Raw genomic sequence first — 144,179 nt, 5'->3', positions numbered from 1 at the left:
CAAAAGACACAAACTGAAAAGACTGAAAGTAAAGGAATGGAAAAAAATATTTCATATGAATGGAAATGAAAAAAAAAAACAAAACTGGAGGGTAGCAATAGTTACATCAGACAAAATAGACTTTAAAACAGAGGCTATAACAAGAGACAAGAGGGACATTGCATAATGTTAAAGGGATCAATCCAACAAAAGGACATAACCTTGTAAACATTTATGCACCCAGCGTAGGAACACCTAAATATATAAAGCAAATATTGACTGACATAAAGGGAGGGACTGACAGTGATACAATCATAGTAGGGGACTTTTAACATCCCATTGACACCAATAAACAGATCTTCCAGACAGAAAATCAACAAGGAAGCAGCAGTCTTAAATGACACACAAGACCAGATGGATTTAATTGATGTTTTTAGAGAATTTTACCCCAAAGCAGAATAGTATACATTGTTTTCAAGAGCACCTGGAACATTTTCCATGAAGACCACATATTAGGCTACAAAACATGTCTCAGTAAATTTAAGAAGATTGAAGTCATATCAAATGTCTTCATTGTCCACAATGGTATGAAACTAGAAATCAATTACAAGAATAAAACTGAAAAGCATACAAACACATGGAGGCTAGACAACATGCTACTAAATGATGAATGAGTCAACAATGAGATAAGGAAGAAATCAAAAGATACCTTGAGACAAATGAAAATGAAAACAAAATGACTCAAATCTATGGGACACAGTGAAAGCAGTCCTAAGAGGGAAATTCATAGTACTACAGGTCTACTTGAAGAAACAAGAAAAAAATCTCAAATAAACAATCAAAACTTACACTTAATGGAATTAGAAAAAAAATCAAACAAAGCCCAAAGTGAGTAGAAAGAAATAATAAAGACCAGAGTGCTAATACACGAAACAGAGTCAAAAAACAATACCATAGATCAATGAAACCAAGAGCTGGTTCTTTAGAAAGATAAACAAAATTAATAAACCTTTAACCAGACTCATCAAGGAAAAATAGAGAAAGAACCAAATAAATAAAATCAGAAACCCAAAAAAATTTATGAAAATACTCTGAGCAATTATACATCAACAAATAGGACAATCTGGATAAATGGATAAATTCCTACAAACATACAATCTTCCATGACTGAATCAAGAAGAAACAGAAAATCTGAACCGACTGATTACTACTAATGAAATTAAATCAGTAATCAAAAAACTCCCAACAAACAAAAGTCCTGGACTGGATGGCTCCACAGCTGAATTTTACCAAACGTTCAAAGAAGAATTAGCACTTATCCTTCTCAAACTATTCCAAAAAATTCGAAAGGAGGGAAACTCTTAAAGTCATTTTATGAGGCTTCATTACACTGATTCCAAAACCATACAAAGACATTACAAAAAAACATTATAGGCAAATATCCCTGATGAACATAGATGCAAAAATTCTCAACAAAATATTAGCAAACTGAATTCAGCAATACATTAAAAAGATCACACACCATGATCAAATGGGATTTATTCCTGAAATGCAAGGTTGGTTCAATATCTGCATATCAATTAATGTAATACACCATATAAACAAAATGAAAAATAAAAATCATAGGATCATATCATATCAATAGATGCAGAAAAAAGTGTTTGACAAAATCCAGCATGCATTTATGATAAAAACTCTCAGCAAAGAATAGAGGGAACATATTTCAACACAATAAAGGCTGTATACCACAAATACACAGCTAGCATCATACTTAATGGGGAAAAGCTAAAAGCTTTTTCTTTAAGATCAGGAATAAGACAATAATGTCCACTTTCATTACTTTTATTCAACATAGTCTTGGAAGTCCTAGCTACAGCAACCAAACAAGAAAAAGAAATAAAAGGCATTCAAACTGGACAGGAAGAAGTAAAACTGTCATTATTTGCAGAAGACATAACACTATGTATAGAGAACCCTAAAGCTTCTACAAAAAACAAACAAACAAACAAACAAAAAAAATCCTATTAGACCTGATAAATGAATTCAGTAAAGTAGCAGAATAAAAAATTAATATATAGAAATTGGTTGCATTTTGATACACCAATAATGAACTGTCAGAAAGAGAAATTAAGTAAACAATCTCATTTAGAATTGCATAAAAACAATACCTAGGAAAAAATTAACCAAGAAGGTAAAAGACCTATACTCGGAAAACTATAAACACTGAAGAAAGAAATCAAAGAAGATACAAATAAATGGAAACATATACTGTGCTCATGATAGGAAGAATTAAAATTGTTAAAATTCCCATACTACCCAAAGCAATCTATAGATTCAATACAATCTCTATCAAAATACCAATGACATTTTTCACAGAAATAGAACAAATAATATTAAATATATATGGAACCAAAAAAGACCCTAAATAGCCATAGCAATCTTGAGAAAGAGCAAAATTGGACATATCATGCTACCTGATACCAAATTATACTACAAGTCTATAATAATCAAAACAGCATGGTTTGCTGGCATAAAATCAGACACATAGATCAATGGAACAAAATAGAGTCTGGAAATAAACCCAAGCCTTATGGTTATTTAACCTATGACAAAGGAGGCAAAAAAATACAGTGGGGTAGACAGTTATTCAAAAAATTGTGTTAGGAAAACTAGACAGATATAGGAAAAAAAAAACTGGATCGTCTTTTTACACCATATACAAGAATCAACTCAAAGTGGATTAAAGACTTAGATGTAAGACCCAAAAGCATGAAACTCCTAGAAGAAAATATAGGCAGTAAACTCTCAGATACTGATTTTAGTAATATTTTTTTCTACTCTATCTCCTTAAGCAGGGCAAACAAAAGAAAAAATAAACAAATGGAAATACATCACACAAATTTTTTTGCACAGCAAAGAAAACCATCAACAAAATAAAAAGACAACCTACTGAATGGGAGAAGAAATTCACCAATGCTACATCTGATAAGGAGTTAGTCTCCAAAATTTATAAAGAACTCATATAATTCAGCACCAAAAAACCCCATACCATCCAACTAACAAATGGGCAGGAGACCTGTATAGACATTTCTCCAAAGAGGACATACAGATGGCCAATAGACATATGAAAAAATGCTTTATGTCACTAATCATCAGAGAAATGCAAATTAAAGCCACAATGAGATATCACCTCACACCTGTCAGAATGGCGATCATTAATAAATCAACAAACAGCAAGTGTTGTCTAGGATGCAAAGAAAAGGGAACCCTCATGCATTGTTGGTGAGATTGCAAATTGGTGCAGCCACTGTGGAAAATTGTTTGGAGATTCCTCAAAAAATTTAAAAAAAAGAACTATCTTATGACTCAATTCCACTTCTGGGTATTTATCTGAAGAAACCCAAAACATTAATTTGAAAAGATATATGCACCTGTATGTTCATTGCAGCACTGTTTACAATAGCCAAGATGTAGAAGCAAGTGCCCGTCAGTAGACGATTGGATATAGACGAAGTGGTACATATACACACAATGGAATATTATTCGGCCATAAAAGAGAGTGAAATCTTACCATTTGTGACAACATAGACAGAACTGGAAGGTATTATGCTAGGTGAAATAAGTCAGACTGAGAAAGACAAATACCATATGATCTCACCTAAATGTGGAATCTAAAGAAGAAAATAAACCAACAGATTCATAGACACAGAGAACAAATTGATGGTTGCCAGAGGGGAGAGGGGTTGGGGAGCTAGGTGAAAAAGGTGAAAGGATTAAAAAATACAAATTGGTAGCTACAAAATAGTCATAGGGAAGTAAAAGACAACATAGAGAATATAGTCAGTAATGTTGCAACAACTATGTATAGTACCGGGGGGTAATAGACTAAAATGTCTAATTACTGTGCTGTATACCTGAAACTAACATAAAATAATATTGAATGTCAACATCAACTGTGAGTGAAAAAAATAGTTTAGGAAAACGTATGGAGAAAATTAAATTTCTAGTAAATCTCACAAATAACAGAATTGTCTTTTGTGTAGATTTGAACAGAAACGGAGCAGATCTTTTCATTCCTTTTCATTTTAACAATTAATTTAATTTAACAATTAAATTAATTTTAACAATATTAATTTCATTCATATGAATCTTCCCCCAACATTTTATGTGTATTTTAATCCTGGAAAGGAAGCTCTTGAGTTCTCCTGGCGTAGTTCTCTCTCTACATATGCATGAATGTATAAATGTGTTTATATATTTATATTATATTGTAGGAGTTTTTCTGAAGTTGTTGAGAGTAAATTATAAACAACTCAAAACTTTACTCCTCAATACTTCAGCGTGTGTCTATTAAAACACTCATATTCTCCTACATAATCACAACAGAAATCATCCTTAAGAAATTTAACATTGTTTTAATCCATGCAGTTCATAGTCACACTTCCTCAATTGTCCCCAAAACATCCTCTTTCGATTTATTTATTTATTTATTTAATTTTTAGTATCTGGTTCTTATGCTTTGCAGTGTCTGGCCCAGTGGCACACGTTTATTTTGCCCACAGTAAGAACCAGTCTGCTTCTTGGACTCGTTGGCTGTCAGGACGCTACCCTAGTTCTTTATTATAGAGAAGCCAACTCAGGTTCATAGCGCGCAGGTCTGCTTCTGGCTCTCACTGACTTCCCTTTGCAAGGTATCAGTCAAATTTTGTATTATTTTTTGTATTATTTTCCCCAGTACTCAGCACTTCCCTGGGTTTGTATTTTACTAAAGAGCCCTCAGATTGTTTTGGCTAAAAAAAAAAAAAAAAAAAAAAAAAAAATCAAGGTTGGCTCTTTACAGGGTAATAGACAAACGAGAGCACCGTTAGGAGCAGGGGAGCAGCCCCGGTAGTTTAAAGGAAGCCTTGACTTGTTCCTTTTCTACAACTCTGAGAACACTCTTCTGAGAAAAATGTTGACAAAAATTTCCTTTCGTCCTGTTTCATCTGTGACTTATGGCATGCAAACAGGAGTAATCACTTCAATTGGTGAGGTTCAAAAAGGCAATTGAGCTGCCCTGGAGTCTGATTTCCTCAGGGATGCCTTCTGGAGTGCAAAGGTCAGCGGCAGAAACAATAACTAAAGGCTCTCTTAGCCCCTCAGCCCGTGGCTATTTTCCATCCTGTGGGTAATTTGCCAAAGTAAACTCTTCTAGATGAATGGGGCCTCTCCCCAGTCACTTTCCCTCCAGTATTAGCTGGTAATGTCATCACAGTACAGATAATAGAGGTCCAACCCCACCAAACCCCAACGTAAGAGCTACTGACAAACCTAAGTCCAGGCATCACCCTGTATTGTCAAATCTCTCAGGGATGGTATAGCCCCGATGTAAAGCTGTCTTCCCCCTCCCATTCAGCTTTGGCACTATGCTGCAACCAGCTTCCACAGTTCCCATTAAGCATATTATTGTTTGTTTCTTTTTTTAATTTTACTATATGGTTTGGAAGGTTGCAGAGAGGTATTACAGAAAGGGGTCTCCAGCTTTGCTAGTTTCTGTCTTCTGCCCCCATTTCTGAGTTTCTCACTGTCGCTTCCCAAAAGAGAAAATTGTATTGTGATCTTACCTCAAACCACTCAGCTCCATCCCGCTTCTGCATTTAAATTTGTCTACTTCCACCCATCGTAGTGCTTAGCAAAGAAAACCCTTTTGCTTTTACTGGAGAGCCTTCTAAATGAGGGAAACAAAGATGATTTGGTTTATGCCCTCCAGGGGCTCTGGTAAGGGAGAGTGATCTCCACTGAACAATTAAGGATAAGGAAGCAGAAAGAAGTACCCAGTGCAGCTTTCCTGCCTTTGTGCTTTAGATTAACTTTTTTTTTTTTTTTTTTTTTTTTGGTGACAAACCAAGAAAGCAGAAAACCCAACCACCGTCTTTCTTGATGGAGTTAGGGCCTTTAAGTTACAAGGTATGGAGAGGTCAACCTCAACCCAAAGTAGTCTAAGCTGGAAAATCTAGGCGGTAGAGCTAGCTTTAGATATGGCATATTAAGGGGTCCCAGTCAGATGGCCAGAATCACCTTGCTTATCCTTTGGGTCATATCCAGGGATCTACACGGTAGATCCTACAGCTTTAGGTTCCCGTGAAGTAGAGAAGAGTTGACTCTCCCATAGATCAAAGGAAAGCTTCAGATCTGAGAACTGTGGGCTCTGTTTAGCTAACTTGTGTTATGCCCATCCTGAAACCGACCAATGTGTGGGGACAGAGCGATATGGGCATGGGGGAAAGATGTGCTGACTGACCTAGCCTAGTTCATGCTCTACCCATGATGGTAGAGTCAACTCTACATGAGCTGAGAGTAGACTGAAGTGGTTCTTGCAAAGAGAAATTGAAATGACGTGATGAACAGATGTTCAGTGGTAAAGCAGCAGATATCTACTATAGTAAATAATATAAAATAAACCATGGACAGAGGAATTATATCCTACCTATGATATATTGAGCTGACCCCAAGTCCGCCAAGGCAGTGTAAACTCTGACCTGTCTCCGTCGGCTGCTGACACTGGTCCATCTTCCTGACTCCGGGATATCATCACACAGCCTGGGCAGCTGGTCATGACCCCAAGGTCTGCATCCTCCAGCTAGCCCAGGGCTCACTTCCCCCACAGCCCAGTGGCAGCACCCATAGACTTCTCCACTGACATGGAATACAAATAGTTCTCATCCTTTGGGGTTTAGAAGATCTGCCCCATTTCTCTACCCCAGAATATTATCTCCCTGAGCTGAGGCACTGTGTGGGATCAGGTTCACCAACAAACAGTAAAACTTTTCCCCTCACTATCTTTGGCCCTTTGATTATTATTTGGAACTTAGTAATAGGGCTCATATCTTATATTGTTCAAAAGCCATTATTGCTGCTGTTTTCGGCTACTACTAGTACCATTATTTTGTTATTAAAAATGGCAATCTATTGGAAGTCCAGAAATAGGAGCTACAGAATGCAAATTTGACCATGATCTCCGATATTATCTAAGATAAAGAGACAGTACCTTTGGCAAACCAAATCATGAAACATTAATGTGTTTGAGGTGGCTCTGAAAGGGAGGGTGTACATCTAACATGAATATTCAGGTCAACTAAAGGCTTTGGCCCGATAAATTGATATGATGCCTCACAGAACTAAATCTGTCTGGAGTACATTGCTCCCCAGACTCTGATCATACCTGGAAAACTGCCTATTTGGGCGCAAATGGAAACAACCTCCTGAGTTTTTGCCACTTGATTTGCTTCTGAAAATCAAAATTGATTATTTTAAACATTGCGTCTTCTGCCTGTGATGGTATTATGGCTTCCAAGAACTTAGTGTTTGATTATGATTTCCTTGATGTTGTTTATAATAACCTGCTGCTTGAATGTTTTATTAACAAAATGCTGCCTGGCTTTTGAATCTAGAGAATGGGGTTTTACCAGGCTCCCAAACAATCTAATGAAACAATTTTCCCTCTAAATCAAATTTGCCACATGATGGACTCTTATTATTTAAATTTTGTGTGGCTTTTGATACATTAAGAAGGGGAACCTTGAGAAGCATAAGTTATGATTCTCGTATCAAGTTTAAAAATCCCTGTGCTGAGCAGATGCTGGCTGTTTTCCATCTATTTCCATAACTGCATTTAAAAGGCATTAAGTGTTGTGATTGTAGGATTATTTTTGTTTGGCTCTTGTCATCAATTCCAGATACCATATAATAAATTTCCAAGATATATTTTTATGGTGTTGCATTTGGGAATGAGGAAGTTATTGTTTTACACGAGACCCATCGGAAGGATGGTGCTGTGTTAATGATAAAGGCCTTTGAAATGCTCCACGTTCAAGAACATTCCCATTCAAAGTTATGCCCTGTAAATCATTCTCTCAGCTTGCACCATCACTCGAGGAAAACAGCGCATTAAGCTCCACGACTCTTATTACCACTAGTCTCATTTTCTCTGAACACTTATCAGAGCCCACACAGCCCAGAATGTGGAATGACAAGAAATGTTCTGCTTCACTTTCTGAGCCAGCTTATAGGGGCCTCCATGACCCGTTAGTTCTCACCGGCAATTTCTAGGTCAGGCGGTAAGACTCAAGTCATTATACAGAAACACCAAACAAGGCTTGAAGTCTTCAAGCCTTTTCATTGTGCTGGAAGTGACAGGGGACCTAGAACGGTTATTTTCACTAAGGAAATAAAACAAACACAAGCCTCTCAAAGAACCTTGAAAGACCCATGAAAATGGAAAGGTGACAACATAATCCAAGAAGTGTATAGGTTAAGACAGTCTGTGTATAACTTATACTAGAAAGAAAGGAAGGACAAGAAAACCTCCAGTTAGGCACCCCAAATAAAGTAACTACTGGGACCTGGTAAATGATGCAAATGAGAGATGCAGGCCCAATGTGTGTGTGTGTGTGTGTGTGTGTGTGTGTGTGTGTGTGTGTGTAGTGGAGGGGTACAAGCAGGGACAGGAGAGGGCTTCCCCACTAACAGACAGGTAGTTTCTGTCTGCAACAGTGAGCCTTGGCTGTTGGCATCCCACTGTGACCAGGTATTTTGAGTTTTAAAGAGAAACTGGAATCTCAATTTTTATAGAAAATCTAATTTTACAATATCTTAAGAATTGTGTGTGTGTGTGTGCATATTTGTGTATAAATATTAATAAATGTAACTGGGCCATTATTATGTGATCTCCCCTTTAAAAAGAACTTGGGCTCACGGTTTGGGAAATTACTGTTCTGATATAAATTTTATGAGAAATAAACGTAAGACACTACTGGTAAATAATATATATCTCTGTGTAAGGAAGTGACTTTTTAGTTCTGGATGTTTAAGAAAGTTCACCCTTCACATTTTAATTGTGCCCATATTCAAAGCTTTGTAATTTATTTCTGAAAAGGTGACTTATTTTTAAGGAAAGGAACTGGTAAACAGATAATGGAGGCAAGCCAACTGACTACTCTGTCTTTCCTTCAACGGCTGAAGAGAAAAATAAGGGGGAAGAAGCACAAGCAGTAGTGTGTCTGTAACTCCTGCGTCTCTGTGTCTCTGGAGGCCTCACACATGTTAGTGACCAATGAGATCAGCTATAACGCACTTGCTTATCATCGGCCCTCCCCCACCCCTCCCTGGAGTCACTAGAGAAAGTCCCCATGTGTAGGAGCACACCAGCGTCTATTTCCCTCCCTTCAGCCTCACTCAAGTCTGAGCAGGACAGTCACCTCAGGGAGGGACTTTGACACTTTCTCTGTTTGCCAAGGCCCTCTGGTGAAAGGGGCTCCCCACAGCTGTACCACAGACACCTCGCACCCCCCACGCTCTTCCCCCAAAATACCCTTTTTCCTACCTGTGTCCTGCATCATCATGGGCCTTCCTTGTGGAAATAGTTCCTTTGGATTTTGGTATCTCCTTCTACTCCACTATTGTGATGATATCACAGAGCATCCCAGCTGAGCCCAATCAGAGCTGTATCTGTTGGCACGTGGTATGTGATATACAGGGGGCTTTTGTTTTTGACAAAAGGAGGAAGGAAGCTGGTTCTCCAGCACTGTGGGAGGGAGGGAGAGGCTCCAGCTGATCCTCATAGAGTAGGAGGTGACGGCAGGGATGACATTTGCTAGCACCTACTAAGCATAAAATGCACTCGGCACTTTGCATGTCTTTTCTTGCTTTATCCTCACGTTGGCCCATAGATTAATACTGTAACCTTCATTACTCCTATGAGACTCAGAGTGGTTGATTAACAGCTCAGTTACATGCCAGATGAGGAGCTGGGGTCCTCCTGTTGGACAGGTCTCTCCTCCAACCAACGCTGATGCCTCCAGAAGAAAGAAGGTCAAAGGATTGTTTTACCTTGAGATGGTGAGACCTCAGATTCAGGCTGCATGAAGTTTTGGTCACCATATTGTAAGAGGAATAGTAAAACACTGTAGTGTCTCCAAAGGAGAGAGACCAAGAGACTCAGGACTAAGATGCTGAAGGCTGGCTGAGATAAGTGGGGTCAGAGGATTTAATAGGAAAGGGAAGAGTGTGATCATTTTCTTCAGGTATGTGTGAGAGCCAGTGTCAGTGTGATTGTAGAGTATGCATGAATGGTAGTTACAGAGAAACCTTTTGCTTTATTTTTTCCATAATGGAGGAAGTTTCAGGTATGATTAGTGAATTTCACATCCTAAAATACATCCTAAAATATGTTCATGTATATCCAGTAAACTACTTTTCAGGGATGTTTTAGAGCAATTTCTCAAAATGTGGTTCCCAGACCAGAATCATCATCATCACCTGAGTCCTTGTTAGAAATGCAGATTCACAGGCCCCTCCCCCTATCCACTGAATTAGAAATTCTGGGCGTGGGCCCAACTGTTTTCATTTTAAAAAACACTTTTGTTGACACTGATTCCTGTTGAATTTTGAGAGTCACCGCAGGCGTCTATATTTGCATGTCTCTCCTGCCTTCTAGACACTAAACTTCTTATGTCATCAATGTTTACCACAGTGCCCAGGACACGGTAGGTACACCCTCCTTAATTGTTTGATGAACAAAAGCACTAACCCTGAAGGAGAACAGTTCTGCAGATATAATTCCCAGCTGTGGTCCTTAAAGCACACACATCATATAAAGATGGAATGCTTGTTAACAATGTACATTTTTATCCCCCCCACGCTATTTCACTAGCCACACGTGTACCTATGAGTACAACTCTGGGGTAGGATCAGAATTTGAATTTGAATTACTTAAATAATTGCATGAATTTTACTCTTTTCTTTGAAAAAATTTACATATTTATGGAATAGGTAAAAAATACATCTACATGGAACAACATTCAAAACATACAAGTGGGGATTCACAAAAAAGTAAATCTTCTCACCACCCTATACCCACCCACTCAGGTCTCCCACAAAGCAATTACAAGAAGCAGGGTTTGTTTTGTTCGTTTATTGTATATCCTTTCAGAGATCTTATCCTAGCAATTACACACACACACACACACACACACACACACACACACACTCACGCACGCATGCACGCACGCACATACACACATGCAAATACTATACAAAAGGATCATACCATATGTCTCTTTTTGCCCTTGTTTTTTCCCTCTCAACTCTATATCTAGAATGTACATTTAAACAAATTAACCAAGTGAGTCTTTTTACTGGTGGCAGGTATGTAAATAGGTGCAGACACTATCGAAAACAGTACATGGAAGTCACTCAAAAATTAAAAGTAGAAATACCATATGATTATGGTATTTGAAGGAAATTGAAACACTAACTGAAAAAGATGTTTGCATCTCATGTTCATTGCAACATTATTTACAATAGCCCAGACAGGCACACAAACTAAGTGCAAACAAACTTTTGAGAATTACTCTTTTGGATTTTTGGACAGAATTTGAAACATGTGTTCCCATAAGTAAGTTCTATAGTCTTTGAATAGTTCTAGTTAAATTTTAGTTCATCCCTCATCTAGGACCTCTCAAGTTGTGGATGAATAGGATCTGAATTAATGAGATAATATTTAATTTATGCGTATTCTTCGATTCTTACTTTGCGTATCTGTCACGTGTCTCCCTTGAGTGTAGTAAAACCACCTATGAGAAAAGACTAGGTCTCTTCTTTCTCATCATACTCAGTAGGAGTACCTGGCCCATGGTTGGCACTTAGTAAGTAACTGTTGAATGAATGAGTAAGTTTGTAATGTGTATGGCTATCACTGGGACTGACTGAGTTGTATGGATATATTGGCCTAGCGGTCACAAGTACTGAGTGTGGAGGGCTTGTGAGGGAGACAAAGACATTTTAAGCCTCCGTGCTTGCTTCCTACCTTCTCTCTTTCTAGGGGTGTAGAGTAGTGTCAGTGGTAAGGTAGCACCTTCACAGTGTAGAGAATCTTTAGCACAAAGTCAGGATGCTTATACTAAAGGAGCTGTAGCAGCCAAACAGAGCAAACAAACAAACAAAATCCATTAAACCAACAAACAAAATTGCTCGCCATTCAGCCAGTTCCACAGGGCAGAGACCAGCTCTGATTCTGCCAGACGTCTTGGCTTCACAGCTCCCTGATCTCTCAAACTGACGATTAAAAGAAGAAAAATGTTTAATATTTCTTAATGTATGCAGACGATCTTTCCTGTTAGCTCAATAAAGCCAAGCAAATGGAAGTAAGAAAAAAAAAATAAATTACCAGAAAAAAAATTTTTTTTCTGGTAATTTATCCTTCCTAAAATTCAGAGATTGAATTTAAAAGGTTCTCTGTGAAGCCTGAGACTATCAACTAGTTCCTCCCAAGGCCTTTTAAAGATTAACAAAACAAAACAAACTGGGGTTATTATTAAAGGATAAAGCCTCAAGCTGTAGTCTAATGACAAGGGCTTCTTAGGAATAGGATTAAATGGCCCTGGAACTGCTGGAGTCTAGGAGACAAGGAGGTATAAATAGCCAAATCAAAGGATGCCTATTCTAAATTGTCCTTTTTGCTGGGCATTCTGGGGCAGAGCTGTGCCTGGGGCAGCGCCGCTAGGTCTAGTGGAAGGGAACCAAGAACAGACCAAACAGACACTACCTTCTCTCACTGCTGTGTGGTCTTCAGATTTTGCAGGCAGCCTGCATCCAGTCCAGTGCCTCAGCTTGCAGGAATGGATTAGAGATAAAATGCAGATAAAACAATCCCCAGAGGTAGGATGACTCAGGAGGCTTAATGACCACGTGGATAGAAAAGGACTCCAAAGCCAGCTGAAACTTGGTGGAAATAAATTCTGTGCAAGTCACAGTTGAAATCTTATTGCACTAAAATGCTTTTTTTAAAAAAAAAAAAATCTCCAAAAGCATTCCATGGATGATTTTTGCACCTCCGCAATGTCTCTGTTGTAGAGTGGAGACGTTTCTGCTTTCATCTGATGGATGCCCAGAATTCCGCCTCTGTGCCTCAGATTAATTCTCTGACCTTCAATTCAATTCAACAGATACTCAATCATCACCTAGGATAAACCAAGACACGATGTTAAGCACGTTGAAAATGCATAAATGAGTGTCAAGAGACATAAATATTAGTTATGGAAAGGGCCTTAGAGTTCATTCATTAATTCATTCAAATAAGTACCGAGGGCCAAGCCTTGTCTGCTCCTGGAAAACTAAGGACATAGCAATACGCCAAGACAGGTAAGGTCTCTGGTTTCTGTTATCCAGGGCTACAATCTAGAATCACCAGAGGAGCCAGTAAGGTGTCCATGCCAGGACTTCATCCCACCCTGAAGATTTTGATTCAGTGGATTTTCATAGGATCATGGCAACACAGGTAATTCTTCTGATGGATGTTCTGGCTTGGAACCAGTAATATAGCACCATTTTGCCATCATTAAGTTGAGGAAATTAGGCCTAAGAAAGAAGTTGTGATGTTCCCAAAGGTAAATATTGCTTAATATTTGGCAGGACCTTGAACTTCATACCACACTATGCCATGGCTTGATAAAAACAGAATAAAACAGAAACAAACAAACAAATCACATATATAAGTGACTATACAGATAGATAAAGCATGACAAGGAAAGATCCAGAGTACATGAGGACATAGAGGGAGAGGTCACTTTTAGGGTGGTAATCAAAGGTGCCTTGGGAAGAGCTTTGGATGCGGATTATATAAGTTTTTAAATCAGGAAGCGTGGGTCCTCCAACTGTGTTTTTTTTCCAAGACTGTTTTGACTACTTAGGGTCTCTTGCAACTCTATATGAATTTTAGTATTGGCTTTTTCATTTCTGCAAAAAAAAGACCAGTGGAATTTTGATAGGAATTGCATTGAATGTATAGATTGATTTGGACCACATTGCCATCTTAACAATACTAAGTCTTGCAATCCATAAACAAGGAATTTTTCCAATTATTTAGGTCATATGTTTTGCACCTATTTGGTTAAATTTATTCTTAAGTATTTTATTCTTTTTGATTCTATTATAAATGAAATTGTTGTCTTTTTTTGTTTTTAATTTTATTGGGGAATATTGGGGAACAGTGTGTTTCTCCAGGCTCATCAGCTCCAAGTTGTCCTTCAATCTAGTTGTGGAGGGCACAGCTCAGCTCCTAGTCCAGTCCCCATTTTTAATCTTTAGTTGCAGGGGACACAGTCCACCATCCCATGTGGGAATCAAATCGGCCACCTTGTTGAGACCTCGCACTCTAACCAACTGAGCTATCCAGCAGCCTCTGAAATTGTTTTTTTAATTTCATTTTTGGATTGTTCATTGCTAGTGTATAGAAATCCAACTTATTTTTACATGTTAATGTTATATCCTGTAACTTTGCTCAATTAGTTTACTATCATTAATACTTTTTGTTTTAATGCTTTTTGAGAGTTTTTTGTTTTAATGCTTTTAATGCTTTTTTAATAGATTCTCTTGGATTTTCTGTATATAAGATTACGTTATCTGTGAATAGTTTTACTTCTTTCCTCCAATTTGGATGCTTTTAAAAAATATCTTGCCTAATTTTACTGACTAGAATGTCTACTAATTATTATGTTGAATAGAAGGGGTAAAAGTAGACATTCTTATCTTATTCCTGATCTTAGAAGAAAAGCTTTCAGTCTTCATTGAGTAAGATGTTAAGTATGTTTTTTTTCCCATAAATGCCCTTTATCATTTGGAGGAAGTTTTCTTCTATTACTAATTTTTTGAGTATTTTTAATCATGAAAAGTTGTTGGGTTTTGTCAAATGTGTATTTCTGCATCAATGGAGAAGATCATTTTTTTCTCTATTCTATTAATGTGCTCATTACATTGGTTGATTTTCATATGTTTAACCCCATTGCATGGATAAATCCCAATCGGTCATGGTGTATAATCCTTTCAATATGCAGCTGGATTTAGAGGGATTCGTTCTTAAGTAATTAAATTAATCCAGTATATAATATAGCTGCCAGTTAGAGTCCTAGTAAGGAGGGTCACACAATCTAAGGAGAAAGATTTTAATTCTTAGTTCTTACATGGATGATGGAAGAAAAAGCAAGGAAATTAGAAAGGAAAATTCAGACTTTCTTCTTATTGGCTTAAAAAATCTCAGAAAAGACTCTGTGAAGGCTTTAAGCTGCTAAAAAAAAGAAGGCTACTGCTGAAAAAGCCCTGACACACAGTGAAGCTTCAAACTCCCAGGTGAGTGACGTGGTCCTCCCACCCAAGGCATGAATGTCTTGAACAAGTTCTGTGCAATAGATTATAATTAAGTTAAAATAAATTGGTGAGCAATTTATAGGTCTATAATTCTGTACACTTTCATGATTAATTTGTGTTCCTGTTATCAATTGCTGCCTAACAAGCCAAAACATGGTGGCTTAAAATAAGAGCCATCATTTTATTATCTCTGGCAGTTTCTGTGGGCTAGGAATTCAGAGAAGGTTTAGCTAGGCAGTCCTGGCTTGAGGTCTCTCATTTCAATCAGATGGGGGCTGGTGGGCTTCTGTCTCTCTTTATTTCGTCTCAGGGCTTCTCTGTGTGCGTTTTCCACACGGCTACCTTGAGCTTCCTCACAGCATGGTGTCCACGTGGTAAGATGTTGTGGGTAGGCAGCTTAGAACTCTAGCTTGAGTGCTCCAGGGTACCAGGCTGAGGCTGTACCTCCCTAATGATCAGCCTCACTTCCTCTACAGCCTGTGAGTTGACTGATCACTAAGGATGGCCAGATTCAACAGAGGAGACAGAGATCCCACCTCTCCAGGACAAGAGAGTCAAAAATTTGCAGGTGTGTTTTCAAACTGCCTTAGTTTCCTTGACTGGTCATTTGAATAATATTCTATCTTATTGATTGGAAAATTTAATCCCCTGCTACTGAAACATAAGCTTTGTCATTTGGCCCACAGAGCTCACAGCAAGGCAAAACTGTTCACTCAGTAGCAAGCAAACTGCCTGAGAGGAGATGATTAACTTCTTGAGTCCTGCATTTACAACCTAAATATAAAGTGAGATTTTTACAAAATATCACTACTCCCAATACAGATATATAAAACCCACTTTCCAGAAAACAATGTTCCATTTTTCTTTATGTGAAGTTTAAGAAAATATCGTAAAATCAAAGCCCCCACAGTACCTGTGGCTGACACTTATTTGCTATTTTTATTTGCGTGAACCATTTCCCCTGTTCCACAGAGCAGAGAACAAACAGCTGGTTAGCCCTGAAATGAACACGATGATACAAGAATGATGTTCTGTGTACGTGTGCAAAAGGAGGTCTCGCTGGATAAATAAAAGGTTGCTCATTTATTTATGACGCGAAAATCCATTGTGCATTTGGTGGGAGGAATATCAATTATTTATTCAGGACTCCCTGACTCCAAGTACAGCTTTTTATGTGCATGGGCCATGTCTTTTTTTATTACTTTAACCTACACATAATTTTCTTTTTGAGTGCGGTGAATGTTCTGTCTCGAAGTGTGTGGAACTGTGGTAACCTATACATTCAATAAAGGATTTCTAGTTTATTATACCATTTTCATCTGAACCCTCCGCCTCCCTGTAGTCAAATGCCCAGGAATTATGACAGATGGATATCAGGAGTTCATTCTTTCACTGCACACTCGTTCCTTTTCCCTTCCCCCAAGCAGAAATACTGTATCACTAAATCGTTAATTATATTCTGGGAGCAAACATCCACTCAGGCAGCACTGGCGTATCCTAACCCTAGTGAAGGAATGAATAGGGTGGCATCGTTTCTCAAATGTATTCTATAGCCCTTCAACTCTTCATTTACATTAACTCTAGATCAATCACATCGCATTGTCAGATCAGACAGTCTGGTTTCTGTGGTCTGCGTGGAAAATGTAAATAGTTTAGAGACATTTACAGCCTCCTGTGTAGGTTCTCCAGGGGATTCATTCATTCATCCCCCAATATATACACAGCAGCCCTTCTGCTGTAGCAGTCAGTTAGATTGTGACTAAGGGAAGGTAACATGGCGTGGGGCCAGGAACGACTCCTCTTACAGCCAGCTGTCAAGGGCTGTCTCGAAGCAGAGGGTGTGAAGTTGCCCTTATTTCAGGTTTGTCTGGCTGGCTGGCGAAGACTCTTATCCAACACAGTTTTGAGGCACTTGAGCAGTGCCAGGAGCAAAGGGCAGGGCCTTGGAATCCTTACCCAGCATTTCAGGGCGCAATCTACTCTGGGGCCCTCTCCCGTTTGAGGCACTGCTGGTGTGTTGAGGTGCATGGCTCAGGTTTCCCATGGGTGAGCCTCCTAAGGGGAGAATGGTTGACTAACAGCCTTCAGCTGCCACACCTTTGCACCCAGTGTGGCATGCATGCTGAGGCCACCCTCTTCCCAGGCTGTTTCCAGTCAATGATTGAGTACAGGGGCTGGCTAGAGCCAGGCCATTTCTTTCCAATGTGGAGTTCCTTCCCAATGTGGAGTCTCTGCTCTAGCTCTTCCCATCAGAGAAACTTTCTCTGGGTTGCATTGCAATTTGAGGTTTTTTCCTACCCAACCTTCCTTCTTTTCCCATTTCCTTTCACAGATGTCATAGCTGCACTGTGATCTGAAGACTCTTCTCACCTACTTTTGCTCCATCTCCTCTTTATTAAAAGATTAAACAGGCATTTCCCCCAGCAAATCTCTCCTACCTTTAAGTACATTTTAGTGTCTGCTTTCAGGAGAACCTGAACTGACACATTTGGTTTCTAAGTTCCATCTTTCTTTTTCTCCTATTCTTTCATTCTCCCCTAGTTCCTGCCCGTATAATCTATACCTGCCTACACAATAGGCCTATTTTCTTCTTTTCTTTTATGGTGGCAGATCAGAAAGAGATAAATATCCCATTCTATCTAAGCCTAAATCCTTAATGTGTGCGTGCACGTACACACACACACACACACACACACACACACACACACACACACACACCAAAATAAAAACCTGGTTTGGTTTCCCAGTCTCCACTCTCTCCAGAATAGGTCTGGGTACTCCTTTCTCCACCCCCTCATAAAACAGATGAATCCTTCTAGTGAAGCAAAAAAACAGTAAAAATCAAATTGAACTTTGTAAAAAAATAGGTGAAACATTCGTGTGCTGCTATATCTGAATTTTACTTGATCATGTTTTATTTATTTTTATATTATCATTACCAGAGGCTAGAGTAATACTCACATAGTTGTAATAATTGTTGAATAAAGAGCCCACCCAATTTATTTCTACTGTTTATCAACCCACACTCCTCTTTAGATAACCCCTCTGGCACCTCCTTCAAGCTTCCTTCTGTCACTTTTTTAAGACCTTAATTATCTTGCCCAAATCAGAACTCTCACCACACAAATTTGTTCTTGGTCCTCATCTAAAATCCATATGAAAATCCTTAACCACTAGTATCCATTATTTCAGCTGCCAGAAATCTGATTAAATTCAAAAAGTGGAAAAAGAAATTTGCCTTCAACTAGCTGTATATTTTGGATAAGTAATTTCATTTTCCTTGGCTTTAGTTTTCTCACCCATGCTACATAATTTATAAAGTGCATTGTAAATTGAAAGTATTTTTGAAGAAATGAATTCATACAACCATATGAATGATTAAAATTTTACTTTACATTTTTCTGGAATAGCTATCTATCTATTTATCTACCTATTATGTACTTGTTAAACCAAATACATCAATTGCACTTAACCTTTCTGTTGATGGAAGTGAAGAATGTCAAGTAGTGTTGAGGCCACACTGGGAGGAGCAGAAAGCATGATTCTCCTGGCATCAAAGTATATTGCTCCTGCCTCACTACACACACTCACTCATACTGCCTGCCCAAACCGCCCACACTCATGCATCTCTCTATGTGCATATACTTGGGCATGTTTGCTGCCTCCTGGGTTAGCTTACAAGTCCTTTGGTTGTCCATCAAAGCACACAATGGATGCTCTCACAATGAAAGACAACAACACAAATAAATGACATGTAAGGGGTTGGAAACACAAGTCAAAACCTTGGTTATTTATGCTTAACCACTCCAAAGTTTTGACAGAAAGAAAATCTGGCACAAACCTCCACATTTCCTTTCCCACCACTGGGAAGAGACCCTGAAATCCACACACGTTGGAAAAATGCAAGATGTCTCTTGGACCTAATTCCCTCCCTGTCAGCTTTGAGTATTATAATAAACTAAGATAACAGACAGCCTGGAGACACTGCAAATGTTCCTCAGTAAAATGTGATGTAGTGAGATCCTCCCATCTGAGAGATTGGAAGAGAAATGAAGAGACTATTTCTTTCCTGTCCAAGCTTTTTGGCAGGACCCTAATTTTTCATGTCGTCTTTAGTCTCAGAATATAACCAATATATGTCAGAACCCTTCCCCTAAATGTTCCTGAGGGACCCTTGGTGTCACAGGAGTGGCAGCCTCAGGTCAGATGACAGACTGTGGGAAGCTTGTTGTATCTATCTGATTAAAAGCAGCAGATAGAATAGGATAATGTTTTGAAGTATTAGCCAAAGATTTTTTTTCTCTCTTTTCTTTACCCTGTGACACTCACTTTCTGAAACCCAGACAGATAGAACATTCCATTTTCATGTCCCAAGACAAGGATATTTCAGCAGCTATGCCAAAAGGAAGAAGAGTTGACTCAGCTTTGAATCAAAATTGATTTTGAAACTGCTGGCAGGAACAATGGTCTGCAGGAAGATTTTTAAGTCACAAGGGCCTCAAAATTATGAGTTTCAAGGGCACACATGAGACTGCAAATGTTTTGATAAAAAATGAAATGAGAAAGTAGATGAAGAATTGAGCTATGCTGCCTCTACAATAGATTTACAATAGATCTACAATAGATCATAGTCTGGGAGGAGAGAGGAAAAATAGAGAGGAGGAAAGATGTTCTCCCATGCTGCCTCCTTGCTTACTTACCTGGTCCTCAGGTGGGTCAGCATGATCACAGCTCCAGGGGGGTTGGGAAAAGTAAAGCAATGACATCTGCATCTCTCTTCCCTGTGGAGCCTGGGGTGATAAAATCCCCGTTCCCTGGTGCCCAGCACAGCAATGGAGCTGTAGAGTAGAAATGGCTGTGATGCACATCTCAAGAACTCAGAGTCCTTGAGGCTGAGGAATGGCACAGAGAATGATTGACTCTTTGCCATGCAACCACCAAAAAAACATACACACACACATGCAAAATGAGGGAGACCAGGCTTGAAAAGGCCTTGTAGCTAGGACAAGAATGATGAAATGGCAAGCTGAATGGCCAAATAACTGGAGAAATGATGGGAGTGAGGATAGCTCAATAAATATTAATACTGAGTAACAACCCAGGACCAGACACCCTACCCCTCCAATACACACATTCACATACATACCCCCTTACACACACTCACAGGTGTGCACACACATCGGCCATGGCACTTGGCAAGAGACTGAAGTTCAACGCTACGGAAATTGGGAGAATCCTAAAATTCACACATTCAAAAACTTGCTTCTTGAGTTCTACACATTGTTTTGGGCTTCTAGGAATACAGAGGTGTACAAGAAATTTGGTTCCTACCACCCCGTGGCATGGATCTTAAAAGGGAAAGTAGAATTAGCTTAAAATAATATCACATTTCTTACAAAGTTGTGTTTGTGGCCTGAGATTAGTATCTGTTCATAGGGGATCTTAGTGGTATGTCAGGAATCAGGAGGCACAAAGAAAGGGACATTAATGTTTTGCTCTGTTTCCCCAGCTTGAAGGTCTTATTTTGCCAGCCTCTTGTACAATATGCTTCACCTCTCTTAGTTGGGCATCCACAAGCAATTTCTGGTAGTTTTAATCTCAGAACAAGAAAGAAGGAGAACCATCTGGGTAGGTGATTCAGAATAAAGGCAGAAGCTATGGGACTAAATTAGATTTCTCAGTCTTAGACTCTTGAACTTGCCACTTTGCCCAATGCTCATTCTAATGTAGTTTGTGTATTGGCTCTTCCAGAAGGACTTGTCTCCTGGCCCAGATGCTGTTATTCCAAGTGCCCAGCCTATAGCTACAAAGCTAGTAGCTATGCTAGTTACTAAGTCTCTCACTCCCTGAGGCTGATGGAATACCGCCAACTCTGTTTTGATGGAAACCATATGGTTGTAACTTCATGTCAGTGTCAGATGGCAAGACATGGAGTAGGAGCTATGGCTTCTTGTTCTGTGAAGTGTTTGCTTGCCTTAGGCATATAAAGATCAGTCCTACAGGCTGCTGGGATAACCAGCATTCCTGAACTTCTCACAAAACAACCTTTTTGCTAGGCTTGCATTTGCTCTTGGTACTTCCAGACAAGGAATCAGAAGAGTCATCTCAAAACTGAAGCAGTTCATGCATCATGCCGCCCACCCCGACATTGCCCCCCACAGGGAAATGGTTCACTTAGAAGGCAGTGGGGATCAATCTGAGCTTTGTTCATTTATGGTGATGGAAAATACTAGTCACACAACTCCAAAGTCACCCCGAGTGCCTGTGGTTGATTATAAACAAAGAGGAGGGCCTGAGATGGGCAGAGTCTAGGGCCAGGACCACCATCTCAGGCCTGAGCATGGGAGGGGGCATAAAGACTCCTATTGTTTACCCGGGGCTTCTCTGATGCCCAGTCAGGAAGCCCCTTCACAAACAGAGTCACCTCTGCCAGCCCTTGGGGACCTGGGGAATACATTCGCCCGGCCTTTGGTCTGCGTGTTTAGACTCATGCCACACCGAATTTCATCTGGGAGGAAAAGCTGTTTCAGATGACCATGAATAGCAGCTTTCATCAGCTGTCACTTCCCATTAAGGCCAGCATGACATGGAAATGTACTAGAGGCTGCTAGAGGCCTGGAACAGGGGTAGTTCTTTCTATTCTAAACATTTATTGACTTCATTTATCCTTTTAAAAAGGTTAATCAGTCAATTTGGCTCCCCCCCAGCCCACTCCATTGCCGCCCCTTCCTGAGGTTCATCTGACTCTATGGGATGAAAAAATTGGTACCTTAAGCCAGATCCAGATGGAACTAAGATGACAATCTAGATTATTTCTGGAGCTCCATTCTGTTTTCCTTTGGAGCAATCAGCTGTGTGCCTCAGCTTCCTTACATGGGCTTGGCCTCAAAGAAACAGGTGCATTTTCTGTATTAGGAGAAATGGGATAATGGCCCTGTGGGCAGGTATTCTGTCTTATACATATCATTGAAGTAGTAATGGGCTTACTTCAGTGGCATTTGGTAAACAAGCTCTCTATCAAAAAAACAAACAAAAGAAGAAGAAAAAGACAACGACGATGACGACGACGACGAAGAAGAAGAAGAAGAAGAAGAAGAAGAAGAAGAAGAAGAAGAAGAAGAAGAAGAAGAAGAAGAAGAAGAAGGAGAAGGAGAAGGAGAAGGAGAAGGAGAAGGAGAAGAAGAAGAGGGAAAGAGAGAGAGAGAAAGAGAGAAAGAAACAAAGAAATAAAGAAAGAAAGAAAGAAAAAGAAGAAAACAGGCTATATTTGTAGTGTTGGCCAATTTCTACAGTGTAAATACTCCCACCATGGTTGATTTCAAGCTACCAGCATGGCATCACTAAATGTGGAGTCCCTGAATTTGGGAAGATATGCAAACAATTGACCCTAGTAAGCCAGTAGGACGTGGCTCCAATACATAGCTGACTCATGGGTCTGTTGGTTGATTTTACAAAGCTGTGTGACCAGAACAGGCATGGAAATTTATTGACCTATATTCTTCATACCATCACAGATAATAAAAGAGCTCTTGATCAAGTAAGTGATGGAAAAGGCAGGAAGAAGGGAAGTCATGATTGGCTATAGCCCAAGCTAGGTGATGTAATGTGCTTTAAGCCTCCAACCTAAGTGCAAACAGGTAAGAAGAACCATTTATTGGCCATTCAAGATGTTGGAACAGGCAATGGAGACAGGCCAAGCCTGCCTGTCTTGACCTTCAAAATGTTGTTTAGGTTTGGCCATACTATAAAGAAACAGAATTGGGAACCAAGCCTTAGTCATCAAATCTTAATAGAAATCACCAGATTCTATTGTGCTAGGCAGGCAGAAGAAGGAATCTAACAACTTCTGATGAAAAACGATCCTCACTAATTTTCTACGTAAGCTGCTATGACTAAAGTAAACTTACATGAAGTCAACTGGACTCCCCTGATAACCACTGATTAGTTTAAGGATTAGTGTTTGCGTCAGAATAACTGTGTGTAGGGTGCGGACAGTGGAACTCAATGGCCCCCAGGGTGATCTGGGACAAACACCTCCCAATAGAGGCACTTGTACAGCATGGTTCAAACAGGTCCTATTGGGGAAAACACATAAATGTAAACAGTTGCATCATTTGCCCTCAGTTGTTTCTCTGTGACATGTGAGAAGCGGCTTTTCTGGGTGTTTGTGAAATGTGCAGCATATCCAGTGCTGTAATCATGCGGTCCCTGCTCTTCTTCCCTTCATCACAGTAGCCTGTCTGCCTCTCTTTCTATCCCAGAGTGAAACCGGCCCCGTGCTTAAGGAAATTGCCATTAGGAATATAAAACCTGTATGTAAATAGCTGGTTATATAAATAACAACATCGAATTTGTCAAGTGTCACAAGGGGGTTCTGGTGAAGTTCTGAGAAGAGGGGAGATGGTGTAAGTTGTGGACTGATTGGAGATGGGATTATGACACAGCCTTGCAACTGGGCCCGGAAGAGTTCACAGCATGAAGACCTGCACAGAAGTTAGGAACTAGGGAGAACAAGAGAACATTCCAGAAACTGTGAGCCACTGAATCAGAGTCAGGCAGGCATGGACTGTGAAGGTGACAAAATATACCACCCCAAATATGCCTCTCTGGCATATTGATTATTGGTTTGATTACTTTTAAGAAATAGCATACAAAGGGGAAGCTCTAAAAACCAAGTAAAAGTTGTCCTTTTGTAACAGACATTTTCACGAATAAGGGAAATGTCTATTTGTAAGTGTGTCCTCCTCTCTGTACAGGAAAAGAACATGACTAAATTTCTAGAAACTCTTATCAATGGAGAAGGTATGGACTTAAATCTGCATAACAACCTTACTCTTGTTTCTTGTTCTTTTCCTGACAACCTCCCATAGCTTGTTCCCTCCACCCCCAACACCTTTTTTTATCTTTAGGTGGTGGCTTGGGCTATTTTGGCGAGTAAGTTTTCCCAGCCCTCTCCTGTGTATATAGGAAATATACATGCTATTAAATTTCTCTTTGTTTTTCTTCTGTTAGCCTGTCTTTTATTGCAGAGGGGTCTCAGGTAAGAACCTAGAAGGATAGAGGGAAAATTATTCTTCCTCCTCTGCAACTGTAAGATGGGGAGCAGGAAAGGATGGAAGGAGCCACAGGAAATAATGGGAGAAAAAAATAATCCAGACCACGTCATGGGAAGATTTTAAAAGGTAGACTGAGCGATTGGACGTCAAGATATAAAAAAATACGCTAACAAAAATTTTTGACCAGGAGAGAGACTCTCTAAGAATTTCTTCTGGTAAATGACTGTGGTGATACTGTGAAGCCAGGAATACAAAGGAAATAAGATCCTATTTCCCTAATCCACCCAGAAACAATCTGACATTGAAACTTTTTTTCTGATTAGGATGCCATTTGTATTAAAAGATGACAATTGATATGACATCTGGCATCAATGAAAGAATACGAGACATGCAATGCTAGCTCTGGAGGTAAATTAACTCTGCTTGGACATCCTGCCAGGACTTGGGTAAGGGCCACAGGGGGAAAGGTGGTTCTGACTTAGCGTAGCAGCGTACAACAGTATGAATGAGGTATAAATAATCAAAGAAAATGGAGATAATAGGATTCACTCATTCAATGTTTCTGGTTTTTTTTTCCTATAAAAATGCAATCTTTAGAGAAAAAGGTATCATTTCTATTACAAACCTACTCTCCTAAGAATAAAGTTAGACAGAAATGGAATAGATTCATCACAGAATTGTTGCAAAAAAATAATATAAAACCATCTAGCACTGTGCCCGTAGAAACTGCTTCAAAATGCTTTCCAAATATGACTCATTTGACTTGGAAACTCTCAAGTACAAAGTCCTCTGTGATGGAACACCTGTCCTACAACAGAGGTGGTGGAGCTGTAGGGTTAGGAGTGAAGGTTCTGGAGCCAGACTATCTCGTTTGTAACCAGACTCTATACGTTGCCTCCTTTGAAAACTTAAACAAGCACTTAGCTACCCCATGCCTCAGTTTCCTCTCCCATGAACTAGAGGTTGCTGGGAACACTAAGTGAAGGCACACATGAACTTAGAATAACACCTAACACACAATTAGCACTCAATAAATATTAGCCAGGAATACTGACCAACTTCTCTTTACTGAATGTTCACATTTGTTTTGATCAGATGGAAGTCCGTTAATGTCCTCTAACATAGAATGAAGCTGGAAAGTTTTCATGCCTCGGAATCTACCTGTAGCAGTACATTCCCTGCTGCACATCAGAGAAATTGTCTCAATCGAGCCCGTTTCAGTCTGGGGACAACAAGGGGTTTTAATTTTTCTCTTTTCAAGTCACCCACAGGAAGCATTCTGAAGACTTTCCACTTCCACAAGGTCCTCTGATTTGCTCAGGAACCCCCAGCATGCCCTTTCATTCCGTATCCCATGTCAGGCCAAAGCCCTCCCCGAGGGATAGGAAGACGGAATGGGAATGCATTTGGCAGTGCATTACTTAATAGGAGCAGAAAGAATGCCTGAGTCTTTCCCTCTTTCCTTCTAAACACATTTCCTTCATTGCCCATCTTGGCCTTTTAGAGCAGCCAGATCCTTTTTAGCTTTTTAGGTCACCACCAACATCCACAACATGTTTTTAAACAAAACTTTTTAAAAAAATGCTTCATTTTGTGCCAGAGTGTGTTACTAAGAGTGAGAACCATGGAAAGTTCTACTGAGATCTATGCCCCAGACTCCACTGCTACTCATTGGCCTTACAACACGACTTGGGGAATTTGAGCCTCTTTTCCCACTCCCAATTCACAGTATTTTCTATTTTGGAGCTGATTTTATTTCAAAATAATATATTTGTCCTCCTTTCTTCTTCTTCTTTTTTTCCCCTCAAACTAATGTACAGGTGCATCTCATGAGAGAACTTCAATTTATCTACTTCTTCCTCACTCACAATTTACTATCCCTTACCTTAAAGAATTACCATCTCAGTCCAGCTTTCTTCAAAAATGCCATTCTCCCTGTTATAAGGTAAATAAATCATGGGGATATAATGTACGGTGTGGTAACTAAAGTTAATAAAACCGTGTTGTATGTTCGAAAGTTGCTAAGAGACTTGATCTTAAAAGTTCTTATCACAAGGAAAAAAAGTTTGTAATTATGTGAGGTGATGAATGTTAACTAAACTTATTGTGGGGATCATACTGTAGCATATACATATATCAAATTATTATGTTATAGACTTTAAACTAATACAAAGTTACATGTCAATTATATCTCAATAAAACTGGGGAAAAAATAAATGCCGTTCTCCAGTTATAGGGAGAATAAGTGTGAGAACATTTTCTTCCTGAAATTCACTTTTGTCCAAAGTTATTATTTTGAAGAAAACAATAACTAACCTCTTTTCCACATACCTTCATACATCTCCTAAATATATATATATTTTCAAGACCAAATTGACGGATATGCCGTGATTAATTCCCAAGAAAGTGAGAGGCAGGCTTGTGTGTATGGAATTCAAGATGGGAAGGGAGCAAAAACAAGTAGCTTGAGGGGTTCTCTTCTCGCCCTCTGCTGCAGATAGGATTTCTGAAGAATTTAGAATTTGGGGACACTCCCTCTCATACCCTGTCTGACTTCATTTGCCAATTCCTCTCAGCTATTCCTGGTGAAGTGGACTATTCCACATGGCAGGGTCTCAGCGGGTTCTCAGGACAACCTCCGGGAAGGTGCTCCGGTCACTGCCCCTCTCATTGCCCCTCGATGGAAGTGAAAATCCCTTTTTGATTTCCATGGCCCTCTGAATGCGAGTGGAGGCGGGATGATAATCTGATGAACAGGATTCATGGGTACAAGCCAAACAGTTTGATTGGGGGTAGGGGTGAGAAGGAAGAAGGGTTTTTCCCAAATTAGATTGAGGTTTCCCTGGAGTGAGACAGAGACAGGGACAAAAAAAGGGGGGGCGGGGTTATTAGATAAGGTTCCCAGGACCCCAGAGCATATCCAAAGAGATGCTTAAGAAGAAAGAGGCCCCACTCCTGACGAAGCCTTGGGGAGCAGACCCCACTGACAATCACCACGGGCTTTTCCTTCCAGCGGAGGAGGGTGGGGGAGCTGAGTCAGTGGCCTGGGATTCTCCCGCCTTCATTGGTGAGTGCGCTTTGTCCCCCGAGCACTAACTACAGGGCGGCTGCATTTTATACAAATGGAAATAGTGCTCTAACGACACTATTAGTACAATCTCACATTATATGATGAAACTGATTTAAAAGGCCAATTATCCAAAGATTGCAGGAAAAATTAAGTAAAGAACCACATCATTGCAAACGACCAAATGTATTGTCACCTTGACCGAGTAGCAGCCCTAGTCCATCTGTAAAAGGACATTCTTGGCACCTTTTGTCCGTGTCCTTTATACTATATTGTTGTTGCTGGGTGTGGAAACTCCTGAAGTGGGAGTGGTGACTGTTGTGCTGCTGCTTCAGCATTCATTGTCAGTATCATTAAAATTGTTTTTTAACTCAGAACAAGGTCATCTGAATATTCATTAAGTGGTAGCATTAATGCTATGCCAAAAATTATACATGGAAGTCAGAAGATTGGTGTGGAGATTTTAAATGGTATACATTGCTATGATAAAGGCAAAATATTTCTCATGATACATCATGTTGTTTTTTAGAAAGGCAATCCTGCAAAATATTAGAGTGCTGAAAAAGAAAAACAGCATTGGAACAATATTGTTCTCAGTGATTATAGATTTGGGGAGTCCAGGAATGTACCCCTCCTGACTTATATATAGTTTTCAAACATGCAAGTTCTCCAGGAATGGCTCCTTTGCATCAAACATGGATTCCTTGGGCCACTACTGAAATTTTATTTTCTCCCTTTGTGACTACTCAGCAAGAGGGACATTCAGGCTCTGGAGTCTAGACCTTTGCTTAGTGTCTGTCTCCTTCTTGCTTGTTCCAGAACAACCACCAGCCCAGATAAGAGGGTAAACCCAGGACACTGGAGAGGAGAGAGGGTAATAGCGGCGGGGAAGTCTCTTTGCATGTATCCTTTGGTGGGAAAGACCACGGAAGTGAACCATATCAGAAGCCCCTGGGCTAGATTGTCATTAATAACACCCTTCACTTTACTGATGTATAAACGAGTCAGCTCAGTTTCTTCCTTCAGAGCCACTGTGATTGGATTAATTGAAGTAAGAATTTGTAGTTGAAAATAAAGAAAATCTTCAAGCTAAGGGAATAATCAGAATGTAGATCAAGTTATCACATGGAGAAACATAAGTTTTGATATGTGGGAAAGCAAATACAGAAAATTGGAAATTGGGGCGTTTCCCAAAAGACTTGCTGGTGGTTGTTATTCAGCTTTCTGCTAAATGATAGCTTGGCGTTAACTGTTTACAGAGGCAATATAGGTAGGATATACAAGGTACGCTTCCTGGAACTGGAGCTCAGCCTCTGGAATTGTGCCTGAGTAATAGCCTTTAGCATAGCCGTCTTTTAGGGTGGCATGAGCCCAGAGTGTAGACTGGAGCCGGAAACAAACCACTGTAAACTTGCAGAAGAATCCAGCCCACATCTACTAGGGTCATAACTTAAGAGTATTAATGATAAGTATAGAGTTTGGTGAGATGTTAAATAGGGGCAGTCACCTACCTACCAGTGATTACTACTGCTACTTTCAATACTGGTGCAGATAGATTGGGAAAAATTCAATTGCATAATTTGCTTATTTGGGCAGGATGTGCTCAATTCTGCCCATGGATGACTTTTTTGCAAAGAGGCCTTAGTCATTCCATCCACCAGGAACTTCTGGGATTGTTGAGATGATGTCCTTTGGCTGGAGAGGATATCTTTTAGAATAAACCAGGAGTTAAGGAGTAGAGACTTACTGATTAAATAAGCTTATATTTCACAACCTTGACCCTCTCACTGGGTCAAGTGAACCAGCTCTTAAAGGAGCTCTTTCCAAGCCCCTTTGGGCAATACTCTTTTCACACTGTCTTATCTCCATTTGTTCTTTACTTTTTCTCACCTGACCCATGCGTTCCCTCCATCAGTGAGTTTGGCATATAGTAAATTTCTTCAGTCTTTAATCCTTTTAACTGCTTTGACTAGAGCTTTATTTGTACTAGACTCTGGCTATATGAATTGGTTCTAACCCCTCTATGTCTACACCACATGTGGTTTGCATTAATATCAGGAAGAATGTCCCATGCCAACCCTTGAGCTGAGCCCAATATGCTACATAATGCAATGGTATTCATTTCTTCTCCAACTCTGTAGCTCCTGTTCTTACATGGGAATGCCCTGATTCTCTCTGTCCTGGGTTCCAAGATAAGTCAGAATGAACCTAGAGCTGAGCGGATGGGGGTGGCTGAAGTATGGGCTTGTTAGTGACATCCAGTAACTTTTAGCATACATACTGGGTTCTCCCCTCTCCACCTCTTCTAATCTCAAGAAAATTTTCTCAGTGTGCTAACTGGATGGAGTTTGAAGTTATAGGAATTAAGTTAAAAGCTCTTGTTTTTTCATGGAGGGCCCAGCTAGGATCTCTATTTACTTCCAAACAGCTAATAGAGTAAGAGGAGCGGAAAGGGTCTCCTCCTCTGTTCTCTTTGAAGGTCAAGGAAAGCAGGAAGTGACCAGTGGACAAAAGGACTAAGGTGATAACTTGGGGGCTTTGTCTAGGTCTTAAGGAATTTGGAATGGTTACCTGCAAAGATCTCTTTGAATTCCAAGCATCTGCTATGGAAGGCAATGTGGAGGTTCCTCAAAAAATTAAGAATAGAATTACCATATGACCCAGCAATACCTCTCCTGGGTATCTACCCAAAAAATCTGAAAACATTTATCCATAAAGATGTATGTGGCCCGATGTTCATTGCAGCTTTATTTACGGTGGCCAAGACATGGAAACAACCCAAGTGTCCTTCAATAGATGATTGGATAAAGAAGTTGTGGTATATAGACACAATGGAATACGACTCTGCCATAAGAAAAGATGAAATAGTGCCTTTTGCAACAACATGGATGGATCTTGAGATTATTATGCTAAGCGAAATAAGTCAGACAGAAAAAGTAGAGAACCACATGATTTCACTGATATGTGGGATATAAAACTGAAAGCAAAACAGCAACAAGACAAACAAATAAAGAAATGAAACTCAGAGACACAGACAATAGTTCAGTGGTTACCAGAGGGTAAGGGGGAGGGGGGTGGTAGAAGAGGGTAAACGGGGTCAAATATATGGTGATGGAAGGAGAACTGCCTCTGGGTGGTGAACACACAATGTGATATATACCATAGATGATGTATTACAGAATTGTACACTTGAAACCTATGTAATTTTACTAACCATTGTCACCCCAATAAATTTTAACTTAAAAAAAGAAAATAGAAAAAGCAGAAAGAAAAATTAACATTTTCTGCACTGCTTTTGACATTTCATTGACAGTTCTGTGCATCTGTTTATGCCCCTGGTATATTGAATTCTTGGATTTTGGTTGCAGGGTTTGAGCAAAGAATCAAGTTACTTTTCTGTCTTTAAAATTCTAAGTTGTTAGAAAACTTTAAAAATTAATACATCTTCTATTTTTCATGAACAGGGCAGTGTAGTTTGTGAATATAATTAAGATTGAAACAACAGTTTTAGTGGCAATAATTAGAATCACTGATTTCATTGCAGTGTTTTCTCTTTATTCTTTTCAAATGTTTTTTACTTGGAGCACAGGCAAAAAACAAAACAAAACAGAAACCCTGGGATTTGCCAAAGTCTTCAAAATCATCCCATTTTATCTATTACAGGTCTTCGGAGTGCTGTAATGCATGGCCCAAAGGCATAAGGAGGAGGCCCTGATGTACTTGCTAGGTCTAGAATGGAAGCTGAAATCTCAGAACACTTCATAAATCTGGGAGGGCTCTCTTATGCCTGTTGGCAAACCCTTGGCCTCTGATCCCTGGGTCAGGTCCAATAGCACATTTCCTCTAAGTATCTCAGATATAAAGCACGACCAGTTGTGCAACAAGAAGGTCCCTGAGGGCCAACTGGCTCTAGCTCCCATTGCTCTACTGAAAGGAGGTCAGTGTGTTCATCCATCCTTTTCATTTTTAGATAGTAAAATAGAGACACAAATAGGCAAAAAGGTTGTGACAGTGACCATCATTAATTTCAACCTGAAAATGTGATAGAAACCTATGACCATTTTTTGCTTCAAGTCTACTGCTTAGCCCACTAAAACTGCATTTATTGCCAAGAGCAATAAATGATAAAATCACTTTACTTAATTGCTCTTGGACATAATGAAGCAGAAAAGAGAAGGCAGGTCTTTGGATTCCTAGCCTCATCAGTAGCTAATGAATCAAGCATTCCATCCTTGGATACCAGTGGTTTTAACTAGCAATAGGTGGAGGATTTATTGGGGCAGATGGCTATGATCTAGGAGGCTGGTGTGCAAAAGTTCCCCTGAACTCAGAGCTGTGTGCCCACTGGGGCAGCCCAGTGCTGTACAACAGATGTATTTCCTGCCCTGGTTACTTCACTTGGGTTCTGTAACTAAAGAGGTCCCTGACGACAAATTCCTCCAACACTTTTAAAACCACATTTCCCAGGAAGGTCTTTCTGAGGTGAAGTAAAAGTTAATGGGAAGCACAGTGAGGGGCTGGGGTCAGGTTGCGTTTGGGAAGTTTGTTATGATTCACACAACGCCGTGGAGCCTGCAGACACAGCCTCTCTGCTGTGACATGGTAAACGCAGCGGTAAGCGAGTCTGCCAGTTCCTTCACATGGCTTGTTTCTGGAGCGGAGGCAAAATGTCACCCAGCCCACACAAGAAAGGTTGTCTTGGTGTTAAAAGATGTCTTGCAAGCCTCACCAAGAGGGTAATTGCTTGCAAGTCATAACTAACATTAGAACAGTAATATCAGTGATAGCTAATATTTATCAAGTACCTCTCACCCACTAAGCTCTACTCTAAGAACCTGACCCGTAGAACTTTATCGAATCTTTACAACAATTCTACCGATTTGATGCCATCATTACCCCTGTTGTATAATGCTACAAATGAAAATGAAGCAAATTAAAAACACTATAATCTGGCTCTGTGATTTTAGGCAACCTAGACATTTTCTGGGCACCTGTATTTCCATTTTAGGATTGGAAAGCGGAAATGTGATAAAGTGAAACGTACCATAAAAAAACAGGAAATTGTCATTTCAAATCCCAGTGATCTTGTCCATTTTCCTTTCCAAACCTCTTTTTCCTCTTTTTTTTTTTTTTTTAATTCCTTTATATTCCCTGAACTCTGGAACAGACATGGCAAATAAGTTTCATAGCCTGGACCAGCGTCAACCAATTGGTAGTAGCTTCCAGAACCATGTGGTCAGGAGCATTCTCAGGGGACACTGGGCTTCGATATGTCAGAGCACTAAAATCAGTCCGTGATGTCTTCTGTGGGTACGGTGGGAGCACATGAGGCAGGTAAGCCAAGTGATGGCCGCCTGCACATGGTGCCACGGTGCCTCTGGCTGTGACAGCACTGTGCTGTCTCCTGCCCTCACACCACCACCACCAATCCCGTCCATCCTATGAAGCCCCACTCCAATATTACTGCACTGAGGAATGGGGTCACTGTTGTGAAGTTGGGGGTTGCAAGGAGAGTTTCAACCGATATTGGCTCCCAGGCAGAATTACTTTACGTGCATCTCAGTGTAAAATGGATCTAGCTCTACATTATTGTACCCAGGTTTGAAGATGTCTTTTTCTCACCAGTGAGGAGGGAGGTGGGCTGGGAGTAAGGAGCAGCAGGCTGAGGATACAGTTGGCTTTAGGAACTGCTCCATCACCTTCGCCCAGGAATTAAAGAACCTCGTGTCCAGAGGAGGGGGAAGGAAGCAGAGGAGAATGTCTGTACAGGTGTATGGACAGTGACCAGAGTGGCAGCTCGGCAGGAGACGTAGGGTGGGGACATGTACGTTCTGAGCTCTTCTCTCCCACAAAGCATCAGTTTTCCACTACACATGACTGAGTGGAAAGGAAGATGGGCTGGATGCATCAGGGCTGAGATAAGATAGATAAGGGATGCACGAGTGGGGATAGGAAAAAAGGCAGACGGAAGCAACTGACACTTCAGGGTTTTGTGTGTGTGTTTTATTTTGTGGTTTTTTTTACTTGAATGCTCTAGTTGTTGCAAGGCTAGTTACAGCCTTGGAGAAGGGTTGGAGAAGGTTGGAGAAGACAGAAGAAAGGAGAGAAGAAAGAGGAGGTGGTAGAGTAAGCAGAGGAAGTTGTGTGGCATGCGAGAGAAAGGCCATAAAACAACGTCTTCTAAGCACAGTAACATGACTGGAAGCCGCTCAGGAGAAAAACAATATGATGGGGCATTCCTTCGTATTAGTGAGTAATATCAAAAAGTCATAGTTCTGTAATTCACCTTTTTGGAAGCAAGGGATTTGATGATAACTTCAGATCAGCAAAGAAAGTCTTCTTCGAAAGACTACGTAAGAGAATGTATCAAGGAAAAATAAGTCAGGAGTGTTATAAATTTAAGTGATTCTACTCAGTCAGAGGAAAGTGAAGACTTTGTCTTATTCAGGAATTAAAAGTCACCTTATATTGGTTAAAGAAGCCTTCCCATGAATGGCTACCAATCTCAGCAAAGATAGTTACTAAATCTGGGTCTTTTATTGGCAAAAACATGGGTTAAGTTCTGAATGACTCTGTGCTTGCATGTCAGAAGTGGGACATGATGGATGGGGGAGGGGTCGCCGGCACATGTAAACCCTGGGGGTGAAGGATCTCCCTAGCTGTTAGATGCCACAGCTGAAGGGAACATGAGTGAGCACTTACAGCAGTCCTGGCATTCGTCAGGCAGGGAAACATGTGGCAGACAGACTCTAAGGGGGCCCCCATGATCCCCACCTCTACATACCTCTGTGTAACCCTCTCCCCTTGAGTGTGGGTAGGACTTGCCTCTAGCCATCAGGATATGGCAAAGGTTATAAATGTCACTCCTGTAATTATGACAGAAGATTGCATCTTACCAGCAGACTTGCTCGAGAGGCTCACCTTTCTGGCTTGATGAAGTAAGCAGGCATGTTTGAGGAAGTCCACATGCAAGGGACTGTGGTGGCCTCTAGGAACGGCAGACAGGCTCTAGTTTCTGAAAGCAGCCTCCAAGAGATGAAAATGGCCAGACGACAGCAAGAACTGGGTCCTCAATCTTGTAACCTCAAACAAAACGAAACAACAACAAACAAACAAATTGAGTTTGGAAGCAGATTCTTCCCAAGACAAGTATCCAGAAGAGAATGCAAACTATCATTGCAGCTTTCTGCGACTCTGACCAGAAGATCAAGCTAAGCTTGCCTGGACTCCTGACCCACAGAAACTGTGGCATAATAAATTTGTGGCAGTTTTGTTCTACAGCAATATATAATACACACATGAAACCCAGGAAGGAGAAATAATTTGTCTATGGTGAATTCAGTGTAACTCAGAAAGTATTTGTTTTATGCCCTGTATTTATAGTACTGCTTGGGATTGAATTGTGTCCTGCAGAAAAGTATGTTGAAGCCCTGACCCCAAGTACCTGTTAATGTGAACCTATTTGGTCTTGGTCTTTGAGGATGTAATCAAGTTATGAGGAGGCCATACTATTTTAAAATACTAAAATTAAAAATAGAACTACCATATAATCTAGCAATTCCACTTATGGGTATCGATGCAAAGAAAACAAAATTTCTAACTCAAAAAAATATATGCATCCCATATTCATTGCAGCATGATTTACAATAACTAAGTTATGGCCAATCTAAGTGTCCATCGATGGATGAATAAAAAGGATGTAAGATATACAATATATAATAATATAATGGAATATTATTAAGCCATAAAAAGAAGGAAATCTTGCCATTTGTGACAACATGGATGGACGTTGAGGGCATTATGCTTAGTCTTATTAGACAGCGAAAGACAAATACCATATAATCTCACTTACATGTAAAATCTAAAAACAAAGCAGCCAACAAACAAGCTCCTAGATACAGAGAATAGATTGATGTTTGCCAGAGGTGGGGTGTGGGGGAGTGTGCAAAATGGGTGAAGGGGGGGTCCCTTATTTATTTTATAACAAACTTCCAGTTATAAAATAAATAAGTCATGAAGATGTACAGTACAGCATGGTGACTTACTTGATAATGTGGTATGGCTAATCTGAAAGTCGCTAAGAGAGTAAACCTTAAAAGTTCTTACCACAAGAAAAAACTTAACTATGTAGGATGATGAATGTTAACTAGACTTATTGCAGTGATCATTTCACAATATGTAAATATTGAATCATTATGTTGTACATCTGAAACTAATATAATGTGATACATCAATTATATTTTGATAATAATTTTTTTTTACAACGATGAGGTCATGCTAGTTTAGGTGAACCTTAAGTCTAATGACTGGTGTTTTTATAAGGAGAGGGAAATTTGGAGACAGAGGGGACACAGACACACACAGAGGGAAGACAGCCATGTGAAGACAGTTGCAGAAATTTCAGCCATAAGCCAAAGAGTGACAAGAATTCTGGAAAACACGAGAGCTAGGAGAGAGGCGTGAAACAGAGTTTCCTACAATGTCTACAGAAAGAAATAATCCTGCCAACACCTTGATTTCAGACTTCTGGACACCTGGGCTATGAGGAAATAAATTGCTGTTGTTTTAAGCCACTCAGTTTGTGGTCATTTGTTAGGGCAGCCCTAAGAAACTAATATAGGTACCTTGGAAAGTAAGCTTAATGACTCAAGTTCTCAGGGTCCTAAATCTGAATTCTTTAAAGTGATGAGATATCAGGATAGAGCTAGAGATATGCAGGGCCAAATGAGACCTGTGGTGAAATAGTGTGTGTGTGTGTGTGTGTGTGTGTGTACACATGTGCACGTGCGCATGCTCATTCAAACCACATAAAATTATAATAACGAGCAGGTGGTGGGTAGGACTTAATGCTAGATATCAAATGGAAGAAACATAGTCCTTTTGTTTTCATTATGGAACTATAAGAGCTAAACATTGTTTCAATCCTACTTTTTTGGGGATATCCCACACAAGGAGAAAATTCATTATGTATTAACAACCCACTTCCATAAGCTAACCAAGAAATAAAATGAAATCATGAAAAAGTCAATTAATCCAAAGGGAGGTTGAAATAAAGAAATGAACAACAACAAAAAAAAAATGGATGGGCCAAATGGAAAACAAATATCAAGATGATAGATTTAAACCCAACTATGTCAATAATTACATTAAATATGAGTTGTCTAAATACGTCCATTGTCGTAAGGGATAAAAAAGGCAGAGATTGTCATAATGGATTAAAAAAATGAAGATCCAGCTATATGCTGCCTACAAGAAAAGCATGTGAAATATAAAGACACACATGGATTAAAAGAACAGAAAGAAAGACTTACCATGCTAACACTAATAAAAATAAAACTTAAATGACAGTCTTAATACTAGGCAATACATTTCCAAGAAAAGAAAGTTACCAGGGACAAAGAAATCTACTTTATAATGGGAAAGAGGTTAATTTATCAAGGGGACATAATAATCCTAAGTGTGTATGTACCTAATAACAGAATCTCAAAATACATGAAGCTAAACCTGATAAAACTATAAAAAGAAATGGGAAACATTTTGGAGAGTATTAAATATATTTGTTATTTTGAGTATGGTAATGGTTTCATGGGTTTTTACATTTCTCAAAACTTATCAAACCATATGCTTTAAATATGTACAGTTTATTATGTTTAATCGTATGTCAATGGAGCTGTTTAGAAAGTATACTGGGAATCCAAAAGAATAAAATAAACTGTTTAAATAATGAACCAACATCAATATTTGCTTTATCAGGAAAATCAAAAATCTCCCCATGTCTTGCTTTTGCAAAGAAAACAAAGTTAGACATAGTTGATTTTAAGGAAAGAAATTATTAATAGTACCTAGACACAGGTCCAAAGTTTTAATAATTTTCATTTTAAAGAACATAAGACTAATTTAATGTTGAATTAATATTTACCTCATTGGCAGTATTAAGACCCATAAGTATTATGTTCTATAAATAAGCATCAATGAATGACAAGAACTGAGCCTATATTGTATGAAATGGGTGCCTTTTATTAAGTAAAATATAACACACAAATTTTTTTAAACAGAAATAATACTGAAGGGAAAATGTCCAGTAAAATATTATGTGGAGACAGATGTTTTAAACTCTTTAAGCCTTTATCATACAAAACATATACATATTTTATGTTACAGGTGGATACTAGACTTATCAGGAGGATCACTGCATAAGTTACATAGTAAGTGTCTAACCACTACACTGTACATCTGAAACTGATATAGAATAATATTAAACATCAACTGTAACTGAAAAAAAAATAACTGAAAAAAAAAACCTCGACATAGTGATGCATTTTAATAAATACATTTAAAATGGGATTTTTCAATATTAAGTAAATTTTAAACTTGTTATTGTGTATAATTTTCCTGGTAGTTTTGTCACAGTGAATTTACATTTAATATATTAAACAATTTCTAGTTTTACTCAATACGAGAGTGAAAAATTTACATAATTAAGAAAATTCCCAGAGAAGCTTTTTGAATAAAATATCTTAGAGGCTTTTGTAAGAAATAATCAAGAACGATGGACATAAAAGAGAAGAAGGAATTGTATTTCCTCAGAGAAAGAAACTGATGAGTTCTCTCAGATGGGGAAAATTTGCAGTACTAAAAATAAATTCAAAGACTTAAAGCACATAAAAGCTACGTTTTTTGATGACTTAAGTCATAGGAGAATATTTTAAAGAAGTTTTGAAAGGCTTTTAAAAAAATGTTAATGATCATCAAACATGGCCAAAAAAACTTGGAACTTCAAATACAGTGCCTCCTTAATATAGCATATATATAAATATAATTTTTATTTCAGCAAATGTGAGAAAACAAATTGCATAAAGTCAACATGTACTACCACGAATGACCTCCTTTCTGTTCCCTTTCCATTACAGGGGGAAGAAAATAAAAATGTATAATTGGCCTACCTGAACTGAGGCATCAAGGGAAACTATTAATTTGTTTGTTATTTATGAATCTTAATATAGTTGCAAAAATCGCTAGGAAGCCCAGATTTACATTTGAAAAATTACAACTTTTAATTTAGGAAAAAGCGAGGGAGCTAAAATTTTAACCAATTTGATAGATATGTAAAATGCTATAAGTCATAGTCTATAAAGCCTTGTAAAGTTGTATTTCATAGCATATAAGTGCTATTTCATGGTAAATGTCTTCATCTTTTGGAATTGCTTCCAAAGACCATTTTCATTGTGTTGAGGTTTTATAACTGCAAGCATGAATTAATTCCAGGACCTCAAAACCTTCTGATAAACAGAGCATTCCAGTTTGATTAGCCTAATTTTTAAAGCTGTTGAATTTGACCAACATCCTTGCCACTATATGAACCATCTCTCATGAAGCATTTTTCCCTAATGCTTATTACTTGAAACATCAATATATTTTTAACTTCCACGTCACCATCTTTTTTCCTCTTCCAACGAAAATATAAAATGTGAGTTTCTATACTAGATGATTACAGAAGTGGGATGTGGCTTACTAACAAATCTACCAGATCAGTGTGCCCATGGTAATGATTAAACACAGAAACAGAAAAAGTCTGCCATGTTGTGGCAAAAGTATTATTGAGAAAGTGTCATTGAACTTAGGTGTCAGAGATAAACATGGAAATAACCCACCTTTCAGGACACTGACTGCTAAAGAAAAGAAATTTAGTCCGTGACATCAAAAGACTTGTGCAAACCTTCAAGGGGTCTACCACTGAAATGTGTCACCACTAGGATTCACCAAGCAAACAGTTTGTTGAAACTTGGTTTTATATTTGCTTAGCGCTGGTAGGAACCTTTGAAAACGTTTAATCTACTCCCTCATGAGCAAACTGAGAGTCTGAAAGTCCCTGAGGATTTATGTAAAGTCACAAGACAGCAAAAGTCCAGGTCCTGAGGCTGTTAGGGACTGCCTTCTACAGATTCTCAGAGCCCAGCAATGGAGAGACTCATGGGTCATTCTACCCTGTAACAGCGAGTGTCTGCAGTCTATTGGATGACTTATGATGAAGAAGCCTCGGTGGCCTCTCTCCTGCCTAGGACTTGTTTCTGCAAAATGTGGGGATGCAACTGGAATGACAAACATGGACTCCATCAGTGGGTTTAAATTACTCCTCTCTCTTTCTGATTTCTACTTAGCTATTAGAGAGCTTTAGGTTTTGGAAATTTTCAGTGTGGATTTGATCAGTCTTCTAATTTCAAGATAAAATAATCTTAAAATGTAATGCAATTATTCCAAATTGCATAATCTCTGCAAAGAGGCCTGAACGGGCTTGGGATCATAGAGATATACAAGTACTTAAACATACTCATGCAAACTACAGTCATTTTCTAGAACCCAGAGAGCAAGTCTACATAGTTTCTAAATAAGAGCTAATTTAAAATCTGAAACTTATATCCTATTTTTTGTGTGCCAGGCATTGATATAAACACTTCACATAATAAGGTAATCCTTATAACAGCCCTATGCTGTGAGTGCAATTATTATCATCCCTTCTTTACAGGTTAGAAAACTGAGGCCCAGAGGGATTAAGTATGTTTCCCAGAGTCACACAGCGAGAAAATTGTACATCTAGAAATTCAAATTGAACGTCCATGCTTTTAAGTAATAATCTATATTGACTGTCAGTGATAAAGATTTCTATTACAAAATAGGCTCTGGAGGGCCTAAGAGGGTGGCAGGTAACTTGGAGTTCTGTTAACATAAGTTGTGCCCCTAGTCACTATGGGTTTAGGCCTCTGCTGATTAGTTTGATCTGGAAATACTAGCTAAAATTAAATTGCATCATTACCATTCCTTTCACATGGTCTCCCATTGTTCTGGTTTGGCATTGCATTTTACACAGATCCCTAAGCCTCTCTTTGTAAGTTACAGCTATCAGCCAGGTGCAAGATAAGAATGAGGAAGAAAAACTGGAGAACATAACTGATGAGTTGGGGAGGGTGGAATTTGGGATGCACTAAACCAAGAAGATGGTACAGTCTGGCTTATTTCACTTAGCATAATACCCTCTAGGTCCATTCGTGTTGTCACCAATAGCAAGATTTCATTTTTTAATTTTTTTTTAATGGTTGAGTAGTAGTACATCATAGGGACTATAGTCAATAATTTGCAACAACCATGTATAGTGCTAGGTGGGTACTAGACTAATCAGGGGGATCACTGCATAAATTATATAAATGTCTAACCACTATGCTGTACACCTGAAACTAATATTAAATAATACTGAATATCAACTGTACTGAAAAAAAAGTAACTAAAAAAAGAACTAAGGGGTACAAGGGGAAGAAATAACACTCTGCTGGTATGGCAAATGTATCTTCCCCAAGAATCACACGGGCGGAAGTGGATATAGGTTTCAGGGGGACACTTTAGGGCCCCTCACACCACTTTAGGGGCTTCTTTAAGAAAAGAATGCAAAACTGCAGATGTAAACTTAGGTAAAGGACACTGGAAGGGACTAATGTCAGTGAAAGACCTGCAGCTTGAGCTTTATTCCCTCCATAGAATATCTACCTGCTCAAGGGTGAAGGTAGAAGGGGACAGAAGGAACTCCTGCTGATGTGTGCCTAGGTGGAGTGGAGACTTCTTCAAGGAAACCTTTCAGGAGAAACCACAGCCACCTGGGGAATATCGATGAAATGGGAGGAACCAAAGTTGCAAAAGCTACCCTTCCAATTCCTACAAGGAACACATTCAGATTGAGAGAGAACAGTGATTTGTTTTAGAAGATGCATGAAAAAAAAATGGGCCACAGCTATTGGAACATGTGCTTTAGAATTAGGCTTGCCTTGGCTTTAACATGGATCAGCAAGGACATCGGTAAGATGATAACATAAACAGCACTAGTGCTACCGGCACAGGTCAGGTGTTTGGGTGAATTCAGATAGAAGACTCCTGTGCCACCCAGGTGGGTCAATCAAGGGAGGTCTGGCAGCAAATATCAGGAATGTGGTCAAAGAGATGGGTTCGGGCACATACTGTCTAATCTGGGAGGAACTGGGGAAAGAAAGTTCAAACCCAGCTACATAGGTAGCAGTCAGCGCTTAGCTACTGGGCAACATTGCAAGATTGGGAGCTCGTTTACAGAAAACAAAATGAGCCTAATTATCAGAATTTGAGCAAAATGTCCAGGCAGTCGGGGCCTCAGTGAGTGTGGCTGCCTACTTAGGATTAGGCATCTGAGGACAGTCTCTGAGACTGGAGTGGTTCTGAATCAGCTCCTGGTAGCATTTTGCTGATACCCGTTTTTCAAGATGACAGATGCAAGAATTCATGCAGATCCTTTCATTCACGGTGACACTTTCATATTTTTTTTGAAGTGAGAGCAATGAAAGACAGCTTGACTTTTTGTATTCACAGTGATCCTGCTAAGTAGGCTTACGTTACATTTTGCTTATCCCTTCAGGATCAGGGAGAAGTTGTGACTGAATAAAAAAATACTGGGTCATGTTTACAGTTCTGGTGAGGTTGACAAGCCAGCCTGGAGTTTGTATTGGTGAATATATTTTATGAAAAAGGAATGTGGCCTGAAGGAAATGTCTGCCATTTGGAACTTGAATGGCAGACCATGGCTGGTAGACCATTCACTCAAGGTCTGGAGCAGGTCAGAGAGGTCACTTGAGTGTTACATACCATCAAAACTTCCCAGTGTGCAGACCAGGAACCTGGTAGTACCTCAAGTAAAAGTGAGATTAAATGCGGTCTTTGGTGAAGTTTATGTGTAAATATGAATGTGGGTGCCCTGGCTATGTACTGACTGTGATGAGAAGGAAAAAGGCATAGGTTGGTCAACTTCAAGACTCCAGAATGGAAAGGCCAGACAAGTTGGGAGAATCAGAATCTAACCAGATGAAGCCATCATATACTTTCAGGGCAGACAATCAGGAAGGATTTCTAAGTCATGGGAAGTTTGGAAGAAGGAAGGGAAAGCAGTCAAAGAAGGTAGAGGATTAGTTGATTCCTATTGTGGAAAAGAAAAGGGGGAAAGGAGGACAGGAGAGGGCAAGGAAAATGAGAAACTAGTTTGTGTATTTAAAAATAAATAAGCAAATAAAAAGCCCCCTAGAAGAATTACAAGAAAGAAAGGAACAGCCAGAAACAAAGACTTCAAGTTAAGGAACAAGAACAGAAAAAAAGCATCCTTTTTCATCACACTTATTAGGAATGGCTATTATCCATTTTTTTGTTTTGTTTTGTTTTTTAAATAAGTGTTGGAGAAGATGTGGAGAAATTGAAAACTTCATGCTTTGCTGATGGGAATATAAAACGTTGCAGCCACTGTGGAAAAGTTTGGCTGTTCCTGGAAAACTTAAGCACAGAACTACCTATTATCCAGTAATTCCACTCCAACGTATATACCCAAAAGAACTGAAAACAGAGACTCTACCAGATATTTATACAACCATGTTCATAGTAGCATTATTCACAATAGTCAAAAGATGGAAACAACCCAAGTATCCACTGACATGAATGGATAAACAACACACACACACACACACACACACACACACACACACGTGGAGGAATATTATTCAGATTCTAAAATGAAGGAAATTCAGACACATACCACAATGTGGATGATTCTTAAAGAAATTATAAGTAACCCAGACACAAAAGTGCAATATGATTCCACTTTCATGATGTATGTAGAGGAAGCAAATTCATAGGGACAGAAAGTAGAATAGAGATTACCTGGGGCTAAACGAGGGCGGGACGGGAGGGTATTTTTTAATAGGTACAGGGTTTCAGTTTGGGATAATGTAAATTTTCTGGAGATGATTGGTGGAGATGGTTGCAGAACAACATTGTGAATGTAGTTAATGGCTCTGAATTATACATTTAATGGTTAAGATGGTGGATTTTATGTTATGTGTATTTTATCAAAATTAAAAAAAAAAATCCTTTTTAAAAGGGGAGTTGAAAAGACAACTTGGAAGCTAAGTAAATTCTCACAAATCAAAGCAGGATGGATTTCATTGTAAGGGCCATAGAGGCCAGGACACGAAGCAATAGATATTAACTTTGCTGGTCACTCGATGAAAATCTTTGGCAAACCCGAGACTCAGATGACATTTGTGTGCTTGATCAAGAGGCAAGAAGCACTGCCCCCATTTTCAAAAGATTATACATGGTACATTTTCTCAGTAGTAGGATTCAAAGAATAAGGCTCTACCTCCTTTTTCAAGCAGGGAATGGTGCAGAAGGTGGGAAGAAACAGAGTATAAAAATTCGCAGAAAACAGCATATGTCAAAGGATAAACATGGTCTGTCTGGACCAGATCAAAGTGATGACGAAAGTGATGGTTAACACAAGAATGAATTTCTTTGTAGATACATTTTACTGTTCAAGGTTGGGGGTAGCCTGTAAATCAAAGGGTCCAAAATGGATGGATTAAGATAGTCCCAATTTAGAAACTGTTATTAAGGACTTTTTTTTACCAGAATTTTTTTTCAGAATCTAGGAAAGATATGGTCTCAGAGTCAAGGAGGTGTGATAATGCCAGGACTTCAAGGAAAGTAGGATGAAACACAAAATTCAAAGGCAGTCACCACTCCTCCAACACTGATAAATATTACCATAAGGTTTGGTGGCCAGCTAGCACTGATTCTTATTAATAAAAGCAAATTTTGGTTGTAGTTTTCAGGGCCCTATGGAAAATAGGTAAAGTGATTGATTTAATGATAATCATTTTAAGAGACAGAAGAAAAATAATTATTGTGACAGTCCCAACCATAAAGTGTTTCCAGACATTTCAGTTGGAATGAATCTGACAGCATAGTTTATCTTCTGCATTTTTTAAAAAATAAATAAGATAACTGAGGTTCAGTGGTACCGAATGATTCATGCAAGACTTCATTATTCCTGGTCAAATCAAGACTATTCACAAAATTATCCACAAGACATGGATTTTCATCATTAAGGCACAGAAAGAGCTGATGAATTGAAGGAATGTCATAAAAAGGAAGGTAAGATTGAGAAGATGGATGGATTGGACAGGCCACCGTTTCCTTTCAAGGAATATGTAAGTATGAAGCTGTATGTAAGTCTAATGAATATGTCATCAGATTATTTATCAGTATAGCTATATCTCTGGCCTCAAACAGTGAGTGGGGAGAATTTTAAATAATGTAGGAAATGAAGAAGGGTTGCACATAAAGAGGATAGGATGTCAGGGAAAGGCAGAGTCAGAGCTGTTTTATACACCTAGAAAACATCATAGTAACAATAATAGAAATAAGAGAAATGGTAGTAAAAGTGAGGAAGATCATGCTGGAGAAATTGGAGCTGAAGTCAGTTAAATAATGGAAGTGTTGTAGGAATGCATGGGCACGAAAAAGCAGAGAGCAGACTGATGAGAAACCTAGGGGCAAGCATTGATGAGGGACTGATGAGGGAAACGGATTCTGGGCATTGTTACCATGTGGGAGATTTGCAACTTAAGTTAGAAGTCAGTGAGTGAGGCTGGTAGAAACAGATCTGCTTCCAATTTTTCTGCGTATTCATTATATATGGCTTGGGCTAGTAGAGTTTATCATTCTGTTGATACAGAACTTTTTATTAATGGCCTCATCAAATAGCTGGGGCCAAAGAGTCTGAAAAGGAGCTCATTATTTACAGCTAGATGGAAGAAGAGCTAGACATGTTCAATATGGAATTATTTTACAGTTGGAAGCCAATGCCACTGAGTACTTTTGCATTTTAGTGAATAAAAGTAGATAAGAAAGCCACATCCCCAAGAACGTTTCAAATGTTGTATGCTGGAATGCTAGTGGGAAGGGATTTTTCTCCAAAGAGAACTTTTCCTAAAATGTAAGGGCAGAATCTAAGAAAAGGTAAAGAAGATAAAAGAAGGTAGCATAAAGGCAAAGTTTTGAAATGAAAAATAAAGTATAATTCTGGGGCCAGATGGTTACAAAAAGGGTAAAAGTAACAAGAATCTCACTGAAGAGAAAACAGGACTACCAAAAATAAAAATAAGGATGCAGGGTGATTTTTGGCATAAGGATTTTGATACTGGAAAATATTGAACAGTAAAAGTTCACTCCGAAATGATATGGAAGAAAGAAGGGTGAAAGGAAAGGAAAGAGGCTGAAAAGATGTTTGTAAGTAACACATTTAAAAGGAAATGTGGAGATCGTTGGACATGGGAAAGAGCTATCACAGACTATATAAACTTTTGATCTAGAAAGAAAGGAAAAAGGAAAAAAAAAACTATTCAAATCTAAGCAGGGTGTAGAAATGCTTTGAATCGTTCCATATAAAGGTAAGTTATGATTGTTATAGAATATTTAGTTGGACTTTCATTAACAAGAACAACTGCCCTTGGATTTAAAGAGTAAGGTCAAGTAGTTTGAAATAAGAAAGGTTTGACGCTCAAGGTTATCAGTTGATGATAACTAATCAAGAACTCTTGTTTCCTCTGAAAAATTGCAGTAAAATGACTGTAAAATTTTCTTGCTTCCGACTGTTTGTTCTCTCGTTGACCAGCTGTTGCAGGCTGGAAATAAAGAAATCTGAGCTTAGATAAGGCTTTATGGGAAAACAGGTGGGAGAAAATGCCATGCCCAGACCAGAGGCAGACAACCTTGCCGAAGGGGAATGCCAAGTTGTGACTCTGGTTCTTCAGGTCAGTGGTGAGGGGTGAGGCACTAGAACCTGGTAAATCTCCTTCCAACACCATCTCCATCTCCTGCCAAAAATGTACCCCCATGCTTTCATACTGTTTCATCCATCTTCTTTTAGGTCCTGATTTTCTAATGCTAACACTCTTTGGGGTAGTTAAATCCATCTGACTTTCGTCTGTCTGGGTATCTGCATCAAATAATTAGATTGCTTTCCCTAAAGCTGAAGCTGAGAGCACTTGCGTAAGGCGGACTGCAAGGTTTTCCCCAGGAATCTGAAGCAGGAAGTAGACACCATGGAGTATGGTGTATTTGAAGAGAGGGCAGAATTTAGGCCAGTAAGGGCTGGGAGACCAGGACTCCTTAGACACAGCAGGACGTAGGGAGAGAAGGCACTAAAAAGTGAAAGAAGCATGGAGATGGGAGAGCGAAAAACACATTATTCATCTTTGCAATGAAAGCAAGACTCCAGGGGTGGTAAACACTCTAGGTTGACTATAAAGTGACTTTGGGAGAGAGTGGAAACACATGGACCATTTTGGCCAATGTGTGGACCAGACAGTAAGTTTAAAGCTTTCTTAGGAATTATCAACTAGCACCAAGCTAAAATTCTAGCCTGATCATGTACCGGCCAGGAAGAACTATAAAGGATGGCATTTCTCATCATATCTGATTCTTTAAAATGCACCTAAATGATCAGAGCCAGGAATTTGGGGAAGAAAAGTATGGTCCCAATTTATTGTTATCTTTTATTTTGTCAGGAAAACTGGAGGAGAGTAAGTTGCTGAGCATATAGCTATTAAAAGAACACAGCCAACAGTTGGGGATTGGACTAGAAAATGAGGGTTGTAGATAGAAACATACTAACTAAATATCCTAAATATCCCACAATGGATCCGTATATTGGAAGCAATTTCTATTTTCAGTTTTACTTCCTCCTGGCATCATTAAAATTCATTATTTTATTAGTCTGTGTATGAACTTGCACTGCCTCATAAATTTCCCAAATTTACCTTTTTACAAGCGTAAAAGGGAAGGCCTGCCATTCTGAAACTCCATGATGTGACAAAGAGGTTTAAACTTTCCCTGTCCATGTTTTTCATCCATATAATTGAGACTCTGAATGCAAATCCATTTTTATGTTGATGACGATATTTCAAGGACCACCAATTCTGCAATCGTGTTGATCTTTTCCCAGTAGGGCTTGACTTTGGGTTTATTGTGTCCTATTCTTCCTCAGTGATTACAGGATACAACAGGAGACTAGGTAGGGTCTTTCATTTCTGCACGAAGGGTTTCGTTGGACTGAATTGCAGCCACACTTTCCTGTGTCTGAGAGCCATAAACTCTTGTCTTCCCTGCCTCTATGGTATTACATACAAAATTCTGGAGTTTCTAGAAAATGTGGCAATAAAAATTCTCCTTCCTTTGCTATTACTCAGCAACTCAGGGCCGTTTGTAGACCATAACGCATCTATTTGAATTTAGCTGCTAAACAGAAGTGGAGCCGTTTACTTCTATCTCTTGTCACTTGGTTGTGTCAAGTGACAAGAAGTACTGTCAGCACTGTCATGGAGGCAAATTGAAACTATAAGAGTTGAACTTGAGTCTTTAGAAATGTTTTATTGGAATGTTATTTTTCCACCTGAAATTGACTGGTTCCACTTCAGAGAAATGCAACTACCTGTTTGTTACCAGCTGCTCCTGTATCTCAAGTGTAAAAACCCAATTCAGTAATGTTTCTCTTTAGTACTCCTCTTGGCAGAACACAACATTAAACATCGATCAGCTTATTATAATGGAGGCACTTAGAAGGTTAGAAAGAAAGGTTTTCAAGAGAAAATCCCAGAGTGGCAAGTGAAAGAATTACCAGTCCAGCATAAATTAGAATCTGGTGTTTAGACCTGGGTCTGACACACACTAGCTGCGACTAGATTATTTCTTCTTACACAGGGAACCTCAGAACCACTGACATTTCGATGGGGTAATCCTTTGTTATGGGGGGGCTTTCCTGTGCATGAGAAGGTGTTTAACAGCATCCCTGGCCTCTACCCACTAGAAGCACCCTACACTCCACCACCCTTGGGACAACCAAAGTATCTCCAGACATGACCCTGGGATGCGAAATCATCTTTTGTTGAGAATCACTGTCTGAAGGATTAGTTCCCTCATCTGTAAAGTGGAACAGATGAGAGAAGAGAGCTGCTGTTGGTTTAAGGTGAAATGGTGCATGTGAAAGGTTAATCTGCTACATGAAAATAAGGTATTATTATTTTATAGACATTTATTTGTTCACACATTGAATTTTAGATATCTTCATGGGTAACAGATTTGACAGGTCTCTGCCAACAGAATAGGATGAATGTGTTTAGGGGAAAATTATCTTCTTTACAAGTGCAAAATCAAGAGTTAAGAATTTATAGGCACATAGATGCTTTCAATCCCTGCATAACCTGCTAAAGAAAGGATTCAAATGCCAAATAGCGAGTTGATCCAAATTACCATTGAGGGTTTTACTCTAACTTTAAACATCTCTGAAAATAAGAAAATTAGCGTGGGATTAATACTCCTAGAATAATTAGCCTATATTCTCTAGAAGCTTATTGATCCCAGTTTATTAGAATAAAACTAATGTTCCTTGAAAGTGACTAAGTTATTGGGAGAATTTAGACCCCATAGACAGGGCCTGTGTCTAGTGAACTGCTCAGAATGAAGCTGTAGACCTCTGGTTGTTCTTTTGGAGAGACAAATCTTCACTTCCAAGAAGAATTTAGGAGGTTGGTAGGCATGGCTGGGGAGCACACAGCTTGGAGGAAGGATGGCTAAGATGCTTAAATCAAGAGCAAAACTTAGTATTTGGTGTAGCTAAATGGACAAATGAAATCTGAGGTCAAGTCCGTGCCTAGCAGGAAAAAGTACCGCATAGAAACAGAAATGGAAAATTCCCGTTCTGGAAGAAACTTAGAGAATACTCACTCTAGATCTTCATACATTTTTCTGTGATCTATAACTTCTAACACCCACATGAAATCTTAGAAGTTAGAAGGTTTTCCTGGAGTGCTGTGTAGTCATTCATTTTTTTTAAATAACATGAACAACAACAACAAAAAGTTTACATGCAAGAAGAGGTCCTTTGCACTCAATTCTGTTTTTTTTTTTTTTAATTATTACTTCTTAACACAAAAAGATGAAGATTGCTGAATACAATCATTAGATGCACTTGTTTCCTTGTGCAAGCTACTTTTGCAGAATGCCAAGCAAATGCTTATAAAAGAATCAGAAGCACAAACAAAATGAGTTAAGAGAAAAGATGAAAAACATTTAAAATGGCCATCTTTCTGCTGGTAGTGATGATTTAAATAGAACAAAAACAAGGTGTAGCATTGGAAAATTGGGGGAATAGAATGAATGGAAGGAAGTCAGCTGGAAAAAGGGGCAGGGGTTTGGGGTTTGCTTAACTCCCAAACATGGGAATTAATAAATAGAGCCAAAGATTTGGAGCAATGATGGAGCATTTAGAAACTGAAATGATTTTTTTTCTCCATTTTCCTGTGTTAGGCTTCTCAGTAAATATTTATTTCACCTGATGCGGCCTCTATGGCAAATGTACAATTGTACTACATATTTAAAACAAATGTAGTTTCCTTTGATTGACAACATTGGAGAAGAAAAAATAATATTATTTTAGGATGCTGGAGTGTCTGGTCCTTTAAATTTTGGCAGATACAGAAAACTTCCATGAGATAGGAGACATTTTCCTCTTGGATTTAAATCTGTAATAAAATGTTGCTGACAGAGTAATTATGCCTGTTTTATATATTTCGTGCATATGTGCTCCTCTCTAAACCAATTTAATTCCCATTAATGCTAATCTTGTTAATGCCCACTCAGAGAGGAAAGGGATACTTTTAATAAACGATTGATTTATTTGCTATTTAAATGGGGGATGGGCAGAAACAGATGGGAGAAGAGGAACAACAACTATTTCACCCACATCTGCATTTCTGAGAATATTTCCAAAATATTAATGAATATCAGGTTATGATTGGTATGAATAGGAAATGGAGAAAAAAAATAAAGTGTCAAAATGACAGTCCTCCACCCGTGAAAAATAAAGGCATTGTAAGTGAGATGTTTATTGATGTACTTTTAGTACTAGCTCCAAGATTAGAAACGAGATATTATGAAGAGAAGCAGATTTTCTTTGTTAAAACGGAGGTAAAGAAAAACAAGATTCATACTTGTCAGCTCTTACAGAAATGGGTTTTCTTAAAAAAAAAAAAAAGACAGTCAAAACAAAAATAGGTCAGTTGTGCTCCTGCCACACCTTGACCTATTGCCAGTGCGACTGTCCATCTTGTTCTTCATACAAGAATCCAATAATTTCTCTCAACTTCAATCAAGCTGAGATTTCCATATCTCAGGGTACTTAAGTAAGCCAACACTGGCTCTTAAAGATGTGTCCAGGTCTGAGTGGTTTCCTTGAGCACGGCTATGTAGTGTGATGGAGTGCCAGAGGGCTAACCCAGAACTTAGAAAGCAATAGGAAACCTTCTCTGTCCCATCTTAGATCATCTCCAAAGTAGCTAGCCATTTTTAAAGGTAGAGATGTCTTATTTCCCATTCTCCTAGAAAAAGTGCTATGAAATAAGGAAAAAGTGGAAGACGGGGTTTTTGTCCAGGGTTCACCATCTGGCCTTAAGTTATTTAACTTCCCTGAGACTCAGTTTCTTTATCTGGAATATGGGGATAATAAAGTCTGTGTACCAAGTTCTTGTACCACATAGTAGTATAAGGATCAGAAAAGATGTTTTATTTGAAAGCACTGTGATAACTGAAATGGTGTACAAACATACAATATTATTAATTGGGAAACAGTTTAAGAAAATGTGGGGCACAGGAACAAAATTAAAAGGATAAAACATAAGGATAGATATCAATTTTATCTGGGGTGTGTGTGTGTGTGTGTGTGTGTGTGTGTGTGTGTGTAGAAAGAGAGAGGGAGAGAGAGAGAGAGAGAGATTTACCCTCATGATTTTCTTAAAAGTTTTAATGGCAAATGATGCTTATACTTTATAATTATGTATATAAAACATAAAATAAAAATTGGAAGTATTTAGATGAGTAAAGTTTTCTTTTTTTGTTTATCCAACTGTTTGGTGTCTGTTAAACACGAAGATCAGGGTGGAGGTGAGAACTCTCTTTTAACATTCATTGAAAAAAATACTGAAACCAATATTTTCAGCACAAATATTAAACTGCCTTTTCTCTACCGATTGGTAAAAAAATATATTATATTTTGATATTATTTTTTCTTTTTAAATTATATTGTTATCCATCCCAGCCAAAGTCGTGCCCCGTCATCTGGTAGAACTTGAGGTTGAAAGGCCGGTAGAAGTCCCGCAGTCTCTGCACCACCTCGCGGTCGATCTCCGGGTGGGTCCTGCCCTTGGTCTTGCCCAGGCAGTGGGGTTTGCTGCTGCCCTCGGCCTTCTTCAGGCAGGGGAAGCCCTTGGTCTTGTTGAAGTAGAAGTGCTTGTCGGTGATGATCCTCTTGAGGCCCAGGAAGTCCTGCACGCGGCCCAGCTCGCCGGCGGGGTCGCTGATGAGCCGCTCCCCGCTCACGAAGAGCATCTGGCCGATGGGGAAGTGGCGCAGCCAGTGCTCCAGGTGCTTGGCGTAGATGCCGATCTGGATGGCGCTCCACGACGTGTCGATGAGGCCCGTGGTTCTGTTTTTGAACGTCAAGCTCTCGAAGGTGGGGATGTCGGGCCTCTTGGAGAGCGTCTGCGTGTAGTCCGAGATGGCTCTGGTCACCGGGTCCCGCACCACCACGATGAGCTTGGTGTCCTTGGACATGGCCGAGATGCGCGCGGGCGCTTCCCGCGTGACAAAGTAACTGGGCGTCTTCTCCATGGTGATCTGCCCCTCCAGGGTTCTCGGCATCAGGTCCCTGAGGAAACACAAAAAGACGTGTTAGTGTCTGAAAACCGAGCGACTTACCCTGATTTACATAGACAGGTCATTCCAAGAAGAGGGAGTGCAACATATATTTTGGAGCCAGACTATTGGAGTTGCAATTTCAGCTCTCACTTACTGGATGTGTGACTGCAGACAAGTTGTATAAACACTCTGCACCTCTGGTTCCTTGTGTATTTAATGGAAAATAATAATAATAATATTCATCTCACATGAATGTTGTGATGATTAAATGAGTTAATATACCTCAATAGCTTAGAAAAGTGCCTGGCACAGAATAACTGCTATGTAATTTTTTTACTTTTTATTATTATCAACCCACAATACTGTAAGAAAATTCTTTAGGTGAATTAGAATATTGTAATAAACACAATTATACTGCTATGAGATAGTATTAAAATACTCTGAGCCCTTTCTATAGTTTTCTTATAAACAAAGCAATTATATTTAACATAATATCATAGCATACATGTATAACGCAAAATACTTCTCTCATAATTCCAGAATATTCTCATAACAAGCAAGACTTATTGAATAATCCATCTTTTATCTAATTATTTGAAATGTCATCATTACAGTATTCTAAATATCCTGGTTCCCCTCTACATTGGCCTAATTATTGTGCTATTATCAAGTGAGAGTGTATTTTCATGTATGCCAAAGTAAATTCTAACTTTCTATTGTTCAAAATATTCTTGATGAGTCTTGTCTGTTTATTCTTTCTGATGAATGTTAGAATCACTTGGTCATGCTAAAAAAAAAAAATCCCACTGGCAGCTTGATGAAGCAGATATTGCTACCCAGGTCAAGCATGGTTTCCTACTGAGAACAGATGGATCTCAGAGCCAGTCAGAAAGTATGAGCAAGATAGATAAAACCTATTTACTCTTCCAACTTAAGTGCACTGCCATTAAATCCACCATACATATATATGTATATATATATATATATATATATATATATATATATATATATATATATATATTCTAATTCCACATTTTATAAGAAATAGATGTTGCTCAAATCAATATTAAAATAAATGTATTTGGGGAATTTACAATGACTAAATTTTGTGTTTTGTCCTTTGATCCAATGATAAGAAGAATCAAACTTATAAATATCCTTATATAGGATTCACTTTCATTCCTGAAATGAACTTTATTTGATCATGGTATTCTATTCTTTTAATAGGCATGTAGTCCTAGATTTGATTCGTCTTTATTTTGTTTTGGAGTTTTCACCTGTACTCATTAATGAGGTGTTTCTGTAGTTTTTCTTTTCATTCATACCTTAATCAATTGTTAGAATATGAAATATTCTACAAACAAAAGGAGTCGAAAAATGTTTCATGTTTTTCTGTATCCTAGAGAAGTTTAAGTAGGAAAATAATTTTCTATTCCTTCAAAATTTGATGGGTGTCACCTACAAAGCCATCTAATACCGGCACTTTTGGGGTGAGGGTAGTAAAGGAACTAGGATCTTCAAAATCTCTTTTTAGTTTGTCTATCTATAGTTACTGGTTTTTTGTAATACTCTGCCTTGTCTTTTGTCAAATTGGGCAATTAGTATTTTTCTATAAATTACCCTTGGCTAATTGAAGTTATATTCAACCGTAATTTTGTTTTCTGCTTCTCTTTATGCTTGCTAGGTTAGATGATCTTTTTTTATTCTCTGATTTGCCTTTTAGCTTTTTAATGCCCCCTTTATTCTTTTTCTAGTTATGCTTTGTTGTTCTTCCAATTTATTTAACTGAATGCTTAGTTCATTTATTTTTAATCTTTCTTCACAAGCAATAGAAGCATTTTGAGGCTATTTTCACTTTAAGTACAGACTTGGTCAAATTCCACAAGTTTTGATATGTACTGTTGTCATTTTCATAACTCCACAAATATTTAGGAATTGCATTTTGCACTTGTTATTTCCTTTTTGGTCCAGGCATTATCTAGGATTGCTTCTTTTTTTAATTTTTAATTCTAATGGTTGACTTGCTGGTTGTTTTTTTTGGCTGTTGTCGGTAATTTTGTTATAAATTTCTATTTTGATTTTGTAATAAAAGAATGTACTTTGTGTTATGTGAGTTTGCCTTTGTTGACTTCCTATAATTTAGCTTTATCTATACTGTTTACTAACTATATATTATGAAAAATTTCAAATGTATACAAAACTAGAAAAATTATAACAAATCTTATGTGCCTTACATCTAGTTTCAAAAATTAATAACAAATGGCCAATTTCATTTCATTCATAACTTTTCGATTTCCACTTCCCCACCACCCCAAATGGATCTCTTTGAAGGGTATCTTAGACTTTGGGTCAACTGGGTCTTAAACATTCTGGTTCCCGTCTGTATTGTATCGGACACAAATTCCTCAACATTTGTGACCATCTAGTAGCACTGACACTGCTTTAGTATAATGATGCTGGTTTTCTCCTATTTTGCTTTCTTTGATGTTGCAGTCAGGTTATCTTTCCTTTCTTTTTTGTTTTTTTGGAAGAGGGAAATGATAAATAGATGTCTGATATCTGTTGCTTTTTAGGAAAAAAAAAGAAATCTGCAATTTCTTTAAAAAAAAAAAAACATTTAATATGCCTATTCTCCATTTCTTAACTATATCTTAAGGTCTGGGTAAGACTGAGAAAAGCCCAGGGAGTTCAGTGTTGACACAGGGAGATACAAATTGTCATTACTCTCTGTGCAACACTGGTGCCACTGTGTGACATGGATTCACAGATTTTGTCACTGTGTACCTCCCTTAAATGGATTTGAAAAACTGGATATGCCAACCTACTGTGGAAGCTGAGGTTATACTTTTATAAGATGAGCCAGGAGATCTATCCACAAATTGTTGGAATATCTCATTAAAGAACATTTGATCACATGTGTGAAAAAGTTTTGGATGGTAAAAGTAAATATCACTAAAATGATAAGGAGTATTTGTTTATTTTTTAAAAAAATCAGCATTCTTGCTTCCTTTCCTAGAATCTCTGACTTTTAACTACTCGACCTCATATTTTGACTAATAAAATAGAGATAACATACTTCACTCGGGAGCTACTGGCTGGTAATCTCAGCCTTCCTTCCCTCTGTCTCTGGGGGAATGCACTGATCACCAGCAGCCTTTCAGTGGAGATTAAAGCAGCAGATTGTGCTAGGCCAGAGGAAATACTACTAATATCTTTCAAAAAAGAGACCATATTTTAACTTATCTCAATAGAGTAGGGAAAATAGCTATCCAAAAGAGGGAGTTGAGAAGGAAACGACTAAAATAGGATTTCAGAAGAAAAATATTAATTCCTGTCATCTACAGGATGAGAAAAGCTGACTGCTTTAGCATGGGGTGGAATGGGGAGTCGAGGTTAACTATAAACTGCCTGCAAGCTACTTTTTTAAAAAGGAAGAAGTGATAGTCTAAATAAATCTTTAACTGAGCTTACACTGTAGAAAATGTTTGATATGTGAAAGAACTTGTAACAGCTTTTTTTTAAATAGCAGTCTCCCTTTTAATTTCTTTATTCATTTCCTTACCGCAATTTGAATTTTAATGGTTAGAAAAGAGCTCATATATGACATAAAATGAAATGCACATATAATTTGGAATACCATATTTCAAAGTGTTTAGGAGAACTTAGAAACTGTCTTTCCTTACCTGAATGAAGTATATACTGTGACTCTACACTGTAAGGGCTTGAGTCTAGGATGGGCAATGAAAAGAACCATCCCAGTATTATAAGAGCTTTGCAGAAATACCAGACAGGCTATGGGAACAGAAACGGGTATGCAATGAGAAGACATAGGAAGTTTGCCTGAAGACAGAAAAAGTTGGGGTGAGGATGAGAAATTCAATTGGATGATGGGAAGGATAGATCCTTGGAGGCCTTAATTTCCAGGCTAACAGTGTAGGCTATTCTAATTTCATCTCTAAATGGTGAAAAGGATTTGAAGACATTTATAATAAATATGGAGATAGGGAAATTGTTAGAAACCAGGATTACAAGAAACAATTAGAGAAGCTTATTTGTTTCTCCCGAAGAAGAAAAGGATAAGAAGGGATTTCACAAACCAATTAAAGATTATTACAAGGTGAGTTGCATACATTTGCTCTTTGTCCCTGAAAAACACAAGAAGCATTCACAATAAGCAAAAGGTAGAAGCAACCAGGTGTCCATACGCAGATGAATGGATAAACAAAATGTTGGCCTCATAAAAGAAGGAAATTCTGACACGTGCTACAACATGGATGGACTTTGAAAACTTTATGCTAAGTGAAATTAGCCAGTCACACCAGGGCAGATCTGTATGATTCCATGAATATGATACTTCATTGACTTCTAGAGGAGTCAAATTCATACAGACAGAAAATAGGGTGGTTGCCGCGGGGTGGGTGGAGGAGGATGGGAGTTGTTTACTATGTATAGTTTTGGTTTTATGAGATAAAAAGAGCTCTGGAGAGTGAGTGCTTAACAATATAAATGTACTTAACACTACCGAACGGTACACTTAAAAGTGGTTAAGATGGTAAATTTTATGTTATGTCTATTGTACCATAATTTATCTTTAAAAGAATTCCCCACAAAGACAAGGGCTTCACTTGCATTGATAGAATTTAATTAGACAAAGGAGTCTTTTTGGCTTTGCTGATAATTAAACATTAGCCCAAGGTACTGGAGGAGGCTGTTGTTTTGCTTTCCTCTTATTAGACCAAAGAGGAACATACTAATTTATGAAATTTTGGTGGCGCTTTATGAAATTAGAAGATGAGGTTTGTGTCCTGTCTCTGCCTACTGCCAGCTGGGTGACCGTGGCCTAGTCATTTAACCTCTCAAACCTCAGTTTGCTCACCTCACCAGAAAAATCCAGCCACAGGTTTGGGAAATCTCGACAGTAAATGGGTGTCAGCATGACGATTACTACAGGGATTATTCTAAGCACTTTTCTTAAGAAAGTGACACCTGCTGTTCAGAATCCCCAACTGCCAGGAGAACCCCATTCAGTGCAGATACCTGGGACCCAGAGGAAATGAGAGACCCTCTGGCATGTTCCTGGAACATCCACACATCTGTCTGTTTGAGGCTTCCTGTTTATGACATGTAGACAGACAGTGAAGATACCTGATTTGAGGGACATGAGCTGGCAAAGAAAGCCAAGTTCTTTGGAAGGATGGAGATAAGCTTGCTATGGTGTGAGAGAGATGAACTGTTTTCACGGGGAATCAATGTCCTACTATGAGGTGTGGTGCAGTTGTGCTAAGAAGGAATCTGGTAAAACTTCCATCTGATTCAAGACATTGTGCTACCTTAATGTCCTGGGGATTTTATTTTGGATCCAATCAGTGACACTGGGATATGTCTCTAGGGGCCTATGTTTATTTGAGCAACTGTCTATGGTGTGGGAAATGTTACGGCTAAGTAGGAACCATAACAGACCTGAAAACTACTTTGTTCTTTTCTACCTGAGCCATACCAAGTGAGTAGTTTACGGTAGGAGTACTAAGATGACCCAGAGGGATTCCACACTGCCACGCTGCTAATAGGACAGAGCTGCCTCCATGGACAATCCTAGAGGCAAGGCCTCCCTTGGAAGAAAAGGACCCACTGTTCTAGCACTGTCCGCACCACCACCACCTCCATGGCCAGGGGCACCACCCAGAGGTAGCCCTCAACGACACATATTCATTGTGCATACAATCCATCAAGAAAGTACAAGCAAGGAACCCACCTCATGTGTTTCACCCTTCTTATCCATTTGGGCCATTTTCCCTGAATTCCCACTCCCTTATATTGCCTTCTTGCTTCCACACCCGCCCCCTGGAACTGGTACTGGCTCTCTCTGGAGGTACTTCTTCCTAAAATACTATCTTTCCCCATTATACTTTTAATAAATGGTGTCTGGTTAACTGGTTATCCATATAGAAATATAAATCAGATGGATCTTGAGATTATTATGCTGAGTGAAATAAGTCAGGCAGAAAAAGTACAGAACCATATGATTTCACTGATATGTGGGATATAAAACTGAAAACAAAGGAAAAAGACAAACAAATGAAGAAACAAAAACTCATGGACACTGACAATAGTTTAGTGGTTACCAGAGGGTAAGGGGGTGGGGGGGGTTAGATGAAGGTAAAAGGGATCAAATATAAGGTGAACTGACTCTGGGTGGTGAACACACAATGTGATATATATATATATATATATATATATATATATATATATACACATACATATATATATGATGTGTTACAGAACTGTACACCTGAAACCTATGTAACCCAATTGTCACCCCAATAAACTTTATTTAAAAAAAATCTTAATCTCTTACCATATATGAAAATCAGTTCCTGATGGCATGTAGATATAAATACGAATGATAAAATAATAAAACTTTTGAAAGGAAACCTAGGAGAACACCTTAATAATTTTTAGTGGGGGCAAAGATTTCTCAAATTTCTTAAAGGAAGTAATGATGAATTGGAATATATTAAAAACAGGAGCTTTGTTCATCAAATTATACCATTAAGAGAGTAAAAAGATAAGCCTCAGAATGAAGAAAATATTTAAAATACATATATCTGACAAAAGATTTGTATCCATAATATATAAAGAGTTCCTAAGTATAAAAAAAGACAGCGCAAAAAAAAAATGAGCAAAAAGCTTGAACAGATACTGAATACAAAAGACAGTATCCAAATGGTCTGTAAATGTATGAAAAGATGCTGAATTATATTAATCATCAGGGAAATGCATGTGAAAACACAATGAATGCCATACCAAGACACACTCACCTGAGTGGCTAGTATAAAAACCATAGAGAGTGTGGGCAAGGATGTGGACCAACTGGTTCTGTGTTGGTTTGAGTCTAAACTGGCATAATGACTTTAGAAAACTGGCCCTATCTACTAAAGCTTAACATGTGCATATACTATGGCCCAGCAAGTTCACTGCCCGGGCTCTACTCATTAGAAATTGTACATATGTTCACCAAAAGACATGCTCATAAATGTTCATAGTTAATCAAACTAGCCCCAAATGCAAGCTGCCCAAACTTCTTGTATATCCTTCTATTTTTGAGTATATATATATATATATATATATATATATATACATATATATATATATACACATACATATATATATATATAATATTTCATATGTGTTTGTATATGTATATGTATCATAAACTACTATATATATGAACTACTATATATATAAACTACTATATAGGATTGTCATGAATGACCAAAATCTGTGAATATACCTCACACACACAATGTCAACAAACATAGCCAGTCACAAAAATGTATATACTATATCATTTCCCTTATAAAAAGTTCAAAAACAAGCAAAAACTCACCTAGAGCATTAGACGTCAGGACAGTGTTTACCCTTGGGGATTAGTGACTGGAAGTGGGGAAAAGAGGTTTCTGGAGAGATGGAAATACCCCGGTTCCTGAGCTGGATGCTGTTTACACAAGTGTATCCACCTTATGTAAAATTATTGAACTATATTCCAGGATCTGTGTCCCTTTCTGAATTATGTTATACTTCAATAAAAGTTTACAACAGATAAGGAAATTAGTGGACTGATTTTTCATATTCTTTAAGAAAAACATGCATTTCTTCAGAAAAGGGCATTTGCAAAACCAACTACATCTCCAATTTGTGGAAATTCAGATCCTGAAGTAAAAGAGGTTGAACTCCCATCCCTGGGAATCAGTGGACCTCTCTCTCTGTGACCACTCCCCCCTCACCCCAGGAAAGTTATCAGAAGAGGAGCTGCCTAGTCTCTGCCGCCCACGTGGGCCATTGATTCTCAGGGTGCTATAAGCTCAGCAGTGCTCACAGTGTCATCTCTAGAGTGTGGGCACTAGCACAGAGATATCTGAAGAATGCATCATGTTTGCACAACACTTTATCAATTGCTTTCTCATTTAACCTTTACACAGCCATTGGCGAGATAAAGTAGATAGCATGTTCCCCATTTTATTCTGACCAGAAGCTGAGATTCAGAGAGGCTACTTGGCATGCACAAGTTCCCACAATCAGTATATGGAAGGCCGTGGATGGTCCTAGGGCAAGGTTATGTCTATTGCATTGAATCAGAGATAGTCTGCTGGCAAAGAGAATAAGAAAAGAATATACAGGAGATGGCTTGGATGGAGCAAATTTGACAGATGGAGAACTTGAGAATGTGAGAAAGTTATCCAGAAGGTGGCTGTGAAGATCCTAAAAGACCCAAACTGAACTGTATACAGACGAAGTATTTGACTTCTTGTATGGGGGAGTTCTATAAAATTAAATTAGATTAGATTAAAAAGATGACAGTATGATTAATATCAGTGATAAATCTGAGGCAATGCACAAATTATAATGGAGCAAGAATAGAATGCAGGTAGTTACATACTTTCGGAGGCTCTTCCAATATAACCCACACTTGAGGAGCTAAAGACCTGGATTGATAGTGGGAAAGAAAGAAGTAGTGAGAACATGAGAAATATTGAAGGGAGAGAGAACTGATGTGGCTGAAGAGCTGATTTATGAAGGGAGCAAAGTAGACGTTTTCAAAGGATGTCCCAATGTTTTAAAGGTGGAGAATGGTGAAAATTTTGCTAAACAAAAACAAAAAACCGTTATTTTGAAAAACAAAGTAGTCCCCCTCTCCCTAAAAAAAAAAAAAAAAAAAAAAAAAAAAAAAAAAAAATGTAAGTTTTTCTTTTAGTAGAGTTGAGGCTGATTTGTAAAAGTTAGGACTTCTGCCTAAGAATTCTAACAAAGGCAAAACATTACTAGTTTATTCTAAACTATGTCACAGATGGATAATATATCTCCATGAAGACAACATAGCTTTAGAAAAAGGACAAAACTAGAAACAGGAGTGTGGATTCAGTCTTTTTTTTTCTTTATTAACTTTTTAAATTTTTTTAAATTTTTTAAATTAGTTTCAGGTGTACAAAACAAGGTAATAGTTAGACATTTATCATTTATATCCCTCACAAATTGATACCCCCTCCCCCATCTACTACCCCTCTGACAATGCACACAGTCTTAACTCTGCTGTTAATAAGCTGCATGATCTTGAGTGAATCACTTCAGTTCTCTAGGTCTTGTTTTCTTCATAAGCCAAATAAGACTATTGTCCTCCGTGTCTCTAAGGCCTTTCTACCTCTAAGATTCCATGTATGGTGTAGGACTCTAATTCATTATTAATTTGTTAAATGTAAAGCTGTGCACAGCCTCACACTGTTCTGTTCTGAAGTGTGACTCCACCAATCCAATCAACAGTTTTGTGTAAATTATTAGACAGGGCACTTCTTCATTAACAGAACTGATTTCAAAATCAATGAGATCTGAAAGAATGCAACTCAAATAATGGATGCCAAGAGAAAGCGTTGAGGTTCATTCAAATGAAGGCTCATATGGCATTTCCCCCGCACTTTGAGGTCGCAGAAAGACCAGGAAATCCCACTGCATTTGATAATGCAGTGACCAAGGAAACCCATCTCTGCCCCATGTTTCCTCTGTGCCTGAAACATCAAAATAAGATGTCACAACTAGAAGATAAAGTTCATGGATAGGACTAAGTCGTAAATAACAGATACGGGGCAGCCACTAATTCAAGTTCAGGTGCCTTACGAAGAACATGATGAAGACAGAAGTAAATGAACTCTTATTAAGCATTTACTGGAGACCAAGATCTGATGCATTATTTCCTGCATCTCACAGCAGTGAAATTATCATAATTTCACAGATGAGGACATAGATTCAGAGAGGTAATGGGATTTGTCCAAAGATATGCAGTAATGAGTGAAAGGGACAGACTGAAAATCCAGGTTCATTCATCTTCAAAACACATATTCTTTTAACCTTCCCAGACAGCCAGGGAACATCAGTGGGACTCTTTTGGTTGATATCATTGGCCATCTTTGACATTCTGTCAAAACATATGCATGTTAAAGGCATGGCTTGACTATTCACCCCAGAGTGCAAATCATCCTGCGTGGACTGTGCAAAGAGGTAGAATACATTGCATGTTTTTTCAACAGCTTTCTTCTGAAAGAGAAAGACCTGCTCCCAGGGAAAGTCCCTGAGTTGTAATGCAAAGGTAATTTACCTTGAGGAATAAATAAATCTGGCCCATGTACACATACATTTTTTTTAGTCTACACTACCAAACAGAACCATGTGTCTGTTTTTGGAAAGCTTTGGCAGTAGAAAATTCTAGGAAAAACACGCTCTTTTCATGGCCACAGCATGAAGGTAGTTTGTGGGTCCCTGATGGCATGAGCCTGGAGCAGAGGAAGCTGTTGCAAACTCCTAGTGCTGTCAGCCTGCCATCCCTCGGGCCAAGCTCCAATCACACCAATATTTCTTTTCCTGCTGTTGTTGTAGGGGACCCCACTCTAAACGTGCCTTGTAAAGCTGGAAAGAAAACTCCCTTTAGTTGATTTGGCTATTATGGAAGAAGAAGACACGTTTTTAAACCAGCTCCCACACTGACGGAATCTAGATGTGCAATTCTAATAATCAAACCATTGTCTAGATAAGTCAAACATCAATCTTAAAGGCTGGTACACTTCCCAGTGCTGGTGATAGTGGATTTCTTATAAATCTCTTAGCTATCAAATAAAGAGAAAGAGATGTTTTTTTATTCCAAAGAAAGAGAAAGGCTTTATGACAAAGGAAAAAAGTTTATTTCAAGAAAGTGACACAATGTCCATTGGCACTCCAGGGGAGAGAGAAAAGTCAAAGATTCTCAATTGATAATTTTGGGGAACCTTATAAGAGGGCAGAAAATATTATCTGTACTCAGGTCACCGGAAGAACAGTTCTGAAAGGAAAGGGGCAAGAGTTATCTTGGGTCATAAATTCAAACAATAATGATTTATGTTTGTGTAGGACCTTAGCGTTTCCCAAGCAATCCCACAAATTATCTCAGTTGTTGACTCTTAGGAAATACAAAAATAGACCAATATCTTACAAGGCTCATTGCTTCACCCTCTGATCTTCTTCTGAGTTTACTTTATTGGAGAGCTAATGCATTCATAAGATTTAAAATATCATTTCTAACCCTGTATACATTATCCCAAACCCTGTTTTAAAATGATTTCTGGCTCTTGGAAAATGATGTGCTTCTCCCAGTGTCCTATCAAAATATCAAAGAATATCCAAGGAAAAAAAACCCTAATATTAAAAACTAAAGTTCACAGACAAATCGTATAATGTCAGTATATATAACCCAATCAGAGCCTAAGAAACCACCTGGAAAAAAAACAGGAACAGGTCATACCTCTCCACAGTGGGTCCGTCTCTGGATTTAAGACACTCTTTATGCACCAAGCTAAAACGTGACAATTATTCTTTTATCCCTGTGTGCAGAATTCAACACTTGCATGCCCCTGCGAGTTAAATTTTGCAGCCTGTGCGTCACTGGTGCCTGATCCTAACTCCTCACTCTAGTGCAGTAGATAGCCACACTTTAAAAAACATTAATAAAATTTTTAGAGTTTCAGAATAAAGAAAGTATTTCATAGACATTCATACAGAAAGACAAACAAAATAACACAATAACTAGGCTACTGACAAATGGGGGGAGGAGGAGTTTGGCTTTGGACTTTAATTATGAGTGTCCAAAGGCTGTAAAAGATTAAAGAGGAATAGACCTTTGTACTCAGGTGAGTTTTACTTCATTTGAAGTTGTATCAAAATGACATTTTCAAACATGCAGTGATTCAAAAATCTTAGCAACCGGTGGTGGCTAGCATCTACCTTGAGAAAATCAAACATTGAAGTTTCATTTCAGTTAAACCACAGAGAGAGCCAAATTAAAAGCTCAAGAATGAAGAAGTCAGTGTATAAAAACCTAAGGGGAATCTGAAATTGCTTAGAATAGAAATAAGTCAAAGAACAATACCAAATCTAGTTATAAAAAATGACAATAAATAAAAGAGTAAAAATAAAATAGCATTAAATTAGTCAGGATCTAAAGCCTGATATTCATAAACCCTTAGGAGTCTGTGTGTGTGTGTGTGTGTGTGTGTGTGTGTGTGTGTGTGTGTGTGTGCATGAGAGAGAGAGAGAGAGACAGAGAGACAGAGAGAGACAGAGAGAGAGACACAGACTGATTACAAAGAAAAAGAGCCCAAGAAGGTGGGAGAAACAACAGAATGTACAGGAGAAAGGAAAGGGGGAAGACTGTGTTCTAAGCGGCAGCTCCACTGAACATCAAAACTGGAGCAAATGTGGAAAAGCCCTTATCCAGCCCCTTCATTTCACAGATGTGGGAAGATCTGAGAAGTCATGGAAGCCAAATGAATACAGAGCTTGACCTCAATTCCGGTTCTACTGGACCCTTGGTTCACCGTTCTTTCGATAACTTATCATTCTGCCTGAATTCTCAAACTACAATAGAGACAGGGCTTGGCCAACTTGATGCTTCAAAATCTCAGAAAGTAAAGTTTCTCTGTGGAGGGAAAATTCCCCTGTAGCGCTTCTGAAGCAGGAAAGTTCCATTCAGCACGAGCATCGATGAAAGGGAGAAAAGTACAAGATACTAGGTACTTTAACCACATTATAAGATCAATCTAGAACAGGAACACTCAGTTGTTAAAGTGGGCAGGGTTTGGGCCAAAAACAGGCACTGCTCCCTGCTTGGTGGCGCCTGCCACAGCAAAACCCGTCTACTGGCTCATCGTGGCTTCTGACAGGGGTTTATATAAATGATTAGCTTGAGAGCTGTGCTATCAGCTTTTGTGCTGCTGTGGACAGCTGCTTCAAAACAGACTCTTCGTCAGCCAGGAATTATCAGGTCTTTGCATATGTGCTTCGGGAGATAAGGGAAGAAGCTTGCTTTCCTTGCCTGGAAATCAACAATCTAAGGAGAGTGGGGAAGCTGAGGGAGAACCATGTTGAAGTCACAATAAGGAAAACCCTGAAATTTTAGAAAGGTTCTTTGTTACATTTTGGCAACAGTGGGTTTTTCATTTGTTTTCTGTTTGCTTGATTTTCAGTTAGTTTGTTTGTTTACTGGGTACTAGACACAGAGTAGGTGCTAAGTCAGTATCTCTTTTGAGTTTAAAACAGGAAAAGCCGTGTGAAGCCATGATTTTGCGTAGCCTGGGGTCTTGGACTGCCTGGGTATTCTTTCTAAAATTTGCCATCAGCATCTTGCCATCAGCTTCCCTGATTCTGAATAGCAGAAAATGATACACAATCCGTCTCACTAACATCAGAACAGAACTTCCCCAATAATCTCAGTCTTATGATATAAAACAAACGTCCAAAATAATGACATCATCATGAAATGAGGCATGCAGACAAAACAAACCTCAGGAAAGCAATCAACGAGTGTCCATTAGACACAGTCTATCAGCGTAGCTGTACCGCAGGCTACTATGAAGGAGAAAAGCATTTCTCCAGCAGGGATACAGGCGAAAAACATCAGTAGTCCCTGTAGACAAGAAGAGCTCCAGCTCAAAGCCCTACAATTTGGAAAGTCCCACATGACACAAAAATTTAGTAAAGAAACTGTCCCTCAAGCGCTGGCGCAGCAGGGCAACCCATAACCCTAAATAGCCACTCTCGTGGTGGACACTGTTCAGGCCCCAGGAAGTGCTTCTCCAAACCTCTTGCCCTGTGTCTTCAAAACAAAGGTCCGACTGCTGAGAATATAGATGGGTTTGTGTTGCTGCCCACACTGGAAACGGGCATCGCTTCTGACTTGGGGAAGGTTTGAGTGAGGGAAGTAGTTAGCGGAGAAAAAAGATAAATTATGTAACTTATCAAATGCCTTCATATCACATAACATGAAATAGCTTCTTGATAAAAGTGTCATTTGCTGGTATTACTGAGTGTTAATTTCTTTGCTTCTCCTCCTATTACAATTCATGGTCCTGGAGGTACTAATATATTAGCGTGATACTCAGAGCATTGCACGTGGAGGTGGAGGGACACTTTGTATTATGAATTGAATGATGCTACGCGGAAACTTGTAAATACGTAGGGCTCGGTGAAAGAGGTGAAGCATGGAATTCTTTCCATTGACAACTCAATGTACATTGCAGGCTAGAACTGAAAATAGTTCTGAATTTATGAACATTTTTAATAAGATTTAATTACACTTTAAAAAATTAATAAGAAGTCAACTTGAATTTTTATTTCAAATTTTGATATTTCTTAATTATAATTCATGTTTTGTCTTTGGACATTGATATACTTGGAATACTTCAGAAGGAAAATGACTTGTAAAAACGTACGAAAATAATTTTAGTTTGTATACTTACTTTGAGGTACACTTTGGATCATGGTACATCCAAATTTGTACCCTGGCACTTTAAAAATCCTTTAGATCAAGAGTTGCTGAACTATGGTTCAGAGGGCAAATCCAACTATTTTATCAGTAACATTTTATGGAAACATAGCCATGCCACTTGCTTATGTGTTGTCTATGTCTGTGTCTGCCTTTGACCATCAACAGCAGAGTTAAGCAGTTGTGACAGAGACCATGTGGTCTACACACTCTAAAATATTTATTATTTTGACCATTTCAGAAAATGTTTGTCAACTCCTGCTTTAGATCACTATTGTCAAAAATTTTGATAGTAACATAATTAGTACTTTGTTGAAATTAAGGATGAAAACAAATTGTACTGCGTAAGTAAATAAGGTCAGGATTTGTATATATCTTTATTGTATTACTCATCCAAACATTGCTAGCCCATCAACAGAATACCCAGCTGAGCAATAATAATTAAATCTAGTCATCTTTGGTATTCTGCCAAAACTTTCAGCCATATAAAAATAGTAGATTTAAACATTTTTCTGTTTTGTTGTTATGAAGTAATATTTATCAAAATGGGAGAATAGAATATATTCCAATTAATAGCTTATCAGCTTAACTTATTGCTTTTTAAATGTTTAGCCATATGGGATGAAGGGCCTCCATTTGTCCTCTTGTTCAGAGACCTGCAGAGTTAAGAGTGGGCCCGACGAGAATGTATCAGGGCTCAGAGAAATCATTCTAAAGGACGAGAAGGGAGGCAGACGAAGCTCTGGCTCCAGAACAAGCCTGAGGGTCCTCAGGAATTGGATTTTCCAAATGAAACAATTCACAGGGACTGGATGGTTTTTCCACAGCAGAGAAGTCATAGATATACTCTCCCTACATTTATGTGATTAAACAATAGTTTCTCTTCTTTCAGCACAGGAAGACCAAACATCATAGGCTCTAGGGTGAGACCATGAAAAAAAGAGCTGCTTTCCAAATGGACGTTTTAAAATAAAATGTTTCAAAAATTTAAAAATTACACAAGTGAAAAAGGTTCATGATAGAAAAATTATAAAATTCAGATAAGCACAAAATTTTAAAAAGTAAGATCATCCACCCAGCACTCAGATGTTTTAAAATATATCCATCCAGACTATTCTATGAAGATCTTTATAATAAATTATTCATAAAATAGATCATTTTATACATGCATTATTTTAAATGCTTTTTGCATGTAGGCATGAATTGGAAACATCATTCCTGATGTTAAATATACATCATTTCATTTTAAACGACTGTGTAGTATCACATTTTATGAGCTGCCATACAGTGTTTAGTGAATCCCTTACTGATGGATACTCAGGTTGTTTACAAAGTTAAACAATTTATTCACATGATTAATTATTTCCTTGAACTGAAAATGAAAGCATGCATATTTTAAAAGTTTCTGAATCATATTACAAACCTTACAAATCATAAATACCTTCTGTAACTGTATTTAAATTTTGTCTTTGAATTTTAATATATTACTTTTAATATTTTACTAATATTTAATATTTTATTCAGTATATTGAAGTATATGTTTTCTCATGCACTCATTGTGTGTTGTGATATTACACAATTAATGCCAATAAACATAGGGAAATGATATTTTAACATTTTAATACTTATGTTTTAAACTAGTGAACATTGTCCCATATATCATTAGGAATATAAATTTTAAAGACATTTCCTGGTTTTATATTATTTTTTGCTATTATTTTCTACTGGATATCTTTATTCTTAGATTTTAAGCATTTTTTATATTATTTATATTTATCTTTGTTTTTGTATGTAGCAAATATTCCAGTTTATAATTTCTCATTTTCTTTTCATTTATGGTTTTAAATTTTTTTATGTTTTTAAATCTATCAGTCTTTTTCTTTATGACTTTTGCATTTCCTTTATGATGTTTTCTAAGTAAAGTCTTTCTTACTTTAATATAATATAAATAAATATCCATCTTAATATTAATTTTATTCATTTTGGAATTCATTTTAGATAATTGCTGAGGTTGAATTCTAAATACCTTTTTTAATGACTAATAGATAACTTTCTTTTTATCCAATAATGATCTCACCTAGTTGATATAGTAAATTCCTATATAACTTTCATTTTGTATGTCAAGTTTTTATATTGTTTGTATATTATGTTCTATGTTTGTTTTGGCACTAGCAGAGCACTCTTACTTATTGTAATGTCCTAATATGTCTTAAATCTAACATGAAATTGCCTGTCTATTCTATTCTTGAATACTTTTTATTGAAAGTGTTTTTTTTCCCAAATGGACTGAAGAATTAATTATAAAAGATTTGCATCAAGTCCCCTTCCTTCTGCCACTGGAATTGGAGTTTCATAAAATGTACAGATTGTTTTAGGAAGAAATGGCATTTGTCTATATTGGGCTTGTCAATCTAGGAAGATGATATGGTTTTCATGTATACAAATTTTCTTTAATGTTCCTCACTAAAGCTTTTATTTTACTTTAAATTTAAGTTAATATACAGTAAAATTGACTTTTTGGGAATGCAATCCTGAGTCATGAGACATGCGTGCAGTAGACGTTTCCATTTGTATATATCACATTATCAGTAGCCTAAAATAATGTGAGTCTCTAAAACTATTTCAGGGATAGACAAAATATCTAAAATGTAGATAAAGATATAGAGATGACACAATGCATATTCTGGCAACTTGCACAATTGTCATGAGTTAAGGATAAAGGGCGATGGTGGGTGGGTCCTGATGGATGGTCTAAATTCAAGTCCCCCAAATCTGTCCTTAGTGTAGTTAAGTCTGACATAGGCATATTCTTACCAACTGAAACAAAGGTTCTTAATCTGAGTCCCAAAGAATGAGTATCAGGAAGTAGTGAGCTCACTGTCAGTGTATGTAAAAATGTGAACATGAGCATATATGCATTTTTCTGAGGGAAAAGTCTGGAATTTCATCAGATGTTCTAAAAAAAACCATCATCTCATTTCAAGGAAGCACATTCACATTCTTCCCGTCCTCTCATTTCAAACATACCTAATTCAGTGCACATATTCAATAAATATTGCTTGAATTATTATTACATGGCAACCTTTAGGTTTGACCTCGAGTGTAAGATTTTTATTTAGCAAACATTTATGGAGTGCCAACTTTGTCCAAGCATCCTATATTAGAGAAAATGGAATTACAAGGACAGAAAGATATTGTTCCTTACTCTCAAAGACCTCACCGTCTAGTGGGCAGATAGACGTAATAGCAAATGTATTTCATTGGGAGAATTACTATAATGGGAGTGTTTATTACATTTAGAGAAAGAGTGCCTGATCTGCTGAAGGAATTTAGAGATGATTTCACAAATACAGTGGTTGCTTGAGTGAAGACTAGGATGATAATGAGGATAGAGATATAAGTGGTTAAATTGCATAGGCTGTGAACTTGAGATATTGAGGAGTTAGTCTGATATGGAGGCTACGAGACAATCACCAGTTATGCTACGTGTATTTCACTTGATCATGGGTTTCACTGTGGTTTATAAGGGTCAAGTGGGAGAGGGAAAGGAATTCTAGAAGAAACAGTGTTTGAAAACATTGAGGTATAAGAGATTGTGGCATGTTCAGGGAACTAACAGATGGCTCAGTCTTGCTGGATCCTACAGTCTTTTTACATATTCAATTTACAGAAATACCACTGTAAATATACAAATATTTATGTAAATGGGGGTCCACTGTAATATTGTTATAAAAGCCTCCAAAACAGGAAACAACTTAAATGTTCATCATTAGAGGACTGGATAAAAACTTCTGGTACAGTATATCCATATAATGAAATATTTTGCAATGTGAGAAAGATTAAATAACATTTGTTTCAAATTTTTTTAAAAAATTCAAATAGTATAAGTCATAAAATGATAGGCTATTATCTTATATTTGTAAAAATAGGCAATAAAAAACAATTCTTGTGTGTTAAAATATGTTTCAGTGATTGTTAGGCTGAGTGTGTTGATGGTACCAATTCTTTATCCCTCTCTCTGTTTTTACCCTTTTGCCATGGATTTTGCAGCTCATTCATCATAAGTAGAATCCATTTTCCCAGTCCTTGATACTGAGTTCAGCCATGTGACTTGCTTTGGCCAATGGACATTAGCAGTTGTAATACAAGAAGAGGCTTGGGAAAACCTCTTATGTGTTCCCCTCATGCTCTTGTGCCTGGCTATCATTGTGAGGACATGTCTGGACAAGCCTTCCGGGGGATGAAAACAAATGGTTGAGTCACCTAAGTTATTCCAGCAAAGACCACCCTAGATCAGCTTCACACAGCTGTGATTCCCCAGATATGTGAACAGACGCACATATCTGGAAATACATCTGGTTGACTCACAGCTGACCACAGGCACAGGAGCAAGGCTAGCTGAGATCTCAGACTAGCCTGGATCAGCTGAACCCTGTAGACTTGTAAAATAAATAACTGTTATTGTATGTCTCTGAGGTTTTGTGGTAATGCTATGAAGCATTATTTTAGCCAGAGATAACTAATATGCTGTATTTGTAAATAATATAGGCTTGCTAAACATCTGGACAGATGCACACCAAATTATTAACAGTGGTTACCTCTAGGGAAGGGAATTGTGGGTCAACATTGTACTTCTAGACATTGAAAATATCACTATACCCTCTAAGAAATAGAATTGTTAGTTCTGATTTGATCCATTTCCCTTCCTTAACTTGTCCTTAAAATGCCAAAAATAGATTAGATAGGTCCTAATCCTGGGAGCTGCTTAGGGTCGTAAGATAAAGTCTAAATGGTTACAGTACCGACTTTATTTGTCAAAAGTTATAGAATGGTTGGCTTTGGTTCTTGTGTATAACACTGATAATCTGAAATCAGTGAACGATCCACTTAACCTCTATTTTAGTCCATTGTTCCTTTATAAAGATGCAAGTGAAGTGTCTCCTGCTGGGGGGTGGAGCCATGAAGGCAATGACTGTTTCTGCTATGACTAGGAAAAGCCATGATGAGAAGCTGTTAAAACTACTCAAAATGCTGTACAAATTAACAAATAAGCTGAAAGTGCTTAGCATGGCGATGCTGATGGTGATGATGATGATGATAAAAATGATGGTTTGTTTACTTTTAGGCACAGTGACAGCCAACGGCCATATAATCTCTTAAATATCTTGCAGTTGATTTAGTTTGGAATTTCAGATGATTAAAATACATGAGATTTTATAAATAACTCGATACTGATGTGTATAGTTATTTCATTCATTTATGCCAGCTGCCCGGGGAAAGAAACGATTATTGTTTAACCTTTATCAAGTCTAGAAAAAAAGAAAGTAATTACAAACTATTATTGATTTGGTTGGATTGTTCTCCCCACATTAAGTAAGCTTCAATATATACTGTTAACTGCCTGCAAGACATTTAAAATGTCTGTAGAAATACAAATTATCAGAGGCTCATGCCCTGGTGTGAAGCACTGAATTTGGAGTAGAATGAAAAAATAGGATGAAAATGAATCAGATTTGGGGACTAGAAGTAACTGGTTCCATTTCCTAATAACTTAGTGACACATAAGTGTCTTAATTTCTCTGTCTCAGTTTCCTCATCCATTTAATGGAAATAATCAAGGTACCCTTGTTATAAAAACCAAATTCAGTAATTTGCCACCATCTCCTAACTTCTACCCTCAAATTAGTAAGAAGCCTGGCAAAGGGTCAATGAAGAACTTGATATGCTATTGCTACTGACACTCTTCATATTCCTTATAAACACAACATTTTGACTCATTGTAGCTTGCCTTGCCCCAATATGCTTTAATTTTCTAATGTCTGCTTGAGTCATGATGTAAACAGGATCTGCTGTACTTTACTTTGGACATTTCCGTTATTATCCCATCCTCTTAAATCCATAGTATTAATATGTTCAAGGGAAAACAAGCCTTCAGCTATCAAACCCCGTTTAAATATTACAAGAGGCTGGCTAGGAGATAAAGTAATTTGCTCAACATTATACCAATCAAATAGGAACAAAAATCTAGGACCCTACCTCTAGGCCAGAGTGACCTCTAAAATAATTCCCAACCAGTGTATCTCTGTAGAACTAATCCATAGTGATTATAGTTAAGAATGTTGAAGAATATGCACAACATTTCTATTTAGATAAAAAACAATTCATTGCTTATTCATAAGAAAACTAGAATATCATCCTTGTATGTCAAGTTTGAGGAGAGCTTTCTGTGACAACCTCATACTTTCCAACCAAAAGCAACTTCACATGCTTCCTTCCAAATTGTCTATTGTGTACACGTATTCTGTTGAGCTTTCCTAGTCTCACTGCCACCCTTTCTTCCGACACAGCAGCATCTGCAATGGCACACCTCCCAAACCCATGCTTCTGCGTTTTTAGTCACAACCTGCTTGTTGGCCAGATTGCTCCACAGACCACATTAGAAGTCCTTCCACTTTGTGTTCTGCTTTCAGATTCATTGCTCATTGCCTATTTCTTTTGAGGGGCACAAAAACTGCCTTAGCTTCCCTGCCCCAGTAGGCAGGAGGTTCTCTCTTCTTTCAGATGCTTCAGCCGTTCCAAAATATAGTCTTGATCTTGGGAAAAGAAGTAATTAGCCTGATGGGGAATAAACTGCCATTTCAGCAGTTTTCTCACCACTGGGTTTTGAAGTAATAGAAGCCCAAGCAGGTCAGAAAGAAGTTGAGTGCTGTTGGGACCCAATGCCCCACTAAACTCAAATACCCACTACTGGCACCCGAAGCTCATTAGTTCTAACCCAACCCTGCTAATCACCCTGAGTGCTGAATCAGCTGTCATGGGCACTTAGAGAGGCATTCATTAACATTTTAACCTCAAAGTGCCCTGTGTGGCCTGGAAGATCTAAGTCTCACAAGTTGACATAAACTTGAAGAAAGAGTACACCAAGCACTATAATAAGGGAAAATGGGTCTACTTTGTGGGGTCCCCATGAAGACAAAAATTGTTCTTATCATTTCTTTGGGAGAATCTTGGCATATTATTACAAACTATGGTCTTCCCTTCTTGGTAACCCCAGTTTTTGAGTTCTGTGGGCACAACCCTTTAGATCAAGGCTTCTCAACCTCAACACCATTGATATTTTGGGATGGGTAACTGCTGTGGGAGCTGCTCTGTGTATTGTAGGATTTAAGCAGCATCCCTGGTCTCTACCCCGTAGAAGTCAATACCATGCCCTCCCCTCACTCCCAGGGCATGATAACAACCAAAAATGTCTCCAGACATCTCCAAATTTCCCACGGAGGGGGAGGGGGAACAACCCGTTGAGAACCACTGCTTTAGAAGATCTCAACTTGCACTAAAAAACAAAAAATAGAATAGAATAAAATAGGAGAGGTTAAAAAAAATCAGAAAATACCATATAAGAGAATGTATTTCATATTTATTGGTTTGTATGTATATGCATATAAATAATGTGGATCACGGTTTTAAAACGTTTGAAACTATTGATAATCTTTCTCTCAAAAGAACAACTATCTGTGCTATTGCTAGGAGATGGGTATTAGATTCCCACTTAGAAATCTCAATTTTTTTTCTCACTAATTTACTGCATGCTTTTGGTTGGTTGTTTTAAATTTAATATGGTTTCCATTCAACAACTCATGGGCACTTTGTCTTCTACCTTATTAAGGGAACCGTGGTGGTTTATCTCTCTCTACGTCAGGTAACCAAAATTATAAAAATAGAACATCATGGGCCATCCAGCAGACTAGTGAATCTTTACTTTGTGCTTCAGGAAAATATGGGAAGTCAAGCCCTGCCATCTATTAAACAATGTCTATTTAGGTCTCACTTTATAGACAGATCACAGAGTTAGTTGGTGAATATCAAGTCATACAAGAATTGGTATCTGCTCAGTTAGGTACGTGTGACATGAACACATAAAAACTGAAACAAGTATATAATGATAAAATGATATTTAACAATACCAAAGCTGTTTTTTAAGTCATGCTTCATAGACCACACACATGCGCAAACATACAAAGTGAGTACAAAAGAAGATGATGCTCCCAGTTTGGGCCATGTTACCATAAAATGCAGAAGTGGAGTTTTGTAAGCAGCGGTAGAGCAAGCTCTCAAGCTGAAAAAAATTTCCAGAGTGAGCTAGAAATGCTGAGTGTTTGCAAACAAAACAGAAATGGATCAAAATAGGAATCAGAAGCAGTAGGTACCGTTAAAAGTGAGAAGTTATACAAGCTAGGAAGTTCACAACGGGAGAGGAAGAACTAGATCTCAAGGGTTCAGCATCTGAGACTAGACTTGAGCAAAAAAATCAAATGAAGTTTTGTCCATTTTTCCTCTTACATAGTTCCTTTCTAGAAAAAAAGTGAATTCAAGATCTGGCCATGTAGTTATGCAGAAAGTGGGTGAAATAAGGAAAAGACAAAGAATGTGGCTAGCCCAGTTAATTTCTCGAGTAGGGAAGAGGGTCAAATTAATTGAGATAAAGGACATAACCATTTGTAGGACAAAGCCTGGACTTTTGGGGCCCACATAGGGTAAAATTAGGGAGACAAGGCAGTGAAGAAAGAGTGGTGTCAACAAGAAATGAAACCAGGGGATGCAGGACAATATTTTAGTAAGTGGTCCTAATCAATGGTGTCAAATGTCAGATGATGCAAAGCCATGAGTCAAGATGGTGAGGGTCAGACTGGGTAACACAGTGGATTGTTGCTGCCCTTGGAAAGAACAGCTTCCTTACGATGTGTGCCCTCCAGGGTGAGGCAGGTTTTCTAGTGCCTCAGATAACAGGAGAGTTAGTTTTACATGGAGAAATCTCTCCCAGTTTCTCTCAGTAAGTTTTTGACTGCTTTTGTTTGGTTGGTTTTCACTTAATTTGAATTGTCTTACAACACCTGATGATTCCTTTGTTTCCGACAGACAGTTTTGGTGACTTGTATCTTTCTGCAGATAAATTATTTCAGGTATACTTCAAATTCACTCTTACAGAATTATACAGAGTATGTTTTCTAATTTCTTTGATAGTTTTGGCCACATTCATTGTCATTACTGTATTACCTATGGCTCTTTTCCTGGTTTTTGAATTTAAATGTTCACGTTATTCATTTTCATTCTTTCTAGCTTAATATTAAAATGTATAAGGACATGAATTCATTCTACTTACATCATTGACTGTACAACTACGACAAGCATGTAGTGTTATCATTTGACTCTTATCTAAGTGCAGACTTGATTTCCTTTTTAATTCAAGAGTTTTAAAAAAATGTTTTTAACCTTGGAATAGTTTTATTAATTTTATTTTTCCCTTCATTATTACTTTTCACTTACAGTCAAAGAATAAGTTTAATTTAGTTAAAATTTTGGGAAACTTAATGCTTTTTTGTGACCACGTATATAAACGCTTTTACCAATATTCCACAGACTTTTGAAAAGACTGCCTATTTTCTGCTTGTAGCCCTCTGATACCTATTTATTATATCAAAATTAAGTATATTTTGAGATTTCCATATGCTTATTTTTTCCAATTACTCTGACAAAGATTCAAACGGGTGTATCAGACTATTCCACCAGTATTGCAATTTTTTTAAAAAAATCTGCTTGTTCCATGGATTATATCAATGTCAATTTCCTGGTTTTAATACAGTACCATAGTTATACAAGATGTTAAAACTGAGGAAAGCTGGGTAAAGGGTACACAGGAACTTTCTGTACACTTATTTGCAATACTATAAACCTATAATTTTTTCAAAATAAGAGGTAAAAAAAGAAATAAAATAAAATAAATCTCTGTTAGCGTTTCTAACAGCTTTTACTTTATTTATTAATATTTTGATGCTAAATGGTTATGTCCTCTAGCAGATAAAGGTTCATGGAAATTAAGCTATACTCTTGATTATTAAAAACAGATCTTTGGTTTCTTTAAAGTCTTTTATCTTGAATTTTATATTGTTTGATGTAAATTTTGTCACCCCGGCTTTCTTACTTTTATGTCTTTTCTTTTCTTAGTTTGAGAGCGTGTGAGAACGCCCATGTATGTCAGTCAGTTTCGACCATTCTTATATTTGTAAACATTATTTTATATTGCTTTAGTATGCCTCTTATAAACAATGAATTACCATCACAGATTATTAATTTCCTTTTATACAATTTCAGTTCATTCATTTTTATTGCGATGTCTCAACTTTCTTTACCTTAACTACTTGAAATAATTTGGATGGTTAAAAACTCTTAAGTCACAAAATTTTTCCCTTCAAAACTCTGTATAAGAGGCTTATGTTTTCTGAAATATACTATTTTGAGGAAGACATCTAATGCCAACTTCATTTTCTTCTTTTTAGTAAACCTGTTTTTGTCATTTAGATTATTGTAGAATTTTGTTTAACCCCCTTTGGGTAAACTTTTCTCTTTGGAGTAAGGATACATTTAGGACATTTTCGTTACTTTTGCATGGTATTCAGTTAACCTTTTCAACTGAAGACTGAAATCTTGTTGAGAAAACAATAAGTGATTTTTTCTAAAGTTTTCTCCTATTTCATACTGAAACTCTGTATCACGGAGGGACAGGAAGGCAGGATTTTCACTCTGATTCCTCCAGTTGCTTCTGTTTTTTTTGAACGACCAAGAAAGGTTTGATCAGGTTTCTGCCTGCTGACCTTAGAGGGCACCTAAGGTAAATCTATATTTGTCCATATTTAGGGCTGAAATGACTTCTGTTTTCCGAGTTCCTATTTAAATCTATTATGGCAAGAGGAAGAGAGAAGAGAAATGTTAACGTATTTTCTGGGATTTACTTTGTCACATGAAAAGTGAAATAAATAGCTCACTTGGGGGAAGAGTTAGGGAGTAAACACGGGAGCTATTATACCGAGGCTGAGACTTGAAACTAGCTGTGCTGGGCCCCTAGCTGTACCCAACAAACTGTCCCTGAATGGTAGGGAGTCTCCAGGCCCTGATCCTGCCATCTGCAGGTGTGACTTCTGTTGTTCATTCCTGGCACATGGTGTCTCCCCAGAGTCAACACAAGATCTATCCTAGGTCACTACACTGCAGCACACCCTCCTTCAGTCCCTGCCATCTTAGCATAGCGGTTTCCTGGTGGTATCCTGTGCTTCCTTCCCAGGCCAAGCTTTTCTTCACTGGCTCCTGGCTTGACTGCCCTTTCCTCCATCTAGATGGCCCTGCATTATCTCTTAGAGACGTGTATGAACATTTTTGGTACATGGATGGTGACTTGCTTTTGTTCCATTACTGATACTGCTTTTTCTTTATTGCTACTATTTCTTTGGCCATTTCACTGGGGATTTGGAAGATGGGGAGACTTACACAAAAAGGTTCCTATTACCATATTGAAATAGAACAGACCTTTAATTTTTCATATTTTTTGTATTCTTTCCCCCCATTCTCTGCCTGGGTCCACAAAATGACACGGTAGGGGAAGGGGATGAAGGGAATGGAGCACGAACAAGAAAAAGAGACAGAATGCTCCAGGGACACAGAGTTGATTCTGTATAATTATACATTTTAAATTTCCCTAATTGCTCTGTTTAATTACTGATGTGGAAAGTGTTTCCTTTCAGGGAGTTGAGTATTCAAGAGCCCTCAGGACCAAGAAGACAGACATCACCTGCTTTGGGTTTGGTAATTAAGGCATTATCTGTCACCGCTAGAGTGGGGCACACCCCTGTGGGAGAGCGGAGCCTCTCAGCACCACCAGCACAGAAATCGTCCACAAAGCACCAAGAGCCAGTGAAAGCAGAGTCACGGGAAGTGCAGTGCAGACAACTTTGGAGTCCAGCAGCATCTCCAAAGAGCAATTGATACACAGAAAATAAAACAAACATTCTGCTGCAATTGACTCCCATTCTGCTCATTAATTGTCTTCCTTCTGCAAAGATTTGTTCATAGACTCCCAACTATTCCTGCAGCTGATCCAGCTTTGTGGGTTTCAGTCCCCCTTTATTACCTGTAATTGTTTGGGGACTTCACGTCACAACCGCTTAATAGTCAAAGTATCAATAGTGGTTTGGGGTTATTTTGTTTGTTTGTTTGTTTATTTGTTTTAATGTGTAATTCAACTACTGTGGCCTCTTTAGACATCACTAATAATTTCCTCCTTTTCTTACCCAACATCCACATACATTCATTCCTCTTGGCACCCACAAAAAGGCAGTGCCTCCTAGGGTGGTCAGATAAATGGATACTTAGATGCCATTGGAATGAAGGAGTAGAAACAGGAATGGATGAATTGATCTAGTAGATTCTGATATGGGATTCAATTCAGTATGGATCATACAACGAAGGAAATCATAACTCAGTGTTGGGGACAGTTGTCTCTGTTTCCACGTCTGTAAAATGTGGAGGCTCCACTGCACAATCTCAAAAGTCTCTTTTAGTTCTAACATTCTGGTTATGTAGGTCAAGGAATGAAAACTCTGACAAGCAACACAAAGATGGAAGACACACAGATGAGCTGCTATGATCTACCTTCACCAAAGAACTTACAGCCCATGTGTGAAGTGTGATCAGCTGAGAGGTTCCAGCTTTTACGGTCCTTAGGGTCCATCTCAGCAATTGAGCACAGACTGTGTTCCGGTGGCTCTTGATCAATGGCTGAACAAGATGGTGGCACAGGAACTTAGCCCAGTCTGCCTATGGAGGGGCTCCTGTGATGAATATTCTTTGCTTCAGATCTCCCTATGTGGCTGGCAGAGACTGTCAAGTCCGCATGAGTCAGCCCAATCCAGCTTCCTTTTCTTTCCCTTTATAGGTGGCCCTCTCCAAAACACCTTGATACTTTGAACTCCTTCTCAGGATCTGCTACTTGGAGAACCCAAAGAGTGATAGCAAATGAGTTGTAAACAAAGTGGCATACAACTCAGAAAAGAGCATGATGAATTCAACCACTGAAGGAGCCACTGGGGAAAGCAAAGACATGAAGGAAGTGGCATTGGAATTTATCTTTGAAGAACGACTAAGGGTTTAATGGGTAGAAAAGAAGAAAATAGGCATTTCAAGTGGAGATGTGGACACAAAGGCACAGTGGTATAAAGACGCATGGCTACTGGATGGAAATGGTGAATGGATGTCTGCAGTGGTGGGTGCAGGAGGGTGGACTGGGGAGATATACCTGGAAAAATATTGGATCCAAGATGCACAGGTGTCACAAATGCCCTACATACTCGTATGTAGTCCTACTGGTTTGTAGACTCTGGTATAAGAAAATGGTAACCCTGGGAGAAGAATGAGGTACCAAAAGCAATAAAACATGGAAAATCCACACCATAGTGCTTTTGACAGCCTAAAAAAGATATTTTATTCTATGTAGGTGGTTTCCTTGAACAAATAGCACCTGCTATTTGTTAGGGAGAAAATGAATTTCTTCTCCAATGATACAACAAAATCAATCATATCACGACACCAATCTATCATGTAAAATCCAGTCTCTAAAGCCACGTTTCCAGGAAAGAAACTGGCAGTTAATATTCCTATCACCATCTATTTATTCAGGAGAAGAAAATGACTTGCTCCTGGGATCCTAAAATAATTTCCTTAAGACCATTACCAAATTCTAACAATGAAGTTCATCCATCCTAACAAAGTTTTCATTTTATAAATAATGAATTGCTTTAATTAAAGAAAAAAACAGCATTTCCCAAACTGTGTTCCAAGGAACATATAGTCCTATGGGTTTTCATTACAAATGCTTTCCATGGTCGAAACACTGCATATGACAAAATCCATTTGACTTGTCACAGTGAATCTTAGAAATACAACTCTTAAAATCTGCTGTAAAAAAATCCATTTAAGTTTATTGGATTCATTTTCCATTTATATTTGACCACAAAATCCTCCTACTTTCATAAGATTGTGGAAGCAATATTAGAGTGAATATATTTTGCAGACTGACTTTGAAGGAATTCATAAACATTTCATATCAAAATGTGATAGTAGTAAACAAAAGAATTGCCATCTAGTTTCACAAAGTTACATCTTGTATTCTTATTTTTTTCTGTGTTTAAATTTTTTTATTACTTTCAGGTGTACAAAGCAATGTATTATAATAATTAGACATTTATACCCCTCACAAAGTGATAAAACCCCCTCCCAATGTACTACCCCTCTGACATGTATATCATGTATATAGCTGTTACAATTCTATTGAGTATATTCCCTATGCTTATAGTTGACATTAATTATAGTTAATTACAGTTAACATTCACTATTATTTAACTTCAGATGCAGGTGTATAGCGCAGTGATCAGACACCTACACAGTCCGCGAAGTGGTCTCTTAATAAGTCCAGTGTCCATCTGGTACCTTACATAATATTTACAACATTATTGATTATATTCCCCAAACTGTATTACATATCCTTGTGATTGTATTGCATATATTGTGACTGCTAATTTGTACTTTCTAATCCCTTTCCATTCTCCCCCATCCCCGCCTCCCTTCTTCATCTCTTATTCTTGAACTTGCTGCCCCTGGACTCAGAATAAAATTAAAGAAGGGGATTTATTCCCAGCAAAGTATGTGGATGGTCCTTCTAACTGGTCATGCTGTGGAGAGTCCTGTGAATAGTGGGTCTGGGGAATATTCAATGTGCTATTTTTGTGGTAGAAAGAGAAAAGCTCACAGCTGGAAACATACTTTGAAGATATAAATGAGAAGTCCAAGGCCTATGGCTTGCTGGATTGCCAAACAATCATCCACGGAAAGAACTTCCTATTCTGCAAAATGAAGGAGCATTTGTATAAGGCTGTCTTAGTGTTTTTGACCACAGTGCAATATTCTTCTTCTTTCACTCTAAGTTTCAGTGATGTGACAACAGTTGCGCACGCGACAAAACAATGGTGCAAACCTGTCGAAGACAGCTAGAGAAAATGCAAGCCATTGAGCTGTGCATTCTAACTGGGCTGAAGGCAACCCTGGAGACTGCTTGGAAATGTTTTAGCCCCACCCCCCGGAAATAAGAGGGTGGGCTAAGTGCGGGGTTCAGATTCTGTTATATGATATAAGAGTTAGCAACAGTGTGTTTTGTTTTGTTTTCTTTGAAGAATGAGTCCTAGTGGTACAAACAATTGAAACCACAACTGTAACCTATCTACTGTCTACATACACACACACACACACACACACACACACACACACACACACACACACACACAGAGGAGGAGAGGAAGGTAAGTCTACTGTTAGGAAAAGGAGGATGACCAGGGGTGGAAAGTGGGGAAAGAAATGCCCTCCATTTCATTGCTCTGAATAAATGCAACACAATGTTCCCTAGGGATTCTCCTGGTCAGACATACACAATCTCACCTAGAATATAGTTCTTATTTTCACCTTTGAAAGTTAAGAGAAAATTGCAGGGTCCAATGTCTTCAATCACTTTAAGTTTAAATGTCCACAAGTGATAGACCCAAAAATGATGGCTTCATGAGGTCATAGGTCATATGATAAAAATCACAACAATAATAACAAGATAGTTCACATACACCATCTCTACTCCAACAAAAGTCAAACAAGGCAGAAGTTACTTACTATCTCTACCTTTCCAGATGCCAAAAACTAAAGTGTAGACAAGTAAAGCAATTTATCCAAAGTCACCCTGGATAAGGAGGAGTGCTGGGACTTGAAGCCAAGGCTGGCAGATTTCCGTGCTGTTACAAAGGCGGTGGGTCACACAGACTAACTTTAAAAAACCCTGCATAACATTATCTGTTTGAATACGGGACAAAATAGACTGTTTTCAAAGCTTCTCAAGGTTAGCTTGCTTTGTGAAACTTGGAGGTATCTGCTATCACTCACAATTCAAATGATATAAGATTCAGAAGCTTATATCCCTGAATCATGGCTTTTTCCTGTTTAATCCTCCCAGTGGCCCCCGTCAGTACAATGCACAGTCATTGCAAGTGGAAACACTTCAATCTCTCAGTTTGGTAAATGCGACTTTTCATTTTGTTAGAGTGTTAAGAGTATACGAGGTAGGCATTTCTTCTATTCTACCCAGGGGTTTTGCAACACTGACTCAAGTCTCTCCTCTCTTCCCGAGACCTCTTTGAAGAGGCTGGTGAAGGTCTGCTGGTGAAGTGTTTACTCCACTCTGCCCAGGAATGAACCCACTGGCTTTCCCATTCTGATAAATAGAATCAAGACACTGTTGAGTGTTTCCATTTGATCTGGTCAAGCAACTATTTCTGAGGTCACTCTAGTGTCACTTGGAATTCAAGAGAATCCATCTATTGCATGAGCCTGAATTTCTCGGTTAATTCAATCAAACACTTAGGGGATAAAGTATAAAAAGAGGGCTGTGTAATTTTATCATGATTTCTCTCTTAAGTGAATTCAAAGAGAGGGCTGGATTGAATTTGTTGGAAGGATAGCCAACTCCTTAGATATGCTTACTAATAAATTGCTCCCTCTTCAAAATCCAGAACCCAGCGTTGTATTTTCATTAATTTTCAAAGGTGAAATTCCAGTGTGACTAGTTGTCCTCACATACACATTCCCTCTCATCAGAACAAAAATTTGCAAATGGCAGCTGTATGTCTGGGGGCAGAGTGGGGGAGCCGATCCTAACCACATCCCAATATCTGAGAGAGAGAGAAACTAAATAGGTTTTGTCTCCTTTAAAAGTGTTTCAGACAGGAAAGACCTCCTTGAATGTTATAAACTTGAATAGGAAAAATGTCTATTCTCCTTCCCCACCCCCACTCTGTTCCCAGCATCTTTGTTTGAACCTAGTCTCAAAACACATGTAAATCTTGGCCCAGACTAAGCAAATCACCTTAAAAAGGAAGGTTAGAGAACTGTTTATTATTTGAAATGTCTCTTCCTAGACCTTATTTTTGATAAATTGGCTTCAGCTTCATTACTTCATGATGTATCTCCCTTGACATTTAATTATACTTACTCCAAACACATTAAGCGAATCAGTCTGAACAGCTTCTTATTAATATGCAAATTTCTCCTTTGAAAACCCATGAATCTGTGAAAAATCTCTTTAGGCTTCCATTAAACCCACTCAGGAAGTTGTATACCTCACACAGACACTTGCCTCATTCACTGACTCAATGATTCAGCATTTACTAATTGTCTGAGTTAACTATTCTGGCCACATCAAGGGGAGTTGGTAGGAAAGAGGGGGACAGGAGACCAAATGGGATTCAGAAGCTGAACACTTAAAAGATGAATGATCAGAAGGCCAGGCCTGAATTAGCGCTGTAATTAGAGTTGAAAATCAACCCTCTTTGCAAGCACAATCAGCCAGATGAGCTGAAACAGCCCACTTGGAGGAAGAAAAGCCACAGACACAGTTCACCAGTGAGTGACTTCTCTGGCAATTGCCGTTCAGGCTGGAGTTGAAGCTGCTGAATTGGGGCTTATGGGGGTCTTCTGCACACAGACAGCTCTCTCCGTGCACTCACAGCACACATGCTCATTTACAATTGCATTTGCAAAAGACCTGGTTGTCATGTGACATAGGGGACCATGGATAGATTCTCCTGGTTAGCAGAGGAACAGGGTGCTGACCAGGAGTGGACCACCAGGAAGTCCAAACAGCAAACTGACAAACGAATGGTCCTAGAGCAATCCAGAAAAAAAAAAGAAAAAGCCCGCTTTCCAGAAATCAGGAAATAAAGCCTACTTCAGGAGCAAGCTGGAGACACTGCCACAAGGACACAGGTATAGGGTGAGGGAATGAGTTTTCCAGGAGAATCCAACGCCTGATGGGTCAGAATTTAGAGGAACAAAGCAGAGATCAACACAGAAATGGAATCTGGATATTCAGAGTTTAAGAGAGAATTAAGAATTTCTTTGGTTGCTGTTGACAGGATATCCAAGATGGGGCAAAACAACCATTCTCCCTCCTCCTGAGACAAAAGTATGAAATTAGGGATGTCTGGGCAGCAGAAGATAAGAATATCAAAAAGCAACATGTTCAGGTGTACAGTGCAATGATCAGGCATCTACATCTTCCCTGAGGTGGTCTCCCAAATGGGACACGTGCCCATCGGATACGTAAAATAGCTCCCCATAGACGATGCATAGTTTTCCAGTGAAACACAAATCATTTCCTATAATACTTACATTAAGAAAGAAATATATACATTTCTCCCATTTCTTTGCTTTCTTTCTGAGGATATTCAGAAAGTAACATTAACTTAATCAGTACCCTTGCCAACCCTTACTAAAAATAAAACTTTTCAAATGGCAATAATACATTTGGAAATAGCGACATCTCCATTTTGAAATTTGGTGTTTCCGCCTGATTTTGCTCTATAAGGTTTTTATCTGAAGTCAAAAAAAATTAAAGAAAATATTAAACTAAAATTTAAAAAAAAAAGCAACATCTTGGAGTCAGTTCTGCTGGTTTTGTAATCTTGGTGGTTTTGAATACTTTTAAGAAGCATTTGCTTACTAAAACAATATGGTGACATGTATTAGTATATGCTTTGACTCATGATAAAAATAGAGGCAGTATAACAGGTTATTTTCTGTGACATATGTGATCTTATGCTGAATAATCTCATGTTCTGCAGAACCCTGTCTCCTCATCTTATCAAAAGAAGGCCATGGCACATGCTCTGTCATTTCTCAGGGTTGGTATAAGGATTAAATTGAATAAAATATGTTCAGGAGGTGGGAGGCGGCTCTAGAAACTGTAGAGAATTCTACAATGTAATGTTTCTCTACATAGCAATATCTGTACCAGTTAGGTTTTCTCATTTACATACTCGCCTTACAAATGGCCTTAACTGCTAACCAGAAATTAAACTGCTTAATAAGGGGAGTAGGAAAGAATCTAATGATTCCTGCTATAATTCAGGTACTTCTTAAGGTGAGTTTTATAAGTTATTTTACTTTATCCTACAGCAAGCTTGAAGGAACAGGGGAAAAAATGTCATTGTCCAAAGTCCTCATTGGAACAGAAAGGTCTGGAACACAGACCCTGCTTTTAAAGTATTCCCAGACCTTTAAAGGAAAGACAAGAGAAGAAAATAATATAAACATAACCTGAAAGAATATTAAATTTATTTTTTAAGACAAGAGGAAACTACTCTATATGTACCTATCATTTGAAATTGATTACACATTGGAGGAATCTCATTGTATTGGGATAAAAAGATGTTACTTTTATGGAAACGACCTCTTAAAGCTTCAGATACAGTCTATAAATTAATCAAATGGGACAATCACCAAAAAATATGAAACGATATTTATGGTAGTAAAGGGGCATAGTCTCGAATATAAAGTTTTTTTCTTGCTTATTTAAAATTCCTGCCTTATATTTAATGAAACAAATCAGAAGAAAAACACTTAACATATGAAGGGCTGTAAATTTTGGAAGAGCTTCTCTGAAAATAGTTTTACAAATCTTTCAAAGCAAGCCAGAGGGAGAAACTAGGACAGTCTTGGTGTTTTGAGAAAACCAACCAGGAATATCTATTTTGGTACCTTCTTTTTCTCAATCTAACAGTGACAGCATGAGAGTTTTCTTCTCCTAGATAGGTAGAAGACTGTGAGAGGATGAATGCACGATTTGGGGAGTCAATGAATCAGGTCCAAATCCTGGCTGTGCTACTTTGTAGCTGGGCCAACTGGAGTCTTTGTTCCTCTGAATGGTTTAATGCCCAATTTACAGTATTATTAAGAGAGGTGAAGAGCGTACTGTATGAGGTGCTTGGGGTAAGTAGTCATCTAAAACGATCACTACTGTCATCAAACGCACTCTTGAGGATGGGATACACTCTTCTATTGAGCTTTGCAGCCTTCAGGGCACTTGCACAGAGTGGGGTCTCAAAGCACAATTGATTCTCATTATTCAAGAGAATCATGCTCTACAAAGTCCCCATGAATACTGAATTAGCCAATACGGAACTGTTGTTCCTAGAGGAAACATTAGGTTAGGTTCCCAAGAGCCTCTGGTCACAACACTGCATTGGCCAATCAATACATATCCTTGTTGTATGTGTTTCTGTTTAAAGTCACCTTATTTAATATATATTGTGGATTCATTACCATTGAACTCACAGTCACCCACACTGTAACGCATGCCTGAACAAAGTTTATCTAACACACGTATTTTCTCCATCGGACATGTCACAGCTTTTCTGAGCTTAGGGACACTAGACAGCACTTCAGTATTACACTTGGGGCCACTTAAACAGTGAAATCATTAAGAAATAGCACAAAAAACCCACAGCACAAAATACACCCAAAAAGGACACTTGTTTGCAGTATGAGAGCTATTAATAAAATGAGAAGCAGAGTGTCTCCTTGACCTCAGCTGGGAACACATGTACCGGGTAATTCAAATTTTTTGTTGTTCTGTGCATGCCCGCAAATGACAGTGAAAGTGCTGCAAGTATTAATTTTAGGGTTACAAGTAAATTTTAGCAAGTAGACAAATACAAAAATACAAATCTATGAATAACAAAGGTCAACTGTATTTGTTAAATGGATGCAATAAAACAAACAAACAAAAATCTGAAAAACTAGGCCAAATGTATTGCAGGACTTCTGTTCTTCCACATTAGATTTTCCCCTTTTACAACGAAAAAAGAAAGAAAAAGAAAAGAAAAACATCAATAGGTCAGAGACACACCCATTCATACAAAATAGCAAGTTGATGTCAAATTGCTTTCTCTATGCTAATGATGGTTTTACTTCCCTACTGTCTACTTTGTGGGTCATGAAAAGGGGACAAAGAGCAGATCAGCAGAATTATATCTGATTCTCTCATCAAGACCAGAAATTGAAATATCAGCATGTTTTTCTGGTGACTCCAGAATCTTTCCTAAATGACCTGGAGAACCAGTTACTAATTTTGCAACTGCCAGACACAGAGTGATGATTCTCAAAATTCACAAGCCTGAGCAAAATTCTATGCTCAGGTTTAGTGATTCTTTAATAGTTAAAGCAAGAAAAGTTATACTTCATCCCATTCTCATTTGTCATCTCCCAGAAGTTCAACGTCAGAGCCCAAGCTTTAAAGAAAGCACTTGGGCTTCAAGGTCTCTTTTCAAATAGATAAACCTGCCAATGTTGCCTGAAAAGTCAGTTCCAAGATAAATGAACATATGCTATTTTTTAAGTTTCTGTTTGGGGACAAAAAGAGGTTGAAGCTGTTTTAGAAGAAAGGCGAAGACTAATTTTTAATGCAACTGAATGGACTTGATTTTACCTTATGGATATGAGAAAATCCATATTTCTTATTCCTTAAGTTCTTTTTTGCTCTGGGAGACAATGGCCACAGGTTGTCTCCTTCCACCTCCTCCCTTGGGATCCAAGAGAATCCATAGACCTCTCTGCACAGACACATGGTTTGAAGAATAGGATGGGGAGAGTGTCTTTGGCATTAAGACTTTAATTCCATAGTAGAGAGAAGATCCAAATTAATAATGTTGCTAACTGACTCCACCAATGTTTCACCACACCATCACCCCCAACCCTCCTCCCACCCCCACCAAGGTTGCTGATCATGTCTAATCAGTTAATTTTAGCACATGGAAACTGACAACTCCCAATGAGAAGGTTTTTGTCACAAAATCATGGAGCCAGGATGAGCTTGAGGGCATAACACCTGTGTAGTCTCACAGGTTCCATGCTTAGAAGGACTCTGCCTTCTGTTTGATGCTCTAATGCTGCAGCCTAAAAATTCTCAAATAATTTTTTAATAAAGAATCCTACATTTTTATTTTGCACTGTGCCTCACAAATTATAAAACTGATCTTGCATGTAGCCAAGTACTGAGAGAGGACTCCACAGATTCCTGGTCCAGTGCTTCTCTCATCTACTCTAAGGGATTCGATATTAGGTCTGTAAGACAGGTCACAAACACAGACTTCTGTGTGGCGTCAACTCTGTGCCTCAAGAACCCATCCATCTGCCGAGGGCTGGCTGTCAGCCAATCTCTCTCATACTACCAGACTCAAACATATTGGAACCATAGCCTCAGCTCTACTGTGCACAGACCCAGTTTATCTTTATTAAAGGAATGAGCTAACAGACAAGCAGGTTAGGAATACACCGTTTCCTGGATAAACAGTATGGTCTTCACTCACTCCCACAGCATCATGTGGCATACTTTATGCATATGTATTTTTATAAAGTAGCTAGAGAAATAAAGCGATCTTATATCATCTAAGAACAACAATATGACTTTCTATTTGGCAGGCTGCCCTGCGATCCTTCCCTCCACAGCTCCTCCATCTCTCTCTACTTCAGGCTCCTGGAGCAATCCCCCTCCTGTCCTCATTACTTTGTATGAAGGTGAATAAATCAATGTGAAACTCTTATTATCTTATTTTCTCTCTGTCCCCTCCTATTCTGTCCTACCAATCTTGAATGGTTGGAGAAAAATTAACGCCTGTGTCTCTGGCAAATGTATTGAAGCTATAATTCAGTTTTAAAACAAGTTTTCCAGCAGTGGCCAAACGTCGGGTAGAAGGTTCATTTTTCACAAGAGTAATTGAATCTTTCCCTTCAATCTTTTTTCAAGTATTAAAGACAACTGAGGCCTCACTGAAAACTCTTATAAAATTTCCACTAGACAGTTGTCAACTGAGGGTAGAGCTACCTCTTGTACACGACAGGGGACAGTGGGGTAGGATGATGGTAGTGGAAAAGCATTTTCTGTAGTTCACAGACAGAAGGGTATTCCAAGATAGTGAAAGCAATAAGAATCCTTTATTTCATCAACCTCCTCTTTATGCCATCAATATTTCTGTAAGGTTAAAATCTGGGTTTTGGTATTTCTTAAGTGACAGCATTGCTGAATTTAGCTGAGTTTCAACTAATACAATAAACATTCTTTAGGAGATTGCTTTGCCACGCCAAGGTTTTAAAAGGTGCTTTCTATCAAGAAATATCTATTTTGTCTGTAAGTGCTACATTTGTGTATTTTAAGTGACACATTAATTTTACAGTGTTTATGATCCAACAGAAGTGACATGTCTTTCTACCTAATGGTCAGACATCCAGCAACTGTGTTTTGTGGAATGAAGCTCACCGTGATACCTCATGGAAAAGTCACCCTTTGTGTTTACAGACTGGGATTCCACTTTTTTTTTCCAGACCAATTTCCTAAATAGCTCAGTGACTAACGGATTCCTACCATCCAGACAGGCCAGTGAGTAGACCCGGACAGGTGGATTCACCATTCTGCAAGTCACTGAAGTTGTTTCTTGATATTTTCATGGTAACACTTTCTTTTCCTAGAAATTAATTTACCGCCCTTGCCCTATAATTGTCTAACTTTTCATTTCTGATCCTTATCACTGCCTTACTCTCCCTAGGTTTTGAATCCTTTAGAAAGTAATTGTGTGCCACTTGTCACGGTCTTCCTTTGCAGTGGAAATTGAAAATCAAACAAAATGAAATAAAACAATAAGGAATGTGTAAAATAATGTGGAGTGTGAAATTTATGAAATCATGACATGCATTACTGACCAGTCCTTCAAAGCTGAGAGCCACATTGAGACACTGGAGCCAGATGCTCCAGCCCAATCATCTATTTGGGTGGGACAGATGATTGTACATGGTCTACCATGGATGAAGTCCTTGCTATTTTGTTTTTGTTTTGCTTTTCTTTACGAAGAGTCTGGGTACCTTCAGCGCACACAAAAGAAAAAGAGTCTACTTGGAGGAAGGAAAAATATCAGGGCAGAGTCTACAAAATAAAACTTGTCAGAAATCTCCTAGTCAGCTATCTCAGTCATCACCTGCTGTGTAACAAAACACTGAAAACTTAATGCTTAAAAAAATACAAAGCGTTTCTTTGCTCATGATTCTGTATTTTAAGAAGGGCTTGGCTAAGTGGTTTTCTGCTTCATGTGATGTCAGTTGGTATCATGAAGCTTTATTCATCTGGGAACTCAGTGCGGGGTCACAGTGATGAAGATGGCTTCATTCACATGTCTGGGTACTCAGCTTGTGGTGGCTGAAGAGCTGGGCCGAGTTGGCCTCTCTCTCCAGCAGGGTGGTTGGCCTCTTTATATGATGGCTCAGGGCTCCACGGGAATAAATGAAGAAGCTGTCAGGCCTCTACCTGGCTAAGCCTGGGACTGGCACAGCATGGCTCCATCTTGATGGTTGCTGCAAGTCACAAGGCCAGCTCAGATCCCAGAGGAGAGGAAAGAACTAGATTCCACCTCTTGATGGGAGAAGTGGAATGCACCAATATGCATGGGGAGAATCATTGGTGGCCACCATTGGAGACAATACAAAACCAACTCCCCATGTTTTTCTAAACCCACATCCTACCTCAGAGGATAGTACTAAAGGTCATTTGGGGGGAGTTCGTGGTCACCCTCCATCATTTCACTTCACAGTTTAGAAACATTGCCAAAAACACCTTTTCCCATAAGCATCACTGCACATGTGTTATTACATCCTCATTTCAAACTTATTTGAGTTACAAGTCAGTCTTATCACCATGAGTCAATTTGTGGGTAAAGCAGGAACTCTGTATTGTAGAATCAGATCATATGCAATTCCTCAACACCATCAACCCAACAAGTTCAAAAAGAACAAAACATATAGCATGTTTGTGCTGCCTTACTCAGTTCAAAAATGACCCTGGCTTCTACCATCACAGGAAAAGTAGTAGCTCAGCCAAACTTCCAGAGACAAAAATAATATAGGATTTGTCTTTGAGCTTCTACGAATCCAAAGGATTCGCAGAGGTAATTCTGACTTTGTAGGATCTTTACTTTGTACACTGAGTTTAGAAGCGCACCACCAACCATTTAAGATAAGAGACTATTCTGTAAGTTCCAAACTTATCAATGCAGAGCTATAAAGAGAGGTTGCTCCTCAGCTTCTCAGTTTGGGCTTTGGTAAATAAGCCTAAATTCACTCCTCCATGAACATGATTTAGACTTGCAGGTCCAGACTGATAGACTTAGCTTTGGTGTTCCCACCAAAAGTAGTTCGTTGGGATCTATCTCAAGTGTAATGAAATACATTTCTGTACAAGAGAAAGCAAATGGTTTATTTTCATTTTCTTACTGACCTCTGATTACTAGAGTTCTACAACTGATCAAAATGTCCTCAAGCAACAATCTATAATGTTCTACTATTATCTATGTCACTGACTAGCTGCTGGACACTGAGCCAGATATTTTTTTTCCCTTTTCTGAGCTCCAGTTAAAAGGCTCAGGATTAAAGGGACATGAAAGTTTTAGTTAAAGGAAGGGGGTAAATATCATCATCATCAATGCTTATTCTTGCAAAATGTTTTATAAGTTACAAAGCATTTTTATTTAATTATCTCATTTGATTTCAATTTCTAGGGTCCCTTCCATTTTCAACAGTGTATGATTTGATGGATTAAAAAATGCATGTTGAGTTGATAAAATACACCTGTTTTCAGTAGTTTGCTTTAAAGAGTCAAAGGATTTTAAATGTTCCTGCTATGGGGAAAATCTACTTTCCTTAATCTGTACATTTATGTTGAAAGACCATATATCATTTTCAAAATATTTTTCAAAACTTAAGGAGAGGTGTGACTTACTACTTAATGGTCAGCTTTCGCTCACATATGCTCTGTGGTTTATTGGAGAAATTCACTGTAAAATAAGAACCTCCTAGAGAAAAGGCATTCAATCTATCTTCTTGAAAGATCTTGGCACTCGTTCCTGTTAAGGGCTACCCAAAAGAATGAAATGGAGAGGTGGGGGTCTCTGAGACCACACATTCTTATTTAATCAGAGCAACTTGCCTTTTATCAGTTGTTCAGTTTTACTTCAATGAAAAATTTCATTTGAATCAAGAGTTCTAAGATCATCAAATATTTTAAACTACTGCTTGAAGGAATGCATGTAGCTTTGGAAATCTTGCTAAATCTACTTATATATGGTGATATAATTCTCCCTACTGATACAGTAAAATAATTTTTTTTAGTGAAAGCTATGATATAAACTATTCACTGACCCTACATTTCCCCCAAGACCTCCTTTATGCACGTAGTTCTACTCTGTGGTTTGAATGAGTTTTGAATGGATGCCAAACATTTCCTATCTCAATAGCTAAGGAGACTAAGACTACAAAAGAAGTCAAGCCAGAAAAAAAATCCCAGTCATAAAATTTTAAAGAATTCTCAGATGTTAATTCTGACCAAAGTGCCAGAGTGATTCACTGGTGGGTGATGCTGAGTAATTTTACTTTGGACCTCTTAATCCATGTCCTATTAATGGATTGGAGCCATAGCTCCAAAGGTTAGGAATTAAAGACCCCATTTCCCTCTCTTTTTATTAAATTATTCTAACCTCATCTTGGGTAATTCATCACTGTCTCACTCACTCTTGGTGTACATGTTGGGAATGGAAGGGCCAGTTTATATAATTACCCTCTCCACCATCTCAAACATATTATAACAAAGCCTGAGTCTGGTTTCTTTGAGATTTGAGAGGGTATCTTCCAATTTTACATCCTATGCTGCAAAGTAGCCAGTTCCAAAAGACGCGTGCTCCTTGAGAACTCTCTTCCTTTAGTGGAATCATATCTCTTGCATTACGTTAGATCATTTTCAAGGTTAACTTAGGTTGAGTCTTTGAGCATCATAGCTAGATGGCCATGTGTTGGCTGTTTACATAGCACTCATTCAGTGGACACAACTTCTGAAGGCTACTTGAAGAAAGGCGATGGAGATCAGGTCCTTTACTCACCTCCAGACACCTCCTCCACTTGTGGAAGGTGCTGGCTTTCTCTGTTTGTTAAAGAAATGGAGGATGTTAAAGAAATGGATGTTAAAGGATGTTAAGGAAATGGAGGACTTTGCTTAATTGTACCTGTGATGAACTGACTTGTTCTCCCTCACCCCTGCCATATTCATGTGTTGAAATTTTAATCCTCAATGTGACTGTATTTGGAGATCAGGCATTTAAGGAGGTAATTAAAGTTAAATGAGGTCACAAGGGTGCGCTTTAATCTAAAAGGACTGGTGTCTTTATAAAAATAGAGAGAGACCAGGGACATGCAGAGAAGAGGCCATGTGAGGACACAACAAGAAGGCCAAAGAAAGAGGCCCCAGGAGAAACCAACCCTGTTGACACTTTGATCTTAGACTTCCAGGCCCCAGAATAATGAGAAAATAAATTTATGTTGTTTATACCATCCAGTATGTGGTATTTTGATGGTATCCCTAGAAGATGCATTCATAGCACATGACCTCGATACCTGGAATTACCCTAAAGAAGAGACGTTTCCAGGAGACATTATGTCTTTAACTCTCTGAGAAGCTACTTGTGGAGAAGCAAGTTCACTCTATGTGTACCTAGGAGGAAATCTAAAATCTGCTGGAAATTATAAAGATTTTGGCCCAATTATAAAACTGAAATTTTAAATGTTAAAGCTATTCAAAGGAAAAACAAGCTGGATACCAAAGGGGAGTGAGACCCTCTCACATGAATACCTGTTTGTCAGGAGTTTGAAGCATCGCATCACATAGAACATGGGACTACTGTGACTCTATGATGATTTTAAGGGGTAAAACTAAGATTAAGGAGACCTCGCTTGACGGGTGACTACTAACCAGCTCATGATTTTGGGCAAGTTGCATAAGGTCTTTTGACCTCAGTTTCCAAAATCTTTTTAAAAAGCAAGTCCAACTTCTGTGGGAAAAAACAAAACAAAACAAAACAAAAAAAACAAAAACAAAACTATATTTATGGAGCATTATATAAATGGAAAGCATCATTATCATCATCATGTTGCATATGCCATCAAATAAAACCATTCTAAGGATATATATATTTTTTCTTGATTTGGGTTGCTTAAAATATATAAATGTGTGTTTACTAAAAAGGCAATCATCTAGACTCATTAAAAAAGCAAACTCTGAAACTTTGTATTACATCAGAAGAAGAAGAAGAACAAGAAGTCTAGGTGAAAGTCAATTCACCCAGGACAGAGTATCCCCCTTTCCAAAATGGGTGAGATGCCATCTGAACAAGCTACAGATACAGGGAAACCAACATTGTAACAGTCTAGGCTGATCTTTTCAATCAGGCAAAACTGCCTTTTCTGTGAGTCCCCTTTGAAGGAAAGAGCTCTCTGCCTGGGAGCAGTTCTGCTGTGTCCCATGGCTTTCATTCATCACTTTTCAGGCCCTGCGACTTCTGGCACAGCCCTCGCCTCTTTATTTGTTCAGTTTGGCTCACGTTGCTGTGGGGAAGTGATGTCAGGAGGCTCTGACTCCCGTGAGCAATAAGTTGCAGATGGTGCCTCCACAACCCCAGAGTCTCTCCTGATGTCCTGCTCCTTGGAACAACAGTAATTGTTATAAATGGGCGAGTGATAGGATGAGCAAAGATGCAGGTTTTCCAAGGGGATCTACAAAGCAGCATCCTCGAAAAAGAAATGCAGCCACCTCCACGGGCCACACAAAGGCCTCCTGATTGGTTATTATTTCGGAACATGGTGCTCACTGGATGGGTGATTGTCCTAATCTGATTAATGAAATGGTGATGCTAACAGAGTGTTCAGCTTGCTGCCTCTCGTGGCTGACCCAACTCGGGCAATTCCCCCCAGAACATCAATTCTCAGCGCCCTTGTCAGATAATTGTTTATGAAAAGATGAAAGCGTGTGGCAATCTCGGGTGAAGGAGGTTGATGTATGTGTTGTTAATGATCGAAATAATCAGTTTGGTAATAACTGGCACGTGTGTGTCAAGTGCAAGCTGAGCAGCATTAGCATTCCTCAGGCACCTCGTCTTTATCTCCAGGCTGGCGTCTGCCAACTGCCCAGGATCACCCATGAATAAATACCGAGCCTTCCCCAGACATAATTAAACTGCCAATGCGGATACACCTAAATAACACTGATATCTTAATGACACCAGATAGTGTTCAAGTAATGAAAGCAGTGTGAGGGGGACATCAGTGCTCTGCTCGCTCCACAGGGAGATTTCCGTGAATAACCCCTTCCAGGGTTTGTTTGTCATCATGGAGGAGCTTTCATTTCTGGATTTTTCTCTTTGGTTTGCCTTCACCATCTGAGAAAACTTTCCATCCCGCTCCTGTCTAGACTTGGGGGCTAAGCATCTCTCTGCCTGGGAGAGGTTTGTATTTTCTGTCATAATCCACTGGGCCCCAGAGGGTGTGGTCATGTGGCTTCTGCAAGAACGCAGCTGTGCTTGAGACGTGAAGGAGTTGCTCCTGGATCTGAGGCTGCATCACCTCTTCCATGAGGTCATGGAAGAGACCTCTCTTCCACGGAAAGGATTCTCCTTCTCGTGTCTGCATCACACAGAGCATCCAGCACAATACTCAGAAAGTATCCGAGGAATCTTTATTCTCCAGCCTCTAGTCAGTTTGGGGGATTGTTTGAGCAGGTGATTAGGTGTATTTATTTCTCTACTTAATTTCCACCAGTCCTTCCTCTCCAATATCATAACATTGACAATATCATAACATTGACTCAGTAGACCCTCTCCTCACCACTAAGATGTGTGCACTTCCACCTTGTCTTATTCCTTTATCTTCATATGCCTCCCTCAAAAAAGAAAAAAACATACCTGCCTCCGAAACTTCATTTCTACCATTTCTTCCGCATCACACTTTATTTTCCATGATTCTGCAGTAAATTTTTCCCCACTGACTTCCTTATGGAAATTGTACTACCTCTTCAGCTTCTCTCTTTACCTCCTCTTTTTACTGAAACCTGATTATTCATAGACTTAATTTCCTCATCTAAAAAATTAAGAGGTTGGACAAAATCATCATTTCTCAAACTGCGTTCTCTAGAACACCATAGTACAGCAACCTTTCATAGCACTGTGCCAAGGAGTAGACGTTTAGAAAATATGTGTTGAATGAATAAAAATACATATACCATGAAAAATGAATTTCATAGACAAATAAGTCTGGAGAGAGTTGAGATAAATGTGTTTAATCTTTACTCTAGGATTTTTCAAACTCTCTAATGTGCTAGGAAGCACTATGAAACTCCACAATCATATGGTATGGAACATTTAGCAAACATATTGAACTGTGGAATTCTTGTTTTGCAGGTTGCCTAGGAACCCCTCACGGAACACACATTAGACTTAATGATTTCCAAATTTTCTATTCTATTAAATATTCTATGACCTATTAAATTCTATGACCAAGAATCTTACATAGAGACCCACTCTTCCCTCCATCATCTCAGGGGAAGGAAAGGAGTCTTCAACTTAATCCTTCCCCTCAGCATCTAACACTGTGTCTCACCTTTTAAAGCCCCCATTATTTAATTATACTAACTAGTCCAAGTCTCATTTTCTTACTCTAATGCTTTCCAGCAGCCATTTCCATGGTCTTTAATGACTTTGTGGCTGTATTGCTTTTATATATTGTCTTAATCAGTTCAGGCTGCTGAACAAATTACCATAGACTGGGTGGCTTAAACAACAAACACCTTTTTTCTCACAGTTCTGGAGTCTGAAAGGTCCAAAATCACCACGCCGGCAGATGCGGTGCATGGTGAGAGTTCTCTTCTAGGTTGGCAGACATCCACCTTCTTACTGTAACCTCACATGGCAGATAAGGTTACTAATCCCATCGTGGGGGCTCCACTCTCGTGACTTCATCTTAATGTAATCACCTCCCAAAGGTCCCACCTTCAAATATCTTCACATATGAATTGGGGGCGGGGGCACAGACATTCAGCCCATGGCATATACCCACAAAGGGTCCTAACATGCTAGATAACATTCAGGTTAAGGACCCCTCTACAACCTTGACCTTCAGTCTATCGTCTTCCAAGACTTCCCTGATAGTCTCCACTCCACATGGCAGCCATGAACAAAGGCACACACTTATATTGCCCAGCACCACTCAGTCTCCGAGCTGTCAAATACTTCCTGCCTTTTATGTGAACATTTTCTCTTGCTACATTCCTTTTGCTCAGCACTATTTAACAATTCTTTGACCTCAGGGAAATTCTCCTCACACTGATCCCTCCCAATGAACCAAATCCATTTGTTTTCCTCTGACAGTAGTTGCACCCCACTCTTTGGGCTCTACAATTGGATGCATCAATGCTTCCTTACACGCCAAACGCCACGTGGACTTAAAAATTTGCTGTACCCATTGTCACATGTGGGACTCCCGAGCCATAGGCTTTTTCCCTTCTAGCCTCTAGAAACGTTATTAGGAAAAGTCACAAAGCTATCCTCTCTTAGTTCATCATAAATTCTTGCCAACAGTTCTTGTAACTGAACTGTTAATGGTTAATGATACTCAGAGGATCTTTCATTCATTTCTTATTATCTCAAAACTTCCTTTACCTGTAGACACACCATTTCCCAAGATGCTCACAGGAGATTGAAAGGTATTCTATGAAAGGAAGGTTCCATCGCCATATATATTTGGGGAACATAAGGTTAAAATGAAATAAGCTTCTTTTGTTTATTTTCAGAACCTTAAAATGCTAACATGTATTATGAATCTGCTAGAGGGTGCAACGGCATACAACATTAACCAATTTATTTGATAACTGAGCTTTTTATCATTAGTTTAAATTTAAATAAGTAAACCAAATTTTTTAGCATAAATTTCAATTTTCTTTTCAGGACTTGTGGCAGAGGGGTCTGGGCTAGTTGTTCACCCAAGCTGTATCCTTTTCTTCCTGGAACACAGTTACACCTCATTTACCACCCACCCACCCAGTGTGGGGTGGCATACGATTGAGCTCCAGCCAATAGTATGAGAGCAGAGATGACGTGTATCACTTTGAATGCTGGTATGTGAAAACCTCCCCTCCACAATTCTCCATGTTCTTTTCTAATTCTGGCTGCTGGACTAGAGGTGTAGAGGTGAACCTCCGTGCAAGCGTGGTGGCATGTGTTGTGTTAGAAACCTGGGTTTCTGAATCACCACCTAGAGTCACCTGACCAAAAACACCTGTATTGTTGGTTATGTGAATGAAAAATAAACTTTTGTAGATGTAGACACTCAACTTTGGGATTTATTCAGGGCCCGGACTAGGGTGAGATGAGGGAGATATTTTCCTCGGGTGCAAAAGTTAAGGGGGCATCAAAAATTCAGTAATCAAGACAAGTAAGATTTTAATGCAATATTTAAAAAAATCTAAATTGATGCAAAAAATATCCATCGTGAACAAATTACCAACATTTTAAAGAAAAACAGGATCACCATTTGTTTGCTCTAGCAGCATGTTTCCATAAGTGACAGGTTTGCACCATGCACGCGTCACAGAGCTCCACTTTGATCACATCCCTGCCCTGTTCAAAGGGCTACTAGATAACTCCAAACTGCTTAGCCAGAGCCCTTGACTGTCAGTCTCCAGGCATCCGCCCTGCTTAAATGAATTTCATTCTCTGCGGTGGGGGGTTGGGGGGAGATTTTTAAAACTTCCCTTTGAATAAATTGTATTTGCTTCTCTCTTTATGCTGTGCTTCAATTGTTTCCCACTCTTATATTTTCATTCTTGACCTTCTTTATCATGCCAAACCCTTCTCAGTTAAGATTCAACTGTCTCCTTCATGAGACTTTATCATAATGATCTCTTTGCCTTGTGGCATTTCCTTTTTCACTTTTATGTTTTTCATACATTGTTTAGCTCAGGAAGTAATACCGTGTTTCGCCGAAAAATAAGACCAGGTCTTATATTAATTTTTGCTCCAAAAGATGCGTTAGGGCTTATGTTCAGGGGATGTCATCCTGAAAAATCATGCTAGGGCTTATTTTCCGGTTAGGTCTTATTTTCAGTGAAACAAAGTATTTAACATTTTAGGTCTGAATCTACTCTATCCAAGTAAACTGCACAGTTTGTGAAAGAAAGAACCCTGTCTCCATAGTCTTTTTATCCCCACATATAGAGACACCAATTGACGGGTACTTACTGATTTGATTTAGACCTGTGTTTATGGCTGTCTGACTGGCAATTGCTGTATTTGGTTCCTGAACACTTTAATTTTCCCTTGGCTGACCACAGTACTTATAATCTAAGTGCCAGGTATGTCAGGAAAATACAATTGCAGCATTAATCAATACAACTTCCTCATGAAAGTATTCCCAAGGGCAATGTCCAAAGTGGGTGTGTCGATGGGATGGGGTGGGGGGCTCTTTTTGCCTCTTCTTAGGTGGCTGGTTTTGGCTCTGTCACCTCATTTATGTATTTATAAAAACGAGTTTCATCTATACTGAATGCGTTTTTCTCCAGAACTTTGCTTACTGGCTGGAGGGACAATGCCCAAATCTACCTTCATAATTATTCAGTGCTGCATTTGTTATTAACATTTCAGGCAGGTCTGAGGGACTTTTTCAAATGCAAATTACGATGAAAAAAGATACCACTGAAACTTCTCATCCAGCTGCATCAGCAGCTCTTGTACTTGAGCAGGACGAAGGAAGCAGATTTGGGTGAAGGGCTTCCCAAGCCTTACCTTTCCCACCCCAAGTAAACAGTTTGAACCTTGTTTAAACCCTGTTAAGTAGTTCTCCCCCCTTTGGTTACTGACAAATACTGCTTCCTCTTTAGCAGGAAGGAGAATTTCAGGTGAACGTCTAGAGAAGTGGCCTTTTGGTATCATTTGGACTTCTGGTTCCCTGAGTCTAAGGGTTCCTGGTTGTTCCTGATCAAGTTGACTTAAATTCCTGTTGTTGTCGTCCATGGTACAAAATCTACACAATAAGCACAAATGGCTGTGGCCCAAAGTTGCGTACAAAATCCAGAGCCCTATTAACAAGAGATGGGATTATGTCTCCAAGGCTGAGTATAGCGCTGGAGCCAATTCCTTTCTTCAACTCTTTGTTGGCACTGACAGTGCAGGGTTGAGGAGAGGTGAGTGAGTAGGGGGTACAGTGGGTTCACAGGATAGGAAACGTGGTGCCACCCGGCCAGACAGGTGCAGCTCTGGGATGACCAGGTAGAGCATCTCCACAGACCCTGTGCAGGAGAAGCTGCTTGAAGAAAGGGGTAGGTTTCCATGGTTGCACTCACTAATGATGACGCCATCACAAGCCATCAGTGCAGGATGTACAGTGGCATTGATAAAGCTTTCTTTGATGATGCTTTCTCTCTTAGTTGAAAAAACTAAGATCTTTTCTACCTGTGCTTCCTTCAGGGAGCTCCAGACTTGTCCATGTACCAAAATTCTAGAAATCAGTTCAAATCTCCCTAAAAATCTCAGCGATTATGCCTCACTAATCCAGTTCCCATGCACAGCACTCCTTATTTTAGATTTTTCTTCTAAGATTCCTCTGGGCAGCTAGTATACACCTCTCTGAATGCTATCGTTATTCCTAGAGTTATACCATGAGATAGTACTGATTTCCCAAAAATATTTTTTAAGTTAATCATTCCTCACCCCCTCATCCTTTCAGGTACTTCCTTTTAAAACTGTAAGTAGGCTCTGCGCCTAACTATCCACGTCTTTATCAAGCATCCCTTATGCTATTCAGAAGGAATTTTATTTCTTTGATACCCCTTCCAGGTAGGGACTTCAGAGCAATCGATGATCTAATCATTTTCCTATAAATACTCTAGGCAGAAATCTGTAAGGAAAATTAGACACCAGCATAAGGGAACAGTGCCTCTGATATGATGGCCAGCAATTACGGAGGCTGGGGATGTCAAGGAAAATCAGAGATTCAAAACGGAAAAAGAACATTCTTGGTGAATTAACCAAGTTGGGGACTTCCTGCCTAATAAACAAAACATCTTACACACTTGATCGATCGGAGGTTTATTCTTTTTGGTTATCTTGTTTGTCAGTTTTATTTTGCTTTGTTTCCAAGAGTTTCTATTGAGTAGCTAGCCTGTGCTCCAGGCAGGACTGAGGCTCAGAGTTTCTACCCGTCCAGCTCTAAAACCACGGCTGAAGCCTAGCGGTTTGGGCAGCTCTGAGCCTTCCGCTGGTTGCAGAAAAGTAGGAGGAAATTCACAGCGATCAAAGAGGTAATTGTCGGTTATTGCTCCACTGGTTCCAATTTTAGTAGCGAATGAGCAATGTATAATGTATCAAGCTTATTAAAAATAAAAATGAGAACTAAAAATGCTCATAAGGGAGATGGCAAATCCACGAAGTTTTCCCAAACACAGCCACTACCAGAGCTGCTGTGTGACAGCACTAGGCCCTCCGTGCGTGGTGCTGATGTCCCTGGGATGCAGTCCCCCGTGGACATTCAGCAGTTAGTGCACAGCACTGACACATGCACAGCTGATTTCAGCCTTCCTTGCTGAGTGTTGGTGGCTTAGGAGATGTCAAGTCCCAAACCTAAAGCGCAATCTAGTTAGAAGCACGCTCAGCCTTCCTTCAAAAGAGAGATAAGGCAAGGTTTGTTTTTTTTTTAAGCAGAAAGAGGAAATGCTCATCCAGATTTTCAAAACCTGCTGGGGTGGGTAAGATGCCATCCGAGGTTGTAACAGATACCACCTCCCTCCACCATCTGTCCACCCCCAACTCCACTCCGCCTTCTCACCCTGAAACTAAACTGTGGCAATATCCTGTAAGCTATCACCCTTCAGGCAGACTGCCACCATTCAATTCCATCCCGAATCTAAGTACTGCCAAATTACTCTTCCTTAAGTCTCCTGAGAATGGTGTGACTGAAAATCATTCAGTGGCACCTGACTGATTAGCAAATAATGAATGAACATTACAGTCTGGAATTCACAGTTGACCCCAATAAAGTCCCAGACTACCTACCTCTTTAGCGTTACCACCCACTCCCCCTGTCCACAGCCGCCGCTTGAGACTCACATTTCTGCTGATCCGAAATACCTTTGGCTGCCTGAGCACAGACCGAAACTTTCATGCCTCTTCTGAGCCGTCTGTCTGCCTGGAGCTTACCCTCCTGCCATTCCACTCTGGGAAGCCTTCCCCAAATCTTTGCTCTTATAAACCTACCACAGGGTTCATGCAGTATGGAAATGAGAACAGCAAGATGGAAAAGTGTAATCTACCCTTATTGAAAGGGGAGTTATACTGAACACCCAGTTCACTTACACACATTCGACTTGGCAACAGAGGGAACACAACGGAAATGGGGCAGGGGATGTGACCTGATGTTCAGCTGGGAGCATATACTCTGCGACTCGCCATGGGTCCTATAGGTCCCACCTCCCTCAGGGCCCTTCAGAGTGGAAGCACCTCACCTTGCAGCACTCTAGGTTTGGCTAAAGAGTTTCTCAGGTAAATGACTCTATAAGAACTTGCCTTACATGTGGAGTTTAAGATCTACCATCCAAACAAGACACAATTCCCCTATGACATACATGGGGCACTTTTTGATGAAATAACAAAAATAAGGAAGATACTTAAATTCAGCAGAAGGCGCTGGGACAACCATTCAACTATTTGAGATAAGAAATAAAGTTCCATCTGCACCTCAAACCACACACAAAAGTGAATTCCTGATGTGTTAAGAGTTACGTGTGTATGTGAATATATAAAAGTGTATGTAAGATCTTGAAAAACATAGATGAATATGTGGTCATTCCTAGAGAAGTGTTTTTTTAAGCCTGGAAGCAAAGGAATAAATCATGAACGTAAAAGATACTTGTGACTTCCTTAAAACCCCTGCTTCTCACATCCTTCATCCAATCTTAGGCAAAATGACCAAAGGAAGATAAAAATGTGAAAAATCCCTCCTTCAGTACTGAAAAAAAGTGAAGGGTGACCTCCACACACAGCTTCAAGGTACTTCCATAGATATGACACAGATGGAATCAAGTTCAGGCAGGTACCCAAAGCCATGGTACCTGGGTATCTTTCCTAAAACAGTAGTGTGTGTGATGAGCAGTAAGTAGGAGCTACCCTAGAAGAACTCCTTGAATCTTTCTAGATTCAGGGAGGGTTAGAAAGCAGGGAGAAATCATCAAATGAACAGAACGACTCAGAAACTCAAGGGCAATGGTGCTTGCACCCAGCGAAAATTTTCACTGAAAGATCAGGAAGCAACATAGGAAGAAGATCAGACACTGTCCTATCATATACACAGAGAGAAGGCTCAGCCACACCAAATTAAAACAAACAAAAACAAAACACTCCCCATAAACAAAAGCCCATGGAGAAAGCAGCCATCTAGCCCAGCAGATTCACAAAACTGAGGAGGGCTTCGGGGGAATCAGCCCAGAAATGTTTCCCTCCCTGGTGGGTGCTCTAAGATGTGGCCTCTTTTCCCCACCTCTCAGTTACTGAGTCATTTCATTAGAATGGATTTGTCATTAACTGGACCTCCTGTTTATCTGAGGTGAATCACGCACCCTATTTTTTGAGCAAATTAAAGGCCTGAATAAAAAAAGCTTAAATAGTCAAGTATGAGTCAACAGAAAACAACTGACATCAATTCTAGAAAGAGAAACCATGAAATTTAAGGAAAAAAAACAAAGCCCTTAGTAAGAAGAGATAACAAAGGTACATTTTGGAGGGGGGAAAAAAAAGATGTATAACAAACAAACAAAACCCAAAGTTTTAAGTGATACCTGTTAATAATACACTCACAAAACTTAAATATGAACTTTATCAAATCAGAGAAAATATGAAATACGAAGGATAAGGAAGGCTAAGAAGAAGCTACTTGAGAGGTAAAGAGAAATGAAAAGGGGATAGGTGAAATAATTAAAGGAAAGTAAACAAAAGTAGAAAAGTTAATTATCATTGTGGAGGCCAATCTTGAAGTCATCTCCCCTTAGGCTGCAGAGAAAAGTTACTGAGAGATGAGAACAGGAAGGGAGAAGGGCAGACATACAGATCAAAGAACAGAGCTTCAAGATGCAGGGATTGGGTGGTCCATAGAAAGCTCCCGTAATCTTAAATCTGCAGGCAGAAAAAGGTTTACCATTGACAAAGAAAAATCCTGAAAAAGGACAAGCACGTGATGCGTCCTGGGAAACGTTTTGAAATGCTAAGACTAAAGACAGAATGCAATGTGTTACCTAAATGCAAGACAAAATAAAGTCAAATTTAAAGCGAAGACATAAAGTAAAATTAAAGGCTAAGAAGTTGAACAAGCAAAAATTAATAAACAATTTAGGTAGAAGAGTAACACCAAAGAAGTCAGAGCTTAAGGACAAATGCACTCAACAATGGGAACAGTCAAAACTGCTTTGTTGCCCATATGGTACCTTGATGCAGATATGAAAAAGCACCCCATCCTTGGGTTCTGCAGCCCCGCACCAGGATGCTCTGTGTGGCTGTGAGGCCCTCGGCTGGGCATTGTCACCGAGGGAATGAAGGGAAGATCATTTCATACTCATGGACAGGAAGGACTCCCCCCAAACATCTAGGGACTCAAACATTTATGTGTCCAAACTCTTTAGTGCTAGACTACACTTACAACTAAAAGTGAGATTAAAATATGTACAATATATACAGTCAACCCTCTATATCCATGGATTCCGAATCCACAAATTCAACCAACCATGATCAAAAATATTTGGAAGAAAACCATTACATGGCTGTTAGTACTATGTAGTTAGGCCTATCATGGTTGTCAGGACTGAACATGTACAGACTTTTTTTTTCTTGTCATAATCCCTAAACAATAACAGTATAACAACTATTAACATAGCATTTCCATTGTATTAGGTATTGTAAGTAATCTAGAGATGATTTCAAGTATGTGGGAGCATGTGCATAAGTTATATGCAAATATTACACCATTTTATATAAGGGACTTGAGAATCCACAAATTTTGGTATCCGTGGCAGGGGGGTCCTGGAACAAGTCCCCTGTGGATGCTGAGGGATGACTGTATTATAATTTACATATATATTATGTAATATATTATGTATATTTACATGTATTATACATATATACATAAAGGTTTTAAGCAATTTACTATCTATGATATTTTTTTCATTCTACGATTCTAGAAATGAACATATTGTTAACAAATAGCTTTAGTGAGTAGCCAACAGCGACTAGCATTTTCTTTGTCACACTCTGGGCACAGATGTAAGCACACACTATACTTAACGTAACTGAGGAGACTGATAAACGATACAGAAATACAGATTTTCATGTACTTATGCATTTTGGTGAGATTGTGTAATTAATTGTTTTCATTTTTCAAAGAATTAGTTTATATATAGCTGGGCCACCAACTTTTTTTTAAATCAATCCTTTGATTCTGAAAATTTTTATCTTGAAAAATTTCAAAGTGATAGGAGAGTTACAACAATAGTACGAATGAATCACCCACATATTTCTCACCTAGAGTCACCAATCGTTTCTTGTTTTTTGCCACACTTGCCTGGGTGTGCGAATGCAGACATATATTTTTTTTGTTGAACAATAATATAGTAAATTGCAGGCAGTGTGACATCTCACACTTAAATACTTCTGCCTATATCTCCTAAGAACAAAAAAACATTCTCTAAGTAATACAATTATCACACTTAGGATATTTACCATTGCGGCTTATTTTTTGTTTTCTGTCAAGGCATAGGGTTTCCATTAGTGTGGACACCCTTGCTGAAGATGCCCCTGTGAAGTGAGTTGACCTCTTTCGGTGCAAAACAATATAGCCCCATTATTCAATATCATGGACAAATATCTCTAAACAACTAAATAATATAATTCTATTTTCCTCAAAATACAACTGCAATACAGGTGCCTAATAAAGAACGTGATAATGAACTAAAGTTCTCAGTACTACAAGAAAACCTTTCTACGTGTTTTCTTTTCTTAAAAGATAAAGCTACCAAAGTTTGGGAAATGAAAGTGGCATCCCTCAAGTTTACAGGCAGAGGGAAGGTTGGTGAAATGCAGACTTAAATTCCAGCAACGTCATCCAGCCAAGCACAGAACTTAGCTTGTGGGGGATGCAGGTGTGAAGGAGCCGCTAAGAGACCAGAAACTAACTGCTTCCATTTCTCTCATTTCTGTTCACGCCACAGCTCAGCAGACGTTCCATCCCTCGCACACATTAGAATCACCTTAGGACCTTTTAAACAATGCACAGAAGCCCTGGAGACCACCTCAGACCAATTAAATAGGGGTCTCCAGGGCAGAACCGGGGCATCAGTGTGTACAGGCTCCCCAGGTGTTTCTCATATGCACCCGCATTGGGACCCAAGGGCCGGGAGCAATGGAAGCTCAGACATTGGCTGCAGCTGTGTATTTTTGTCCACCACCAGCAAGCGTAAGTCTCTTGTCTTAGGCGGTAATGCTAGATTGCACTTTCCTCTCCAGCATTTTCTCACCAGCATTCATGCTGAGATACTGCCAGGCCGGAACCACTTCTAAATGCATTCATTGGTCACAGACCTCCCACCAGCCTGGAGACACCAGGAGGTGGACACAGACAGCAGCCCTTTCGCTCACTCAAGAGTATAAAACACAGAGTGGTACATTTCACCAGCACAAATGTCTCGAACACAGGTGACGGAAGAGGAGCCAAGAGCAAAATGACAATGGGATGTGCTGGTCTGAGTGGTGCTGAAGGAAGGTAGTTTCCTCAGAGAAGTTCTTGGCAGTGACGGCATGCTTACAGGGCCAAGGAGCTCAGCCAAAGGCAAAAGCCGTAGCTGACACAGCACACTGCATATACCCCTTACAGGCAGCTGAATCCTCAGGCAAAGGCCAGTGTTGGTGCTGTCTCAGAATACCTAAAAGTGGGAACACATGACAGATCTGACTCGTCCCTTCCTTCCCTCTACCCATGGCCATTACCACCCTGTGTTTTTTGGAACAAGTGAGTAGTAACTTAGGCTCTGTCTCTAAGAAAGGGGAGCCTACAGCCTGAGAGTTTTCTGGTCTCCTAACACGTGCCAGGAGATGAGTCAGACAGACACAGGCTTGGCCTGGAGTCCAGGATAACTCACTCTGAAAAAAGGCAGGGACAAATGTGTCTGCCTTGGACAGACAGACACCCCAGGCCATTCTTCGAACACTTCACATCCTGTCACCAGTGTGGTGGCCGGGGCACACACGGAGAAACAGCAGGCCGGGCACAGTAACCCTATCCGATTCCTGACATTGCAGCCCCCTCCCACGCCCTCTGATCTCCCTTACATCCTGGGATTGAATGGCCCTATAAAAATGTCCAGCGTGAAAGACAGATTCAAATACTGAAGAAACATTATCCTGATGGAAGTCCTTTAACATCCTCTATCCTCTGCCTTTAGGCCCTTCCCCCAGACCCCATCATACCCACCCCACCCCCACCCCTGGCCAGCAGAGAATTTATGGGCTGTAAGTCCTGTTTTTCTACATTGATGGAAGTCACTGGCAAACATTTCCACTGGGCCAAACTTGATCCAAAGAGTCAAATATCAAGGCACCCAGCTGAGCTCTAGGAGTCAGGGTATACGAAGTCAATCGACATGGCTTGCGACCATAAACCATCTTATATTTACTATGACAGGACACTATTCGAGTTCATAGAAAGATGGTTTTTGTCTAACTTTCATTGCCTGGAAGGCCCAAGTTTCTTTTACCAGGGGATTGTGTATCAGGAGCAGATACGGAACCTGAAAAGCTAAGTCAGCCAGCTGTTGTTTGCTCACAGCTGGGGTAAAAGAGTCAAATCAGACCTAAACAAAATCCCATAGACCCTCTGGGGTGCACAGAAATTGAGAAAAATACATACGTGTTATGTCGTATGCCACAGATGGAAGGCAGGGGGACGGGAGCCTGTTTTAGACAAACTTTCAGCTTCTACTTCCTCCAGGGTGGCATGGGTCCCATGTGGGAAGGAACAAAGCCAGTAAGGAAACCTCTCCAATGTCCCACCATAACCACAGAGAAGATTAGATCTCAGGTCATATGTTCAGGGTGGCCATGGTACTGAAAGAAACTAAAGTCGGAGTACTGGAAAGTGGAAGGATTATGCCGCAGAAGGGACATAGCAGGTTCTCCGCTCTTTCAGATACCTGAAGGGTCTGTACCCATGTTATGTTTCACTCAGATCATTATGCACGAGGACTTTATGTAAGCTGGAGCCAGAGCAACTGGAGTAGGTTTTTTGTAGGTAATCTAAAAGTAGGAATCTAGGCTCACTGAGAAAGTGTCAGCGATGTCCAGCTGATCCAGGGCGGGGAGGGAGGGTTAGTTTTCATCATCTCTACAGCAGATGGATGGGTTGGCTATTTGGAAAGTTCTTTCCATCTCTGACACACTCTAGGAATCACAATGTGGATGGAGTCCAGAGGATTCTAGCCCAGCAAAGCATCACAAAACAGCCTAACCTTGAGACACGGGTCCCCGATGGTGGGCTGAAAGCTGCTGTTCTCTCTTCCTGGCTCTGGAAATCTGTCCCAGGCGAACACAGCTGGAGTTGCTTCCTTTCCTCAATTTATGTTTCTGAACTTTGTAAAGACTTGTAATTAACTGTGAGAGGGCAATTTAAAATCACAGAATTGCAACTATTAGCACGAGTGCCAGGCATAAGGTTTTTCTGAATTATCATCGAATGAATGGCCCAATCTACTATGACACGATGAACTATTTGGACTCATCCCATTGACGAAAAAGCTGTATTACCATTGCTCTGTATGAAGCTAAAGAGTTTAGGATTTGTTTTAGGAAGCTTTTTTATGTTCATCCAAGAAAAGCAATTCTTCCATCAGCAGCACCTCAGGACATGTGTTAATGATATCTTTCTATATACAGATCTGTATTCTGTCTGTGCACAGCAACATGTATTTTTATCCTTGGTGTAGAAGATCCTAGAAGTGAAGCGCACGGAGGAAGTTTGAAGGGAGTAGGAATTTTTCTCCAAATATCCAGGTTCTTTTTGATGGAGACCTATTTTGCTGAGGAAAGGAGCCAACCTGAGAATCTTTCAATGTTTGAGTTTAATCCATTTCCATTTATTTTGATTACTTATAAATTTGGACTAGTTTTCTATCATCTTATTGGATGGATCAAGTTTGTTTGTATTTTGGTTTACTATCTCTCTAGTTTGAAGTTATTTTTATTCTTTTAGTGGTTACATTTACATGTCTTGTATGATGATTGACTTAAAATCTAAAGCTGAAATCCATGCCTATTCTTCTTGCTATCAACACAGACTTTAAAATGTTTTAACACTGCTCCCCACACTTCACGTTCCTCTCATTCTGAATCCCAGCACTTTATTACTTTTATTAATGTTATAGTCATTGCTCATTTAGATGTACTAGCATGTTTACTAGTTTCTTGGCTTAACATTGCTTTTATTACATCATGCTTTCCTTCTGGATTCAGTCTTTCTTGCTAACGTATGTCATTTAGTAGTTGTTTCAGTGAAAGTCTGTGTGTAGTTAACTCTGTTTATCTGAAAGTTCTCCATGTTTTATCTGCTGGAATCTTATTAGTAAATGTATCTTGGACCTAGTTAATCTATTCTCTGTGTCTACAAACCACCTTTTTCTAGTCCCTCATCTCTTTATCCCTTTGTTAATTTTGTCAAATCTTTTAGCTGTTAATATTTTTCAGTTGTTTTGCTCTGCTGTTTGGTACATTTATCAGGTTCATCTTTTAGTCATTACATTTTTTTTCTGCTATTTTATCCTCCATTGAATTTTTAATTTCAACTCTATTTTTCATTTCACAATCTATTTGTTTCTTTTTCAAACCTTTTTTATGCTGTCATACTTTTTCATTATGACTTTTATATTTTCTTTTATTTCTTTAATAATTTGAAACACACATGTAAGTATCTTTCAGAGTACATATTTCTGAGGTCTGTCTGGGGGTCTGTTGAGTCTGCTGCCTCCCCGTCATGGCTGACTTCTTTCCTCAAGTGACTGAAATTGCTAATTGTGCACTCGTCCTCAGTTGTGGTTGTTTATTCTGGGGAAGCCTCCTGGGAACCAAGTTATGAAAAATCATCCAGAGTGGTTTCAGTTTTTCTCCTGCCAAAGATAGCAGGGGTGTCAACACTCCTGAGACCAGTCTTCATGTTGACTTCTCAGCTTGTGGTTCTCACACTTCACAGGAAGTATAAACTCAGACCACATGTAAATGTACAGCTCAGAACTGTGATTTTAATTCCTTGGGCTGATTTTCAAATTTTGTCCAAAATTCTATATCCTCACCACTGTTTTCTGGTCCCTCCTTGGAGGTGAGGTCTTCTAATCCCTGAGCTCGAGTATGGGGTTTGTCAAAGTGTTTGGCATTACGGAGGGGGCATAGTTGAGTGTCTCATGCCAAACACAAAGCGAAATTCCAGAACTCCAGCCTTCCGCCCGCAGGTCCTCTCTTCTCTTTCCCTTCTGTGGGTTACTACAGGCTCAGCCTCTACTTACTGTTCTGGCAGAATTCCCTTGCTTTGAACTTTGGCTTGGTGTACTTGCTTTTGTTGCGGTGGTTGTTATATTTTATGCAACATTCCTGTGTGTGTAGTGTTAGTGGGCAGGGGGAGGCAGGAATTAGATCACATCTTTCCTCAGCTCAGTCCACCTCATTGCTGGAAGTGTTTCTGAGATAATTAAAGGTTTTAATTATGAGGCTGTATGGGTACCGCGTCTCACGAGCGGAGAAGCTAACCATCCAATGTCTACTGCATTGTTGTACCACTCAGCAGAGGCACAGGACAACAGAAGCCCCCCTCACCCCCCCCCCCAGTGGAGGCTACAGTGGAATGCCACCCAGCACACAGAGTTAGAGCTCTGAGATGATCCCAGAATGAATCACATGACTCTCTGCTCATGTCCCCAGGCTGTGCCCTGCCAGCTCCTTCCATTTCCATCCGTCTATACAACCAGTAATGGTTTTTAAGATGTTCATTTTTCATGACTATCAACTTCTGAAACTTTAATGCAGGAGACTAGACTGGAAATAAAAGTGTAATGTAAAGTCAGTCCCTTGGGAAAGGTAGTGGGCGGGGGGGGGGGAAGAGGTAAAATGCAACTTTTGAATAGCATACCCAGAGAATATCAATGCCACCTCCCCCTTGTAACCTCCCTGGTTTTCACATTCTCTGTTCTAAAATTCTAAAATGGATCTTTAGCCATTCCACACTCCTCCCACCTTCCTGTTCCCTCAAGCTGTGTCCTAGATGGGTAGACTGGATATTCTATTCTGAGAGTTGCCACTAATCCAGCTCGGAAAGAAGCACAGTGCAGAAGATAGGAGTTATCAGGTTAATAAACAGTTCATCTAATCCCTCAAAGTTTTCTTATAGCTCAAAAGTGATAAAAATCTTCTAGAATTATTGATATTTGAATAGTCTCACATTTGTGAGATTCCAGCTATTACGCAAGAATGCAAAGTTAAGGATACCCTTAGAATACAGAAGGTATAAATCAACAGTCAGTGCTACTAGGAGGCAAAGAAGGTTCATCTCTATGATATTTCCATTTCTCTCCCAAATGATTGGTTGTTTCCTTTTTCCACTGTCTACTAAAACAATGATTTCTTGCTCTTTGTCCTAAAATGATAAGAACAACAGATGGTTAGTCCTAACACACTTTTTTATAATAAAGGTAATCATACCTTACAAACAATTTTGGAAAGAAGAAGAGAAAGTAAGCACTCATCCACAGATCTAGCACACTCGCATTTTAATGTATTTCCTTTCAGTCCATTTTTTTGCCTTATGACTCTATTTAAACAGTTAAAATCATAGCACCCCATGTATTTTTCATGCATTTAAAGAAGTTTTAGGCTCCTAAACACATCATTATTTATTTATTTTTTTCATCACAACAACCCTGTACCTGGAGCAAGGCAAAAGTTCTTGGCCATAGTTTTACAGAGAAGGAAACTGAGATGCAGGCATTTGATGGTGAGCTGCTCAGCATCACAGGGAGAGACAGGAGAAGACCACTGTTATCAAAGCTCTTGATGGATGTCTGCAACCCAGGTAATTTACATTTGCTACTCCGGCCCGCACAGACTCATGGAAAGTGAGAACAAGAGCCACTCTGGAATTAAAGGGAGAAAGGTAGGATAGAGGGTGGCTTTGAGAAATAATAATTACGTGTCTAGAGCATACCTATCCTTATTGCTATAAGGCCAGTTTTCTTGTGAGACATTTAGCTCCGAAGGGAATTCCAAAAGAAAAAAATCCCAACAAGTACTGTGTGTGATGGCAATACTGGACCAGGTATATAACCTGTTTTAGATTACTTTGATGAACTTTGCTCATTTGGATCTACAAATTACGCATTTTTTTTTAAATCTCAGTGTCCTTCTTTTCAAAGTTCATATTATACAGTGGATGCATTATTTTAGCAAATTTTCAAGTCTGAAGATTATAGGAAGAAAATATCCCTCAGAGGACATTCAAGATGGCATTGGTTACCAATTTGCCAACTCCAATTTGTCTCAATGGTTAATTAGCAATTTTCCCTAACTTTCTCACAGCCCTATGGTGTATGAGAAGAGTCATATGCCCTGACAATTCACACTGGATAGAGAATAAACAGATGGAAAGATATGTGATAAAACCAGTAAAGTAGAATGTTAAGAATAGAATCTAGAGGGCCCACTGTAAAATTCTTTGAGCTTTGCTATATACTGAAATTTTTCATTATAAGATGCTGTTTAACAACAAAACAAAAGAGAGAGCCTTCACAAGAAAATTCTTAGTAACAAAATGCTGCTGGCTAGGTGGTTTTCATCTCTCTTAGCCTCACCCTCTCATATGTCTTTTTAAACTCTATCTATAGCTTGAACACATTTCTCTACAGATGACCAACTATGACCAGAAAGCATTGAGTCAAATCCATTTTTGAGAGAACAAAACTGAGTGCTAAAGAGAAGACTGACTTGTCCCAAGTGACGTCATCACATGGTGGTTTTAGGAGCAGAATGTAGCTCCCTGTCTCTCGGATCACACAATGTCCCCATAGACTTTCCTTCCTAGGGGATGAACAGTTCATCCCCTTTCTTGTACATTTTACTGGAAGGATGAGGAAACTAATGCATTTGAAAAATTTAAGTGGAAATTTAAAAGAAGTTAGGATGTTAACGACAACCCATGGATGAGCAGAGGGGATGAGAGAGCTGCTCTAGTCATTTGATTCTGTGGCAGACACAGGGCTCACAGTTGAATTGCCTGTGGAACCTTTGGCTTCTGTTCGTAGAGGATGGCTCCCTAGAGGAGATGCCGTGGCTGTGTTTAAATCTACTAAGGTCATTTCACCTGCCTGACCTTGAGTCCCATTCTCTTATTTTAAAGGATTTTGGAGATGGGGAGTTCGACAGCCATTTTCTGAGTTTCTACCAGGTGTAAGGCACTGGGCCAGAAACCACAGGAAAAAAAAATTTAAAAATAAGCAGAACACAGATTCAAAGAGCTAATCATCCTATTAGGGATATGGAAGACATGAAAAGAATAATTACAAATGTTATATATCAAATTGCAGAAGTGCGATGACCCTTTTCTACCCTAAGACCATGCTTATTTAACACCCTGATCCCAGTACGCAGAAGGGATTTTTATGTGTAGTCCTGGAGTTCAGGAGGTCCTGGAGAAATAGTACAGCACATTCCATTAAAGTTTTTCTCCTTATATCTGGATTTCAGTCAAAATATTGAATGTCCGTGTGATTGCTCACCCTGACCTCCTAATTGCCAAATCCCTTCCATCCTTCAGTTCTTGGCTCTTTCCAGCCTCTTGGCTCTTCCCCTTCCTGCCTGCATTTAAGATGTCCACTATCCTGGCCTCCATGGCATTACAGTTGCCCTGTGTCTCATCTGACCTCTCTGAATGCATTTTAAAATATTCTTCCATAGCCCAATGTCCCCACAAAGGCGTCTTCCAAGGCCTCCTGTGTTCCATCTCTTAAAAGTTTAATCCATCTACAGTTTCTCCTCTCACTTCTAAGCAGATCACTCCAAGCCCGCATTTGCAGTGTTATACCTCTGCCTGATGGAAATTGCACCTAGAACTCACCCCCTGCCCTCTCTGTGCATTCAGAACCATACCCCCTTATCCATGCTCACTCAGTGTCACTAATAGGTAAAAATTTGGGAAGAGTAATTTTTCTTTCCTTTTTACTCTTCCAAACCAACCAAACACCAAAATGTGAGAATTCTTCCTCTCCAGTCTCACCTGAGTTCAGCACAAATGACTGCAGTTGTTCCATTGGTGAAGTTCCCACCTTCGGTACACTCTAACACTCTACTCCACACTGAACATCACCCCTGGTTAATTCAGTCTATACCCATTGCAGTGTCTATTTTCCTAAACATGTAAGGATATATGGGATCTGACAATTAAGTTCATGAACTTGTTGCAACAATATTGCTAACCTTTTTTTGATATCAGAGGGATTATTCATTATGAATTTGTACCAACTGGACAAACAGTCAACCAACTTTACTATTTGGAAGTTCTAAAAAGGCTGCGTGAAAAAGTGAGATGATCTGAACTTTTCACCAACAATTCATGGCTCTTGCATCACAACAATGCACCAGCTCACACAGCACTGTCTGTGAGGGAGTTTTTAGCCAGTAAACAAATAATTGTATTGGAACACCCTCCCTACTCAACTAATCTGGTCCCACAATGACTTCTTTCTTTACCCAAAGATAAAGGAAATATTGAAAGGAAGATATTTTGATGACATTCAGAACATCAAAGGTAATATGAAGACAGCTTTGATGGCCATTCTAGAAAAAGAGTTCCAAAATTGCTTTGAAGGGTGCACCGGCACTGGCATCGGTGTATAGCTTCCCAAGGGGAGTACTTTGAAGGTGACCATAGTGATACTCAGCAATGAGGTATGTAGCACTTTTTCTAGGATGAGTTTGCGAACTTCATTGTCTGACTTTGTATGTCATTGGCTTGCTCAAAAATTCTTCCGATTTCCATAGAAAAAAATTCTATAACTTTTAAACTGACTTTCAGGAACCCCCACAAGGAGGTTCTAATTTTTTTTTCTCATCTTACCTCACAATAGTCCTCATAGACAAAATATGCACTCTAGTTAAATCAATCCTCTTACACCACCCCACGACAGCACCCAAATATACCTCTCTCCCCCACTTTGCAGTTTCTCCTCTCTGGAACTTCTTCCCAATGTCTTCACGTTTCTCTAACTCCTCCATTTTTATGATCCCAATCCTATTTCCTTCAGGTTTCCTTCTATGTCCTAGAACACAGGGTCTGTCCTATTCTCTCAGCTCTGAAATTTTCTCTCCAGACACTTATTGTCTGTCTGCATACCCCCACTTGGCATTACACACGCTACCCTACACTGCGATTCCTGATTCCCCCACCAAATTACAAGCTCCTGCAGTAAGGAGGAAAAAGTCTTTCCGAGGCTCAAAAAAGCTGGGTAATAATGCTTGAGATCAGAAAGGAATGAAATCTAGCCTCCATCTAGATTTCATAATGTGCAAATTCCTAAGACATTATACATGAAACCACACTGCTCAGATAAAGGCAGGTGTGTACTCTGAAGAAAGAACCACAGAGACAGAAGCATGAGTGCATCTGTTTGATTCTTAGTTCCAATTGGGGCATTTGCGCTCTCTCTCTCTCTCTCTCTCTCTTACATACAGTGACTTGTGTCAAGGAAAACAATGGGAAAACAAGTCTTGACCTTCAGCTCCCACCATTTCAGCTTACAGCTTATTCTAAGAACCATTCAGAGATTTCAGCTCCTTCCACATTTGTCTAAGAGATTCCCAGACAGACTAAGTCCACACCAAGGGTTGACAAAGAGCCTGCCAATAGAAGCTAAGAAAGAAGGGAAACTGTATTGGGAAAGAATGAGCTGAAAACAGACTAATGGATGGAATGGCTACCAACAGACCAGCAGGTTTCGAAGACTCAAAAGCTTTTATTGTAACTATTAAGCTTCATTCCCAGCTTCAATGCTGGGTAGCAAAGAGATGCTATAGGTGAATTGGGAAGGCTGGAAAACTTGCCCAGCACAGTGATAAGGAAAAGTTCTACTCTGCTGTGGACAGCAGTTCACAGCCAGGTTGTCCAGGCAGCAGATAAAGGCATTTGCACTTCATATGATCCCCAAACCAGCAGCATCAGCATCATTTGAGAACTTGTGAGAAATGCAAATTCTCACGCCCCACAGTTAGCCTACTGACTCTGATTCTCAGGAGCAGGGGCTCAGGATTCTGCGTTTAGATGAGTGCTCCAGGTGATTCTGATGCCCACTTGGGTTTGAGGAGCACTGCTTCCGCAAATGGTGTTTGCATGAGCAACTGCTGCATAACAAGTGACTCCAGAATTCAGTTACTTAAAATAACAGACACTGATTATCTCACAGTTTCTGAGGATCAGCAATCCTGGAGCAGCTTATCTGGGTGGTTCTGGCTCAGGGTATCTCTTGAGATTACAGTCCTGTTGTCAGCTGGGGCTGCAGTCACATGGAGGCTTGACTAGGTTGGAAGATCCATTTTTATGGATCTCTCACTAATATGGCTGTTGGCAGGAGACATCTATTGCTCACCATGCAGACCTCCTTATAGGGCTACTCACAAAGCATGGCAGCTAACTTCCCCATGTCAAGTTATCCAAGACAAAGAACACACTCAAGTTGGGCAGTGCAGACTTTTATCACAGAACCCTGGAAGTAGCATTCTGTCACTCCTGCCGTATTCCATTTGTTATCAGTGCGTCACTAGACCCAACCCACACTCAAGAGAAGGGAGATTCAGCTCCATTTCTTGAAGGAAGTCATATCACAGAACTTGTGGGCATAACTTCTAAACCACCACAGCAGTTTTGGGGATGTCCACAGAGCTTTAATAGCACATAGTATCTGAAGCATTCCATGTTAAAGATCTTCCAGTTATAAAATAAATAAGCTACAGGGATGTAACATATAGCTTGGTGGCTATAGTTAATAATATTGTATATTTGAAAGTTGCTAAGAGAGTAGATTTTTGAAGTTCTCATCACAAGAAAAAAAATGTGTAACTATGTGTGGTGACGGACTTTAGGTGATCATCTTACAATTAAAAAAATAGATGAACTTTCCAACATATGAGGTCAAGGGTGATCCTAAGAATCAATTGTTGATTCCTAGAGCAAGCAACTACTCTAATGTTTTTTGTTGTTGTTGTTGTTTTTGTTTTTGTTTTTTGCCAGTAAACTGACCAGTGCCATTAATCACAATTTTCATTTCTAACACTGGATGACAGAATAGGCATTTGCATGGTAGAATGGCCAACCCAGCATGCTATTAATTTGTGGAACTAAGGTTTCTTCACCCTGCTTCTGCCTGGCCTGGATTGGACGAGAACCTGCCAGTCCCCAGGTCTCTAAGCTGTTTGCACTCTCAATTTCCAATGTGTCCATGGGTTGCTTCCTAGCTGCTCATTGCAGAGCGTCTGCCTTTCCCTCTTGCCTTCCACCCTGGAGAGCCTTTAGGTCTGTGGAGGGAACCAGTAAAGCTAACCGTCCCCTCCTGGGAGACAGGAAGAATGAGAGTTTGAGTATTCACACTGACAGTAAATTCCACAAGCTTTCCTTAGTCCATATTCATACAGCACATTATAGAATAAATATAGAATGGTACAATTTTGGGATCAGAGGGAATGAACAGAAATAATTTAATTTAGCATTCTTATTTTCCAGATTGAAAAATTCAATGACAAGAAGTCAAGTGCTTGGTAGACGTTCACTAACTAATGACAAAGCCAGGACTAAATTCCAAGCTTCTCAACTAGAAAGTGCTTTTCGACAACCATCAATATGATTGCCATTTGCATCAAGTTCAGGCACACTTCAACTCAATTTTTATGTCCAATAACTATTTTAAAGATCCCAAGAAATGTCGATAACAGCTTTTGTTATGTATATGTGGAAAAAGTTTTCTCAGAGTAGCTCTTAATCTAGAGCCCAATCAAATGTACTTTCTCACACCACCAACGGGACTATCTGGAAAAATTGTTCCAAAGGGAAATTTTTCGGTATCTATCAAAAGCTTTAAAAAAAGGTATATGCCATTTTATCCAACCATCTTTCTTCTGAGAAGTCATCCTATAAAAATAATCATGGATGAACAGTCAAGATTTAGTTATAAGGCGTCCACTGCAATTTTGTTTGTCATAGCGAAATATTGGAATCAAGTTAGACATTGAACAGTAAGAAGTGCTTAAGTGACTTATGGCACATCCAGACAACAAAAATCCATGCAATAGTAAAAAACCTTTGAAAGCCAGAGTTATCCATAGTGGTATTTGGAGAGCGATGCCTTCCTCAATCAAGGCTTTAACTCTATCCAATCTAGAGCCTGAGTCCCACAGTCTCTCCTCCTATTTAGACCCAGTGCCTAGAGCAGTGCCTGGCACGAGAAAGGGACTTGGCTCTATCTAATGAATGAGTAAATAACAATTAGATTTTTAGTGTGACACCAAAGCACTTTAATAACAAAGTCATACTTAGGTAAAAGGAATTACACATACCCTGTCAATAAAAATAATTATTTGAAAGTATGGCAATTATTTGAATTATTTCATGTATTAAAATTAAAACTGATTTTCCATTATTCTGATTTCCAAATTTTCCATTTACATAAAATATACAAAATGTATGAGCAACATGGAGCTGTCTAATGTTGAAATACCTAGAAAAACATTTTCATATTAGATAAGCTGAAGACTCTGACTATATCACACAACTATATACATTAAAATATCCAGATGCCCAGGATTGTGCTTCTTAAAAAAAGAAAAAATTAAAGCATTTGTGTAATAGGACATATTTTCCCATTCAAGTGAAATTTTCCCTTTGTTATTTCACAATCATGGAAACGTTATCACATTTCTATCTGTACAATACTGTTGGGAGTATAAATTCATACAATCATTGTGGAAATCAATTTAGCAATATGCATGAAATGTTCATAGCCTTTGACCTTATGATTCTATTTCTGGGAATACAGTCTAAACAGCTTGTATTGAATATAACAAATAGCATTACAAACAAAGATATCCATCAAAGTACTACTGATAATAGCCCCAAATTAAAAAGTACTTAAAGGCTAAATGATTAGTAAATTATATACAGCTGATTGTGCTAAAACTCCAAAACACGCATTCTTAAAATTATCTCACTGTATAAAATCGCACAATAAAAATCACAGGGCTTATGGGGAAAATGGAGTTAGGGAACAACATGCAAAAACTTCCTCAGTGGCACATGTTTTAAAAGGTAAGAACCTTATAACAATAGTAGCATAGTGTTACACACCTTAAATGGTTATGAAATTCATAAATACTACAATATGACACTTAACCTTGATAAAGCCCTAAAATTTTCTTGTAAAAGTAGGCATTGGGAGGACTGCTTGTGAGTTAGTGTGGTGGAAGAAGGGTTATCTAAAATGCGACCTAAAGCCGTACATCAGACATGCATGGGTATGACTCGGAACTTGCAGTGAACTGAGTTAGCTGGTAGATATTTGAGGCGCCTGTGTGCGCACGTGTGTGTGTGTGTGTGTGTGTGTGTGAGTGTGTGTGTGTTTTTTCTTACATGGCTGGGTTCAGCTGGGTACAGTTTTCCACATTCATCTAGTGTTTTTGGTGGATGAAAATACACATAAACAAATGCAAAATTCACCTTATGCTCAAATGATTTCATAATATACTAAGCATGATCAAGAAATATAAAAAAATATTTATTAAAGTAAAAGACACATTGCCATTAATCCCCCTCAAAATATTCCTCCTCAGTTCAAACACTTATCCCATCATTCTTGCCACTTTCTGAAGCAGTTCTGGAAGTCCACTTTTGTGAGTATCTACTTCATCCTCCATCATGACAACGCTCCGTGTCACACATCGTTTCTGGTATGGCAATCTGTCAAATAAAAACATTATGGTGTATCTTCATCCACCTTATTCACTGGATCTGGCACCGTGCGACTCCTGGCTCTTCCCCAAAGTCAAAATGACTACGAAAGGTAAACATTTTGAATCGATTCAGGACATCGAGGCAGCCATGAAAGAGCAACTAAAGACACTCACGAAAGAGGACTTCCAGAACTGCTTCAGAAAGTTGCAAGGGTGATGCGATAAGTGTGTTCAAAGTAAGGGGGTGTATTTTGAGGGGGATTAATGGCAATGTGTCTTTTACTGTAATAAGTTGTTTTTATTTAAACATTCACCGTATTGTTTGATCACACCTTGTATTAATTCCCTGGAACAATTTCACTTTTTTTCAAAACAAGCATTATAGCAAAACTAACTGTATTGTGTTCCTAATAAACTTTAATATGAGTTAATAAAATTGTATTTCTAAAGTTGTCTACATACTCTGATCTCCTGTCTCAAAACAACTAGTGACATGAATATAGAATAAATAAATGTGAATCTGCTTGGCAACCAGTAGGCAAGAGAAGCAATAGACTGACAAATATTTTACTCTACAAATATGCTATGTTATGTCAGTGTTTTGAAGATATATCTCAAAAGAATTATTTAATGACTAGAATAGCTATGAAACTATTTTAATGAACTTTGGTCTATCAAATAAGTATTAGACTAAATGACCTAGCGGTCATGTCTAATGCCAATAATGAGATTTTTATGATAGTGTACTTTTTTCTTAGTAATAAGGTACTTTATTTTGGATAAGAATAAACAAGCTCAGTTCCCAGAGGGTTGAGATTTGGTACAAACTCCATGAATTTCAAACAGGCATTGAACTGAATATAATGAAATAAATCCAGTCACACCATCCTGAGCCTAAATATTTTACAATTACAAAAGTATGTTTAAAACACATTTTATATTTTGTTGTGATTGTATCTAAGAAAACTGCAAATATGTGAAACACCTCTTATTTCTGTCACTTTTATGTGAACATATGCTGTTAAACAGTCCAAATTACTTTCCTCTGATTATGGAAGACACTTCTTTTCTTTAACTACTGTCTTAGCATCTCTGCGCCAATAGAATATAACCCACAGACTCAAACGTTTTATTTCCTAAATGTCACTTGAGAACATTTTGAAGTTTTCCTTTATTTTAAAATTACCTTGACTTAAACAAACACAAAAAAAGGTCTTTCCTGGGAAACAGTTTGTCCAGCTGAACACTTCCTTTTTTCTGATGGATGTTATAAAAGGGGAAACGACTCATTTGGCAAAGTATAGTACATCATTACTCAAATCTGAGTTCAATAGTTCAGGTTTTTAGAGGCCTTAGGGAGGAAGAAAAAGAACTTTCTGTTTTCAGAAAAATAATTTTGCCCAAGCTTTCAAAACTGAGCTAGTATGTTCTACAAAATTCTGATAATAGGTACTCGTAAGTCAGACGTCCAAATCAATATATTGAAATTGCTTGCATATCTAATTATCCAATCTTTAAGAACTTCCTGTTTTGAAGGGCAATGATTTCACCCAAGCCTTTAAAACTGTGCTGGCATATTATGATAATAGGTATACATAAGTCACATGTTCAAGCCAATACACTAACAGAACTCTTTACATGAACTATTACTTATTTTCCTTTTTATAAATGAAGGGGAAACATGCTTGCAAGAAGACAGTTGAAATATAATCTATCCATCGATGTAGTGTGCTAAACAATTTAGGGGTTGCACATGGAATGAGACATTTAATGTCCAATGGATTTCTAAGCATTTCATAATAATCATCTTTTACATTTGCATAGCACTGCTCAGCCATTAGATCATTTGATTAATGATTTTCATGCTTCCTTTCCCTGAGAAATCAATAATCTATTATAAGAAGACGTATTTTAAATATTGTCATATCTTTCCAAATGACTTATTTTTCAGCTAGCATTGTCATACAGAGTAGTGCAGGCCGTCACTCTGATAGTGAGTAAGGAGACTGCAGTTCATGAGATTCTGTCATTTGTTAATTTTACAGAGGCAGATAATTCGAATTCCTGTGAAGATGGTATAGTTATTCAGTCTTCACAAATGTGGGGAAATGTTTCTTTTCAAAAAAGATCATATGAACAAAATTATGGTGGAAACCGAAAAGGCAATAAATTTAGGGTCTGAGGAAATATATTGGCAACCCACAGCCATGGAAAGGACCTGACCAGGAAGACAGATGTGGAGGAGAAGGCATGAACATTTCCACATCTGAGAATGTCAGGACTCACAAAAGTCTCCAGAGATATCCGCTGAAGATATCAAGGTTTACCACAAACACAATCTGAAACTGCTTTAACGTCCAACTCTGCAGCATGTGGGTCTCTTCACCCCTTTATTGGTGGCCCTCTGAAGCTGCTTTCTCTTTCACTTCCCCTCTAGTTTCCTACTTTCTCCTCTGCTGCAATTATGCCGAGTTCTGGTCATACAACAGAACTTTTCAAAGTTCTGTCACACATATACAGAGGGTGACATGACAGCTGGCTTTGTTTTAATAAGGATAATAGATGAGTAAAGTGAAAATGCAGTTATTTGTGTAAATGTAAGCCTGATAGCTTTTTAATTCTTCTATTCTCTGGACTTCTCTTACTCTCCCCTCTTCCTCCCTCAATACTCTCCAAACGAATCCCCCTTCACCTGTCATCATGCTATTAAACGCCCACCTTAGATTTCTTAGTAGACTAGAAAGGACAATCATGGTGAAATGGATTCATTATTTGCAATATTCAAATACTAACTCTAGATAGATACCATGAAAATAGTTCAGGAACTTTAGATACAGAAAGTCCCCTTATTTAAGCAATTTTCAGCTTGAAACGTCCTCTAAGTCCTTTCTCTGTGAGCTTCAACATACTGGAGAGAAATTGTTACCATAAACTAAGTGAGAAATAAAACACTACAATACGATGTCAGAGGGGCAATAGATTGGGGGAGGGGGGTTACCACTTTGTTTTGTACACCTTAAACTAATAATAAATAAATAAATAAATAAATAATAAAACACTACGATTTATTTTCTTTTTTTGTCATGAGCAATAAATTTGTGAGTTAGTAAAAGAATAAATTGCAATAAATAGTTTGGTTTTCTCAGGTTTCTTTCTTTTTCTTCTTTCTTTTTACAGTATTTTGTGATCATCACCAAATTTCCAGAGAGGAGAGAGGAAAGTCTCAGGAGCATAACAAAGAATGTTTGCTATTTGGTATTCACGGAGAAGAAATAAGAATATGTCACTGGTGAAAGAATATTACATAGTGGAAACTTTTTTTTTTTTAATTTTAATTCTGGTGAGAGAAAGAACACAAAACATTTAAATTTCTCCATTCTCTCATGGAACTTTCAAATGAGGTTCAACACGGTGGAGATTCTTAAAGCAAGTTTATTTTTTCTTGCCACACTTGCGATGGAGTTTACTTAACATAGGCTGGTGCAGCACGGCCTTTAAAAAGAGCCACTATGTTTTTACCAAAATTTTCAACAACATTAAGGCATAGCAGACACTACTTGCGTTCAGTAATGAATGTTGGACACCTTAGCATCCATCCAAAGAGCACAATCTTCAATTCAAAATTACAAAAAAGACCTGGTTAAAATCTTCTGATAAAAAAAGCTGTTGATCAATTCACCATGCATGTGCAACCACATCAGAACAGAAAACAGGACATACGAATGCAGTAGCCAGGACCAAAACATACTAAACACATTTTAAACTCTCCTTTCATATAAGGAAGTTTTATTTACATGGATGACTAGACATGATGGTCTTAAATCAAGTACGAGGAACCTGTTCGTCGACGCAAGTCCAGTAGAGAGAGAACAACACAGATTAGAGAGACACAAGGGTGAAGTTCATTACACCCCCTGTCTCTTCTGAAGCATTTCCATTTACTCATCAACCCATTGCTGGCTGGCTTCTGTCAGACCACAATAGTCCATCTGGTCTCCAAGTCACCAACAATTTCTTAACTGACAAGACAAACATTCTTTTGTCTTGTACTTAGCCACCCCTTCGGTAGCTTTTGCTAACACGGACCTTGAAACCATCTTCTCCCCACTAGCGCCAACATTTTATTACGGAAATGTTAAACATGGCAAAAATTGAAAAGAATTGTACAACACCTATTTACCCACCAACTAAATTCTAAATATATATTTTTCTATATTTTTATCATCAAATACCTCTCCATCCCTCTAACCATCCATCAATTCATCTTATCATTTTAATACATTTCAAAGTAAATTATAGACATCAATACAGTTCCCTCTGAACAATTCTGCAAGCATGGCATAACCTATGGAAACTTTCTCCCTTTGGGGCAAGAATAGAAACATGGTTTTCTGCTCCTGCTCTCCTTCCACCCTCTCCTTATGTTCTGCTACACACTTTCACATCGCAACTGTGGTGACTACTGGCACACCCTGAACACTCATGCCTTACGATGGCTCTGAAGCCTAGCCTTATTCGTGAGCTCCAGCTAACCCCAATGCACTTTCCAATTCACTTGTCTGAAACAAAGATGTATGTTCTCCTTGATACCTGTTATTTCCTTCTATGTTCCCTATCACAGTCACAGTTACTATTAATACACCTGAGCTAGACATATTTCCCACTCTGCTCCTTTCCTCACTGCTGGCATTCCAGAGAAAGTTTTATAATTCTTATTACCAAAATGGCTGACGAATCTTCCCCCCACACCCTATGGCTATTGCACTGCTCTAGTTCAAGCCTCCCTTGTCTTTCTTTTAGGTTCCTCAATAGCCTTACAGCTCAGTACGCATCCTCTACCCTTCACATGCCACCTAGGATAAGGTGTCCACAGCAGAACGAGAGGTCTGCGGAATCAGTCCTCTACTGGAAGAAGGCCTTCAACACGCATTCTCCAGCCCCTGCCTCTACGGCAGTGCTGTCCAATATGGTAGCCATTGGCCTCTTGGGGCTATTAAACACTTGAAATGTGGCTCCTCAGAATTGAGACATGCTGCAGACATATAATGCATACTAGATCTATAATATTTTGTATGAAAAACGCAAAATGTCTCCTTGATAATGTTTTATTTTTGATTGCATGTTGACACAATATATCAGGTATACTGGCTTAAATTAAAATAGTATTAAAATGAATTTCACCTCTTCACTCTTACTCTTTTAAGGTGGCTGCTAGAAAATTGAAAATGACATATGCGGCTCTCGTTACATTTCTATTGGATAATGCTGATCTAGAATAAAGTCCAAACTCTCTAAACACGCCATTTACTAATCGTTCATGATCTCTCCTTGTGCTTTGATTGAACTTGATGGCTCACTCCTCACTTGCCAAGGCAGACTGTTGAATTAAACCATGTGTGGGATTATTTCTCAGAAGAGAGGTCAGATGATGAAGTATTACCCCATTGTGTCTCCTATTACTCCTTCCAAATGCTTCACAGAATCCCAGGCATCCAAAAGACAAAAGGAAAAAAATGGAGAAGCAGAGGAAGATCTATAAATTAAACATGCACTCAAATGCAAAGTCAAGGAAACATCAAAATGGATTATTAAGATTTTTTAAAAAATGACCAAAGACTGCTTTGATTTGTGTTTATGTGATGTCTTTTCCAAAATACAATGTTTGTAGTGGAGCGTATAATCACCTTTACATGAAATGCCATCATCCCAAACAACTGCAGATTTCAAAACTTCCCACGGTCACTGCCATGCAGTTCCGGGAATGACCACTCCCTTCTCACATAGCTGCAAGGAGCTCTGTTATTTCTGAGTTGCATCTCTGGTGGGAGGGTATTCACCTACCTCCTGCATTCACACCTGCCATGAATGTTGGTGGTAGATACTCACCTGAGAGTAACAAGATAAGTAATAGAAAATCAAGGGACATATTGGAAGCCTTGAGTCTACCTTCAAAGTCTGCAAACTATGACCAGTGAGCCAAAGACCTGTGTTGGTAAATAAAGTTTTATTGGAACATAGCCATGCACATTCATTTACATAATGTCTAAGCCTGCTTTCCCACTATAAAAGCAAAGTTGAATAGTTGTGACGGAGACCACATGACCCACGAAGCTTAAAATGGTTACTTTCTGGCCCTTTCCAGAAAAAAAATGCTGACGTCTGCCCTAAGGATCATTTTAATTTTTTTTTCATTAACCAAATAGTGAATCTATTATGTGACAGGTACAGACCCAGGCCCTGGAGATACACGGTTGAAAAAGACTGAATCCATAGCATAGAATGCTCACACTTAATTTCTCAAGGAATCCTGAAGTATATTCATTTCAGTCTTTTTGAACAGGACTTCTGCTCACACTAGCCAGTGGTTTTCAAATTTTTGATATTGAGATCCATTATAACAAATACATTTTACATCCAACTGTTTCTGCATGTGCACACACACGTAAATAACTGAACCAAGTTTGTCAAGATAGTATTTGTCTTGCTGGCTATATGGGGTGCATTGTCCTATTTTATCCTATTACAGCCCCTTCCATTTAAAAAATAATAATTGATTTTATTTTACATTAATGTATTATGATTCACAGTTTAAAAACTTCTTGGTATACCAGCTTTTTATTGTCCAGCTCTGGTCTTCACCATAAGCCATACGTTATAAACTAGCAACCATTTACCTTTGATAAGATTGCTTTGCTTCATCCATACAGAATTTTATTTTGTTTTAGATTTGGTTTGGGTTTTTAATATATGAATTATTTCCCAATATGTTTTCATTTTTAACAAGTACTCCAAGATTATTTAAAAAATCACAGGACATGGCAATAATGAGTCCACTTTCTGTCTTGGTAAACACCAGCTGGAGCTGAAAAACAGTTTCTCCAATGTTTGCTTCCAACTTGCCATCCTTTGCCACAGGAAAAATGCACCTGAAAATCCCAAGAATTTTTATCACAAGCATTAACTCCCCACAACTTCCCCCCCATGTAAATATAAAACAGATCCAATTTGTTTTCTTTCCATCATTAAACCCTAGCTGGGCATTCTAGTAGACCCTCTGGCTTTGGGAAAAGCATTTTTAACAAATACTGTTATAATACCAAGTCCTCCTACACCAAGAAGAAAGAGTAAGATCTCATTAGAAAGAAAAACAAGTGGCCTTTATTTCTAAAAAAAAAAAAAAAAACCAAAAAAAAAAAAAAACAACAGCAACAAAAAAACAAACACCCACAACATTTGATGAAAGAAACTATAAGAATAATTAGAGTCCACCAGGAAATTAAAAAAAGAAAGATGCCAGTTTTTGTTTACTTAAAAGCTGTGTTTGTGAAATGAAATCACTTCATTGCTGCAGCGTTTTCCTACTGCCAGAACTTTTCAAAACATCCAGAGCAAACATGGCTTCATTTAAGAAAGGTGATGAGGGTAGCAGTTAGCTCTGGGAATGTAACTTTAGTTGCAGCTTAATCCAGTTCCCTTTTTAAATACCTGAACTTAATGAGAATCTGCAAAGATTTATGACCGTAACAAACACATCGTTTTTGACTTTGTCATTCAAAGCAGCCTGGCAACTTTGATATTTCCTATTGAAAGGAGAGAGCTAATCCAAGTAAGAACTCTGAAAAAGGGAAAAGGAATTTTATTCCCATAATTTGATTGATTACTTCCTACTCTGAACACTCAAGAGAGAAAAAGCAAACTTTTCCTGTCTGTACTCGGATTTCTCCCACTAATCTTTTACAAGCAGGCAACAACCATAAAACACAAATTACTTACAAGGATCCATAGGCCTTGTAAGGTTCCAAAATCTATAAGCATCAAAATATTGGGGAAAACATCTCAGATGAAAACCAGAAATTTAAACACGAATTGAACACTGACCCAATGCAATTCAGTGCTTTAATTCACCAATTCTGGGAAGAGAAAAATATAATGCTATAACTTGTTCCATTCTCTGGAATATTTTTTTGTCATTGGTGCAAATCCTCTGAAATTAAATTTATGTAATCCAGAGCATGCAAATGTTTCCCAATTGCAGTTTTTAGAATTGTACCCTAGGAATTAGAAATCCTGAGACCACGTTTTTGGCTTAACCTCAGTTTCTTCACATGTAGAAGACACTCTCTAAGATACCTTTTAATTCCCACATCCTTACAATTTATGATTCTATCTGGCTAGAACAAAAGGAAGTTCAAATCAACAGCTACGTCTGATGCAGCAATAACCTGACCACTATAGTAAAGGGCTTGGCACTAATAATGACCAGCTGGCAGAAATCAATTAGATGGAAATTATTAATAACAATAATAATGAAGATAGACAGGATAGCGTTTGGAGGTAACAAATGGATAACAAATACTACCATGATTGGTAGTATCAAAATGTCTAAAGAATAAAAAAAAAAGTGTCAGTCAAAAAGTACAAATACAGAAGAGTGAGAAAGATGGACTTTGGCAATGACTCAGTCATGTTCAAAGTGAGTGCCTGGTTGGAGGATTCCTACAGTCAAAAGGGAACATGGAGTTGTTGATGATAACAGCAAAGGAACACAGCCACCAACTCACCTTGCCTCAATTCCAGGAGTAGTGAGCAGCTGTCTGATTATATTTCTGATAATATACTGGCTTCCTCATGTAGCTGTTTAGAAGAAGGAAATTTGCTCATGTGGACCAATTAATAGTTGAGTTTTTTTCATTGTTATTGTTATATTTTAATGGATGGGGGGGGAGGGATCAATTGAGTGGCCCAGGATTTCTGATATACTCAGTAGGACGAGTTCTGTGATCAGATATCTTCTAAAAAAAAAAAAAAAAAAAAAAAAGAAGAATTACATAGAAAACAGAGATAGCTTTAATTATTCTATATAGGCCAATTAGGATTGCACACAGGAGATTTATGAAATACTTGTAAAAATTCACTTTTCAACCATATGTTGATATGTTACCTTGTTTTTTAACTGAAGGTTCAACAGCCAGAATCAAACATATCCAAGTCATTTAATCACATGGGGCAGCCTTTCAATCTCTACCATATCTGAGCCACTGATAGCTTGCTATTTAGGCAGGGACCACACATGGGTGATTCTGTCAGAGACTATGATAGAATATTGTCATGGTGAAGCATTTGCATACCGGATGTGGGTGGATCTGGGCCCAGCACTAGTTCAGGTATTTACTTGGCTATATGACCTTAAGCAAGTTACTTCACCTTTTTGAACCTCTGTTTCCTGATCTATAAAAGACGATAAGTGATAGAACCTACTTAATAATGTTAATCCAGACTATGCAATATCCAGACTATGTGCAGCAGATTATGCAGCATCATCCAGCACACAGTAAGGGCTTAACAAATGTAGCCACTATTACATGTCTAAAATGACACATCACCCAGAGAGAAAATCACAAAGGAAACATTAAGCTTGAATTATGCTTTAGATCAGATGGACCTAACATACATACACAGAACATTCTATCCCACAGCAGCAGAATGCACATTCCTCTCAACTGCACACAGAACATTCTCTAGGATATATCATATGCTGGGCCACAAAACAAGTCGTAACACATTTAAGGAGACTGAAATCATATCAAATATCTTTTCTGATCACAATGGTATGAAACTAGAAATCAGTAAAAAGAGAAAAATTGGAAAATTCACACATATACAGAGATTGAACAATCCACTCCTGAACAATGAGTCAAAGAAAAAAATCAAAAGGGAAATAAAAAAATATCTGGAGACAAATAAAAATGGCAACACAACACATCAAAACTTATGTGATGCAGCAAAAGCACTTCTGCAGACGGAAGTTTAAAATGATACTAATTAATGCCTATGTTACAAAAAAAAAAAAGAGAAACATTTCAAATAAACAACCTAACTTAATCCCTTAAGAAACCAGAAAAAGAAGAAAAATTGAAGCCTAAAGTTAGTAAAGGAAGGAAATAACAAAAATCAGGGCAGAAATGAATAACACAGAGACTAAAATGATAGATTTTTATCAAATGTACATTGCAGGGTTCAAATACTTTGCTATTTTAAAAATGGTTCAAATCGCATGGAGAAAAGTGTATACCAACTAAGATGGGAAAAACGCCAAATAACTTGGCGTTTTAAATTACAGAAATTATTTGTATCTACTTAAGCATTGGTAGCCTGTGCTTTGCATGAAACAGTTCATAACACAGATCTAATAAAGATAAATTGGATCAACAATTAAGAGGAAATACTGCTAACTTCTTTGAGTCTCAAGATGTAGCTTGTGTATTGTTTTGTTTTGCTTAAGTAAAAATGGAATATGGATAAAACTATTTTTGCAGTCGTTAAAAATATCAAAGGAAATGTTTCAAGTCATATTTTCATTACTCTATTACACCAGACTCTCAGATGCACAACTGTGTGTTTAAAAACAGAAGCAGAAAATGCCAGCATGCCACCTAGACAGGAACTTTTAAGTCTGATAAGACTGGCATCCCGGGGTTAGCAGTTTCAACAGGAAGAACCACCCAGGATGTCCTGGTCCTGCAGTGCTCTAGAGCATGGATATATCTTTCTCCCTCATCCTTTAACCCCGCGATTGCTCCAGGTCTATTTTGCTCCTAAGGCTGGTCTCATCAGTCATAGCATCTAAACCAAAGATTAAAGCACAAGGTCAAGTAAGCAGAGTATGTAAGCTGACCCAGAAAACCTGGACTGCTTTCCTTAGGCATAAGGAGCATCCATAGCTATGAACACATCTCTTCACCCCATAACCAGCTTCCCGACCCTTGACAACTGCTCCTCCTACGTCTGTAGCAAAAAAGCCAGATGCCCAAGTCTGATTTTCCTCTGACTCCTACTTCAGTTCTTTGTGTGCTCAAAAACCTGTCATTTACATCAAAGTTTCTCTCCGGAACGAGAGGGATTCAGTCAAGGGTGGGCAACTTTTTACACCTTCTTCACTTTACATTTGCCAGCCATAAAAAAGAGAAAGAAAGAAAAACAAAATTGTCTCTGTGCTTGTTTCAGGGGCAAGAGAGTAGGAGGGAAGCCATGAGCCAATTTTATTATGAAATCAGCTGAGGGAGAGCTCAGCATGTCTGGAAACAACAGGTGCTGGCAGTGGAGGGGAAGCTGGCAGGCCTGTGCTGGGGTCCTTCAGAGGGAGGGGAAAGAAGAAACACAGAATAAGAGGGAGCTGACACAGTGGAATACGTCAGTAGGAGCCCATATCCTTGGTGCCATTAGCTGCCTTCTTTGCTGTTTTTCCTTTTGTTATCATCTTACATAATCCTAGTACAATGATCGAAACCAAGAAATTAACGTCAGTATAATACTATTAACTAGGCCACCCACATTATTCACATTTCTCCAGTTTTTCTATGAACGCACGTTTTCTGCTTTAGAATCCAGTCACCAGTAAACTTAATTTACTCAGTGATTAGTCTCTTCTATCTCCTCCCATCTGTGCCAGTTTATCAGTCTTACTTTGTTTTTCATGATCTTGACATTTTTGAAGAATACTGGTCAGGTATTTTGTAGATGGCCCTCTATTTGGGTTGGTCTAATGTTTTCTCGTGATTAGCGTGAAGTCATGGATTCAGGGAAGAATTTCCCACCTCATTGCACCCAGGCGTACATGATCTCCATGTGATAACAAGGCGATGTTAACCTTACCACTTGGCTAAGATGGTGTCTGCTAGGTTCCTCCACAGTAACCTTCTTATTTTTCCCTTTTTTCTGCCTTGCTTTTCACCTGACCACCACCCCGCTCCCCCAGTCCACCCTCCCTAGGTACTGGACTGTAGTCCCAGGAAGGTCTCTCCTGTTGGAACCCTAAAGGCACCTTCCTATGAAATTGTCGCACGTGAGTAGGGTCTTCAATAGTGTATCTCAGGTGCATTAAGGGTTAAACAGGCTTCTGTGTGCTGCCTGTTAAGAATCATGGGACCCTCCTCCAGAGTCTGTACAACACAGGGGAAGGAATAAGGCTGCATGTTGAAATAAAATCATCTGGAAGTATTTTTATTTGAAGCTGGCTTTCAGAAACAGAGGCAAAACACACTAACAAAACTAATCTGGGGCATACGGCATTCCTTTCAGTCATGTGCATTTCTAATATAAATCTCCTAATCATTTATATCGTGTTTTTCAGATTTACTATGAAGGCAAGTCTCTTTTATTTCTCTCCAAAGAATAAACTCCCTACCTAAAAGAAGTGAGCTCAGGCAGAGAGTTAAAGAGCAGCTCAGCCACACTAAGAAGATCTTACTTGCTGTAAATGCTACCTAATACAATCTCCCCGCCTTTTAAAAAATTACTTATTTTTTCAGTTAAAGTTGACATTCAGTATTCTTTTACATTAATTTCAGATGTACAACATAGTGGTTAGACATTAGTATAATTTATGCAGTGACCCCCCCTGATTAGTCTAGTACCCACCTGGCACTGTACATGGTTGTTGCAACATTATTGACTATATTCTCTATGCTATAGTTCATTTACATCCCCATGACCGTTTTGTAACTACCAACTACCAATTATTTCTTAATCCTTTCACCTATTCCAACCAGCTCCCCAAGCCCCCTTCTTCTGGCGACCACCAGTTTGTTCTCTGTATACGAACAAACAAAACAAAAACAGACCGCTCCCACCTTTTTAAAAAAATTCAGACTGCAAATGTACTCTGATTATGTTGAGGTTTCTAAAGTTTAGCCATTCCGTATCCTTGCTGACTCTCCCTCCCACTAGGTGGCGCTACATGTCACTTTCAAAGTGGGCTGCTCTCAAGAGTCAATGAATAATAGCATTTTGTTTTTTTAACCTTTGTACGAATATCACAAGCCTACTGTCAGTTACTAAACTTCATTCTTAATAAATACTTCCCCTTTTCTTTTTCACATTTACTGTCATCTTCAGAAACAAGCCAAATCTGAACTTCTGGAATATTTTCCTCAAGTGTTCATAGGAAAAATGTAAATGTTAGAGGCATGACAGTCACAACTACATGAATAATGAAAAAAATCAGAAGTTGTGATTATTGGATGCAAAAAACTGGGAATATGCTTCAACTCACTGAACTCGGTGTTTCCTCAAAGTTCTGATTTCACATAAGTTTATTTACTAACTTGATTCAATATCCCCTGCACAGATTTTTAAACTGCATCAAATTTAAAGTGCAAACATTTTTAAGACATTCTTATAAATGGAAAGGCTAGGGAGCTAAAATATTACTTAGGTGAAATTTCCTGTGATTACATACTAAAGGCATATATTTAATAAAAACCTCATTTTCACAATTGTAACTCATCACTTAAGCAGAAATAAATTTTCTAAAAGCGTGGAGTCTAATCTCATTGGGAAACATACCAAGAAATGACACTTTTTATCAGTCAAGTTACTATTACTTGGTGGAGGAAGATGTCCCCTAAGGAAAAGTGCTAAGTATATAAGAAATTCCCAACCGGGCCCAGCAATTTGACTGATGGTAACTGCAATTTGCAACTGTTCAAATGTGTCTCTTAGAGATATGAGGCTTTCCGCTGTTTGTAACAAGTAGGTTTACTTGTTCTGTGACACACTTCTCCTCATGATGTGAGCACGAGGTCTATGTAAGGTTAGCCCCTGTTGTCATTAACTGCACAGGCTTGTTTCATTCCCACGGCCCATCCAAAATACTGATTTGGCACATACTCTTTCCTGACCAATCAGCAGACTTATTTATATGAAACAAATATTTTGGCCAGAGTGTTTTTTTGCCTTTTCCAGGGGAGGTCAGGAGATTATTGTGGAGGATTTTCACTCACAGATGGCTATGCATTTCACATAAAATCTATCTGCACATTATAAATCTCATTGTTATGAAGGAGTATTCACTCACATGAGGTATTCCAGGTCCAGGCTATATATGTAAGTTTCGTTGTTGTTATTGCTTTGAATGCCTGCACTCAGTAGTCCCAAATCCCGTTCCATACCCTGGGTGTCTGATATTGTTCAGAAGTTCCCTAACCACTTAATAACTTTACTGTTACCAATTCCATCAGTTTCCCCTCCTACGAGGTGTCTGTTCTTGCACACATGTATGTGTGGGTATATGCATGTGCGCGAATGCACGAACACGCAGGAACGAGGCTGTTTGACTTATGTGCTGGGTGGTCTACTGGGATGATGAGCCCAGAGCTCAGACATTCAGCAAACAAAATGACAGCTCTGTGGCTTCTCTTAGGGGCCATTGACAACCTCCTAGTGGATGGAGAGTGTCCTGTCAGCGAGAGCTCCTGGCAACTATGTGAATGAGAAAAATTAAACCGTCTCCCCTGTAAACATGTGCCCTAGACTCAGGGTCCAAAGCAACTTCTCCCTGCTTTCCTCCCACCCTTCGTCCCTTCCCCATATTCTTAACTCGGCTCTAAGGACAGAGAGGCCTCTTTGGACTTGAGTCCATATGACCTTGCATGGGTGGCCAGACTCTGCAGCTCCTTTGGCTCAAGTTTCATTTCCAACCCTTCATGCAGAAGGGCCTCGTGGCTCAGGAGGGTGGGAAACTGCACATGGAGGTACATTGCAGCTGCTCCCAGCTGCTACGAAATGCTGCTTTCTCCGGAAAGGAACCGAAAGTTCCTCTGTTCAGCTTGCCTCTCTGGTGGACTCGAACAACAGGCGATGATCGTTAGAGGCCAGAAAACTTCAAATTTTGATGAAATCAGGAAAGAATTAACTCCTAAATACCAAGCTAAGTAATCTTTGATCTTCCTGGACACTATAGAGTAACAATTTAAGTGATACTGAACTCAGCTGAAACTGTCCAGTCTTACTAAAGAAAACAAATCAAAACATAGGAAATAGAGGTGCTAGTATAAGAGAACGGATAATAAATACTATCTTGTCCCAAAATATGAAATTAAAGTTTTACAGAAACCAAATATATATATATGTGTATGTGTGTGTGTATGTATATATATATAAATATATATGTGTGTGAATATATATATGTATATATATATATATTTAAATACTTCATCAATAGGTATCTTTTGTCTTAGGAGAAAAAATAGAGCACCTTCTAGTTGGTGCAGAAATACACAGGCAGAGAATGGAGGGCTTCTTATTAAATTCTAAGCTCATCTGCTCTTGTACTTACAGTAGAAACATTTGTTGACTTCTAGAAAAGATCTCAAAGTTTAGAAGCCAAGGAAACAATTCCCCGCTTTCCTTTATGAACCCACCATACCACACATACAATGGAAATGGAGACTATTCATTCTCAAGGATTGCTTTCCCATGACATGCAGGCCACAGACATTTGTTGTACTGGTATCATGTCTGCTAAATTAAGTAATGTGGAATGTTTTTTAAACCCCATCAGGGTGGAGTTTCATATCTAGAAAACTCCATTGAAGTGTCCTAATGATCAAAATTAATAAATTCCCTGGCATATTAAAATTTGCCTTTGTTTCATTTATTTTAGAATAATATTAAGACACTTTAATCAATCAGAAACATTTCATTTGTAGAGATTTTAAATTCATTTTCTTTGCTTTTACTACAAATTTGTTCAAAGAAATGGTTGTTTACACTGTTCTTGGAAAGCAATTTATAAAGTACTTTATTTTTTTTCCCAGCCTGAGAAATTTATTGAAACATCCCAGCAACAGGCGTTTCTAACTCTCAAACTCATTCTCCAAGGGATTTTCTCAAACTTCTTGAACAGCAACAGATTTCTCCCTTTGTCAGGACAGTAGGGGGCAGTGCCACAACAAACTATTATGGCAAACTGCAAGATTACACTGGGCAAAAAAACAAGGCTAGACATTTATGATTCTCCCATGTCAAAGAGCATCTAAAAGATATTATACAGATTTCTCTCTTCCAGAATTCATTCAGGGTGCAACTACTGAGTCAGTCTCTGTCTCTGTCTCTCTGTCTCTGTCTCTGTCTCTCTCTCTCTCTGGTAGAAATCCTATATTAGAAATTTTGGGCTGACTCAAGAAAGTTTAACTGAACCCCTTATTCTAAAACACTGACTAAATACAAGCAGCTAAAATGCACTTAATAGTTAAGTGGCATTCTGTGTGGAGATTTCTTTTTCAAGGTTGTCTTCAATCTTTCTCACAAACGTCAAACTCCAACTTCGGAGCCAAGATGAAAGAGAACTGAGGCAAAATTTCATTAAATAATCGCATAATCCAGGATCCATAGCTTGGATTTTTTTAAAAATAAAAGTTTTCTATGTAATTGAGTTAAACTTAAATTTATGCATCCAATAAAGAAACCATTGCAAATGGTAAAACAAAGACATTGCTCCAACACTTAGAAAATTAAATTCACCAAACCATGAAGTCTACTGTGCAGTTATTTTTGTAACCACCATAAATTGCTTTATAGAACTCCTCTGCTGGAGTAAACAATCCAAAGAGAGATTTACTTTACAGCATGCATCCAGTTTCCAAATGAGAGGGTGACCTAAATGTTTATAACTTTTTTCTTTTCTTTTTCTTTTTTCCCCCAATACTTGTGTTTCTAGTTACCTTGAAACCTTCCTTCTCTTTACACAAGCTCAGAAAGTCCATGGAAAATAAGATCCAGGTCTCTAGATATACTGTGCCCTCAAATTCTCATTTCTGGAATGAAAATAAAACATCCTACTTTGTGGAAATAAAGTCTAGTTGGTAAAATGAAAATAAAGGGTTTTAATATAAAATATTTCACCACATATAATATCACCTCAGAGCCAAACATTGTCTTAGATATTCCAGGCAGTCGGCTTGAAATGTGTTCACTTATACACTGTACGAGGCCGAATTCAATGCAAACTGCTATAGATAAGAGTTTTAGGGGTCTTTAATCACTTCTTTCTTGTGTCCTTGATGGAAAAAACAGAGCTGCCTTTGTGCTAAAAAGAAGGACCTGTTGTTTCCAGATTCAACAGGTCATTTTTATAAGAACTTCCCAGAGGATACAACACAAATGACAGAAACACAAGGGGATTTTTTAAGTGGCTGATGATTTTAAATGATATATTTTCTATATTAAGGAAGGTTGTTTGTTTTTCTTTCCAACAAATGGAAAGTTACTGTTTTAAAAGTGTTTAATGTTTCAATTCAACTTTTAGGACCAAATGTTTTCTCATGAGTTGGGTTACTGTAAATTCAGCTCCTGAAATCAATCTGAGGGTACGCTTGACCCCTCAAGTAAATAAACTTGTCAAATCATGTCCATTTCTGTTTTGGGGATGAATGGTTGATTTAGTGGGCTTTTGAAATATATTTAAATTGTGTGGTAACTTTTGTAATATTGTTTCAGTTAAAATGACAAGGAAACTGCACATTTAAAGAACAAGATAAAACTGTAAAATGGAAAATTCTGGCCATGTGATTTTTTCCTTGTTCTCAGGGTAAAGAAAAAAAGGCCAATAATTTATGGCAAACAAAATCCAGGTGACACTAGGATTTATTAGAGTTTGGCTGATTCTATTATTAAAGGCGTTCTAAATTTGAGAAGACTGGCAAATTTAAGATTAAGATCTAAATCAGACTTGTTTCCTAAACTGTATTAGGAGGGTTTTTTACAATGTAACCAGTGTCTCTATATTTCCCCTTTTTCTTCCTTTTTTTTTTTTTTTTTTTTGAATTGGCTACCCCATTTCTAAAGAGAATTGTTTGAAGAGTTTTGGGAAAGTTTCTGCCAGTCTGAAGACAAAAGGTACTCTTCTGTACAAATATAGAAAACACGTTCTAAAACTCATTCCCCCCTCCCCCAGGGAAAGTTATTACCAAGGAAGCCTTCTTTGAAACAGTGACTGGTTGCTGGCACTTGCTCCGACATATATTTCCCAACTACCTAGACTCTGGTTCTTGACACTTTTACGAAGTCTCTATATTACTTACCACCTAGGACAATTATCTGGCAAAGGGTCAAGGTAAATAAATACCTGATGGCAAAGACTGCATTAACTACAGGGAATTGCCCAGAAGGTAAAGAAGAAATAAAAACAGGCTTCCTTGGGAAAGGGGTCCTAATACTCATAATTGATGAACAGGTTCTAACTTAGGAGACAATTTTTTTTCTTTAGCTAACAACAAGGATCCTCTCACAGAAAAGAAGAAAAAGATGAAATTGGCTATTTGGGGGAAAGAGTATCCCAAGGACTAAAGAAAAAAATCATTAAGCACCCCGCACACCCACCAGCATCCACTATCCTGGAAACAAGGCATGGTGGGGAAGGAGAACCCTCAAGTCAAGGACAACGGATGACCCCTTGCCTTCTGCATGAAACCGGGAGGTGAACTGGGGGTCACCATGGTTCCTCTCAAGCACCCCAAAACACACACACACACACACACACACACACACACACACACACACACACCCGCGCTCTGCCTGCCCTCGCCTGTGCGCGGGGAAACTCACCGGTACCAGGCGAGGCCCTTGTCGTAGCTGCGGTCGAAGAAGTGGGGCTCGGCGCCCACGGCGCGCACGTCGGGGTGCACGCGCAGGAACTCGAGCAGTGCCCGCGTGCCACCCTTCTTCACGCCGATGATGATGGCCTGCGGCAGCTGCTTGCTGCCTTCGTCCAGCAGCAGCGCCAGGGTCCCCGGAGGGGCCTCGGCCACGCTGCTCCCGGCTCCGGAACCGCCGGGACCCCCGGCCAGCCCCGGGGTCTCTTCTTCCCAGGCGGCCTCCTCGCCACTTTCGCGCCGCGAGGGCCGCCGGCGCCTCCGCCACTGCCGCAGTTGCAGGAGGCGTTTTCTCTGCGCCGCCGCGGGCCACACCGCCAGCTCCCTCGGGCCTTCGGCCAGGACACCGCGACCAGGGGCCCCCGCCTCCTCGCCGCCGCCGGACAGCCCCACGACGGGACCCGACAGGGTCTGACAGCGTTCGGCCAGGCAGTAGAAGACGTAAAGGGACGTGAGCAGGGAGCAGAGCATCAGCAAGAACTTCCGGAAGATGCTGCGGGACAGCGGCTCCGCGGAGGTGGGGTGGGCGCCGGCCGGGCCCGGAGGGGCCATCCTAGCCGGAGGCGACGTCGGGCAGCACGCGGGCCATGCTAGGCCGGGACTCCGCCAGGTGCCATGACATCCTCCAGGAAGGCCTGAGCGCTGGACCGAGGCCGCATCGCCCGTGCGTCCCTGCGGCCGTGCGAGCTGCCCCGGGAGGCGGCAGCCGGGGCTCCTCGGGGAGACGGAATCCCGGGAGCCCTGCAAGGGATCCCTGCCTCCGATCGAGGGGACAGGAAGAGGGACGTGGTGCCGTGCTTAAGAAACCATCGTCTTAGATTCGCCAAGTTCCAAGGCTTGGGGCAGCGCTTGGCGCCCCAGTCCCCTGAGACTCGCAGAAATGGGAGTCTTGGCGGCAGTGGAGAAGGCGTGCGTCTCAGCGCCGGCCCCGAGCGACCTCTCGTCACCAATCTCTGCTCAGTGACCGTGCATCCCTCGCTCCGTCCGGGTGAGGGGACGCGCCGCTCCGGGACTGCAGAGCTCCGTGCTCTCCAGATAGCGGCAAGCGAACGTGCCTCCCAGCCGCGGCTTCCTTGCTCCCCTGGTCCGCCTGGGCGCGCCCTCTCGGCTCTCGGGCGAAGTCCCCTGGAGTCCCTCTGCACAAGCGGGAGCCAGAAGGCCCGCGCCGAGCAGTCCACCCCTCTTGGTGAGCTCCCTGCTGCTCCAAAGTGCTCTCTCGCCCCACCTGGGAGTCGCGTGGCAGAGTCCGGCTGCGCGGGACCTGTCAGCGGCCGCGGCCACTGTGCTCTCAGGCGCTCCCCCGCCGCCTCCCAGGCCGTCGCAGCCGCCACACGTGGGGTGCCTAGGGCAGCAAACTTGGCGGTGACGTCAACGGCCCGGGCCGGACCAGCCCAAAGACAAGCGCAGCCGGGCGGGCGGGGTGGGATGGAGAAAAGGTGACGCGGACCCCGCAACGACTGCCCAATGACATCGGAGAGGGCGGGGGCGACTGGGGCGACGCCCCTTCCCCACTCCGCCCTATTCCTCTGCCCGGGTCGGCAGCCTAGCGCGTTTGGAGCCGAGCTGGGGGCTGCGGCGGCCCCCGGGTTGTCTGACTGACAGCTGGAGCCGGCCGGATCCCCGGGGGCCTGACTTCCACCCAGCGGGCCACTCACTGGATTAGGGACTCCCAATCCCTCCAACTCAGCTCAGCCCTTCGCAGCCCTGACCCCCTCCAAGTCCCCTGCGCTCGGCTTCCCTCCCGCCCCTGTCCCTACCTTCCCCCGTCCCGCCCCCTGCCACCTCCCCGGACCTTTGGAAGTTTTGTTGCTTGTAGTTCCCAGTACCGCGCTGCACGCCACGCCCCCATTTGTCTCGGGCAAACTGAATTCCTCCGCAACAGCCTCGACTTGCACCTACTCAACTGTCCACTGCCGGACCTTCAGAAGAGGCTTGTCTCCTCTCAGCAGTGTTTTGTTTTTTCTTTTGATTGTTTTCCCTTGTATTATTAGTTAAGGATGATCAGGAATTTCTCAGGACCTAGAAAGGAGCAACGTCTTAGGAAATAAGCCAATAAATAAATCAAGGGAAGAAATTAAGACCATATATATATACATATATATATATATGTGTGTGTGTGTGTGTATATATACATATATATATACATATATATATATAATATCAGCTCAGATTTCAAATCCTTATGCCCAGTTTTTTATGGATTTTTTTTAATGCTGTTTGTACGTGTGTGTGTCGGTAAAGGAGTTAAATGTACTTTCATAAACGGCGGTTTCCTCTCTCTTGCCTCCCCTGACCCCATATCCTCTTCTTGTGCTCCTGGGAGAGCAGGTCAGGAAGGGATACAAATCGTCTTGCTGTTTAATGGAGGGAGGTGGCCCGTGGAATCTGCATGAGGTAGTTTTTATTCCAATCCGATTTGTCCCCGATTTCTTGGCTTTCTTGTCTCGGCAGGACGCCCCGCAATGTGGGCGGTAGCTGGGCCGCTGCACACCAATCCTTGCCAGTTGTGAGGTAGCTTTCTGGGCCCACTGTGGGTGCTAACCAGGGCCCGCAGCAGGCGCAGCGTCAGTGTTGCAGGAAACTCAGGAGACATTCCTGCTGCTTAGTGTTGGGACTTTTCAACCTCCTCCTCCCCTGGTTTCCAGCACTCTAGTTGCCCGTGGAAGTGGAAGTCAGGGAAGCCCTTTTTAGCCTTCCAGAGGCTAAAAGTGGCTTCCAAGCGGTCCTAACTCTGGTTGGGTGGAAGTGGCGTATGTGTGCCCGCTAGATGAATACTCAGTGCAGGACGTGGTTTCATGTTTATGAAGTACCAATCCCAACCTGTTCTACAAGCCAGCGATGGGTTTATTAGATTCAGATGCCATAAAGCAATGGGCTTTTACAAGGATGAACAGCAAGTCCTGCCAAGCTTTAATGCCTCTTTGTGTCCTAAAATTGGATATCGACAAACCAGTTGAAGTTTAATACCAATTTGAGCTTCAGGATATTTTAAAGTTTTTCTCTAGATATTTCAGTCTGTGTTGCAGAAGGAAGACAAAAAGGGTGAAAAAAAAAAGACCATTTTAAAGTTATTGTGACAGCATATGCAATCCCATAAATGCTTACAAAGGTGTCTCGGTTTTCTCATCCTGAAAATGAAGGTCTCCAAGCTCCCTTCTAGCTCCCAAATGGTAGGATATTGTGCTTTTATGCTTTCACATTTCAAGCATAGGTGTCTCCTTTATGTGGGTATTAAAAACACACATTATGGAGGAGGCATGGTTCTCAGGATCACTCACACAATATCTAGGGCTGCTCTGTACATTAGAAGTAAAATATAAGCCACAAATACAAACCTCACAGCTAACTTAAAATTTCTAGTAGCCACCTTAAAAAAGGTAAAAAGAAACAGGTGAAATTAATTTTAGTAATATATCTAAAGACCTAAAAATGTTATTTTTACATGTAGTCAACATAAAAATTGAGGTCGTTTTTATTCTTTCTTTTCATACGAGGTCTTCGAAATCCAGTGTGTATTTTACACTTCTAGCACTTCTTTACTGGGACCAGCCCCATGTCAGGTGTTCAATAGCCACATGTAGCTGGTGGCTACCATATTGGACAGCACAACGGCACATTCAAATTACTACAATTCTGGGAGGGTTTATTTACAAAAGATTTGTTTACAAAGGAGTAGGGAAAGCAAAGGCAAGGGTACAATGAAATAACCCTGGGCTAGTAGCTTTGGAACTGTTACTACCTATGAGTGTAAAGGAATGAGGGAAAGAAGAGGTTATAAAAAACTAGATGGAAAAAGTCATCTAGACCAGGCCCTTGAAAGAAGCAGCGAGCTTTACTGGTGGGACACAGCCAGCCAAAGGCAACTTCTCAGGAATGGGTCAGGAAAAAAAAAGATTCTTGACAAAACAAAACAAAACAAAAAATAGTAGGGGTTAGGTATGTGGCATTATGTCTAATGGTGTCCCAAATTAAGAAGATTGATTAAAGTCTCATGATAACGTTAATTACAGTCATAGTCCACAACCCTTCAGAAAGTGCTTCCTTTCATTCATTCAGGGCATTTATTAGAATGGAAATCAATCATAGCTAGTCATTGTTATAGCACTTTGAAGGGAGAAACATGACTACCACAATATCAACAAGCACTGTGGACTTTGTCGCAGATTCTTCTTGTTTTTCCCTTTCTCTGTGTCCTTCCATGTTAAAGCATATATAGCCAGTCCTTAAAGGTGATGAGATTCTGCCAGGAAAAACTCTTATCATACAAATTTGTCTTGTACTCTTTGGTGAGATAGGTGAAGGTGATGTCCAATGCCTTCCAGCTTCTTTCTCTGTACCCTCCTCTCCCCTTAGTGGGTGCCCACGTCTGTTCCAGAGTCCTCACCCGATGTCTTCCAAGGCATCCTACCTGCAGGACTTTCCCAGCCCTGGATCTTGTAAACTCATTCACTCTACCATACAAAAGCTCACTGATCTTCCCTCATCCCCTCCCACAGAAGGTTAACATTTTAAAGTAAGGAATACTATTTTTTAATGCCTTTCTCCTAGTCAGTAATTCATGTTTATTTAAAATATTTGGTATACAATGAAGTATAAAGAATAAAAGAAAGCACACTCAAACTTTTAAATTTCATTGCCCAGAGATGACCATGATTAATATATTAGTTAGTTTTCTTTAAAGATAATATATATGCTGGGGGTGCCAAAAAATGTATACACATTTTATGAGATGTTATCTATGCTTAAGCAGTAGTTCGTCATAATCAGAAGTGTCTGGATGCTGATGGTAACCACCTTGAGCACCTCTTGTAATTGCAGAAGTCAAACGTGACTTGTATTCATCTTTTGTTATCAGTACATATTGAGTACTACAATTAATACAGTTTTTTCCTTTCTTAAAACGTGTATTCCTTTTTTGACACCCTCTGTGTATGTATATGTATATATATATATATATATATATGTTTGTATATATATATTTGTGTGTATATCTGTGTGTACATATGTATATATGTGTATATATGCATACATGTATATATATGTATATATACACACAGATATACACACAAATATATATATATATATACACATATATATATACAAACATATATATATATATGTTTGACTCTTGAGCAATGTAGGAGTTAAAGGCACCTTGAATACCGACATCCACAGATGGCCAAGTCCCCTATATAAAGTGGCCTAGAACAATGCATACAGTCTGCCCTCTTCATCCACAGACTCACAACTGCCAACTGAAAATAGTACAGGTATTGATTGAAAAAGATCCATGTATAGGTGGACCTGTGTAGTTCAAATAATGTTGTCAAAGGGTCAACTGTCGTATATACTGGGAGTGCAAAAAAATATATACAAGTGGACACTTTGGTCAATGTTGCTCAAGCAGTAGTTCGCCGTAATCAGAAGGGTCTGGTCGCTGATGGTAACCATTTTGAGCACCTCTTGTAATTGCAGAAGTAAACGTGACTTGTGTTCCTTTTTTTGTTATCGGTATATATTGAGTATTACAATATTAATAGAATTTTCCTTTCTTAAAATGTGTATACATTTTTTGGCACCCTCTGTGTGTGTGTGTGTATGTGTGTGTGTGTGTGTGTGTGTGTGTGTATATATAATAAATTATATTGATCATTATATTGCAATGTACAATACTATAATAATTATATAACATCAAATGTGTTTTATATAATTTATTATATGTAAAATTATAATATGATGTATAATACTGTATTCATTATATAATATGCAATATAATTTATTATGTAATAAAGTTATATATAATTTATCTATGTATTTATAATATATATTTGTATATAAAGTTATATACGAAATTGTGTATATATATCCATCTACAGATAAATG

At 39.1% G+C, this 144,179-nt stretch overlaps 1 protein-coding gene across 1 annotated transcript; it reads right to left on the bottom strand.

The window, feature by feature from the left end:
- Nucleotides 1-50,999: 50,999 nt before the first annotated feature.
- On the bottom strand, nucleotides 51,000-139,614 carry LOC117012735 (heparan sulfate glucosamine 3-O-sulfotransferase 3A1). The gene is made up of 2 exons (XM_033089136.1): nucleotides 138,250-139,614; nucleotides 51,000-51,880 (listed from the first exon to the last, which is right to left on the bottom strand). Exons 1-2 carry the CDS (start codon nucleotides 138,846-138,848, stop codon nucleotides 51,259-51,261), a joined length of 1,221 nt encoding a protein of 406 aa, XP_032945027.1. The 5' UTR covers nucleotides 138,849-139,614; the 3' UTR covers nucleotides 51,000-51,258.
- Between the last annotated feature and the right edge of the window lie 4,565 nt (nucleotides 139,615-144,179).

Source organism: Rhinolophus ferrumequinum, chromosome 21, assembly GCF_004115265.2.
Source record: "Rhinolophus ferrumequinum isolate MPI-CBG mRhiFer1 chromosome 21, mRhiFer1_v1.p, whole genome shotgun sequence".
NCBI classification, from domain to species: Eukaryota; Metazoa; Chordata; class Mammalia; order Chiroptera; family Rhinolophidae; genus Rhinolophus; species Rhinolophus ferrumequinum.
The sequence above is the reverse complement of the archived record's forward strand: the minus strand, read 5'-3'. Positions and strand labels throughout refer to the sequence as shown.

Bases quoted from the DNA above. Each gene is read 5' to 3' on its own strand.
- LOC117012735 (XM_033089136.1), bottom strand. From the start codon at position 138,848: ATGGCCCCTCCGGGCCCGGCCGGCGCCCACCCCACCTCCGCGGAGCCG. The intron at 51,881-138,249 runs GTGAGTTTCCCC...GTGTTTCCTCAG, and splicing joins AAGGGCCTCGCCTGGTACCG to GGACCTGATGCCGAGAACCC.